The sequence below is a fragment of the Oncorhynchus keta genome, chromosome 34, assembly GCF_023373465.1.
Source record: "Oncorhynchus keta strain PuntledgeMale-10-30-2019 chromosome 34, Oket_V2, whole genome shotgun sequence".
NCBI classification, from domain to species: domain Eukaryota; kingdom Metazoa; phylum Chordata; class Actinopteri; order Salmoniformes; family Salmonidae; genus Oncorhynchus; species Oncorhynchus keta.
Window position 1 is genome coordinate 20,395,303 of NC_068454.1, and position 121,896 is coordinate 20,517,198.

The following is a 121,896-nucleotide window of genomic DNA, read 5'->3' on the forward strand; positions in this document are numbered from 1 at the left end:
AACGATCGACAGCTGTCTCTGATTGAGAACCATACCAGGCCAAACACACAAATACAACATAGAAAAAAGAACATAGACTACCCACCCCAACTCAAGCCCTGACCAAACTAACACAAAGACATAAAAAAGGAACTACAGTCAAAACGTGACAGTACCCCCCCCAAAGGTGCAGACTCCGGCCGCAAAACCTGAACCTATAGGGGAGGGTCTGGGTGGGCGTCTGTCCGCGGTGGTGGCTCTGGCGCAGAACGTGGACCCCACTCCACCATAGTCTTGGCCAACTTAAGTGGCGCCTTTGGAGCGGCGACCCTCGCCCCGGACCTCATACTGGGGACCCTAACAGCGGGCCCTGAATAGACGGGAGACTCCAGCAGCACCGTAGTGAAGGGCGACTCCGGCAGCGCCGTAGTGAAGGGTGACTCCGGCAGCGGCGTAGTGAAGGATGTCTCCGGCAGCGTCGGAGTGAAGGGCGGCTCCGGCAGCTCCTGACGGGCGACTCTGGCAGCCTCTGACTGACGGGCGGCTCTGGCAGCTTCTGACTGACGGGCGGCTCTGGCAGCTCAGGACAGACGGGCGGCTCTGGCAACTCAGGACAGACAGGCGGCTCTGGCAGCTCAGTGCAAACGGGTGGCTCTGGCAGCTCAGGACAGATGGGAGGCTCTGGCCTGGAGAGAGAACCTGGAGGGAGGAGACGGAGAGACAGCCTGGTGCGTGGGGCTGCCACAGGACCCACCAGGCTGGGGAGACCTACAGGAGGCCTGGTGCGTGGAGGAGGCACCGGATGGACCGGGCTGTGGGGGAGCACTGGAACTTTGGTGCGCAGCCTTGGCACCACTCCTCCAGGCTGGATGACCACTTTAGCCCGGACCATCCAGAATGCAGGCACAGGTTGAACTGAGCTGTGGGTGAGCACTGGAGATCTGGTGCATACTACTCGCACCTCCTTTCAACCGCTCCTTTCAACCACTCCAGCCAACGCTTGACAATGCGCATGGTGATCTTAGGCTTGTGTGCGGCTGCTCGGCCATGAAAACCCTTTCATGGAGCTCCCGATTAACAGTTATTGTGCTGACGTTTTTTCCAGAGGCAGTTTGGAACTCGGTAATGAGTGTTGCAACCAAGGACAAAGGATTTTTACGAGTTACACACGTTAGCTCTCGGCGATCCCGTTCTGTGAGCTTGTGTGGCCTACCACTTCGCTGTTGCTCCTAGACATTTCCACTTCACAATAATGGCACTTACAGTTGACCGGGGCAGCTCTAGCAGAGCAGAAATTTGACAAACTGATTTGTTGGAAAGGTGGCATCCTATGACGGTGCCACCTTGAATGTCACTGAGCAATTCAGTCAGGCCATTCTACTGTCAATGTTTGTCTACAGAGATTGCATGGATGTGTGCTCAATTGTATACGCCTGTCAATAACGGTGTGGTTGAATAAGACAAATCCACTAATTTGAAGAGGTGTCCACATACTTTTGTGTGTAAATAGTGTATATATAGACCTGTTGTGACACAATATATTGCATTATTTTATGACTGGTTATGACCCCTACATAAGAGTGTGAAAACCCACAAAACCTACCACACAAGGCAAACGTTCTATTACACCATAGCCTAATTGTCAACAGTATGTTTATGTTCTAACTTTTTTTTAAATTGACCATGATAAATCATCATTTTAATTGCGCACACATTGATGTCAGACATGCACCGACCCCAATGCTCTGTTTCTGATGACTGGTGTCATGACGTTGGCCTGGGGGGTTGGTTTGTGACAGTCATAAATACCTCTTCCCCCGCTTTTTCCTCTCTCTACACTACTGAGGTTACATTTGCAAAACCCTTGGTTAACATAGAGATTCTGGGAACATCAGTAGGTGGGGGGAAATTAACTATATTCTGGTAATCCGACCAATTGAACATATGCGGTGGTACTTAATGAATATGATGTCAGTTCGGTTGTCATCTGAGACATTCTCATCAATGATAGGATGACAAACTCTACAGTGGAAAATCTACACATCAACGTTATCGGATTCACATGGAATTGTTGTTCAATTTAAATGTTTGAATAGGAAATTATTTGTGATGGGATGAAATGTGATTTTAGCTTCTAAAATGTGAGATTTGGGTTTTCATAAGATAGGGCTCTGCTCAATCAGTGGCCCGCCCCTGTGAAGGGACATGGGCTATAAAACTTTTCAAACACGCCCTCCTCTCTCTTCCTATATAAGCCCTTGACGACAATATAACTTCCTGTTGTGAGGACGACGGTCTGATGTCAAAATGGTTCAGATAATAACTACAGAACGAAGCCAACATCAGCATGAGCTTTGGTTGCAAATGGTATGAACTTTGAACTCTAATTCACTACAGAAGTGATACCTCCTAGCTGTTGAGTTAGCAACAGCAGATGCAAACAAGGGTTACGAAGGAACAGACAGAGTATCCCGTCTATCACCCAACAACGTTACTACAACGTATCCAATTGACAACCAGAGACATTCTTCAAAGGACTCGGTTGGGCAACACGGCCTCCCATCTACCACCAACCTCCCGAAGCGCAGCTCAGAGTAAATACAGTATATCACAAAAGTGAGTACACCCCTCACATTTTTGTAAATATTTGAGTATATCTTTTCATGTGACAACACTGAAGAAATGACACTTTGCTACAATGTAAAGTAGTGAGTGTACAGCTGGTATAACAGTGTACATTTGCTGTCCCCTCAAAATAACTCAACACACAGCCATTAATGTCTAAACCGCTGGCAACAAAAGTGAATACACCCCTAAGTGAAAATGGATCACTCTTCCAGAAACTTTAAAATGAGGGCCAGGTTGTCAGGATCGGTAATGTACTGTATAAGTACACATTCATCACATGCAAGTTCCCCTCAAGATGCACTTCATTTTAACTAGCTATATGCTCTGTAACAACATTGTACTTAGGCAAACATCACATGTGCTTTGAAATGGTGTGTGAAGACACTCGCATTAAATCTGTTTTCGTTAGCTCAACCAAGTTGACCCAGATGGTATGCTTTATTTTATGGGCAAGTGCTAGCAACAACATTGACTGGAGATAAATGTTGAACAATGCACATTAATGTTTAAGTAATTAGTGTCTATTGAGCCTAGGCTATAATATCTCAGACACCCAGTACATCCACAAGGGATCGCAACCTTTGTCAAAGTTGTTCATGAATCAGATGCAGCTCAGATGAAGCAAAACACTAAGTTGGCGAATTAGTGTAAACTTGCACCAGGCACATGTTTTTATTACATTATAACTATAAGTAGTTACAGTTAACTACAAAAGTTGTTACAGTATAAATGCACATGTAATTAAGCATCCTATACCTAGGACCTAGGATCCTAGACCTAGGATGCTAAATTATGATGTACTAGTGTGTTTATTCTCCCACATGATTCTTAGTCACACCACACAGGGAAAGTCTAAATAGGGCCCACTCATTGTGCAGTGCAGTAGGCCTATAGTCTGTAGTAGGCCTATCTGCTCAAAGCCTATCTGCTCAAAGTAAAATTATGCTAATTTTGCACAAATTAAAGAATTGAAATAATAAATCATTGACCTTTTAAGATAAAATAATGACATTTCAGTTCAAATAGAATTTAATTTAATCTCTAGAATCCACTCTTCATTTTTTTATTTTTTTTATTGAACCTTTATTTAACTAGGCAAGCCAGATAAGAACTAATTATTATTTACAATAACGGCCTACATGCAGAGGTTAGACAGAAAACTCTTTATCTGTGTTTTCAGATCGGAAGGTCTCGGATGCTTAAAGTTGTCTACCAGGTGGTTGGTGTAGACCAAGGCATGCAGGAGAAAGTGTCACTTTGTGAGAAACTGTCCTGCAGCAGAAGTGAGGCTTAAGAATTTTCATCCACAGCAGAAACAACTTACCTGGAGAAGGTAAATTCTTTTAGACAGTTCCCTTCCCTCTAAGAGGCTAATTTAACAGTAATAAACTGTTAAAAACGTGAACTTCTTCCACTCCTCTGTTGTGTCCCCAGACTGTTGGAGGCTGATGTATTCAGCCGAGCAGGAGGCTGATGGTCATCCTGACCCCCAGCTCAAGCTCAGGGTCAGGCTCAGGGTCGGGAGGTCAAGGGTCAGGGGGCCAGTGGGCTACTCGTCCTCACTGACCCCTGCAGAAGACTGACTGTCTGTCAGGTGGGGCTCCACCAGGCTCTGGTCCACAGTGAGATGAGTGTCATCCTCATCCAGCTGGGGGATATGGGGGAGGGGGGCTACACAGACCTGCCCCCCAGCCTGCAGCACCTGTTCTGCAAGAACTCCCCCTTAAGGTGGCATGAGGGAAGGAGGGGTTCAATGTTGCTTAACTCAAATTTTGAGAAGAGGCATTGCGCATGGTGATCTTAGGGTTGTGTGCGGCTGCTCGGCCATGGAAACCCAATTCATGAAGCTCCCAACTAACAGTTATTGTGTTGACATTGCTTCCAAAGGCAGTTTGGAACTCGGTAGTGAGTATTGCAACCGAGGACAGTTGATTTTTATGAATTACGCACGTCAGCACTCGGCGATCCCGTTCTGTGAGCTTGTGTGGTCTACCACTTCGCAGCTGAGCTGTTGTTGCTCCTAGATGTTTCCACTTCACAATAACAACACTTACAGTTGACCAGGCTGCTCTAGCAGTGCAGAAATTGGACAAACTGGCTTGTTGGAAAGGTGGCATCCTATGACGGTGCCACACTGAAAGTCACTGACCTCTTCGGAAAGGCCAATCTACTGCCAATGTTTGTCTATGGAGATTGCATGGTTGTGTGCACCTCTCGGCAACGGGTGTGGCTGAAATTGCCAAATCCACAAATTTAAAGGGGTGTCCATATACTTTTGTATATACTAGTCAAAAGTTTGGACACAACTTCCAGGGTTTTTCTTTATTTCTTACTATTTTCTACATTGTAGTATAATAGTGAAGACATCAAAACTATGAAATAACACATATGGAATCATGTAGTAACCAAAAACGTGTTAAACAAGTAAAAATACATTTATATTTGAGATTCTTCAAAGTAGCCACCCTTTGCCTTGATGATAGCTTTGCACACTCTTGGCATTCTCTCAACCAGCTTAACCTGGAATGCTTTTCCATCAGTCTTGAAGGAGTTCTCACATATGCTGGGCACTTGTTGGCTGCTTTCCCTTCACTCTGCGGTCCAAATCATCCCAAACCATCTCAATCGGGTTGAGGTTGGGGGATTGTGGAGGCCAGGTCATCTGATGCAGCACTCCATCACTCTCATTTCTGGCCAAAGCCTGGAGGTGTGTTGGGTCATTGTTCTGTTGAAAAACAAATGATAGTTCCACTAAGAGCAAACTAGATGGGATGGTGAATCGCTGCAGAATGCTGTGGTAGCCATTCTGGTTAAGTGTGCCTTGAATTCTAAATAAATCACTGAGTTTCACCAGCAAATCACCCCCACACCATCACCCCTCCTCTTCCATAATTAACGGCGGGAATCACACATGCAGAGATCATTAGTTCACCATCTCTGCGTCTCACAAAGACACGGCGGTTGGAACCAAAAATCTCAAATTTGGACTCATCAGACCAAAGGACAGATCTCCAGGTCTGTACCCAAACAATTTGAACTTCTACTTTTAAAAATCCACCTCTCTAAAAACAAGTCTCTCACCGTTGCCGCCTGATATAGACCACCCTCTGCCCCCAGCTGTGCTCTGGACACCATATGTGAACTGATTGCACCCCATCTATCTTCAGAGCTCGTGCTGCTAGGCGACCTAAACTGGAACATGTTTAACACCCCAGCCATCCTACAATCTAAACTTGATGCCCTCAATCTCACACAAATTATCAATGAACCTACCAGGTACCTCCCCAAAGCCTTAAACACGGGCACCCTCATAGATATCATCCTAACCAACTTCCCCTCTAAATACACCTCTGCTGTCTTCAACCAAGATCTCAGCGATCACTGCCTCATTGCCTGCATCCGTAATGGGTCAGCGGTCAAACGACCTCCACTCATCACTGTAAAACGCTCCCTGAAACACTTCAGCGAGCAGGCCTTTCTAATCGACCTGGCCGGGGTATCCTGGAAGGATATTGATCTCATCCCGTCAGTAGAGGATGCCTGGATATTTGTTTTAAATGCCTTCCTAACCATCTTAAATAAACATGCCCATTCAAGAAATTTAGAACCAGGAACAGATATAGCCCTTGGTTCTCCCCAGACCTGACTGCCCTTAGCATCGAACAGCCCCCGTGATATGCAGCTGTTCAGGGAAGCAAGAAACCATTATACACAGGCAGTTAGAAAAGCCAAGGCTAGCTTTTTCAAGCAGAAATTTGCTTCCTGCAACACTAACTCAAAAAAGTTCTGGGACACTGTAAAGTCCATGGGGAATAAGAACACCTCCTCCCAGCTGCCCACTGCACTGAAGATAGGAAACACTGTCACCACTGATAAATCCACCATAGTTGAGAATTTCAATAAGCATTTTTCTACGGCCGGCAAATGCTTTCCACCTGGCTACTCCTACCCCGGTCAACTGCACTGCACCCCCAACAGCAACTCGCCCAAGCCTTCCCCATTTCTCCTTCTCCCAAATCCGTTCAGCTGATGTTCTGATAGATCTCCAAAATCTGGACCCCTACAAATCAGCCGGGCTAGACAATCTGGACCCTTTCTTTCTAAAATTATCTGCCGAAATTGTTGCCACCCCTATTACTAGCCTGTTCAACCTCTCTTTCGTGTCGTCTGAGATTCCCAAAGATTGGAAAGCAGCTGCGGTCATCCCCCTCTTCAAAGGGGGGGACACTCTTGACCCAAACTGCTACAGACCTATATCTATCCTACCAAGACTTTCTAAGGTCTTCGAAAGCCAAGTCAACAAACAGATTACCGACCATTTCGTATCTCACCATACCTTCTCTGCTATGCAATCTGGTTTCAGAGCTGGTCATGGGTGCACCTCAGCCACGCTCAAGTTCCTAAACGATATCTTAACTGCCATCGATAAGAAACATTACTGTGCAGCCGTATTCATTGATCTGGCCAAGGCTTTCGACTCTGTCAATCACCACATCCTCATCGGCAGACTCGACAGCCTTGGTTTCTCAAATGATTGCCTCGCCTGGTTCACCAACTACTTCTCTGATAGAGTTCAGTGTGTCAAATCGGAGGGTCTGCTGTCCGGACCTCTGGTAGTCTCTATGGGGGTGCCACAGGGTTCAATTATTGGACCGACTCTCTTCTCTGTATACATCAATGATGTCGCTCTTGCTGCTGGTGAGTCTCTGATCCACCTCTACGCAGATGACACCATTCTGTATACTTCTGGCCCTTCTTTTGACACTGTGTTAACAACCCTCCAAGCAAGCTTCAATGCCATACAACTCTCCTTCCGTGGCCTCCAATTGCTCTTAAATACAAGTAAAACTAAATGCATGCTCTTCAACCGATCGCTACCTGCACCTACCCGCCTGTCCAACATCACTACTCTGGACGGCTCCGACTTAGAATATGTGGACAACTACAAATACTTAGGTGTCTGGTTAGACTGTAAACTCTCCTTCCAGACCCATATCAAACATCTCCAATCCAAAGTTAAATCTAGAATTGGCTTCCTATTTCGCAACAAAGAATCCTTCACTCATGCTGCCAAACATACACTTGAAAAACTGACCATCCTACCAATCCTCGACTTTGGCGATGTCATTCTATCACAGTGCAATCCGTTTTGTCACCAAAGCCCCATATACTACCCACCATTGCGACCTGTACGCTCTCGTTGGCTGGCCCTCGCTTCATACTCATCGCCAAACCCACTGGCTCCATGTCATCTACAAGACCCTGCTAGGTAAAGTCCCCCCTTATCTCAGCTCGCTGGTCACCATAGCATCTCCCACCTGTAGCACACGCTCCAGCAGGTATATCTCTCTAGTCACCCCCAAAACCAATTTGTCTAGAATTCAGCCAATGTCAGATTGATGATCTAAGGAAAGAGAACAGAGCTGAAAGGTGCTGTTGTCGTGTCTTTGGCATCATTAAAAGTGAAGTCTTATTTTATCCAAATCAATTCTCTGTAATTATTATTACATGAATAAACTAATCATGTACATGTAATTAACTAGGAAGTTGGGGCACCAAGGAAAATCTTATTTCAGATATTTTAATATCTCATCAATTAGTCTTCTAATCAATGAATTATTCTTTACCTCGCTTAGTCTCATTATAAACGTCGTAAATTGTTGGTTATCTGCACGAATCCAGCCTTTACTATGAATCATCCATACACCAATTGGCTTAATAATGTATTTATTAACTAACTAAATAATGCATAAACAAACAGCGGTAGATATGGTTACAAGGAAATGAAAGAGGTTCCCTTTTGGGCTAAGCTGATATGACTGCTTGGTGGATAAAGGGAAATGGGTGTGGACTGAGAACATGTGGGAAAGACAAAAGGAATCTGTCACGACTTTCGCCGAAGTCGGCTCCCCTCCTTGTTAGGGCGGCATTCGGCGATCGACGTCACCGGCTTTCTAGCCATCGCTGCTCCATTTTTCATATTTCCATTTGTTTTGTCTTATTCCATACACACCTGGTTTTCATTCCCTAATCATACTGCATGTATTTAGTCCTCTGTACCCCTCCATGTCTTTGTGTGAAATTGTTTCGTGTTACGTGGTTATCGTTACGCACCAGACTGAGTTTTCATGTTTCCATGTCTTTTGCACACAGGTTGTTTATTTTGTACTGCAGTGTCTTGTATTGTACATTTATCGCGCCTTACACTTTTGCCTTGTGGGCTGGAGGTTTTCAAGAAGCTGCGTTCTTCTGTTATTTTCTCTACTGTCATAATAAATTGTGTGCTTGTTCAATACTCCCTGCTCTCCTGCATCTGACCTCAACCAGCAGCGCACAGCCATAACAGAATTTCACACGAAACTATGGAGTCAGCAGGAGCAGGTACCCCGGTTAGAGGAGTCGAGGAGTGCGTCCAGGAACATTTGGCAATGTTACATCATCTTGGTGCCATGATGGATTGTGTTGTTCAGTGCATGGACCACTGGGAGATACAGGAAGTCTCTCCAGTGCTTCGACCAGCGCAACTGGGGTTACCTCTACCTGTCCCGTCCGGAGCCAGTCCCAGTGGGATGCGTCTCTCCCTTCCCAGGGAGTATGATGGGACGGCAGCACAGACTTCCAGGGATTCCTGTTACCACTGGACCTCTAACTGGCGCGGTGTTGGACCACTTCGAGGAGTTCACCTGTCGCTTTCAAGCTGTCTTTGACCATCCGCCCAAAGGTAGAGCGGCAGGGGAACAGCTCTTCCATTTGAGGCAGGGGATGAGGAACGCCCAGGAATTCGCCCTGGAATTCCGGACCTTGGCCGCCGGAGCAGGCTGGAACGACAGGGCCTTCATCGACCACTACCGGTGCAACCTGCGTGAGGACGTCCAACATGTGTTGGCCTGCAGGGATGCCACCATCTCCTTTGAGCAACTGGTGGATTTATCCATCACCCGTGTCCAGAGGGGCTCTGTCGGTGCCAACTTCCAACACCCCCGCTCCCGTGCCCATGGAGTTGGGAGGGGCTGCGCATAGGGAGGCTGGAGGAGAGGCCATCACGTGCACCATCTGTGGCTGCAGAGGTCCCACTGTCGGTCGGTGCCGGGTGGGTCCCTCTGGGAGTAGAGGCAACAGGCAGGGCACTCTGGCATCACCCCAGTTGAGTCTGCACCACACTCATCCAGACTCCCCTGTTGACCACCTGTTTGTTTCCCTGAGTTTTCCCTGCATTCCCAGCATAAGGTGCTCGTCGATTCAGGCGCAGCTGGGAGTTTTATCAAAAGAGCGTTAGTCCTTAGTTTAGGGATCCCCATTATTTCTGTAGTTAGACCTTTCCCGGTTCATGCTCCGGATAGTCGACCATTAGGTTCCGGGCTAATCAGGGAAGCCACCATCTCCCTGTCCATGGAGACGCAGGGGGTCACAAGGAGAAAATCAGTCTCTTCCTCATTGACTGTCCTGTGTTTCCTGTGGTACTAGGCCTTCCCTGGTTGGCTCATCATAACCCCACTATTTTCTGGCAACAGAAGGCTCTCACGGGGTGCTCGCGGGAGTGCTCGGAGAGGTGTTTAGGGGTTTCCGTTGGTGTTACCATAGTGGAAAGTCCAGACCAGGTCTCCACCATGCACACCCCCCCAGAATAAGCCGATTTGGCTCAGAAGGCGACTCAATTACCACCTCATTGACGGGGGTACTGTGCGATAACTCTCCTGGCAGACGCTGCGCTTCCCAGGAGTCACGTGTATCCCCTGTCGCAAGCGGAGACGGTGGCTATGGAGACACATGTCTCTGAATCCCTGCATCAGGAGTACATTCGGTCCTCTACTTCACCTGCCACGTTCTTTACCCGTTTTGTGTTTACCCTGTCCTACACACCAGGTTCCCAGAATATGAAGGCAGACGCACTGTCCCGGCTGTATGACACAGAGGAGCGGCCCATGGATCAGACTCCCTGGGCTGGAGGTTTTCAAGAAGCTGCGTTCTTCTGTTACTTTCTCTACTGCCATAATAAAGTGTGTAGTTGTTCAATACTCCCTGCTCTCCTGCACCTGACTTCTCCATTAGCAGCGCACAGCCATAACAGTCAGGATCAATGGTCTCAGAGTTTAACCATTTCCCGCCGTGTAGCCAATGCTCCACATGGTATGGTTAGGAATTCAACAACTATTGCAACCTCAGTGTCCACCGAGGTACGCGTGGTCTAAAGAGGATTTCCTCAGAAGTGGGTTTTATTCGTAACAATAGGAAAGGGCTGTTCCATGACACTGGATCATGTCTGTGCTCACAGGGGCAGGCCAAGTACTTAGTTAAACTTTGAAGGGAATATAATTCTCTCACATTAAAGGTTTAACATCACATTACAAAATTTCACAAATTGTTTCATCTCTACTCATTCATTTTATACAAAAATTAGATGCAAACCCCATAATTGAGAAATGTAAACATTCAGAGATATAGTTAAGTGTGTTTCCTGTCTTCAGTTAAAACACACTCGTCATACCCGTCCCTTAAGTGTCCACAGACCATTCCCACCTACTGACAAGTGGACATTTTGTTTCAAATTCCCATTTTGGGGATTTAGGAGTTCGCCATGTGAAATCCTTCGTTCTCCCCGTGTCTCTTTCTGCATGGTCAAGGGGTAAGAGTCTCCACCAGGAATTTACGACCTGAGATAACAGAACCTGGGTGTAGGAGGGAGAGAGAGGGAAGCCACTATCTATACCCAGAAAGGGCCACGTCATGACTGTAGATTCTATTCATGGCAAGGTGGAGGTGGTGCCAAGGGAGAACAAACTGTGGATTCTATTCATGGCAAGGTGGAGGTGGTGCAAAGGGAGAACAAACTGTGGATTTTATTCATGGCAAGGTGGAGGTGGTGCAAAGGGAGAACAAACTGTGGATTCTATTCATGGCAAGGTGGAGGTGGTGCAAAGGGAGAACAAACTGTGGATTTTATTCATGGCAAGGTGGAGGTGGTGCAAAGGGAGAACAAACTGTGGATTTTATTCATGGCAAGGTGGAGGTGGTGCAAAGGGAGAACAAACTGTGGATTTTATTCATGGCAAGGTGGAGGTGGTGCAAAGGGAGAACAAACTGTGGATTTTATTCATGGCAAGGTGGAGGTGGTGCCAAGGGAGAACAAACTGTGGATTCTATTCATGGCAAGGTGGAGGTGGTGCCAAGGGAGAACAAACTGTGGATTCTATTCATGGCAAGGTGGAGGTGGTGCCAAGGGAGAACAAACTGTGGATTTTATTCATGGCAAGGTGGAGGTGGTGCAAAGGGAGAACAAACTGTGGATTTTATTCATGGCAAGGTGGAGGTGGTGCCAAGGGAGAACAAACTGTGGATTTTATTCATGGCAAGGTGGAGGTGGTGCCAAGGGAGAACAAACTGTGGATTCTATTCATGGCAAGGTGGAGGTGGTGCCAAGGGAGAACAAACTGTGGATTCTATTCATGGCAAGGTGGAGGTGGTGCCAAGGGAGAACAAACTGTGGATTCTATTCATGGCAAGGTGGAGGTGGTGCCAAGGGAGAACAAACTGTGGATTCTATTCATGGCAAGGTGGAGGTGGTGCCAAGGGAGAACAAACTGTGGATTCTATTCATGGCAAGGTGGAGGTGGTGCCAAGGGAGAACAAACTGTGGATTCTATTCATGGCAAGGTGGAGGTGGTGCCAAGGGAGAACAAATAACTTTAAAAAACATTGCTTGATGTACAGTGTCGATCAATGCGGACAAGCTAATCTTTTCAGGGATACCGGAGAATGACAACAGCAGAAGCTGTGAGGACAGTGTCCGACACTTTATGTCAACTCAACTGAAACTGCCCACTGATGTTGTGCGTAATGTCACTTTCTCCAGACAATGTAATTGGCAAGGCCTCTGGGAATAGGCCATGGGCTAGTATTGAATGTTTTGACAAATTTAAGCAAAAGGAAATGGTGAAGAGCAGGGGCAGAGAACTCAGAAACACTGATTTGGGAATAAATGATCACTTCCCCACAGAGATCAATGAAAGGAGAAAAAACTGAATCCCATCATGAATGAAAAGCATTGCCTGAATCAAAACGTTTCCATGGTTATGAATAAACTTTACATCAACAGGCAATTGTATCTGGACTCTAGAGTAACTCCCTGGCTGTTTTAATTCAATGTTCAAATCTGAGTTTGTGTGTTGTAGTGTATAACTTCAACTATAACCAATACATGCTCTTGTAAGGGTTTTCTTCTGGTGAAAGAGAGGCGGACCAAAATGCAGCATGGTGTTTATTCATGTTTTTAATAAAGACGACTATACATGAACAGACTATATAAAACAAGAAAAGTGAAAACCTAAACAGTCCTATCTGGTGCAAACACAGAGACAGGAACAATCACCCACAAAACCCAACACAAAACAGGCTACCTAAATATGGTTCCCAATCAGAGACAATGACTAACACCTGCCTCTGATTGAGAACCATATCAGGCCAAACATAGAAATAGACAAACCAGACACACAACATAGAATGCCCACCCAGCTCACGTCCTGACCAACACTAAAACAAGGAAAACACATACGAACGATGGACAGAACGTGACAGCTCTATTGATCTCCTCCTGACAAGGAAAGGGCTGCATATAGCTCAGGTTAATGTATGTAGCCTTCCCAACAAAATACATGAGGTTTTTAACTTGGTCATCATAAATAATATTCCTATTTTGGCTTTCACTGAAACGCATTTAGATGCATCTGTAAATGATGGGCAAATGAACATTCATGGATATAGTCTACTTAGAAGGAACATGAATAGAAATGGTGGGGGTGGGGGTGGAGCTCTGTACATTCAGAATCATATACCTTTTAATGGGAGGGATGACCTTAATATATGTCAAATAGAGGCACTGTAGGCTCAAGTACATCTGCCTCATCAGGCACCCATATTGGTAGGATGTGTGTATAGACCTCCTAGCTCTAAGGTGTCCTATCTGGATAACTTATGCACTGGGTTTGACCAGGCCACAGATAGTAACAGAGATGTATTTATCTTGAGTGATTTTAATATAAATTGGAATGATCATAATAATTAAAAAATAACTAAATGTATGAGATATCCCAAGAACTGTGGTTTGAAACAAATGGTTAATGATACTGCTAGATCATCAACTAAGTTGGGTCACCGTCCTGACACATGCATTGATCTGATCTTCTGTAATATATCATTGCAATTCTTAAAATCCAGATCAATGCCAGTGGGCTGGACAGACCATAATACTGTGACCATAACCATGAACACCAAGGTTCCAAAGAAACCCCCTAGGATTGTGGTCAAGAGAAATTTTAAAACATTTAATCATGAGCTATTACAAAATAATTTGGCTGCTGTACCCTGGGAGCTGATGGGAGCTGATTTATCTAGAGGATGATTTAAATCACGCTACAGAATGTTTTATTGATTTGCTCACTGATGTAATGGACCATCATGCCCCAGTAAGAAAGAGTACATTTGGGGCTCGTCCATTGATGATGAGTCTTTTTCTCAAAGAAATATGCCAAAGTTTTAGCAGCCAAATCTAAAGTAGAAATTGATTCACAGAATTATGCAGTTAAATTAAGTCACGAGAAAAAAAACGTTATTTAACAAAAATGCTTTTATTTATTGTTTTTAAAAATGTTTCTAGAAAGGTTGTCACGGCTGACTAGGTGTGTAGATAGGAATCAGGCGCAGAGAGCAGAGAGTTCCAGGGGAAAGATGCACTTTATTCTGGCACCAAAATTAAATGCCCAAACACACAGGGCGCAAAACACTGACCAACCCAAAACACAGGGTAACAGGTCCGGAGCACAAACAACACCAACAACACAAACGTGAACACCAAAATAATCCCGCACAACAAAGGGGCGGGTTCCACACGCTAAATAGGGAAGCAAATCAAGAACTCACAAAATAGGAACAGGTGTAACTGAGACAAAACTATCCAAAAGGAAAAAGGATCGGTGGCGGCTAGTAGGCCGGTGACGACGACCGCTGAGCACCACCCGAACAGGCGGGGGAGCCAACTTCGGCGGGAGTCATAACAAAGGTATGGAATACAGTTAAGTGCTTACTTGGTACATCTATCTCATCATGCCCATCTAGTGTCGAGGTTGGTGGCGGGAGAACAATAACAAAACCAGCTGATACTGCCAATAACAGTAATCCAAATAGCACAGTAACAGTAATCCAAATGCAATCTACATATGCAATCTACATATGTATATGTATATCTACTATCTACCGCTGGGGCGGCAGCGTAGCCTAGTGGTTAGAGTGTTGGACTAGTAACCGGAAGGTTGTGAGTTCAAAACCCCCGAGCTGACAAGGTACAAATCTGTTGTTCTGCCCCTGAACAGGCAGTTAACCCAGTGTTCCTAGGCTGTTATTGAAAGTAAGAATTTGTTCTTAACTGACTTGCCTAGTTAAATAAAGGTTACAAAAATAAATTAAATAAAAAACAGAAGTGGCAGCAAAATACACAGTAGTATCATCTTTTTTTACAGACAAACAAATATTGTTAAAATAGATAGTAAAAAGTACAGGACCCAAAATCGACCATTTTTGGACACCTTTTGTAGCATCAAGGAAACCTGATTTAACATCATTAGAAAATACCCATTTTGTCCTGTCTCTCAGGTCGTTTTTAACCAGTTACATGCAGCCTGATCCAGGTCAATTTTGGACAACTTTTGAATTAATAATGAGTGGTCCACAGTGTCAAAAGCCTTTGACAGGTCAATGAAAATGGCAGCACAATGTTGCCTGCTGTTAACTATATCATTTATAAACAATGATGAAGCAGAGATGGTCCTATGACCTGGCCTGAAGACAGATTGATGAACACTTTGAATACATTTTGCAAACAGGAAAGATCTTAACTGAGAATTGATCAAAGATTCTAATATGTTTGCAAGGCAGGAATGTTTAGAAATAGGGTGATAGTTATTTAGGTCACCAGGTTAAACACCTTCGTGTCTTTCTGTGGCACAGTTGGTAGAGCATGGCGCTTGTAACGCCAGGGTAGTGGGTTCAATTCCCGGGACCACCCATACGTAGAATGTATGCACACATGACTGTAAGTCGCTTTGGATAAAAGCGTCTGCTAAATGGCATATATTATTATTATTATATATTATTTGTGGGGAGGAGGTACATGGGCTGCCCTCCAAACCCTGGGGATAGTACCAGTTACGATTGTCAGAGTAAAAATATGTGTTAATGATTTAGCAATCAAGACGTGAAAAGCTGCAATAAAAACAGGTCAAGCATATCTACACCAGTGGATTTCTTTTGCATCAATCTTAAAAGCAAGGCAGTTAGCACAAAATAGGTAGTAAGTTGTTGAAATGAAAACAAAGATTCACTAGTAAATGATGACTGCCCTCTGGGACTGTGCCTCTCCTCCAGCAGCACTGGCTTAGTCTCATTCTCCATGCCTCTTATTGTGCTTACAACATTACGGTTTACCACTTATGTCAATTGTGTGTGAGACTGCAAAGTGCAACATATGTTTTTATTCAACTCATTGACTTATAACTGTTTTATAGGTGGTTGTGTTCATCAAGGCCAGTTTTGGATTGTTGAATCACAGCCAAAATCTGCTAATGGTTTCTGTCGAAATATGTGATCATCCAAAGGATCTATCTAAGCAGCATATGTCTGGAACAGTTGTTTTAGTTTTGTCATCACTCTCTCATCATCCAACAACTTCTGCTTGAAAGACATCCATTTCTCAGTCATCAAGTTTATTATAGTTGTGACTGCTGTGCATGTGGATGTTTTGTGGATGTATTTACACGTTTCTCTGCATGTTCCCATGTGCTCTTTCCCCTAGTCTCTAGTGGGCCCCAGACATGACCATGGCCCCCTGGGCCGACTGCGTGTGTGTGTTTGTGTGTATGCATGTGCATGTGTGTATCAGCAGAAGCCAGCACACTCCCATTCAGATGGGAAAGCGTGGGTGTTTGGGGGTAGTGATGGAGATGATGTTTGGCTTAACAGCTGGCACGGGGCCATAGGAGACCTGCTCCCCGGCTTTGTTCCTCTCTGGCCCCAGTGACATGGCACTCGCCCTGCTGTCCCCCCCTGCCTCCCTTCTCCTCCACACCCCTCTCTCTGGACCCCCTGAACCAAACAAACCCCTGTCCGAACCCCACCCTTTCAGGGGCAAGGCCAGTGGGGTCCGATCCATCATGAGTTAATCAGAGAGCGCTAAAAACAGACACCAGATGCACAATGAATGACAACCACATAGATATATAGATATATAGATAACCCAGGCATGAATCTGTGATGTAGTCACTACCACTGCTATGGGTGTTCAAGGGCTGTCCACCAATATAGAAAGCATATTAAAAGTGATTGAAGTGAATGACTGGGAATCGTGTGGTGTCACATTTGACCTTGTCTCTGTGTCATATATCATAGTAGTAGAAATGACTGGGGAGGTCTGTATAGGGCGTGTCCGGCCAGAGTCTCTGTTAGGGAGTACACTGGGATTCCTAGTGTGCTAGTCTGACTGGCACATTGTTTCTTGGATGATGAGGAAAGTGTTGTTGTGTTAGGCCATAGTATCTCAGTGGAGTCTTTACTCCTTTTCTCTGGGTTTGTAGAGGAGGAATCCACTCCATCACTATTAACCAACAGCTCTGAATAAACAGCAGGTGGTGGTGGGGGCGGGGGGGGGTCGTAGAGGTACAATGGACTGGCCTTAGGCCTACTGCCCTCAGGATCACTTAAACCAATGTGCACAAACAGACACCATACACACCGAGCATGCACACCCCCCAACACAATACTAACAGCCCTCACACATGCTCCCCCCTATGGAGAAGACAGCAAGACTAAGGAATCTAACAGGGCCCCATGCTGTGTATGTTTGCACAATAGAGAGTGTACATGTGTGGTGGTGAGTAGAGATATAAGGACAGAGCATCAGCTGGGCTTCTGGACTACCTCTTCCCCTTTAGAGGCCCTTGCCTGAAAAAAGTGTGGCACTTGGGTTGAAGAGGAGGCGCAACCAGGGAATGCCATCCCCCTCTGTCCCCTTCCTTCCTCTGTCTTTTTTCAATCCCTGTTCATCTTTTAGTATCTCTTTCTCTGCTACTTTCTTGTGGCATGTCCTTCATTTAAGTCAGTATTGATGGGATGGAGCATCTCTCTCTGTCTCTCTAGTTTCTGTTTCGAGAAGGGGCAGTCGCTCAGCCTAATCAGATCTGGCACTTTACAACTACACTGAAAAAAAATCTAAATGCAACATGTAAAGTGTTTCGTGAGCTGAAATTAAAGATCCCAGAAATGTTCCATATGCACATAAAGCTTATTTCTCAAACAAAAAATTGCACTCATTTGTTTACATCCCTGTTAGTGAGCATTTCTCCTTTGCCAGGATAATCTATCCACCTGAAAGGTGTGGCAAATCGAGAAGCTGATTAAATAGAACGATCATTACACCGGTGCACCTTGTGCTGGGGACAATGAAAGGCCACTCTAAAATGTGCCGTTTTGTCACACAACACAAGGCCACAAGTTTTGAGGGCGTGTGCAATTGGCATGCTGACTGCAGGAATGCCCACCAAAGCTGTTGCCAGATAATTTAATGTACATTTCTCTCCCATAATGTAATGGCTGTTTGAAGAAGAGGACCAAGGTGCAGCGTGGTACGTGTTCATGATTTTTAATAAAATTGAACACTAGAACAAAGAATAACAAAGTGGTACAAACAAAAGAGTTCTGTCTGAATGCAGACACACAAAACAGAAAATAACTACCCACAAAACACAGGTAGGAAAGGGCTACCTAAATATGGTTCTCAATCAGAGACAACGACAGACAGCTGCCTCTGATTGAGAACCACACCCGGCCGAACACACAGAAATAGAAAACATAGAATGCCCACCCCAACTCACGCCCTGACCAAACCAAAATAGAGACATAAAAAGGATCTCTAAGGACAGGGCGTGACACATAATCTGCCTCCAATGTCGATTTAGAGAATTTGGTACATCCAACCGGCCTCACAACCGCAGACCACGTGTAACCACGCCAGCCGAGGACCTCCACATCCAGCTTCTTCACCTGCGGGATCTTCTGAAACCAACCACCAGGATAGCTGATGAAGCTGTGGGTTTACACAATCAAAGAATTTCTGCACAAACTGTCAGAAACCGTCTAAGGAAGCTCATATGCGTGCTCGTTGTCCTCAACAGGGTCTTGACCTGACAACAGTTTGTTGTAGTAACCGACTTCATTCTGAAAATGCTCACCTTCGATGGCTACTGACATGCTGGAGAAGTGTGCATTTCACGGATTAATCCCGTTTCAACTGTACGAGGCAGATGGCAGAAAGCGTGTATGGCGTCATGTGGTCGAGCGGTTTGCTGATGTCAATGTTGTGAACAGAGTGCCCCATAGTGGCAATTGGCTTATGGTATGGGCAGGCATAAGCTAAGGACAACATTCCACAGGCCACAATCAACAGCCTGATCAACTCTATGCGAAGGAAATGTGTAGCGCTGTATGAAGCAAATGGTGGTTTTCTGATTCACGCACCTAGCTTTTTTAAGGTATCTGTGACCAATAGGTGCATATCTGTATTCCGAGTCATGTGGACTCCATAGATTAGGGGCTAATGAATTTATTTCAACTGACTGATTTCCTTGTATAAACTGTAACTCAGTAAAATGTTTGAAATTATTGCATGTTGCATTTATATTTTTGTTCAGTGTAAATAAATTCACCTTCTTTTGGATGTGTAACAACATCTTCAAGAGACCAACACATCTTCTTTAATTAAGGATTTAAATCAAACTAAGTGAGGAGAGCAGGTTGCATTAGTTCCCTACAGGCTGAGATGAGCCAGTTAAGGAGAGGAGAACAGCGCAGTGGTGTGTTCTTCTATAAACAGACTGGCGCAGGGTTTGAAAGGTGCAGGGCCAGACCGGCAGGTAGAGAAGCAGGCAGAGAGGAGGAGGAGGAGAAGGAGGAGGAGGACAGCTGTTTATATCGCAGATGGCCAGTTCATGGCTCCCCAGGGGAAATCTGTCAGCTGAGTCACCCACTGCACCGCTCAGCAACGCAAGTCAAACTGCCAAGGATACCTCGCCCGCCTGCGAATACACATACGTATGGACCTACAGCGTTACGCACATACTGTACGTAGGCACACACACTCAAATAGGCAACTGCAAACCCTTATGTCCCGCCTCAAACTCACCTTCCAAAAACACTTTCACATTCATGAAGACCCTCCACACGTCCACTACTGCAGCCCCAAACCTGTTAATACCTACATTCCCCCCAGCATACATATACAGTACCAGTCAAAAGTTTGGACACACCTACTCATTATTTGTTATATTTTCTACATTGTAGAATAATAGTGAAGACATCGAAACTATTAAATAACACATTTGGAATCATGTAGTCACCAAAAAAGTGTTAAACAAATACATTTTGAGAATTTGAGATTTTTCAAATAGCCACCCTTGATGACAGCTTTGCAAACTCTTGGCATTCTCTCAATCAGCATTGTGAGGTAGTTACCTGGAATACATTTCAACAGGGAGAAGGGGGAGAGACGGACACCAGTTACGAGAGATAAGAAAGACAGAGCAAAACCGAAGTGATATCTTTGATATATTTATTTTCCGTCTTAGTAAAGTTGTTTTGTGGACTAAAGCCTCCCTGTCTCTTTGTCAATCTCTGTACGCTCAACCCACCACCCCATGGTTTACTACATATGGTGGAGAATGAGGGAAGCTCAGTAGCTTTGGGTGCCATGGAGTCGAGTGTGCAGAGATTACCATGGAGGAGCTGGTGGTTCAGTTCATCCTCAGCCAGCAGAAGCAACAGGCTCTCCAGGAGCAAGCACTGGAGGAGCAGCACCAACAAAACCGCAGACTGTTAGAGGAGGTAGCCCAGCTGAAGGTTGGGAGGGCTCAGGAGTCTGGCCCGAATCAGTTCCTGGTTCAGTTAAGGGTGGAAGATGACGTGTTAGTCGTATCTGTGCACCTTCGAGAGGACGGCACAGCGGGAAGGATGGCTTGGGCCCAAGTAGGCTATTCTGTTGGCACCCTACCTCTCTGGGAAGGCCCAGAAGGCCTACTTTGATTTGAACACGGACCAGGCTGCGAATTATGAGGGACTTAAACGGGAGATACTAAGCCGCTATGGGTTCAATCTCGCACGCCGCGCACAACTGGTCCACGACTGGGCCTTTGACCCCACCCTGTCCCCCTGTGCTCAGATGAGCAACCTTTTGTGGCTGACCAAGGGCTGGCTACTGACGGAACTACCGTCCCTCCCGATGCTCGACAAGCTCATCCTGGATAAATATCTTCGGGCCCTGCCCTACGAGATGAAGAAGACGGTGAGCATGCAGAACTCCCAGAGCCTGGAGGAGTTGCTGACAGAGGTGGAAATTCACCAGAACACCCAGGACCTGCTGAGAGGGGCAGAGCGGAGAGAGGAGACGCGGCAAGGAGTGTGGCCAACACAAAGAGAGGCGAGGAGCTGAAGGGGGCCAAGACGGAACCAGCCGAGGCTGTGAAGCGGGAAGGTGACCCAAACTGACGACGTCGGCGGCTGCGGCTACTGGACCCTGATCATAGACGCTGCTATGCGTGCGGTGATCCAGAGCAGCATGCGTGGAGCTGTCCCTACCGGGAGGAGGCCATGCCCTCTGACTGTCCTCTATTCCAGGCACTGTGGAGGAGGGACCTGGGGAAGCGAGCATGGGAGGTAGGAAGAAAAGGAAAAATGACGGTGGCCTGTGCAACCCAACCCCCGCCATGAGAGGTGTCCACTGGGCCCGAGTCGGACCTGGAGGAGGGCGACGACCCCGCTCCGGCAAGTGATCCACCGTGCGAGGAAGACCTCAGGCTCCCCTTTATGGAGGTGGAGGCCCTAGACGGACCTCCCGACACGGGAATCCTCATGAGTCATTTCGGGACGGCCCAATTAGAAGACCCCAATCTCCAGAACTCTAGGGTCCAGGTGATTGCGGTGGATGGCGTACTGTTACCACTTCGCAATCAAGCATAACTTATTGTATCAGGTAGTAAAGCATAATGGGGAGAGCCAATACTCGTTACTCATACCCAGCCAGTATGTTAGGACTGTGCTGCAGCTTGCCCACACCCACCTGCTTGGGGCACACCTGGGGATGGAGAAAACCAGGGAGCGGATCAGGAACCGGTTCCACTGGCCCGGAGTCAAGCGTGCCGTGGAGGACTACTGCCATAGTTGCCCAGAGTGCCAGATCACAGCTCCGAGGGTGCATTATCGAAACCCTTTGGTTCCCTTGCCCATTAGAGGAGTGCCATTCGAGCAGGTGGCAATGGACCTGGTGGGTCCGTTGGTGAAGACCGCGAGGTGACACCAATACATCCTGGTAATCATGGACTATGCCACCCGGTCTCCTGAGGCAATCCTGCTACGCACGGCGGCAGCAAAAGGTATCGCACGGGAGCTCTTCAATTTATTTAGCCGGGTGGGTATTCCGCGGGAAATCCTGATAGACCAAGGCACCGCGTTCATGTCTTGTGTGATGAAGGATGTCTGCAATCTGTTATGAATCGAACAGGTGAGGACCCGTGTGTACCATCCACAAACCAACGAGCTGGTGGAATGCTTCAATAAGACCCTGAAACAGATGCTGAAGAAGGTCATCGAGAGAGACGGGAGGAACTGGGACCAGCTGCTGCCCCACCTGATGTTTTCAATGCGCGAGGTACCCAAAGCATCCACGGGGTTCTCCCCCTTTGAGCTCCTGTATGGCCGTCGGTCCCGTGGGCTGCTGGACCTAGTCAAGGAGGTCTGGGAAGAACAGCCGACCACCCTTCGCAGCATAATAGAACATGTGGAGGAGATGAGGGACAGGATGACGGTGATTTGAACTTCTATCCCTAAGAAGTTTTAAACAGGTCAACATTCACAAGGCCGCAGGGCCAGATGGATTACAAGGATGTCTACTCCGAGCATGCCCTGACCAAATGGCAAGAGTCTTCACATTTTAAACCAGTCTGAGTGTGCAATACCAGCATGGAGGACCAAGCACGCCTCAATTCTCATCGACGGGGCTGTAGTGGAACAGGTTGAGAGCTTCAAGTTCCTTGGTGTCCACATCCCCAACAAACTAACATGGTTCAAACACACCAAGACAGTCGTGAAGAGGGCACAACAAAGCCTATCCCCCCTCAGGAGACTGAAAATATTTGGCATGGGTCCTCAGATCCTCAAAAGGTTCTACAGCTTCACTCTCGAGATCATCCTGACTGGTTGCATCACTGCCTGTTATGGCAACTGCTCGGCCTCCAACCGCAAGGCACTACAGAGGGTAGTGCATTCGGCCCAGTACGGACAAGTGGTACCGGAGCGCCAAGTCTAGGTCCAAAGAGCTTCTTAACAGCTTCTACCACCAAGCCATAAGACTCATGAACATCTAATCAAAGGACTACCGAGACCCCTCTTTTACGCTGCTGCTACTCTCTGTTTGTAATCTTTGCATAGTCACCTTAACTCTACCTACATGTACATATTACCCCAATTACCCCCCGCACAGTTGACTCTGTACCGGTACCCCCTGTTATTTTACTGCTGCTGTTTAATCATTTGTCACCCATTTTCACCCATTTTTTTAAACTTATCTATTTTTTATTTAACAAGTCAAGTCTGAGAGAGGCTGGACTGAGGGCTTGTAGGCCTGTTATAAGGCAGGTCCTCACCAGACATCACAGGCAACAACGTCGCCTATGGGCACAAACTCACCGTCGCTGGACCAGACAGGACTGGCAAAAAGTGCTCTTTACTGACGAGTCGTGGTTTTGTCTCACCAGGTGTGATGGTCGGATTCGCGTTTATCATCAAAGGAATGAGCGTTACACCAAGGCCTGTACTCTGGAGGGGGATCGATTTGGAGGTGGAGGGTCCATCATGGTCTGCAGCGGTGTGTCACAGCATCATCAGACTGAGCTTGTCATTGCAGGCAATCTCAACGCTGTGCGTTACAGGGCAGACATCCTCCTCCCTCATGTGGTACCCTTCCTGCAGGCTCATCCTGACATGACCCTCCAGCATGACAATGCCACCAGCCATACTGCTCGTTCTGTGCATGATGTCCTGCAAGACAGGAATGTCAGTGTTTTGCCATGGTCAGCGAAGAGCCCAGATCTCAATCCCATTGAGCATGTCTGGGACCTGTTGGATCGGAGGGTGAGGGTTAGGGCCATTCCCCCCAGAAATGTCCAGGAACTTGCAGGTACCTTGGTGGAAGAGTGGGGTAACATCTCACAGCAAGAACTTAATGTACTTAATGCAGCTGTTGGCCACACCAGATACTGACTGTTACTTTTGATTTTAACCCCCCCCCCCCTTTGTTCAGGGACACATTATTCCATTTCTGTTAGTCACATGTCTGTGGAACTTGTTCAGTTTATGTCTCAGTTGTTGAATCTTGTTATGTTCATACAAATACTTACACATGTTAAGTTTGCTGAAAATAAACGCAGTTGACAGTGAAATGTGGGTTAATTTTTTTGCTGAGTTTTGTTGTCAAAAATGTATTTCCTGTCATCTTTTGGTTGAACAGGTGAAAGGTCAGTGATGAAAAGTCACAATTCGGGAAAACTCAGGTAATTATGAGTCGGGGTGTAGTTCAAGCTAATCTTTTGAAACTCGTTTTTAATAATTCCGAAGGCACCATTAGGTGTGAAGACACCATTAGGTGTGAAGGCACCATTAGGTGTGAAGGCACCATAGGTGTGAAGGCACCATAGGTGTAAGTAAAGGTACCATTAGCAACAGATCTCAACAGGACTGGTTTTAGTGCATTTCACTATGTCAACACTTTTCTTTTTATCAAATTAAAACGTGTTGGAGCACCTCTAAGATGTCTTTTGTGAGACTGTATTTTTTTTAGATGTAAGGCATGAGTTTGCTTGTTCTGTGCTTTGTTTATTTAGAGGAAGAATCCAAAATATACGTCTCTCTATTGTTTGTTAAAGCGGTGTGGAGAGTTGAGTTTGGCTTTGTGCCTGGGAGATATTGCATTTGGGGTTTCTGTGTTATATGCAAATATGTGTCTGTAGGTGATAATGGGATACATGTTGTCACAGTAACTGGAGAGGAAATGTAATGCGACCTCTCCCTGGCTCTCAGGGACAGAGAGTTACCAACCCCAGTTGTTTAACTGTTGCCTCACACTGACTCTTTGATAACCTCAAAGTCCAAAAGTAATCCCTGTCTGTCGCTATCCGATTCCTTTGAAAAGAGTGCACCATTTTGTTGAAGTGTGTCCAAACAATTAGGACCCCCCTGCCCTCATCTCCCTCTCTCTCTCTTTCTCTCTTGCTCTCCCTCTTTCTTTCTCTCTGGACCTCCAATGAAACTGAACATTTTTGCAGTGTCTCCCTTCACTTGTAATTCCAAGTTGGGGTGTAGTAATTCTGAAGGCATCATTAGGTGTGAAGGCACCATTAGGTGTGAAGGCACCATTAGGTGTGTAGGCACCATTAGGTGTGAAGGCACCATTAGGTGTGTAGGCACCATTAGTTATGTTTCCTGACAGAGAGATATCAACACTCTCTCTCTCTCTGGACCTCCAATGACACGGAAAGCTTTTGCAGGGTCTCTCTCCAGAACCCCATCTTAACTTTCCCCCTCTTTTTTCCTTCTTTCCCATCCTCCCATTCCCCATTCCATCTCTTCTAACACCATTTAGGAATATGCACTACTTTTAACATAATTCAGCTCATTGTCTGCCCACCCCCACCCTCTGGGGGACAAGGGGCCAAGGGAGACAGTGGTCCCCAGTGAGCCAGGTGTTCCCACTCTGTAATGGCTGTAGCCTGGTGCCTCTGCAGCTGCCTGCCGGCCGGGACCCTTTTGTTTGACTGCCATTGTCAGTGCACGCCCCTTGTTCATTCATGGCTCGAGCTGGAGGGGTGGAGGGAAGGGAGAGGTGCTTATTTTATTGCCATATTGGTGTGTGGGGGTTTGTGTGTGTTGATGGGGGGGGGTCGATGTAGTGGGTTTAGGGTGGTGTGTGTGTGTGTGTGTGTGTGTGTGTGTGTGTGTGTGTGTGTGTGAGTGAGTGAGTGAGTGAGTGGTGAGTGAGTGAGTGAGTGAGTGAGTGAGTGAGTGAGTGAGTGAGTGAGTGAGTGAGTGAGTGAGTGAGTGAGTTTGTGTGTTTATGTTTGCGTGTGTGAATAAATGTGTGCCGGAGTAGACGGCTTGGTGGTGGTCACTGCTGTGCTCTTATTGGTTACTAGGCAGACTGTGTGTAATGGGGAAATTAATGGTAGACACTGCAGCTCCATCTGTTCACACTCACATTGTTCAACCCTCCTGCCTTGGGACCAGACTGCAGCACTACCAAACCTAAAAGGGCATTGAGTTGAGTTGAGTTTGGACCACTGTGCTACAAAGAAGCTTGATTCACTACACCTTCGTTTGGATTTTTTGTCACTTTATTCATTCTCTGCTGGATACATAGAACCTGGATTTGTACGTACAAAAAGTAGAAAAAGCTGAGAAAGTCCTTCTGGCATGCTGGAATGACCAAAGCTATTCTGTCCAGAGCATATCTTTAGGAGTTCCTTCTGTATTTGTGTTGCTGTTCTTTTCTTCTTCCTTGAAGCCTGTGGTAAGTCTTTTAATAAACATTTGTATAGGCAGTTATATACATTCATTTTAGAGTTACAAGTGTAAAAACTACATCTGAAATCAACATTTTCTCCGTCTGATCCTGACCGTTGCACAGTTTAGTGCACAATTGTTCATTGTCATTGATTATGTGATTTACTTTAAGTGTTTGATTAAGTGTTTTTGTTTTCCGAACTCTTGGTTGAAAACCATCTTAAATATATCTAATGATAGATAAGCTTTATCCCAGTTTGATTATTTATTCATTTGATATCTATGATAAATGAATTGATAAATAGACTACAATTAATAATACCGGTATACTATCAGTAAAACAGCAAAGATGTAAGATGCTAATTGTCCTAAACATAGATATGTGGTCCTCAGTTGGTAGCGCAGGGTGCTTGCACCACCAGGGTTTTTGGTTTGATTCCAGGGGCCACCCATATGTCAAATGTATGTATGCATGACTTTAAGTTGCTTTGGATAAAAGCGTCTGCTAAATGGCATACATTATTATGTTTATACTCTGAACATAGCAACCAGGGAATCCCTACCCCATTGAAGTTTACATTTACAATGGTTAAGGTTAGTGTTAGGTAAGGGTTATGGGTATGGATGGCCCAAGGATCCCAGATAGCTCTAACCCATAAAACAGTGTTGGAGTAGACAATACAAGATGGAATGTGTTAGTGTTGAAGCTTTTCATTTCACCTTTGGGCTGAAGATACAGTTTATGTTTGAAAGATCAAATTGTTCAATCCATGTAGTCAGGCGCTTTCAGGGTCACCAGTCTTCATGTTTAATGACAGGGGAAAGACAGGTCAGAGGATTGCTGCCAATGAAAATAAAACATACTTTCGCATAGAGTATATTATGACACAGTGAATAGTTTGTCTGAGAGAGCGAGAGAGAGAACCTGTCCACTGTCGCTATGTACAGACACAGTGAGCGTTTTTATTGATAGAGGCCACTTATAGGCAGACCTGGCTCTCAAGAGAAGACAGACTGTCACACCCTGACCGTAGACATGCTTTTTATGTCTCTATTTTGGTTTGGTCAGGGTGTGATTTGGGTGGGCATTCTATGTTCTTTATTTCTTTGTTTCTAGCTGAGTGTGGTTCCCAATCAGAGGCAGCTGTCTATTGTTGTCTCTGATTGTGGATCATACTTAGGCAGCCCTTTTCCCTCCTTCTGTGTGGAATCTTGTCTTTGTTTGTGTGCAGGTAGTTTGCACAACGAAGCTGGTCGGTTGTTGTATTCTTTATTGTTTTGTCTTTTCTAAAGTTTCAGTTCGTTAATAAAGTATGTGGAACTCAAAGTACACTGCGCCTTGGTCTCATCCTTCATCCAACGACACCCGTGACACAGACTATGTGCACACTGCCCACAATATGAGGTGGAAACTGAGCTGCACTTCCTAACCTCCTGCCACAGATTACACAGACCCACAATGAATTTTAAAACAAACCAAACACTGATAAACTCACATATCTATCTGTCAGGCGAAATACCACAGTGTGCAATCACAGCAGTAAGATTTGTGGCACATTACCACGAAAAAAGGGCAACCAGTGGAGCACAAACAACATTGTAAATAACACCAATATTTATCTGTTTATTTATCTTCCTCTACTATTCGTACTAGAAGTATTTGCACATTGCTAAAACACTGTACATAGCTGATAATATAACACATGAAATGTATTTTTGAGTGCAATATTTACTGTTACATTTTAATATTTAAAAATGTTCACTTTTGTTTATTGTTTATTTCACTTGCTTTGGCAATGTTCCCATGCCAATAAAGCCCCATTTAATTTAATTTAATTGAGAGAGCGAGAGAGAGAAGCAAGAGCAAGAGAGAGAGAGATGGGGGGGGGCAGAATATAAAATGAGTGAAGGACTGAGCAAATGGAAATTTGTGTTCATGTCTGTGCTGAGGGGTGAAAGTGAGGTCCATTACCGGGTCACATGACAGTGGTGATATGTATCAGCCTTTACTGAGCGCCAGTTTCCGTGGTCCCCTGTGATTTCAGTAGGCATCTGTTGCCCCTGCTGCCTATACACTCCCCCTGTCCCTCCTCCCCCCTCTCTTTCACTCCTCTTACCTCCCTTTCTTTGTCCCTGGCTCAGTGCAGACTTCAGAGTGTCATGGCTCAGCATTCAGAGGGGAATAGGTCAGGTCACCCCCAGCCCCAGGGGAGATAGCAGGGCCTAAGGGGGCTAACCCTGGCTCTCTCCCCCAGCCCCAGGTACAACCATCTCGAACACTGAGGAGGAGGCCGCAGCATCTGCTCACTGTAGTAGGACCTTAACGCCCACTTCCATCTCTGTCTCTATCTCCATGTCTAGATCTAGCTTGCCTTTTATTTCCATTTTTCCATATCATTCTTTGTCTTTATTTGTATCTCTCTCCAGCTGGAAGTATAGCTTTACATTTACTTCCACTCATCTTTGCTGGAGACTGAGGCAGCGCAGAGAGAAGAGCAGTTGTGGCGTTTCTAGGACTGCTAGTGTCTGTGGTTATTGTATGCTAAATAAAATGTGCAACCAGGCTCACTTATTTTCTAAATAGCCATTCAAGTTTCTCTTCATCTCTAATACAGAATTGTTCTGGTTTCTGTTGTTGTGTTTAATAAAACAAGATTACACTAAAATCATCATATAAATAAGTAAAGTCCTCTATAAATGAGTCAAAGGACCTTGGGCATTCATTGATCTTATCTCAAAGTCTTGGAACTCTCTACATTGTAATTTCAATTCACTGTCTATACAGCCATGGTCCTTTACATCTGACTACAGTAAAATCAATGGACTGAGAACTGCACTGTACTACTTATCTTCATGGGGAGAATGAGTATATCTATGATGTGTAGAAACATGGAAATAATCTGACCTCCTTATCCACTGCTTATGGAATATTTTAATGGTGCCTGTATTTGTTTGGAAGATTGTTTGGGTAAAATTTGGAGGTTGTGTGTTTGTGTTTAAAAACAGAGAGAATAAGAGTGTGTGTGTAGTGTTGGTGTGTGTGTAGTGTTGGTGTGTGTGTGTAGTGTTGGTGTGTGTGTGTTCATGTTGGTGTGTGTGTTCGTGTTGGTGTGTTTGTGTGTGTGTGTGTGTGTGTGTGTGTGTGTGTGTGTGTGTGTGTGTGTGTGTGTGTGTGTGTGTGTGTGTGTGTGTGTGTGTGTGTGTGTGTGTGTGTGTGTAGTGCTGGTATGTGTGTGTTCATGTTGGTGTGTGTGTTGGTGTTGGTGTGTTTGTTTGTGTTTATGTGTGTGTGTGTGTGTGTGTTGGTGAGTGTGTTCGTGTAGGTGTGTGTGTAGTGTGTCTTATCATGTTTAAACACTTGCGGATTCCATCTGATGAGCAGTGACTCAGGCCCGCACAAGCACATCTGTTCTGATTTTAATGGGGTAATTGTATGTGTGTGTATGTGGTGTGTGTATGTGGTGTGTGTGTGGTGTGTGTGTGTGTGTGTTAGATTAGCCCCATCCTCTATCTGTGCACACCGCACGCCGCTGTGGAACAATGCTCTGTCAGAGGAGTCCAGATTGGGATGGCAGCAGCATTGTTTGGGGACGGCAAGCCAGACACACTTTAGCCCCCCCATATCACCCTCCCACACACACACTCTCTCTTTCTTTGTTTGTGCCCCTTTTGTTGTTCGAGGACTAAATTATTTCAGCCATCTTGTGGCATTCATAGCGACCCACAATGGGGCAGCAGCTTGGATACTGAGGGGCAGGTCATTAGGAGGCCTTTTTTCCAGTACTGAGATCCCACCTTTACCCTACTTATACATGCAGACACACACAGACATATACACACTCATACATCACTCCACACACACACACTTATACACAATCATATATCACTCCACACACACACACACTTATACACACTCATATATCACTCCGCACACACACTCATACACACTCATATTTCACTCCACACACTGAAACACACTCATATACCACTCCAGACATTCCCTTAAGTTAGATGTGCAGTGGTCTGGTGTAAATATAGGGCTATAGGACAACTGCTTGTGCACATTGATGAAATAATAGTATAATGCAAAAGTCTAGCAACCCAATAATTCCGTGTTCAAATCTCATCACTGACAACTTTAGCATTTTAGCTAATTAGCAACTGTGCAACTACTTACTACTTTTTAGCTACTTTGCTACAATTTAACATGTTAGCTCACCCTTCCCCTAACCTTAACTCTTTAACCTAACTACTAACCTTAACCCTAAACTTAAATTGTCGCCAAGATGGCATAGCAGTCAGACGTCTTTTGTCCTCGTCTTGTCGTGTCCCGTATATATATATTTACAACTTTCTTCGCATACCTATTTATATATTTTTTTGCTTTTCCATAAACTCATCTTCAAAACACTCTCCTGCAACCCGCCTCACCAATTTATATTTTAAAAAAGGAAAGTATTATTTACCTCAAATCTGTAATCCTCCATAGAAGCTAACCAGAAGCTAGCCAGAAGCTAGCCAGAAGCTAGCCTGAAGCTAACCAGAAGCTAATCAGAAGCTAGCCAGAAGCTAGTTAGCTTCTTTACTGGCTAATCGTTCGTATTCAGCTAACCACGGTTTGTGGTCATCAGGTATCCTTTAGCTCGAAAATCTATCGCCAGTTTTGTACGGCGCGGCTCGGACCCGGAACATACCGGACTTATTTTTCTCTCCATGTCCCTGGATTTCAACCGCAAGCTCTGGACATTTATACCTGGATCTCGCAGCTAGCTAGCTGCTATCCGTGTGACTATCGGCTTACGTCGATTCCAGAGCAAACATAAATTATTCCGGAGCTAGCCAGCTGAAGAGTTCCATCAGTCACTCCTGGGCTACAATCACCTATCTGGACCCGTTTTACTGCCAACGCGGAGCCCCACCAGGCCTTCACAACTGGACTACCGACGTTATCTGCCCGAGGGAGTTATCCAGCTGGCTCCTCCGTCTTGACGTTACCTGAACGCCCATCTGCGGTCCGCTAATCGTAAGCTGTCTTATCGGCTGCTATCTGAATAGACCTATCGGACATTTTTTTTTCTTTCTTGGGCCTCTATAACTATATCTATTTTTTTTTTTGCGAATTGGATTGATCCCCTCTACCACACGGAACCCTACTAATCCTACCGACAGAAACGCACGAGGTGGCTAAAAACAGACCTCCATCCTATGCTAGCTTGCTACTGATGGCCCGGCTAGCTGTCTGAATCGCCGTGACCCCAACCAACCTCACTACTCACTGGAACCTTTTGATCACTCGACTAAGCATGCCTTAATGTCAATATGCCTTGTCCATTGCTGTTCTGGTTAGTGTTTATTGGCTTATTTCACTGTAGAGCCTCTAGTCCTGCTCACTATACCTTATCCAACCTATTAGTTCCACCACCCACACATGCGATGACATCTCCTGGTTTCAATTATGTTTCTAGAGACAATATCTCTCTCATCATCACTCAATACCTAGGTTTACCTCCACTGTATTCACATCCTACCATACCTTTGTCTGTACATTATACCTTGAAGCTATTTTATCGCCCCCAGAAACCTCCTTTTACTCTCTGTTCCATACATTCTAGAGGACCATATCTCATTGCTTTTAGCCGTACCCTTATCCTACTCCTCCTCTTTTCCTCTGGTGATGTATAGGTGAATCCAGGCCCTAGCTCCACTCCTATTCCCCAGGTGCTCTCTTTTGATGACTTCTGTAACCGGAATAGCCTTGGTTTCATGCATGTTAACATTAGAAGCCTCCTCCCTAAGTTTGTTTTACTCACTGCTTTAGCACACTCTGCCAACCCGGATGTTCTAGCTGTGTCTGAATCCTGGCTTAGGAAGACCACCAAAAATTCTGAAATGTTCATCCCAAACTACAACATTTTCAGACAAGATAGAACTGCCAAAAGGGGCGGTGTTGCAATCTACTGAAAAGATAGCCTGCAGAGTTCTGTCCTACTATCCAGGTCTGTACCCAAACAATTTGAATTTCTACTTTTAAAAATCCACCTCTAAAAACAAGTCTCTCACCGTTGCCGCCTGCTATAGACCACCCTCTGCCCCCAGCTGTGCTCTGGACATCATATGTGAACTGATTGCCCCCCATCTATCTTCAGAGCTCGTGCTGCTAGGCGACCTAAACTGGAACATGCTTAACACCCCAGCCATCCTACAATCTAAGCTTGGTGCCCTTAATCTCACACAAATTATCAATGAACCTATCACGTACCTCCCCAAAGCCGTAAACACGGGCACCCTCATAGATATCATCCTAACCAACTTGCCCTCTAAATACACCTCTGCTGTCCGACCAAGATCTCAGCGATCACTGGCTCATTGCCTGCATCTGTAATGGGTCAGCGGTCAAACTACCTCCACGCATCACTGTCAAACACTCTCTGAAACATTTCAGCGAGCAGGCCTTTCTAATCGACCTGGCCGGGGTGTCCTGGAAGGATATTGATCTCATCCCGTCAGTAGAGGATGCCTGTTTTTTTTAAATGCCTTCCTAACAATCTTAAATAAGCATGCCCCATTCAAGAAATTTAGAACCAGGAACAGATATAGCCCTTGGTTCTCCCCAGACCTGACTGCCCATAACCAACACAAAAACATCCTATGGCGTTCTGCATTAGCATTGAACAGCCCCCGTGATATGCAGATTTTCAGGGAAGCTTGAAACCATTATACACAGGCAGTTAGAAAAGCCAAGGCTAGCTTTTTCAGGCAGAAACTTGCTTCCTGCAACACTAACACAAAACAGTTCAGGGACAGAACACCCCCTCCCAGCTGCCCACTGCACTGAAGATAGGAAACACTGTCACCACTGATAAATCCTCTATAATTGATAATTTCAATAAGCATTTTTCTACGGCTGGCCATGCTTTCCACCTGGCTACCCCTACCCCGGTCAACAGCACTGCACCCCCCACAGCAACTCACCCAAACCTTCCCCATTTCTCCTTCTCCCAAATCCAGTCAGCTGATGTTAATATAATAATATAAAGAGCTGCAAAATCTGGACCCCTACAAATCAGCCGGGCTAGACAATCTGGACCCTTTCTTTCTAGAATTATCTGCCGAAATTGTTGCCACCCCTAGCCTGTTCAACCTCTCTTTCATGTCATCTGAGATTCCCAAAGATTGGAAAGCAGCTGCAGTCATCCCCCTCTTCAAAGGGGGGTACACTCTTGACCCAAACTGTTACAGACCTATATCTATCCTACCCTGCCTTTCTAAGGTCTTCGAAAGCCAAGTCAACAAACAGATGACCGACCATTTCGAATCTCACCATACCTTCTATGCTATGCAATCTGTTTTCAGAGCTGGTCATGGGTGCACCTCAGCCACGCTCAAGGTCCTAAACGATATCTTAACCGCCATCGAGAAGAAACATTACTGTGCAGCCGTATTCATTGATCTGGCCAAGGCTTTCGACTCCGTCAATCACCACATCCTTATCGGCAGACTCGACAACCTTGGTTTCTCAAATGATTGCCTCGCCTGGTTCACCAACTACTTCTCTGATAGAGTTCAGTGTGTCAAATCGGAGGGTCTGCTGTCCGGACCTCTGGCAGTCTCTATGGGGGTGCCACAAGGTTCAATTCTTGGACCGACTCTCTTCTCTGTATACATCAATGATGTCGCTCTTGCTGCTGGTGAGTCTCTGATCCACCTCTACGCAGATGACACCATTCTGGATACTTCTGGCCCTTCTTTTGACACTGTGTTAACAACCCTCCAGGCAAGCTTCAATGCCATACAACTCTCCTTCCGTGGCCTCCAATTGCTCTTAAATACAAGTATAACTAAATGCATGCTCTTCAACCGATCGCTGCCTGCACCTGCCCGCCTGTCCAACATCACTACTCTGGACAGCTCTGACTTAGAATACGTGGACAACTACAAATACATAGGTGTCTGGTTAGACTGTAAACTCTCCTTCCAGATCCACATCAAACATCTCCAATCCAAAGTTAAATCTAGAATTGGCTTCCTATTTCGCACCAAAGCATCCTTCACTCATGCTGCCAAACATACCCTTGTAAAACTGACCATCCTACCAATCCTCGACTTTGGCGATGTCATTTACAAAATAGCCTCCAATACCCTACTCAACAAATTGGATGCAGTCTATCACAGTGCCATTTGTTTTGTCACCAAAGCCCAATATACTACCCACCATTGCGACCTGTATGCTCTCATTGGCTTGCCCTTGCTTCATACTCGTCGCCAAACCCACTGGCTCCATGTCATCTACAAGACCCTGCTAGGTAAAGTCCCCCCTTATCTCAGCTCGCTGGTCACCATAGCATCACCCACCTGTAGCACGTGCTCCAGCAGGTATATCTCTCTGGTCACCCCCAAAACCAATTCTTAATTTGGCCGCCTCTCCTTCCAGTTCTCTGCTGCCAATGACTGGAACGAACTACAAAAATCTCTGAAACTGGAAACACTTATCTCCCTCACCAGCTTTAAGTACCAACTGTCAGAGCAGCTTACAGATTACCGCACCTGTACATAGCCCACCTATAATTTAGCCCAAACAACTACCTTTTTCCCTACTGTATTTATTTTATTTATTTATTTTGCTCCTTTGCACCCCATTATTTTTATTTCTACTTTGCACATTCTTCCACTGCAAAACTACCATTCCAGTGTTTTACTTGCTATATTGTATTTACATTGACACCATGGCCTTCTTTTTGCCTTTACCTCCCTTATCTCACCTCATTTGCTCACATCGTATATAGACTTGTTTCTACTGTATTATTGACTGTATGTTTGTTTTACTCCATGTGTAACTCTGTGTCGTTGTATGTGTCGAACTGCTTTGCTTTATCTTGTCCTGGTCGCAATTGTAAATGAGAACTTGTTCTCAACTTGCCTACCTGGTTAAATAAAGGTGAAATAAATAAATAACTCCTAAACCTAATTGTTTATTATATTGCGTATACCCCTGAGTCCAGGTTTCCCTGGGTGCCTAGTATAGTGTGTCACCGTGTTCAGATGATGCTGTAATACATGTCCCTTTTAAAGGGGTCACTGAGAAATTAGGAGGCTGGCCCATTAGAACAGGTCTTTCTTTTTTTCAACCAATCACAAACCCCAGCACACAACCACTGATCCTAGTTTGAACATCAGGTGGTGGATGTAAAGAGTCCCCTTTAAATCATGTCAAGACAAAAAAATACCATCCTGCATTCTCCTATATGGGTGTAGGTGCAATGCAGAGTATGTTATTGAGTGTCAATTCTGCCAGGTTTGTGTGTCTTAGCACGGTGTGTTGTTAAAACCGACGTTGATGAGAGCTTCTCTGACTGCTGATCTCATCGCTGCTAAAATGCAAATCAATTGAAGTGAATGATGGAAACGATGGTTTTAAACCTGCCCTTTTGGAAATGCATCTGGTGTGTCATTCAGCCTAACGCTTAATAAGCTCTACCACAGCTCAGGTTACTCAATTAGAGCTCTACCTACCACCTGCAGCATGGGGAGGGCTGGGCTCAGTGATTTAAGGGAGGGCTGGGCCCAGTGATTTACTCTGGCTGTTATAAAGTATATCAACAAGTTAGGAAATAGGAGTCAAATCACTTGGGGGTTATTTGTAACATTACGAAAGGTTCAGATAGAAAAGTATTGAACATTTCCCAGATTTATAGGAGGAAACCAGTCTGACCAATGCACCTCCTTCTCCCCCAGGCTTCTGTCTCAGGATTGGTCAGAGAGCAGCCTATCAGCAGCAGTGACATTGGGGTCGTCCGGGGTCAGAGGTCCGGTGTTAGATACTGGATGTATGAGACGGCTTAATGGGCCTGAAGGACCATCTGGAGGATGAAACAGGCCGCATCCTCAACCTGGGGCTGGATTTGGACTACCTCCACGTGGAAGGCACCGACCGCCAGGCCAGCTTGAGTGCCACAGTTGGCACCCACTCAGGAGCCTTGGAGGGGGACGAGACGGAGGTAGGAGGCACCCATAGCAGTGTCAGTAGTAGCAGCATCAGCAGTAGTAGTAGTTGTAGTAACTCCTCTGAAGAGAGTGCTGCGTCGGACAGCGAGGATGAGCGAGGGGTCCAACATGGTTCTGGTTCTGACGCTCAGACCACCCACCCACACCCCTGTCACCCAGCTGGGCAGGGCCCGGCACAGAGCCCCCATTCTAGAGACCCAAAACACTCCACCAACCCCTTCACAGAGTTTCGCTCCAAGATGGAGTTTGCCCTGAAGCTGGGCTACTCTGAGGAGCTGGTTCTGCTGGTTGTGCGGAAGCTAGGGCCCGACGCCCTCATCAATGACATACTGGGAGAACTGGTCAAACTGGGCACCAAGTCAGAAATGGATCAGGCTGGGGTGTCAGCCACCTCCCACTCACCCTCCTCCTCCTCCTTATCCTCCTCCTCTCTGGACTCCTGCAGGCTGGACTGCTCCTCCCAGCTGCTGTTGGATGACAAGGAGAACATCAGGCCTGTGGTGGTGGATGGGAGTAATGTAGCCATGAGGTGAGTCAACACAAACTGCTGCTGCATTCAGAAACACTTTACTCAGGTTCCTTTTCACTCTGAAAAACCTTATCCACTAGTTCATCTAATCTTTATTCTGTAGTATTATAGAAATAAACGAAGACGCCAAGAATTTCATGACCATGGATTTGTGTATGTTTTTCCACAGCCATGGGAATAAGGAAGTGTTCTCCTGTCACGGCATCCAGCTGGCTGTTGATTGGTTCCTTGAGCGCGGTCACCGTGACATCACTGTGTTTGTGCCCGCCTGGAGAAAGGAACAGTCCAGACCGGACACCCTTATCACAGGTTAACCAGCATTTCCACGTGCACCCTCAACATTCCATAACTCTCCAAACCCCCACCTTATTTAGATTAAACTCCACCCTTACTCCTGTTTTAAATGACCTCTTTCTCCCAACATTTGTGTCTTCCCTTTACTGTCAAAGGACAGTAACACCAATAACACATTTGAGGTAATTGAGGATGCTCAAATCTCAGGACATTAACCCTTAAAAAACCGTGATCTATCCTCCTGAGACCCCCCAAAAAATGTTTGGAATTGTTTTTTTGTTTTTCTTACATAACATAAGTGTTTGCGGTGGAAAAGAACATGTTACCAAAAATGTGTTTAGAAAAAATTATTTAGTTATTTTAAAAAAAACCTTATTTATATTTCATGGTAAGAGCAAAATTGTCCTCTGTAGTGGTCATTAGGATTTAATTATGAAAACATGTACAGTAAGGGCGAAAAATGTTTTGAGAATAACATAAATATCAATTTTCACAAAGTCTGCTGCCTCAGTTTGTATGATGGCAATTTGCATATACTCCAGAATGTTATTAAGAGTGATCAGATGAATTGCAATTAATTGCAAAGTCCCTCTTTGCCATGCAAATAAACTGAATCCCACAAAAACATTTCCACTGCATTTCAGCCCTGTCACAAAAGTACCAGCTGACATCATGTCAGCGATTCTCTCGTTAACCTCTTACGTCGACCCGACACGCATGCGTCCCATCTATCCATCTGGAAATGCAAATGCGCTACGCTAAATGCTAATAGCACTCGTTAAAACTCAAACGTTCATTAAAACACACATGCAGGGTACTGAATTAAAGCTACACTCATTGTGAATCCAGCCAACAAGTCCGATTTTTAAAATGCGGCTTTCGGTGAAAGCATGAGAAGCTATTATCTGATAGCATGCAACACCCCGAAATACCCGAAGGGGACGTAAACAAAATAATTAGCATAGCCGGCGCTACACAAAACGCAGAAATAAAATATAAAACATTCATTACCTTTGACGATCTTCTTTGTTGGCACTCCTAGATGTCCCATAAACATCACTATTGGGTATTTTTTTCGATTAAATCGGTCCATATATACCCTAAATATCGATCTATGAAAAGTGTGTGATCAAGGAAAAAACAGCGTTTTAAAACGCAACGTCATTTTTTGAAATTAAAAAAGTTGACGATAAACTTTCACAAAACACTTCGAAATACTTTTGTAATCCAACTTTAGGTATTAGTAAACGTTAATAATCTATCAAATTGATCACGGGGCGATGTGTATTCAATAGCTCCACGTCTTAAAATCATGGTCGGAAATTTCTCATCCAAAACATCCTGTCGGAGACCGGAAGGAATGGGCTCTCTCTCACTCGTTTGACCAAGAAACAAATCCCAGGCAATTGACAAGACTGGCGACATCCTGTGGAAGCTGTAGGACTTGCAATCTCAGCCCCATGTAATTTGGTTTCCCATAAACAATACATGCAAGTGGCGCATTGTTATATTTTCCAGATTTTGGTGATCAGTTTTTCTTCCGCTTTTCGATGAAACACACGTTATGTTATAGTCACAGCCGTGATTTAACCAGTTTTAGAAACGTCAGAGTGTTTTCTATCCACACATACTAATCATATGCATAGACTATATTCCTGGTATGATCAGCAGGACGCTGAAATGTTGCGCGATTTTTAACAGAATGTTCGAAAAAGTAGGGGGTAGGATTAACAGGTTAACCTCTAGTGACTCCCCATCCCGCATCAGGGAGCGGAATCATCGACTGACACTAATTAGCATAACGCAGCAGACATAAATATTCCTTCTGTAGCTCAGTTGGTAGAGCATGGTGCTTGTAACGCCAGGGTAGTGGGTTCGATTCCCGGGACCACCCATACGTAGAATGTATGCACACATGACTGTAAGTCGCTTTGTATAAAAGCGTCTGCTAAATGGCATATATTATTCCTAGAAAATATTCCTATTCATGAAAATCACAAGTGAAATATATTGAGACACAGCTTAGCCTTTTGTTAACTTTTTGCGCTGAGCCATGCCGGATCCGGTAGCGTAATCATAGCCTCAAGCTCAATACCATAACGCAACGTTAACTATTCATGAAAATCGCAAATGAAATGAAATTAATATGCTAACTCTCAAGCTTAGCCTTTTGTTAACAACACTGTCATCTCAGATTTTCAAAAATATGCTTCTCAAGCATAGCAAACTAGCATTTGTGTAACAGTACTGATAACTAGCGTAGCATTTAGCATTAGCATCAGCAGGAAACATTTTCACAAAAAAAAACAGCAAAAACATTCAAATAAATCTTTTACCTTTGAAGAACTTCGGATGTTTTCAATGAGGAGACTCTCAGTTAGATAGCAATGTTCAGTTTTTCCTGAAAGATTTTTTGTGCAGGAGAAATCGGTCCGTTTGGTGCGTCACGTTTGGCTACCAAAAAAAAACGAAAATTCAGTTATCCAAACGCCAAACTTTTTTCCAAATTAACTCCATAATATCGACTGAAACATGGCAAACGTTGTTTAGAACCAATCCTCAAGGTGTTTTTCACATCTCTTCAATGATGCACACTTCCAGGAACGATACTTCGCTGTCTGTATCGCATGGTAAAATTTTTGCCGCTGAGAGTTACGCACCAACGTAGACAAAGGACACCGGACGGGCCCCTGGCAAATTTAGTCTCTTATGGCCAATCTTCCAATGATATGCCTACAAATACGTCACAATGCTGCAGAATCTTGGAGGAACGGCAGAGCGCATAAGCTCGTTCACAGCATATTCACAGCCATATAAGGAGACAATGGGAAACAGAGCCTCAAAAATCCTGCTCATTTCCTGGTTGAAGTTGCATCTTGGTTTCGCCTGTAAGATCAGTTCTGGGGCACCCAAAGATAATATCTTTGCAGCTTTGAAAACATCAGAGTGTTTTCTTTCCAAAGCTGGCAATTATATGCATAGTCGAGCATCTTTTTGTGACAAAATATTGCGCTTAAAACGGGCACGTTTTTTTTATCCAATAATGAAATAGCGCCCCCCCTAGCTTCAACTGGTTAATTACCCTGTCATCTCAGATTTAAAAAAAATATGCTTTACAGCCAAAGCTAGACAAGCATTTGTGTAAGTTTATCAATAGCCTGGCATAGCATTTTGTCCAGCTAGCAGCAGGTAACTTGGTCACGGAAATCAGAAAAGCAATCAAATTAAATTGTTTACCTTTGATGAGCTTCGGATGTTTTCACTCACGAGACTCCCAGTTAGATAGCCAATGTTCCTTTTTTCCCAAAATATTATTTTTGAAGGCGAAATAGCTCCGTTTGTTCTTCACGTTTGGCTGAGAAATCGCCCGGAAATTGCAGTAACGAAAACGCCGAAAAATATTCCAAATTAGCTCCATAATTTCGACAGAAACATGGCAAATTTTGTTATTAATCAATCCTCAAGGTGTTTTTCAAATATCTATTCGATAATATATTCACCGGGACAATTGGTTTTTCAGTAGGACTGATTGGAATAATGGCTACCTCACAATGCTGTAGATACCTTGGGGAATACGGAGAAAAAGTAATCTGGTTGATAGCCCATTCACTGCTCAATAGGGACGCATTGGAACGCAGCGCTTTCAAAACATGAGGCTCTTCCGGATTAGATTTTTCTCAGGCTTTTGCCTGCAATATCAGTTCTGTTATACTCACAGACAATATTTTTACAGTTTTGGAAACTTTAGAGTTTTTTTCCATCCTAAGCTGTCAATTATATGCATATTCTAGCATCTTGTCCTGACAAAATATCCCATTTACTACGGGAACGTTATTTTTCCAAAAATGAAAATACTGCCCCCTAGTCACAAAAGGTTTAAACCATTCCTGGGATATTCACTCGCTAGAAGTAATTTGAATATCAAACTGACAAAAATGATAATTATTAATTACACACTTCTTTTCAAATTTCCAAAAAATGTGCTGATTCTGACGACAGCCATTTTCTTCTACCAGGAAGATAAAGTTGTCAAGGTCATACCACCACACGTGATATAATTGAACATCCCAGAATGTCCTCGCAAAGGGACAACATGACTTAATACAGTGGATTGCATGGCCTTAGAGATACGGACCTGATGTTCACTAGAGAGGACAAAAATGGAGGATAAGATTAATGATTTCCCTTAATTGAAATTGAGTAACACCAATGATACTTTGTTTCAAGGCATAAACATACATTTCTGCAGTATAAAGGACTTGCATTATGTTCTATCATTGATAAAAGTTCAATATAAACACAAACATATATGATGTGTAACTATATGTCAATTTTAAAGTGTTTTTCATGGTTGCAAAGGCGAGGGATGCACACCAATTCAAGGACAAACATGAAGCCACTTTAGACTGTTGTAGACTTGTCTAACATTTTACCGATATCATTGCTTATTGTCATATAGGTGGGAATTGCGTACTTTTACATTCTCTATAGGCACAAGCCGAGCCCTGGTGTTGGGCTACTTGACATTTAAATGTTTCATCAGAAAATAATCACAAACAAACGCTGGGTGGCTTTGTTCATGAATTCAAATCAAATCAAAATAAATGTTATTGGTCACATACACATGGTTAGCAGATGTTATTGCGAGTGTACTGCAAAGTTTCCAAAGGACTAGAAGTGAGGCAGCCCTCTCTGTCGTTGCCATCTTAATTAATTCGTTTTTACATGTCTCACCAGAGTAAAAGTCTGAAGCCATAGTCGATTTCTGCACCTAAGTTCCTAGTTTATATTATACTGTATAAGTTCGATCAATCAATCAAATGTATTCATAAAGCCCTTTTTACATCAGCCGATGTAAGTGCTATACAGAAACCCAGCCTAAAACCCCAAACAGCAAGCAATGCAGATGTATAAGCACTGTGGCTAGGAAAAACTCCCTAGAAAGGCAGGAACCCAGGAAGAAACCTAGAGAGGAACCAGGCTCTGAGGGGTGGCCAGTCCTCTTCGGGCTGTGCCGGGTGGAGATTATAAGAGTACATGGCCAAGATGTTCAAACGTTCATATATGACCAGCAGGGTCAAACATGCCTCTGCAGAAGTCAGGGCATTCACACTTCTTGCGCTTTGTAGAGCAGCGCAGAGCTGTTGTGAAGGAATCAAATCAAATGTTTTTTTGTCACATGCGCCGAAATGCTTACTTACACGCCCTTAACCAGCAATGCAGATTTTAAAAAAGCAGTTGCCATACAAGGCAGTGATGCAACCCGTCAGGATGATCTCAATGGTGCAGCTGTAAAACCTTTTGAGGATCTGAGGACCCATGCCAAATCATTTTCAGTCTCCTGAGGGGGAATAGGTTTTGTCGTGCCCTCTTCACGACTGTCTTGGTGTGCTTGGACCATGTTAGTTTGTTTGTGATGTGGACACCAAGGAACTTGAAGTTCTTAACCTGTTCCACTCCACTACAGCCCCGTCGATGAGAATGGGGACGTACTCGGTCCTCCTTTTCCTGTAGTCCACAATCATCTCCTTTGTCTTGATCACGTTGAGGGAGAGGTTGTTGTCCTTGCACCACACGGTCAGGTCTCTGACCTCCTCCCTATAGGCTGTCTCATCATTGTATGTGATCAGGCCTACCACTGTTGTGCCATCGGCAAACTTAATGATGGTGTTGGAGTTGTGCCTGGCCATGCAGTCATGAGTGAAAAGGGAGTACAGGAGGGGACTGAGCACGCACCCCTGAGGTGGCCCTGTGTTGAGGATCAGCGTGGAGGATGTATTGTTACTTACCAATACCACCTAGGGGCGGCCCATCAGGAAGTCCAGGATCCAGTTGCAGAGGGAAGTGACCAGCCTTTCAAAGCATTTCATGGCTACAGACGTGAGTGCTACGGGTCGGTAGTCATTTAGGCAGGTTACCTTAGTGTCAAGGAAGTGAGTTTGTATCTATACAGGACCTCCACCTACCGTCAACCAATCATGTGAATAGGGAGCTATATGGAGCTATACAGAGCCCTCCGCATTATTACAAAATTTGAAAGGCGCATGGCGATGTGTTACGGTCCTCAATTTGGCCTCTGCAATTGCGTTACATAATGCATACCTCTCTCTCTCTCTCTCTCTTCTCTCTCTAGACCAGGAGATATTGCGGCATCTGGAGAAAGACAAGATCCTTGTGTTCACTCCCTCTCGTCGGGTCCAGGGCCGCCGGGTGGTCTGCTACGACGACCGCTTCATCGTCAAGCTGGCCTATGAGTCCGACGGCATAATCGTCTCTAACGACAACTACCGGGACCTGGCCAATGAGAAGCCAGAGTGGAAGAAGTTCATTGATGAGCGGTTGCTCATGTATACGTTCGTCAATGACAAGTATGGAAGTCCCACCAACACAGTGGACAAAGAGCCTATCACTATTAGTATCTGGAGTTGTTTTTCCAAGGGGATTGATCTGTGGATATCTGATGATGTGTCTGGTATGTGGTTGTGTCCAGGTTCATGCCTCCTGATGATCCTCTGGGTCGCCATGGTCCCAGTCTGGAGAACTTCCTGAGGAAGAGACCAGTTATCCCAGAACACAGGAAGCAGCAATGTCCCTATGGTAACACCTAGCCATTCTCTCTCATGCGTCATTCATTCAGCCTCTTTTGGTTTGTCTCAAAATTGAGAGTTAACCATCCTGTATTCTCTCCTTAGGGAAGAAGTGCACTTACGGCCACAAGTGTAAGTTCTTCCACCCTGAGAGAGGCAGTCAGCCCCAACGCGCTGTGGCCGACGAGCTGCGTGCCAAGAACTCCTCTTCATCCTCTACGTCTTCCTCCAAAATGGTGGGTGAGGCTCTGATGGTGAAGAGTCACAGCATGTCCAGCAGCTCCAGGGTAGACGGGATGCCAGACCCCCACCAAGCTCCCCCAAAGAGACAGTCGGACCCCAGCCTTTGCGTCCCCTCCTACAACGACCTCCTGGAAGAGCGTCTGGGCAGGAGGACTAAAGCAGAGGCCCGCAGAGGGAGTAGCAGCAGCAGTAGCAGCAGCAGCAGCCTCCTGGCTTCTGCTCCTGGGGAACCTCCTTCCAGCCACGACTTTTCTCTTCGGGACTGGGGGAACACCTCCTCCAGAGCTCCAGGGCTGTCGGGGCTTGGTCACTCAAAGTCATACTCCACCTGTGAATCCCCGGAGCTAAACTACCACTCCCTGATGGGGGCTTACTCCAGCCTAAGCCTGGTAGTGCCGCGGAGCCCCGATCGGCTGTTCCCAGCTGATCTACGGACGGGCTCAATGGTGTCTGACTGCAGCAGCGAGGGCAGCGTGAGCTCAGACTCCTTCTCCCCTGATCCCCTGCTGGATGACAGCCTCAAGTGCCACTATCCCCACCCCCATCACCACCACCATCACTGCCCTACCTGCTACCCACATCACCCCAACCACCCACCCCCTGGTTTGACCCAGCACCCCCATGGAGGCTCCCACCATGGCTTCCCTCTAGCTCAGGGCAGCCTGGAGGATCTTCCCTCCTCCCTCCACCACTTCAAGGCCCAGCTCTCCTACCTTCCTCCCCATATTCAGCAACCGTCTGTGGGGAGCCACTCTGGCTGTTCTGGGAACTACCCTCCCCAACCTCTATCCCAGACCTCAAGCCCCCACTCCCACTCTCACAACTCTCCTCTGGGGCATAACCTGGGGGGCTCCACCTGGCAGGACAACAACAGCCTCTACAAGCAATCCCCTGTCCACCCAAGGAGGATCTACCCTGGGCCAGGACAGGAGCAGCGACTGGCCAAATGGGACCCCCACTACAAGCATCCCCCCCAGGCCTGCTACGAGCCTTTCACTTTCCAGTCCCTGCCTGAGGGCCGCAAACTACCCTGGCACTCGCCCTGGCTCAGGGGGACACACTCTCCCCATCCTCAATCCCTTTCCTCCTCCCATCTTCCACCTCTTACCCACCACTCTACGGCCCCCCAGCACCAGGAGCCCCCTGCACTGGGCAGATACCAGAACGTCAGGGAGAATGTGTTTGTCAACCTGTGTAACATCTTCCCCCCAGAGCTGGTAAGGGTGGTGATGGTGAGGAACCCCCATGTGATGGATGCCCAGCAGCTGGCTGCAGCCATCCTGGCTGAGAAGTCCCAGGCTGGCTACTGAGTACTGACACTACTGTAGCAGAGGAAATAAGTGGCGTGCTCAACTCTATAGTCTCCCCAAAACATCTACGATGCAGGGGAAGATGCTTTATCTTTTTCCATCAAATATTATTTTTTCAACCTTATTGGGTTTTTTTTCACTGCCCTGCTCATTCATTACTGTTGTGTGGTATGAGAACATCTTCAGCACTAAGATTCTGATGAGATGTGTTGCTTTAATTAATTTATTTTGTAATATATTTTAAATTATTTCTATAGCTTTTCATTATTTTTAAGGGCACTTTTCATAGATGTATTTATGATTTTTATTTTATTTTTGGAAATCATATCATAGTGTAAGGAGGGCTCAAGTGTTTCAGGGTGCTTCAGAGTTAGGGAAAGTCCTGAGGTGTCAAAACAGGGTGAATTCTGGGATTCCAAATCTAGGGTATGGTTTGTCATCATAAAATTACACTTCCAAACATTTAAACTTAAAGACAAAGCAAATACATAAGTCCAAGCTACACTGATTTCATTTTATCCCTGTCATTTCTCATCAGAGAATTGTTAAAACAGGTGGTGAATTTGATATCATTGTTGAAATATTTAATGAATTTCCCCTTTAGAGAAGTGAAACGCAGGAACTCCAAGTGTTAAAGGCCTGATAAAGTTCATGTGAAAACCCCAGATTATTGTTTACTCTTACATACAGGAGCTAGTTCCTCTCTGGGGAGAGACCAAAAACTTACTTCACAGCATGGAAGATTGCGATTTTTTAAATCATTTTTCTTTGTCCTCCAAAAAACATTCTGGCCATTGAAATCATATCAAGATGGTTCTTGAGGATATTCAAACTAGTGCAGGTGCACTGTTCGTTTTAACAGTTTTTAAAAATATATATTTTCTTTTACGTATGAATGTGTTAATTTATTTGTCCCTTTGTCATTTTCATTATGAGTAAGAGTATTTTAGTTAAAGAGGGTATAATTACAAGAGAAGATGTCTGGTGTAACCATCCAGACAACTGTAACTTCAGTCTGTGAACAGGGTATTTCTAAAATCTACCGCCTGGCTTAGAATCCATTGCAAGTTGGCACTATCACTGAGTGAATATAATAAATAGTTAGGCAATGACACCTCTCACACAGCAGTCCAAAACACTGGACTTGTGTTGCCAAGGTAACCTGACCACCACATACTTTAGTGAACAAGAGAATGCCTCTCCTCGTTGATACAAATTGTATCCTATTAACTTAAACCAGATCATTGTTTTATATGAGAATATTTATACAAAAGGTATTTTGAGTATATGTGGCGTAATTGGTCACATTTGTTACTGTTCTAAAATATACTGAACAAAAGTATAAACGCAAAATGTAAAGTATTGATCCCATGTTTCATACAAGATCCCAGATATTTTCCATACGCACAAGAAGCATATTTCTCTCAAATGTTTACATCCCTGTTAATGAGCATTTATTTTTTGCCAGGATAATCCAGATGTGGCATATCAAGAAGCTGATTAAACAGCATTATCATTACACAAGAGCAACTTTTGTTCATTATATATTTTGGGATTTGTGAAAGAAAAGGGCATCAAATGCAATTTCTTCAAACTACTGTACTGTGATTGATGATCAGCATACAGAGAGGACAGAAAAAGGTATGTGATATCCGGGTTCCTTGGGACATCCCTACTCCATTGAAGTTGACATTTGAAATGGTTAAGGTTTGGGTTAGGTAATGGTTAGGATGGAGGTGAGGGTTTAAGGTAGGGATGTCCGAAGGATTCCGGATAGCACTGATCGACAGGAAAAGGTGGGTTGTTTTATTATTGTTGAACTGAAATTGTGTTGGGTGGTCTCAGTCATGTGATTGTGGGGGTCAGCTTTATGGTGAAGCCATTATTTGTTCACCATCAGCCTCTATTGACAGTCATGATCTTTCTCTTAATATATTTCTGTACAGTGGTTCTCAGCTCTCTCTTCAAATTAAGGCTATCCCTTCAGAGGATCAGTGGAACACCGCTGACTTGACAAAGACAGCACTTAAGTCTCTGGAACCAGTTTCTCAACATGACAACAGCCAAAAGTGAATTTTTTTAGCTGAGCAATGTGTAGCACCTTCTCGGGCACTATGTGCCAGTGTGCTTATGTGTGTGGCAGAGTATTAAATGCCTCTACATGGCATTGTGCTTCTTTTAACCACATCTGATGATAGTCTGAACCATGTTCAGTTAAAAAATGTAATATTTTTCCATGTTCAGAATTTTTAAAGAGATGTTTTTGGAATTCTGGGTGATGTTTTTCATTTTTTATCAGCATTAAGATATTTGAGGGGAATTGTTTGGGTGGTTTTCCTCAGTGTCACTGGATATGGCCTGTGCTGTACTCTACTGTTAATCTCTGCTATAATGAAACACCCTTTGATGAGGTGACTTGTTCGGTTCGGTTTGTTCGGTTTGCAGACAGTGTATGTATACTGTATGTCAGTGGAGGCTGCTGAGGGAAGGACAGCTCCTAATGATGGCTGGATTGAGTAAATGGAATAGCATCAAACATGGAAATCATGTATTTGATACCATTCCACTTAATCTGCTCCAGCCATTACCACGAGGCCGTCCTCCCCAATTTAGGTGCCACCAACCTCCTATGGTACAGTGCCTTGCGAAAGTATTCGGCCCCCTTGAACTTTGCGACCTTTTGCCACATTTCAGGCTTCAAACATAAAGATATAAAACTGTATTTTTTTTGTGAAGAATCAACAACAAGTCGGACACAATCATGAAGTGGAACGACATTTATTGGATATTTCAAACTTTTTTAACAAATCAAAAACTGAAAAATTGGGCGTGCAAAATTATTCAGCCCCTTTACTTTCAGTGCAGCAAACTCTCTCCAGAAGTTCAGTGAGGATCTCTGAATGATCCAATGTTGACCTAAATGACTAATGATGATAAATACAATCCACCTGTGTGTAATCAAGTCTCCATATAAATGCACCTGCACTGTGATAGTCTCAGAGGTCCGTTAAAAGCACAGAGAGCATCATGAAGAACAAGGAACACACCAGGCAGGTCCGAGATACTGTTGTGAAGAAGTTTAAAGCCGGATTTGGATACAAAAAGATTTCCCAAGCTTTAAACATCCCAAGGAGCACTGTGCAAGCGATAATATTGAAATGGAAGGAGTATCAGACCACTGCAAATCTACCAATACCTGGCCGTCCCTCTAAACTTTCAGCTCATACAAGGAGAAGACTGATCAGAGATGCAGCCAAGAGGCCCATGATCACTCTGGATGAACTGCAGAGATCTACAGCTGAGGTGGGAGACTCTGTCCATAGGACAACAATCAGTCGTATATTGCACAAATCTGGCCTTCATGGAAGAGTGGCAAGAAGAAAGCCATTTCTTAAAGATATCCATAAAAAGTGTCGTTTAAAATTTGCCACAAGCCACCTGGGAGACACACCAAACATGTGGAAGAAGGTGCTCTGGTCAGATGAAACCAAAATTGAACTTTTTGGCACCAATGCAAAATGTTATGTTTGGTGTAAAAGCAACACAGCTCATCTCCCTGAACACACCATCCCCACTGTCAAACATGGTGGTGGCAGCATCATGGTTTGGGCCTGCTTTTCTTCAGCAGGGACAGGGAAGATGGTTAAAATTGATGGGAAGATGGATGGAGCCAAATACAGGACCATTCTAGAAGAAAACCTGATGGAGTCTGCAAAAGACCTGAGACTGGGACGGAGATTTGTCTTCCAACAAGACAATGATCCAAAACATAAAGCAAAATCTACAATTGAATGGTTCAAAAATAAACATATCCAGGTGTTAGAGAATGGCCAAGTCAAAGTCCAGACCTGAATCCAATCGAGAATCTGTGGAAAGAACTGAAAACTGCTGTTCACAAATGCTCTCCATCCAACCTCACTGAGCTCGAGCTGTTTTGCAAGGAGGAATGGGAAAAAATTTCAGTCTCTCGATGTGCAAAACTGATAGAGACATACCCCAAGCGACTTGCAGCTGTAATCGCAGCAAAAGGTGGCGCTACAAAGTATTAACTTAAGGGGGCTGAATAATTTTGCACGCCCAATTTTTCAGTTTTTTTCAGATTTGTTAAAAAAGTTTGAAATATCCAATAAATGTCGTTTCACTTCATGATTGTGTCCCACTTGTTGTTGATTCTTCACAAAAAAAGACAGTTTTATATCTTTATGTTTGAAGCCTGAAATGTGGCAAAGGGTCGCAAAGGCACTGTATATGTGTTGTTTTTTGTATACAGTACTTGGTTGAATTTCTTCCAATTTTTTTATCATTTTGGAATTTGGTTAATTTTATTTTATCTGACTGGTTAGTATATTATTCTATTTGACTGTTTGTTTCATTGTGTCCGTCTGTACCCAAGGCCTACAATTCAGGTTTAAAAAACAGTTTGTCAGACACTTCTCCAAATACCATGTATAATTTATTTAAATATCCATCCCTGTTGTGCTTTAAATCCAACATAATTTGTGCTACAATAAAACTGTTAAATCTAATAAATGCCTTATAAAAGTGTGAAAAATAAGGTTGGGATGCAGTATTCCGTCAGGGACCAAAGCAATTGGCAAAATGATTGAGGGTTAGCCTATGTTATGTATGTATTATGATGATCCTCTCTTCACAGGTCAACATGGGTCATTTCAAGCCAAAATGTAATGGAGGAAAATGTGACCTGATATGATGTTGATGTTCTTGCCTTAGTGACTGTACAGTATGTGAATGGGGGGGGGCAACGCATTAAAACAATGAGCTTTAAGTACCGTAACCCCAGAGCACGTGACTCTTTATAATACTCTGGCATGTGTAGCATTCTTACTTGCTGATTCAGGGAACTGAGGCCAAATGGAAAATGTTGACTCCTCATGAGTTATGAATAATAAAGCAATAAAGCCTTACTCAAGGTGGTGACGATGAGTCTTTTTCGGGGGGAAAGGAATGGGTTTGCTGCCTAAATTGTTCTCAGGTTAATTTAGATACAGTAGGATGCTAGTGAGGCATGTGTGTATCATGTGATAATGAAATTTCAACACTCGGGGGGCATATGTCAGACATGTACTGTAGCCTACACTGAATGGGATGACAGGTTAATGACACTTAATAAGAAGCTCGTCATTTCAACATCATGATAATAATGCCAGACTTTCCTCCACTTTTGCATGTCAATTCAAATAGGCCTACCTGAAATATTCTTCACAACTTTTATATCTATTTTTTTTATTGTTGTCATACTGAACGGAATGTCTGAAGATGATGCGTACATAAATAAACTCCAACATCTGAAATTAAATTTAAAATCAAAACAGTTGTTACATTTACTGTGGTGATGAAGTTGAATGAATAACCTGGTGTGTTGTCATCCACAACACTACACATGTACTTTGGAAGGGTTACCACCACTTTAGTTATGGGTTTAACTTAAATGATTTCACATCTAGAAGAGGTCAGTACATATAGTACATACTGTACTTTGGTTGACATTTAAGGATAACACAGTTGACATGACTATTTGACCTTGTCTTAGATTTCCCAGACTGGAACATTGGTTACATTGTGGGAGGCAACCCGTCAGTCTAGACTAGAGACTGTTTTACCAGTTGTAGGAGGAGCTAGACAGATCATTGGTTACATTGTGGGAGGCAACCCGTCAGTCTAGACTAGAGACTGTTTTCCCAGTTGTAGGAGGAGCTAGACAGATCATTGGTTACATTGTGGGAGGCAACCCGTCAGTCTAGACTAGAGACTGTTTTACCAGTTGTAGGAGGAGCTAGACAGATCATTGGTTACATTGTGGGAGGCAACCCGTCAGTCTAGACTAGAGACTGTTTTCCCAGTTGTAGGAGGAGCTAGACAGATCATTGGTTACATTGTGGGAGGCAACCCGTCAGTCTAGACTAGAGACTGTTTTACCAGTTGTAGGAGGAGCTAGACAGATCATTGGTTACATTGTGGGAGGCAACCCGTCAGTCTAGACTAGAGACTGTTTTCCCAGTTGTAGGAGGAGCTAGACAGATCATTGGTTACATTGTGGGAGGCAACCCGTCAGTCTAGACTAGAGACTGTTTTACCAGTTGTAGGAGGAGCTAGACAGATCATTGGTTACATTGTGGGAGGCAACCCGTCAGTCTAGACTAGAGACTGTTTTACCAGTTGTAGGAGCTAGACAGATCCTTTGTTACATAACCTTAGTGTCAAAACCATGATTTAGACCACTAAAATGTCTCAGGTGGTTTTATCGTTATTTTCCCTTCACTCATTCTTAAAATGCCTGGAAGGTGATTCATCTGGAATGTTCAAAATAAACAGTTCCTCATACCACTCCGTCCATATAATATTGAACTGCTGCCTCCCTCCCATTCTACCCTCATCCAACCTGGGATAAATACTTTAACTGACTGCAAAATATATGTTAACAAAACCGTCAATGGATGGTGAATAACACATCAAACGTATAGGTTTGAAGGGACAAATAAAAAGCTGTGTTCAAATTCTGAAGGAATTAAACCACTGGTTCAACATCAGCTGACCCATGACTAGAGCACAGCTAACTCACCACAGTTAAATATGAAACCAAAACTGAAGTAATGTAAATGAAATGAGACGAATAAGGCAGTTTAAGAAAACCATTTAAATACTTGATCACAAACAAAAAAAAGTAAGGTACAATATTTAAAGCTTTACATACATGCTTGTCAACAACATTAAAAGCTACAAATGGCAATTCTCTCAATAAAAGCAAGATATTCACTAATTTCTCTCTACATTACTTTTTAAAAAATCCATTCTTACATCAGACATGCAAGGGTTAAATTATCCTTTGCTCAAGGAGAAGTTCATTTCAGCAGGATATGTTGCTCGTCATTCCAGATTGGATGATTCCAGATGTGGTTGGGTGGAGCTCTAAGCATGGAGCGGTTTGATTGGCCAACCGCAAGTGGGCAGAGCTTTGGCAAGGAGTCGTGGGTGGGACATTGAATCCACACACCTCTGGCCTTTTTGCAAGTACGGATTTGGGGGAACGGGGTGGGAACGAGCAGGGTCGGCTATCCAAGAAAGTGAGCTGTTGTCATGGCAACGCGGGGGTGGGAGGGCGCTGACTCTTACATGGACTCGAACTCGTCAATGCGCTGCTTGGTGTTGCCCTGCCGGATCTGGCGCAGGGTTTTGTACTTGTCCCTCCCAGCCTTCACATTCTCCGCATGTAGCATGTCATTCTGGGTCTTCTTGGTGTCGTCCCTCGCCTGAGCCAACTCTGAACTCAGAGCCTGACAAGGAGGGAGAGGGGAAAGCAGAGAACACTTCATTTTGACAGTTGCAGACAGATGGTGTATTGTTCAACATATTATCAGCAAACTGTTGATCTACTGACCCCAACACTAGCCCTAGGCCTAAACATAACCCTACATTGTTTTGCAGTTGATAGCTACAAGCATTTCGCTACACCGACAATAACATCTGCTAAATATGCGTGTGACCAATGAAACAGTATTTGATTTTTATCTTGTTGAGCCTGTATGGGGTCTATCCATCCTAATGATGTGAGGCCAAGTCTTCCTGAGCCTACCTGCAGCTGTTTCTTGACGCGTTCGTTCTTCTGGGCCTCTGTGACACGTTCCTCCTCGCTGCGGTGGCTGGTGACCCCGTCACTGTGCAGCTCGGTACTGCCCTCTGCGTTCGTCTCATCTTGCTCATCGTGCTCCGGCGCCGGGGGTGATGACATCACAGACTTCAGCTCCTCTTTAGTCTTTTCCAGGTCTTCCTGGGCTGAGATGGCCTGGCGGGAGGGTTAATGTGGGAATAACTGTTTGTCATTTGGTGTTCAATAAACTACTCATCTATTGTATCATATATAAAAATCATACAGTACTGACACATTTCAATATTCTATTTGGAACAGGAAACACAAAAACATTATTGCTTACACACACACACATCAAGACAACTTTGTCAAAAGACAGGGACACCTGTATTTAAAGTGCTTGCCGGTGTGGGACCTGAGTAGACCAGAGACTTTCCAAAAACAATAAAACACTCACGCAGACAGATGCAAATAAGGGACACAATAACATCTTAAAAACATATTGTTCTGGCTCAAGTACACAATTTTAAAAACTCAGCTCTTACTCATACATATACTGAACAAAAATACAAACGCAACATGCTACAATTTCAAAGATTTTACTGAGTTACAGTTCATATAAGGAAATCAGTCAATTGAAATGAATTCAATATGGATTTCACATGACTGGGAATACAGATATGCATCTGTTGGTCACAGATACCTTTAAAAAAAGGTAGGGGCGTGGATCAGAAAACCAGTCAGTATCTGATGTGACCCCTATTTGCCTCATGCAGCGCGACATATCTCCTTTACATAGAGTTGATCAGGCTGTTGATTGTGGCCTGTGGAATGTTGTCCCAGTCCTCTTCAATGTCTGTGCTAAATTGTTGGGTATTGGGGGGGGGGACTAGAGCATACTGACGTACATGTAGATCCAGAGCATGTTCAATGGGTGACATTCCTGGTGAGTATGCAGTTCATGGAAGAACTGGGACATGTTTAGCTTCTAGGAATAGTTTACAGATCCTTGCGACATGGGGCCATGCTGAAACATGAGGTGATGGCAGCGTACGACAATGGGCCTCAGGATCTCATCACGGTATCTCTATGCATTCAAATTGCTATCAATAAAATGCAATTGTGTTCCTTATCCATAGCTTATGCCTGCCCATACCATAAGGCCACCTCTACCATGGGGCACTCTGTTCACCCACACAATGCCATACACGTGGTCTGCGGTTGTGAGGCCGGTTGGACGCATGGCCAAATTCTCTAAAATTATGTTGAAGCCGGCTTATGGTAGAGAAATTAACATTAAATTCTCTGGCAACGGTTTTGGTGGACATTCCTGCGGTCAGCATGCCAATTGCGTGCTCCCTCAAAATTTGAGACATTTGTGGCATGTGACAAAACTGCACCTATTAAAGTGGCCTTTTATTGTCCCCAGCACAAGGTGCACCTGTGTAAAGATAATGCTGTTTAATCAGCTTCTTGATATGCCACACCTATCAGGTGGATGGATTATCTTGGCAAAGGCGAAATGCTCACTAACAGGGATATAAATACATTTGTGCACACAATTTGAGAGAAATACGCTTTTTGTGCGTATGGAACATTTCTGGGATATTTTATTTCAGCTCAAGTAACATGGGACCAACACTGTACATGTTGCCTTTAAATTTTTGTTCAGTGTACATTAGATCTTATGAATGCTGTTAAATTATTTGGTTTGAGGGCATACAGCCCCACACATTTGAATACAGACACTAATATTTATGTGTCAGTCCCAGAGGGCAGAGCAGTGGAGGCTGCTGGGGACGGCTCATAATAATGGCTGGAACTGAGTGTTCTGGCTGGAATGGAGTGAATGGAATGGTATCAAACACATGAAAACCATATCTTTATGTTTGATACCATTCTATTAACTCTATTCCAGACATTATTATGATCCATCCTTCCCTCAGTAGCTGCCACTGGATCAGAGAGAGGTAGCCGTTACTTTGTGTTGCCATTCAGTCGCCTCCTCTTCCTTCTTCCTCTTGGCCTCTTCAAGCAGAGCGATTTTGGCAGTGAATTCTCCTAGCTCAGCGGCCTGCGAGAGACAAGCACAAAGCACTCTTCTGTCAGACATACACACCAACACACTGGCCACCAGACTGCAAGAGCTGACCATGGCGCCCATGAGGTTTAATGGGCCAACCAGTATGAAAATGTAATTGACACATGGTTTCATGGTGAGTACTGTTAACCATGTAATACCACCCATTAAATATTCTTTGAAATACCAAAGAGAGAGTGGGGGGTGGTGAGAGCAGAGACCTTCCCCCAGGGCACGCCGTCTGCACATTAACACCTCAATCACAGATATCTGTCAGCACCCAGAGATTATATTTAGTTATCATTGCAAAATAGGCAGGTAGCCTGGCGGGTAGGAGCATTGGGCCAGTAACTGAAAGGTTGCTGGATCAAATCCCCAAGCAAGGCAGTTAACCCACTGTTCCCAGGGCACTGATGACGTGGATGTTGATTAAGGCAGTCTCCAGCACCTCTCTGATTTTGATGGGTTGGGTAAAATGCGGAAGACACATTACAGTTGAATGCATTCAGTTGTACAACTGACTAGGTATCTCCTTTTCCCTTAAAAGGTTACTGCCTCAGGGCCTTCCAACACTGTATAAATGTTATTTCCCTACACCCAATGACAAGGTGTCTAGTCTCTTTGGCTTATTGTCTCCATCTCTCCGTATCACTCGTAACTCTACCAACTTGGCAGTACTTTTTTGGGATGTTATTTCACACCTTATTACTGGAGCTCAGAACGCATCCTTTGCATTATTACATACAGCCGGAAATAACGTTTGGATATTAGAGCGGTGGTAACTCACCAGCATTTTGTTACAAGCATTTTGCTACACCCGCAATAACATCTGCTAAATATGTCTATGTGACCAATCAAATTTGATGTGGAAACAGCTACATGAGCAATAAGCCTACTGTCAGTCACTTGGAGCTGTAAGCCATTAGTAGAGCTATGGGATTCCAGGTTAAATACCATGAGGAATAACCAAATCAACTTTGGAGTGCATGTCGTAAAAGCATCCATACATTTTCTGTAAGCAAGGGAGGTGTTTACAAGAGGTCAGTCAGTGTCACTCATTTACATAGAACCATAGGTATTGACGTGATAATAATTTAGCAGGTACAGTGCAGATATGTTGTAGGTTAGAGTGTTTACAAAGGTTTTAGTGTGTTGGACAATCCAGAAGAGACCGATGGCTTAGATAATTGCTGTATACCTGTCTACAGTAGGTATATGTACATCCTTCCTTCAGGTAATCAATCAATAGGAAGTTGAGTAGGGTTGTCTATTATATTGCATTCATCAATCATTTAATATAAAATCTGTGATTTCTTCAAGGAAGGAAGGAAAGAAGGATGCACTGAAAGTATGTTAACGGGACCCTGATCGAAAGTGGTGAAGTGAAGTGTTACCAGTTGTTCCTGGTTCTTCATCTGGTCAGCAGACTGTTTAGCCAGCGCTGCCTTGGCCTCCTCTGCTGCCTGTCTCTCTCCCTCCAACCTTTCCGCCTCCTCCTTCGCCCTCTTCCTCTCCTGGTCCAACTCCAGGGCCCTGCGTGTCTGCTCCTCCAGCTCTGTGCACACACACACACACAACAATGTTACTGTATGACAAATATAATCAGATCTTAGCGAGAGTCGCACCTGTAGCGTTTGCTTCCAACTCACACGCTCAAATACATAGATCCCCTGAACGCAGCTCACTCTCCAGATCCCAATCACTTGAATTCTGATCACACACTTGTATGTCATTATCACACACTATTTGGTTCAGTTCTTTGCACCCCATCATTGTGAGGTATTGTTTGTTTTGTGACACACTTCTATTCGGAGCTCTGTTTTTCCCATAATTGAAACCTCCCGTGTATGATAGTTTTTGCCTGCCTCACAAATGACCCCTTTTGCCTATTCCCTGCCTGTACTTTATCTACCTATTGCCTGATCTCCCGGATGACGTTACTAGTCTTTTCCCTGCCTGTACTGTTGCCTTTTTGGACCCCGTGTATGACCTTCTGCCTGCCCCTGGACCCAGCTACCTGCCGCCTCCTGTAGTCCTTTACAAATAAACACCTGCTGCACCCTGCTCTTGAAACCAGCTCTCCATCTCCCATCGTGTTCATTACAGCACCCATCTTTCCTGACACACATTCATCTCATGAAATACAAGAGGAGGATTTGAATAATCTCCCATTAATCTGGAACACAAATGTTTATATAGGGAGATACCTCTGAGACAGGCCCGACCTATATTTGATGAGAGCATTTCTAGAGGTTCTGTAGAAATCAATCATTCTGATTGGAATGGCCCTTTCAGGATCAAATCATTTTTTATATTAGCCAATCAAACTCCTGTCTTTTACCAACAGAATGGCTCTGCAGTGATTCGTTAGATCTGCTGGGGATTTCAGGGCTGTAGCTAACTCTCTCCCTCCAGCCGTTCACTATGTAAATACCACCCAGGTGTGTTCTGTCCTTTTCGGTTATGACAGCCGTGGTGCTAGGGCCAACACTATAGAGAATGAATGTTCATGTCCCCCTCCCTGGAACATGATAAAACAGCTAACAGTCCTCCTATGGTCTCTAAATGATAGCCCATTCCTCACTCCTCCTAATAAGAGCTAGTATGCAAATCCCAGTGTTGCATACTATAGCTGTGAACTTGTCTGAACACCAGCTGTGAACTACAGCGGGTGTAAGTGTTACTCCAGGGTGTTGGTTGCATGATAACCTATGACATGTAAAATAAGTGAGATGATCAGTCCCATTTACATTGTTCCTCTGAAGTTGTATCCGTTGTTGGTGTATGTGTAATGCATGTGCATGTAATTTGTGTGCATTTATGTAATGTAAGTGTGTGTGCGCGTGTGTAATGCATGCATGTAAGTGTGTGTGCGAGCGTGTGTAATGCATGCATGTGTGTAATGTTCATGCGCTTGTTGGAAGTTTACATAAACTTAGTTTGGAGTCATTAAAACTTCTTAAGGATCAAATCCCATTAACGGGATCAATTTGACAACATCCGGTGAAATGGCAGAGCGCCAAATTCAAATGAATTTATTAGAAATATTTAACTTTCATACAATCAACAAGTGCAATATACCAAATTAAAGCTTTACTTCTTGATAATCCAGCCACCATGTCAGATTTCAAAAAGGCTTTACGGCGAAAGCAAACCATGCCATTATCTGAGGACAGCACCATAACAAACAAACACAGACAATAATATTTCATCCAGCCAGACGCGACACAAAACTCAGAAATAACGATATAATTCATGCCTTACCTTTGAAGAGCTTCTTCTGTTGGCACTCCAATATGTCCCATAAACATTAAAAAAATTGTAATTTTGTTCATGTATATCGATTATATCGTTATATCTCCAAAATGTCTATTTATTTGGCGCGTTTGATACAGAAAAACATTGGTTCCAACTCGCTCAACATGACTTCAAAATATCTAATAAGTTACCTGTAATCTTTGTTCAAACAACTTTCCTAATAGAACTTTAGGTTGTTTTTAACGTATATATTCGATACAATTTAAGACGGGATAAACTGTGTTCAATAGCGGATAAAAACAAAGTGGTGCGAGCTTCAGGTCATGCGCCCCAACCACAACAGTACACTAGACTCAAGCCTCGTTCTGAAAAGCCTTACTTCTTCATTACACAAAGGAAAAACATCAACCAATTTCTAAAGACTGTTGAGATCCAGTGGAAGCAGTAGCACCTACAACCAAGTGCTACAACCAACCTAGATCCACATAGAAATAACATTGAAAACACTGTCACCTCAACAACAACAATAATTCCTGGATGGTTAGTCCTCGGGGTTTCGCCTGCCAAATAAGTTATGTTATACTCACAGACATCATTCAAACAGTTTTAGAAACGTCAGAGTGTTTTCTATCCACATCTACTAATAATATGCATATCCTAGCTTCTGGGCCTGAGTAGCAGGCAGTTTACTTTGGGCACGCTTTTCATCTGGACGTGAAAATACTGCCCCTAGCCTAGAGAGGTTAAAACTAATTTTTCAACGACTCCACAAATTTCTTGTTAACAAACTATAGTTTGCAAGTCAGTTAGAACATCTACATTGTGCATGACACAAGTCATTTGTCCCACAAATGTTAACAGACAGACTATTTCACTTATAAATGAACTGTATGACAATTCCAGTGGGTCAAAAGTTCACATGCACTACGTTGACTGTGCCTTTAAACAGCTTGTGAAATTCCAGAAAGGGATGGCATGGCTTTAGAAGCTTCTGATAGGCGAATTGACATCATTTGAGTCAATTGGAGGTGTACCTGTGGATGTCTTTCAAGGCCTACCTTCAAATTCAGTGCCTCTTTGCTTGACATCATGGGAAAATCAAAAGAAATCAGCCAAGACCTCAGGAAAAACAATTGTAGACCTCCACAAGTCTGGTTCATCCTTGGGAGCAATTTCCAAACACCTGAAGGTATCACGTTCATCTGTACAAACAATAGTACGCAAGTATAAACACCATGGGACCACACAGCTGTCATACCGCTCAGGAAGGAAACGCGTTCTGTCTCGTAGAGATGAAGGTACTTGTGCAAATCAATCCCAGAACAACAGCAAAGGACCTTGTGAAGATGCTGGAGGAAACAGGCACAAAAGTATCTATATCCACAGTAAAACGAGTCCTATATCGACATAACCTGAAAGGCCACTCAGCAAGGAAGAAGCCACTGCTCCAAAACCAAAACCCAGACTACGGTTTGCAACTGCACATGAGGACAAAGATCATACTTTTTGGAGAAATGTCCTCTGGTCTGATGAAACAAAAATAGAACTGTTTGGCCATAATGACCATCGTTATGTTTGGAGGAAAACGGGGGAGGCTTGCAAGCCAAAGAACACCATCCCATCCGTGAAGCACAGGGTTGGCAGCATCATGTTGTGGGAGTGCTTTGCTGCAGGAGGGACTGGTGCACTTCACAAAATAGATGGCCTCATGTGGGAGGAAAATTATGTGGATATCTTGAAGCAACATCTCAAGACATCAGTCAGGAAGTTAAAGCTTGGTCGCAAATTGGTCTTCCAAATGGACAATGACCCCAAGCATACTTCCAAAGTTGTGGCAAAATGGCTTAAGGACAACAAAGTCAAGGTATTGGAGTGGCTATCACAAAGCCCTGACCTCAATCCTATAGAACATTTGTGGGCAGAACTGAAAAAGTGTGTGCAGTTACACCAGCTTTGTCAGGTGAAATGGACCAAAATGCACCCAACTTATTGTGGGAAGCTTGTGGAAGGCTACCCGAAACGTTTCACCCAAGTTAAACAATTAAAGGCATTGCTACCAAATACTAATTGAGTGTATGTAAACTTCTGACCCACTGGGAATATGATGAAAGAAATAAAAGCTGAAATAAATAATTCTCTCTACTATTATTCTGACATTTCACATTCTTAAAATAAAGTGGTGATCCTAACTGACCAAATACAGGGAATTGTGAAAAACTGAGTTTAAATGTATTCGGCTAAGGTGTATGTAAACTTCCAACTTCAACTGTAGATACCTTTCTGGGCCTTTAGCGTCTGTTGCTCAATCTGTCTGAGCCTCTCGACAAGCTCGTCCTTCTCCTTCTCCATCTTCGCCCTCTCCTTCTCCGCATGCTCTCGTTTTCTCTTCTCATTCTCTAGCTGGGCTCTGTAAAACAAAAGAGGCATAGTTCAGTTGATGAAAATGCATGGGCTAATAATATATTAAAATTAAATGTAATTAATTGTTGAATATCTTACTCATATCATTCAATATTTTGTTGTATAAAATATGATCACAACACTGGTGCAACTTCAAGATGCTTTACAAAAAGGTAAAACACAAAAATGCACATAAGAGCAATACAGAGATATCCAGTCCATAGCTGTCTCCAAATAGCCTCATTAGACACACGAGAGCAGTGTTAGGATGGTGGATCGGCCTAATATTTCAATTGTATTTCTGTAATTCCCAATATCCGCTCTTCTCACCTCCTTTGAGGAATCAAGGGAATACAGAGATCCACCCTTTATATAGCTCTGGTACAGAGATATTTTATACAATGCTGCCCCCTTCTGGTCAGAATCACAACCTCATGTTTACATGTGTTCTTTCTGTACCTTTCCATCTGTTTGTGGTGTTTCTCCTCCCTGGCCTGGGCCTTCATTTGCTGAACCTCAATGGTGTCAGGCTTCCTCCTCCTCATGTACAGTTCGTGGTTCCCCATGCACAGTGCCAGGATACGCTTGTTGATCCGCAACCGCGGGGCATAGAACACAAAATCCTATAGAGAGCGGAGTGGAGAGGAAAAGGGGAGAGGAGGGAGAGGCAGGGAGGAGAGAGGAGGGGAGATGAGGGAGAGTCAGGGAGGAGAGAGGAGGGGAGATGAGGGAGAGGCAGGGAGGAGAGAGGAGGGGAGATGAGGGAGAGAGAGAGGAAAGGAGAGGGAGAGGAAAAGAGGAGGGGAGAGGAAAAGAGGGGGAGGCAGAGCAGGGAGGGGAGAGGCGGAGGAAGGGGAGAGGAGAGGCGGAAGAAGGGGAGAGGAGAGGCGGAGGAAGGGGAGAGGAGAGGCGGAGGAAGGGGAGCGGAGAGGCGGAGGAAGGGGAGAGGAGAGGCGGAGGAAGGGGAGCGGAGAGGCGGAGGAAGGGGAGTGGAGAGGCGGAGGAAGGGGAGAGGAGAGGCGGAGGAAGGGGAGTGGAGAGGCGGAGGAAGGGGAGTGGAGAGGCGGAGGAAGGGGAGTGGAGAGGCGGAGGAAGGGGAGAGGAGAGGCGGAGGAAGGGGGGAGGAGAGGCGGAGGAAGGGGAGAGGAGAGGCGGAGGAAGGGGAGAGGAGAGGCGGAGGAAGGGGGAGAGGAGAGGCGGAGGAAGGGGAGAGGAGAGGCGGAGGAAGGGGAGAGGAGAGGCGGAGGAAGGGGAGAGGAGAGGCGGAGGAAGGGGAGTGGAGAGGCGGAGGAAGGGGAGTGGAGAGGCGGAGGAAGGGGAGAGGAGAGGCAGAGGAAGGGGAGAGGAGAGGCGGAGGAAGGGGAGAGGAGAGGCGGAGGAAGGGGAGAGGAGAGGCGGAGGAAGGGGAGAGGAGAGGCGGAGGAAGGGGAGAGGAAGGCAAGGAGGAGAGAGGAAGGGAGGAGAGAGGAAAGGAGTGGAGGGAAGAAAAGGAAAAGAGAAAAGGGGTTGACTCATTTTGCAGGTAATTTTACATTTAAGGAATTTAGCACTCATTTGACAAATTTACAGATTAGTGCAATGTCTTTATTATATTATCAATGTTTATTGTACATTGTGTTGTATTGTTTCCTCCCGCCTTCCCCAACTTTCCCAGTAGACTGACCAACCCTAAACCTTCCCCAACCTTCCCAGTAGACTGACCAACCCTAAACCTTCCCCAACCTTCCCAGTAGACTGACCAACCCTTAACCTTCCCAGTAAACTGACCAACCCTAAACCTTCCCCAACCTTACCAGTAGACTGCCAAACCCTAAACCTAACCCTACCTTCCCAGTAGACTGCCCAACCCTAAACCTTCCCAGTAGACTGACCAACCCTAAAACTTCCCAGTAGACTGACCAACCCTAAACCATCCCAGTAGACTGCCCAACCCTAAACCTAACCCTACCTTCCCGGTAGACTGACTAAGCCTAAACTTACCTTCCTGTTAGACTGACTAAGCCTAAACCTAACTCTACCTTCATGGTAGACTGACTAAGCCTAAACCTAACCCTACCTTCCTGGTAGACTGACTTACTGGAGCTTTCTTGTCGATGGGTTTGATGACAAACTTCTTGTCGCTGAAGGAGATGTTCCTGATCTCGCTCCAGGGGAAGCCAATCTTTGGTGTCAACCTGGGAAGAAAAAATACGGACTGTCTCAACACTATGCTAGTACAGTACTATGCCATGTGAAGGTAACTACCTACCCATATCAGTGTAGTATTAAATTAAGCTAGAGGCACTATCCATGCCAAGCAGAGGGCGATAGTGTCATGGAGTATATCTGACAAGGCCATGCTCAGGTATGCTCTCTTACGTTCCACCTTAGTGGATGAATGGCATATTCCACCTTCCACTCTAAAATAACAACAAAAAACTGTACATCAGTATTGCGTACTTGTCCTCGTGTTCGTAGATATTGAGTCCCAGTGCATCCACACCCAGCCACAACTCTGTTCCCTTCTTGTTCTTGATCTCAAAGTAGTTGACGCCATACATCTCCAGGTCCTGGGCTATCTTCAGATACTCCATCACTGAGTCCTCTCTGTGGACACAAACACACATTACAATTTGTGTAGAGAAGCAAGTTTGACACTAACAGACTCATAAAGAAACACACATATAGAGCCTTGTACAAAGCCCTACCTGAGCATGCCTGTGTGTTCCTCATGCCAGGTCTGTATTCTGTCCTCCCACTGCTCCTTAGTCAACTTGTGCTGCTCCAAGACTCTGCAGGACACACAAAAACATACAAAGGGTTATTCAAACAGGGTTATTCAAAAAGGGCCACACTAGAGGCCTAACATCAAAAGACAGAACAGATTTATAGTGAGGGAGGGGCAAGCCACTCTACTGAAGAACAACTCCTTTACAAAAGCACACAATCCCTCCCTCCAGCACACACTAACGGGGGAGAAGGGAGAGAATTCATTAAGTAGCAGGACATTCCAGCCTCCTCAACCATTGTCGGAGCAATTTCAATAGAGATTCTCTGAGTTGCTATGACAGCAAGACTCTTCCCCTGGTATTCTTTGAGTGGGGCAGAGAGGGGCAGAGGAAGTGAAGGTGGAAATGTGGAGGTCTCTTCTGCACAGAGAGGGTTAGAGAGGGGACAGAGAGAGAGAGGCGCGTGTGGGGTACGGACCTCTGTGGCAGCAGGCGGTCGGAGGTAAGGTAGCCAGGCCTGTGGAGATCTCTGTTGTAGTCTGCGTACTTGGCCTGGACAGAGTAGGAGGCCAGCAGCACGGCTGTCTCTGGAGGACAGTAGTTCTCATCATTCAGGATGGCCTCCTTTACCTGGCATGGGCAGGGAACACACACACACTTGTTTAAGTACATTGTTTGGATTTGCAATGTACATTGTGAGTATGAAGGACACCAATAAATACTGAAAGATAAACGTAACATGTAACAATTTCAAAGACTTTACAGTGACAGTTCATATAAGGAAATCAGTCAATTGAAATAATTTTATTAGGCCCTAATCTATGGATTTTACATGACTGGGAATACAGATATGCATCTGTTGGTCACAGATACATTTAAAAAAAAGGTAGGAGCGTGGATCAGAAAACCAGTCAGTATCTGGTATGACCACCATTTTCCTCATGCAGCTTGGCACATCTCCTTCGCATAAAGTTGATTAGGCTGTTGATTGTGGCCTGTGGAATGTTGTCCCAGTCCTCTTTAATGGCTGTGCAAAGTTGCTGGATATTGCCGGGATCTGGAAGTCACTGTCGTACAAGTCAATCCAGAGGATCCCAAACATGCTCAATGTCTGGTGATGGAAGAACTGGGGCATTTTCAGCTTCCAGGAATTGTGACATGGGATCGTGCATTATCATGCTGAAACATGAGGTGATGGTGGCGGATGAATGGAATGACAATGGGCCTCAGGATCTCATCACGGTATCTCTGTGCATTCAAATTGCAATTAATAAAATGCAATCGTGTTCGTTGTCTGTAGCTAATGCCTGCCCATACTATAAACCCACCGCCACCATGGGGTACTATGTTCACATCAGCAAACCACTCGCACACACACAAAGCCATACACGCTGTCTGCCATCTGCCCGGTACAGTGAAACCGGAATTCATCCGTGAAGAGCACACTTCTCCAGCATGCCAGTGGCCATCGAAGTTCAGCATTTGCCCAATGAAGTTGGTTACGACGCCGGACTGTGGTCAGGTAAAGACCCTGGTGAGGACGATGAGCACGCAAATGAGCTTCCCTAAGACGGTTTCTGACAGTTTGTGCAGAAACTTTTCAGTTGAGCAAACCCACAGCTGCCCGGATGGCTGGTCTCAGAGGATCCTGCAGGTGAAGACTCCAGATGTGGACGTCCTGGGTTGGCGTGCTTACGTGGTCGGTTGGACGTACTGCCAAATTCTCTAAAACAACATTGGAGGTGGCTTATGGTTGATAAATGAACATAAAATTCTGGCAACCGCTCTGATGAACATTCCTGCAGTCAGCATGTCAATTGCACGCTCCCTCAAAACTTGAGACATCTGTGGCATTGTGTTGTGTGACAAAACTGCAAATTTTAGGGTGGCCTTTTATTGTTCTCAGCACAAGCTGCAAATAATCATGCTGTTTAATCAGCTTCTTGATATGCCACACCTGTCAAGTGGATGGGTTCTTGGCAAAGGAGAAAAGCTCACTCACTTACTTACAAAACATGTGACCAACTATTTACATGTTCCGTTTATATTTTTGTTCAGTATAAGTGTGTGTGTGTGTGTGTGTGTGTGTGTGTGTGTGTGTGTGTGTGTGTGTGTGTGTGTGTGTGTGTGTGTGTGTGTTACCTGCAGGAAGAAGAGTCTCTGTGTGATCTCCTGGATGAGTTCCTCAGACACATCCTCCGGGAAGAACTTGGCTCTGAACTTAAACTGCAAAGGGTTCTCCTTCTTCACATCCTGCTGCGTCACCTTCTTGTTGAGTTTGAGCCACGTGCTGTAGCCTTTACTGTCTGTGTACTGCAGGCCAAAGAACCACACCTCCCGGAGGCCCACTGTCTTCACCACCTGAAAACACAATGTGTCAATGGTTAGCAGGTTAGGCCTCACGTAGCACTGAGAACCCAGATTCACCCTAGCCCAAAGCCTGCTCACCATTGAGGCTCAAGTGTGTGAGCCACCTCACTGTTGGAGAACATCACTTTTTTTTACAACACTCCTCTTTTCTCCATTCACACGACATCTCTTTCTCTCTCTCAGAAAGGCTCCTCAGGGTGTGTTCTCAGGTGCCGGCTCAAGCATCAGGCCTGATGTGATTTACAGTCAATAGAGCACCGCTGACCAGGGACATCATTCACTAACAACACATCATTAACTCTCCTCTCAATCTTACTCTGTCCATTTCTCACTCCCTCTGTGGCCCCATTCTCTCAAACACACACTTGTATTGAACGAAGCCTGTTTGTGTTTTATTATTATCATTCCATTATCATCGGACACACACACCCGTTCAAAAGTTTGGGGTCAGTTAGAAATGTCCTTGTTTTTTAAATCAAATTGATCATATTGTTAATGTTGTTATTTACTATTGTAGCTGGAAACGGCTGATTTTGAATGGAATATCTACATAGGCGTACAGAGGCCCATTATCAGCAACCATCACTCCTGTGTTCCAATGGCACATTGTGTTAGCTAATCCAAGTTTATCATTTTAAAAGGCTAATTGATCATTATAAAACCCTTTTGAAATTATGTTAGCACAGCTGAAAATTGTTGTTCTGATTAAAGAAGCAATAAAACTGGCCTTCTTTAGACAAGTTGAGTATCTGGAGTATCAGCATTTGTGGGATTGATTACAGGCTCAAAATAGGCAGAAACAAATAACTTTCTTCTGAAACTCATCAGTCTATTCTTGTTCTGGGGTTGAAGGCTATTCCATGTGAGAAATTGCCAAGAAACTGAAGATCTCGTACAACACTGTGCTACTCCCTTCACAAAACAGCGCAAACTGGCCCTAACCAGAATAGAAAGAGGAGTGAGAGGCCCTGGTGCACAACTGAGCAAGAGGACAAGTACATTAGAGTGTCTAGTTTGAGAAACAGACACCTCACAAGTCCTCAACTGGCAGCTACATTAAATAGTACCCTCAAAACACCAGTCTCAATGTCAACAAAGAAGAGGCGACTGACTCTGGGATGCTGGCCTTCTAGGCAGAGTTGCAAAGAAAAAGCCATCTCTCAGATTGGCCAATAAAAAGAAAAAATTAAGATGGGCAAAAGAACACAGACACTGGACAGAGGCAGATTGGAAAAAGGTGCTATGGACAGACAAATCTAAGTTTGAGGTGAAAAGTGAAGATGCTGGAGGAGTGCTTGACGCCATCTGTCAAGCATGGTGGAGGCATTGTGATGGTCTGGAGGTGCTTTGGTGGTGGTTAAGTGGGAGATTTGTACAGGGTAAAGAGATCTTGAAGAAGGAAGGCTATCACTCCCTTTTGCACAGTCACCGGATCTCAACCCTATTGAGCTGTTGTTGGAGAAGCTTGACCGTATGGTACATAAGAAGTGCCCATCAAGCCAATCCAATTTGTGGGAGGTGCTTCAGGAAGCATGGGGTGAAATCTCTTCAGAATACCACAACAAATTGACAACTAGAATGCCAGGATTCTAGTTGGAGGATTCTTTGACGAAAGCAAAGTTTGAAGAACACAATTATTATTTAAATTAAAAATCCTTATTTATAAACCATGTTAATGTCTTGACTATATTTCCTATTCATTTTGCAACTAATTTAATGTATGTGTTCATGGAATACAAGAACATTTCTAAGTGACCCCAAACTTTTGAACAGTAGTGCATATGTGTACATTATGATTCATCTCAAAACAGGCCTCCTAGATCACAGAAAGGGAGGGGTAACTCCTGAGGTATGTCAGTACTAATATTGACATGCATAACACCATAGAGCCTCTTTTTTCATTTCACCTTTATTTAACCAGGTAGGCTAGTTGAGAACAAGTTCTGCAAAATGGCCAAGATAAAGCACAGCAGTTCGACACATACAACAACACAGAGTTACACATGGAATAAACAAACAGTCAATAATACAGTAGAAAAAGTCTATAGTGTGTGCAAATGAGGTAAGGTAAGGGAGGTAAGGCAATATATAGGCCAATAGTGGTGAAGTAATTACAATATAGCAATTAAACAGTGGAGTGATAGATATGCATAAGATTAATGTGCAAGTAGTGATACTGGGGTGCAACGGTGCAAATTAAATAAATAAATACAGTATGGGGATGAGGTAGTTGGATGGGCTATTTACAGATGGGCTATGTACAGGTGCAGTGATCTGTGAGCTGCTCTGACAGCTGGTGCTTAAAGCTAGGGAGGGAGTAAGAGTCTCCAGCTTCAGTGATTTTTGCAGTTCATTCCAGTCATTGGCAGCAGAGAACTGGAAAGGCGGCCTTAGTAAGAATTGGCTTTGGGGTGACCAGTGAAATATACCTGCTGGAGCGTGTGCTACGGGTGGGTGCTGCTATGGTGACCAGTGAGCTGAGATAAGGCGGGGCTTTACCTAGCAAACACTTGTAAATGACCTAGAGCCAGTGTGTTTGCGAAGAATATGAAGCGAGGGCTAACCAACGAGAGCGTACAGGTTGCAGTGGTGGGTAGTATATGGGGCTTTGGTGACAAAACGGATGGCACCATGATAGACTGCATCCAATTTGTTGAGTAGAGTGTTGGAGGCTAGTTTGTATATTACATCACCGAAGTCGTTGATTGGTAGGATAGTCAGTTTTACGAGGGTATGTTTGGCAGCATGAGTGAAGGAGGCTTTGTTGCGAAATAGGAATCAGATTCTAGGTTTAATTTTGGACTGGAGATGCTTAGTGTGAGTCTGGAAGGAGAGTTTACAGTCTAACCAGACACCTAGGTATTTGTAGTTGTTCACATATTCGAAGTCAGAACCGTCCAGAGTAGAGATGGATGGGCGGGCAGGTGCGAGCAGCAATCTGTTGAAGAGCATGCATTTAGTTTTACTTGCATTTAAGAGCAGTTGAAGGCCACGGAGGAAGAGTTGTATGGCGTTGAAGCTCGTCTGGAGGTTAGTTAACACAGTGTCCAAAGAAGGGCCAGAAGTATACAGAATGGTGTCGTCTGCGTAGAGGTAAATCAGAGAATCACCAGCAGCAAGAGCGACATCATTGATGTATTCAGAGAAGAGAGTTGGCCTGAGAATTGAACCCTGTGGCACCCCATAGAGACTGCTAGAGGTCCAGACAACAGGCCCTCCGATTTGACACACTGAACTCTATCAGAGAAGTAGTTGGTGAACCAGGCGAGGCAGTCATTTGAGAAACCAAAGCTGTTGAGTCTGCCAATAAGAATGTGGTAATTGACAGAATCAAAAGCCTTGGCCAGGTCGATGAATATGGCTGCACGGTATTGTCTCTTATCAATGGTGGTTATGATATCATTTAGCGTGGCTGAGGTGCACCCACGACCAGCTCTGAAACCAGATTGCATAGCGGAGAAGGTACAGTGAGATTTGAAATGGTCGGTAATCTGTTCGTTAACTTGGTTTTTAAAGACCTTAGAAAGGCAGGGTAGGTTAGATATGTCTGTAGCAGTTTGGGTCTAGACTGTCTCCCCCTTTGAAGAGGGGGATGACCGCGGCAGCTTTCCAATCCTTGGGAATCTCAGACAATACGAAAGAGAAGTTGAACAGGCTAGTAATAGGGGTTGCAACAATTTTGGCAGATCATTTTAGAAAGAGAGTGTCCAGATTGTCTAGCCCGGCTGATTTGTAGGGGTCCAGATTTTGCAGCTCTTTCAGAACATCAGCTATCTGGATTTGGGTGAAGGAGAAATGGGGAGGCGTGGGGGTTGCAGGGCTGTTGACCGTGGTAGGGGTAGCCAGGTGGAAAGCATGGCCAGCCATAGAAAAATGTTAATTGAGAATTTCAATTATCATGGATTTATTGGTGGTGACAGTGTTTCCTAGCCTCAGTGCAGTGGACAGCTGGGAGGAGGTGCTCTTATTCTCCATGGACTTTATAGTGTCCCAGAACTTTGAGTTTGTGCTACAAGGCCTACTCACTGAAGTGTTTTAGGGAGAGTTTGACATTGATGAGGGATTGTCGTTTGACCGCAGACCCATTAAGGGTGCAGGCATTGAGCCAGTGATCGCTGAAATCTTGGTTGAAGACAGCAGAGGTTTATTTGGAGGGCAAGTTGGTTAGGATGATGTCTAGGAGGGTGCCCGTGTTTACGGATTCGGGGTTGTACCTGGTAGGTTCATTGATAATTTGTGTGAGATTGAGGGCATCAAGCTTCGATTGTAGGATGGCTGGGGTGTTAAGCATGTCCCAGTTTAGGTGACCTAGCAGCAAAAGCTCTGAAGATAGATGGGGGGCAATCAATTCACATATGGTGTCCAGGGTACAGCTGGGGGCAGAGGGTGGTCTATAGCAAGCGGCAACGGTGAGAGACATGTTTCTGGAAAGGTGGATTTTTAAAAGTAGGAGCTTGAATTGTTTGTGCACAGACCTGGATAGTGAGACAAAACTCTGCAGGCTCTCTCTGTTATCTCTGCAGGCTCTTTGTGCTATTGGGGAAAATAAATATTAGATTGATTAAATATGTTACTGAATTTTATTTGGAATTCAGTTTAATTTCAGACCTGATTTGCACGTTTTTATTTAGTTGTCTAAAAATATATCTATTTTGTTATAATATGATTTAGTTTCAGTTTTCGTGTTCGGTTCAGAAAGCATGCATGGGCCAGGCTAGGAGCCATGTGTGTTGAAAAGTGTTTTTTTGGGATCTCACTAATGGGGGGCAGTAATACAGTCATGACCAAAAGTTTTGAGAATGACACATATATTACTTTTCACAGAGTCTGCTGCCTCAGTTTGTATGATGGCAATTTGCAAATACTCCAGAATGTTATTAAGAGTGATCAGTTGAATTGCAATTAATTGCAAAGTCCCTCTTTGCCATGCAAATGAACTGAATCCCCAAAAAATCATTTCTACTGTATTTCAGCTCTGCCAGAAAAGGATCAGCTGACATCATGTCAGTGATTCTCTCGTTAACACAGGTGTGAGTGTTGACGAGAACAAAGCTGGAGATCACTCTGTCATGCTGAATGAGTTTAAATAACAGACTGGAAGTTTCAAAAGGAGGGTGACGCTTGGAATCATTGTTCTTCCTCTGTCAACCATAGTTACCTGCAAGGAAACACGTACAGTCATCATTGCTTTGCACAAAAAGTGCTTCACAGGCAAGGATATTGCTGCCAGTAAGATTGCACATAAATCAACCATGTATCGGATCATCAAGAACTTCAAGGAGAGCGGTTCAATTGTTGTATAGAAGGCTTCAGGGTGCCCAAGAAAGTCCAGCAAGCGCCAGGACCGTCTGCTAAAGTTGATTCAGCTGCGGGATCGGGGCACCACCAGTACAGAGCTTGCTCAGGAATGGCAGCAGGCAGGTGTGAGTGCATCTGCGTGCACAGTGAGGCAAAGACTTTACGAGGATGGCCTGGTGTCAAGAAGGGCAGCAAAGAAGCCACTTCTCTCCAGGAAAAACATCAGGGACAGACTAATATTCTGCAAAAGGTACAGGGATTGTACTGCTGAGGACTGGGGTAACGTCATTTTCTCTGATGAATCCCCTTTCCGATTGTTTGGGGCATCCGGAAAAAAACTTGTCCGGAGAAGACAAGGTGAGCGCTACCATCAGTCCTGTGTCATGCCAACAGTAAAGCATCCTGAGACAATTCATGTGTGGGGCTGCTTCTCCGCCAAGGGAGTGGGCTCACTCACAATTTTGCCTAAGAACACAGCCACGAATAAAGAATGGTACCAACACATCCTCCGAGAGCAATTTCTCCCAACCATCCAGGAACAGTTTGGTGACTAACAATGCCTTTTCCAGCATGATGGAGCACCTTGCCATAAGGCAAAAGTGATAACTACGTGGCTTTGGGAACAAAACAATTATATTTTGGGTCCATGGCCAGGAAACTCCCCAGACCTTAATCCCATTGAGAACTTGTGGTCAATCCTCAAGAGGCAGGTGGACAAACAAAACCCCACAATTTCTGAGAAACTCCAAGCATTGATTATGCTTGAATGGGCTGCCATCAGTCAGGATGTGGCCCAGAAGTTAATTGACAGCATGCCAGGGTTGCGGATTGCGGAGGTCTTGAAAAGGAAGTGTCAACACTGCAAATAGACTTTTTGCATCAACTTCATGTAATGGTCACTTATGAAATGCTTGTAATTATACTTCAGTATTCCATAGTAACATCTGACAAAAATATGACACTGAAGCAGCAAACTTTGTGAAAATTAATATTTGTGTCATTCTCAAACCTTTTGGCCACGACTGTACATAATGAGGTGATGGGTCAGGTCATAGGTTAGGCTGAGTTTCATCTCTCGTGGACAGACCAGTTCAACAGAAATGGTACCATAGATCAGCCATGGTACAACAGGATGCATTAGACAAAAAGCAGTATTTGTTCCGGTGCTTTGAACAAATCACGAGATAAATTATTTTAGAAATTATTTTGTAGAAAATGCAACAGAGTATCTTGTAGTGTGTGTGTCTTTGTGTGTGATGCAGCGATTATCACATGGTGTGCATGCAAGAGTGTAAGTAAAGGTCATTGGAGTCCAGTGACAGTGTGTCATTGGAGTCCAGTGTGTCCACTGATATGACTCTGCCTACGTGACCAGCAGAGTCAGCAGAAGAGGATGCCTGCTGAGTCAGAGCTGGGCTCCAGTCCAGCACTACAGAGATAACGAGTTTCTAACAATCGGACTAATATGGAGTCGCAAATTGAACGGACTGTCAACGTAAACCACATTACGAGTTAAAAGGTTTCAAATATCAGCATTTCCTCGACTCACATACATAGCCATTTCCTGTCTCAATCAGCTTCCATGGGAAACACATGCAAACAATATCTGTCTCTACATCTCTCTGCCTATCCCTCTCTGCTGCTCCAGCAGTCTCCTGTAGCCCACCCGAGTTCTGCTACTGAAAGCTGCCCTTTCTTCACACAACACACACACTGGCCTCCCACCTCTCTGTCTCAGTCTCCACTGGCCTCTCTCTGTCACTGCTCTGCACAATGACTGCTTTGTTTGTCTCAGTCTCTTCCTCTCTGTTCCTGACAATACCCATACAGGCTCTAACTAGACCAGCTCCCAGCCTTGTTGACCCTCTATAGTGTGTGTGTCTGTTCTAAGTCAACCCCATGCTTACCTGGTCAAAGAGCTGTTTGCCGGTGGTGTTGGGCTGGATGGCAAACTCCAGCTCTGCATCCATGGTGGTGACCCGCACATTGATCTACATAGACAGACAGAATAACCATTAGTAACTCATATGTTCATAAACACAGACAGTACTTTAAGCAAAAGGAGAGGAAACATTTGTGCACAGCAGGGTAATTCTCTTCCAAGGTGCTGGTTTTGACGAGACCAATTTGAGCACAGCAAATTCAGAGGAAACAGATACACATGTTAATGTTCCACAGATATGTGTCACACAGAACCCACTTGGCAGCATGCTCCCCCTCCCTTCCCCCTCCCTCCCTCAGCCAGGCTCCTTATCTGCATCCCTCCATCTCACAGCTGGAATGAAGAGAACACATACTGTTAATGTACAGCAGTAAAAAGTGAGAGTCCATGACACTGATACACCACCACTGCTGGGTAACTGAAAAGAGAGGGCCAAGGACTTTAGCGGCATATACTGTAGCCTAACGTGTGTTCACATGGATGTTGGAGTTATCCGACTGTGTTGAGTGGGCACCTGTGCAGTCTTCTGCTGAAGACGTCACCCCGCTCCTCCGCTCTCTCCACTGGCTTCCAGTTGAAGCTCGCATCCGCTACAAGACCATGGTGCTTGCCTACGGAGCTGTGAGGGGAACGGCACCTCAGTACCTCCAGGCTCTGATCAGGCCCTACACCCAAACAAGGGCACTGCGTTCATCCACCTCTGGCCTGCTCGCCTCCCTACCACTGAGGAAGTACAGTTCCCGCTCAGCCCAGTCAAAACTGTTCGCTGCTCTGGCTCCCCAATGGTGGAACACACTCCCTCATGACGCCAGGACAGCGGAGTCAATCACCACCTTCCAGGGACACCTGAAACCCCACCTCTTTAAGGAATACCTAGGATAGGATAAAGTAATCCTTCTCACCCCCCTTAAAAGATTTAGATGCACTATTGTAAAGTGGCTGTTCCACTGGATGTCATAAGGTGAATGCACCAATTTGTAAGTCGCTCTGGATAAGAGCGTCTGCTAAATGACTTAAATGTAAATGTAAATGTAAGACATGTAAGTGTGTGTGCTCCGCTTCTTATCATTCTTCTAGAAATATCTCTAACCTCTTGTAGGACATCAAAATAAGCCAGAAAGTGCTCTGGGCCAGAATCTAAGTGAGTCACACTTGCTCTGTTGAAATGATCCCCTCTCTCACTCTCTCTGTCCCATTTCACTCCCCCTCTCCTCTCGTCCCGAGGCACTGAGCTTCACAGAAAGAGGGTACAATAGCAGTCATTTGGCACCAGAATAGCAGCAGCAGCCATTTGACTGAGGATTCTCTGATGGCCCTTTAGCACACTGGTTCTCAATCCTGGTCCTGGGGACCCAAAGGGGTGCACATTTGTTTTTGCCCTAGCACTACACAGCTGATTTAAATTATCAACTCATCATTTGCGACCAAGCTTTAACTTCCTGACTGATGTCTTGAGATGTTGCATCAATATATCCACTTAATTTTCCTTTCTCAATTATGCCATCTATTTTGTAAAGTGCACCAGTCCCTCCTGAAGCAAAGCACCCTCACGACATGATGATGCCACCCCTGTGCTTCAAGGTTGGGATGGTGTACTTCGGCATGCAAACCTCCCCCTTTTTCCTCCAAACATAACGATGGTCATTATGGCCAAACAGTTATATTTTTTGTTTCATCAGACATTTCTCCAAAAAGTACGATCTTTGTCCCCATGTGCAGTTGCAAACCGTAGTCTAGCTTTATTATGGCGGTTTTGGAGCAGTGGCTTCTTCCTTGCTGAGCGGGCCTTTCAGGTTATGTCGATAGAGGACTTGTTTTATTGTGGCTATAGATGCTGGAGGAAACAGGTACAAAAGCATCTTCGCAAGGTCCTTTGCTGTTGTTCTGGGATTCATTTGCACTTTTCGCACCAAAGTACGTTAATCTCTAGGAGACAGAATGAGTCTCCTTCCTGAGCAGTATGACGGCTGCGTGGTCCCATAGTGTTTATACTTGCGTACTATTGTTTGTACAGATGAACGTGGTACCTTCATGCGTTTGGAAATTGCTCCCAAGGATGAACCAGACTTGTGGAGGTCTACAATTAGGTATTGGCTGATTTATTTTGACTTTCCCATGATGTCAAGCAAAGTGGCACTGCATTTGAAGGTAGACCTTGAAATATATACACGGGTACACCTCCAATTGACTCAAATGATGTCAATTAGCCTATCAGAAGCTTCTAAAGCCATGACATGTTCTGGAATTTTCAGAGCTGTTTAAAAGGCACAGTCAACCTAGTGTATGTAAACTTCTGACCCACTGGAATTGTGATACAGTGAATTTATAAGTTAAATAATATGTCTGTAAACAATAGTTGGAAAAAGTACTTGTGTCATGCACAAAGTAGATGTCCTAACTGACTTGCCAAAACTATAGTTTGTTACCAATAAATTTGTGGAGTGGTTGAAAATGTAGCTGATGTCTCAAGAGGAAACTTCTAACTGTGCCTAATGCCTGTAATCTAACCCCGATTATCACTCAACCATCTTGAGTACATACCAATAGTGTTGGATCTGTAACATCCACTTTGATCATATCTTCAATAATGCTGAATAACTTTGCTCCAAAGCAATATTAGTTTTCATTGGCTGTAGTGACCATACCATTTTGGCAATAACAAGGAAAGTCAAAGTGCCAAAGGTTGGGCCTAAAGAAATTCATAAGAAATCATGCAAAATGTTTTCTTAGGATTCTTTTGTTAAATAATGTATGTTGGTCTGATGTGCATGAGGAAGTGAATCCAGATGCAACACCGGAAGTATTTGTACAATTATTCATACAAACGATTGACAAGCATGCAACTGTGAGAACCATTAGAGCCCCCTGGATTAATGATGAATTGAAAAATGGTATGGTTCAAAGAAATAATGCAAAAGAGGTGGCATGCTCAGATGATTTTCTTTTTTTTCTCAGATGATTGTTTGACATACTGTGAATTGAGAAATGTGGTGACTAAACTGAAGAAAATTGAACATTATATTACCAAACAGATATAAATGACATAAAACAAAATAGAAAAAGACTTGAGTACCGTGCTTCTACACCTGCATTGCTTGCTGTTTGGGGTTTTAGGCTGGGTTTCTGTACAGCACTTTGAGATATCAGCTGATGTACGAAGGGCTATATAAATACATTTGATTTGATTTGATTTGAATGAGCATCATGGTCAGAAAACCCAATACATCTACATCGTTCATTGAAGTTGATGGGTCATATAAAACAAAACCTTTTGATATTGCCATTAATTTCAATTGCTATTTCACTAGTGAAATTAAATTACTTTGAACAGTGAAGCATCATATTTTGGTATAAAATATCTGATAATGAAAGAGAAGGATTGCCTTTTTGAATTTGGTCAAATTAGTGTGGGAGAGTTGTAAAAAACGATTGTTATCCATTAATAATGATAAGCCACCAGGTATAGACAACTTGATGGAAAACAAAAAAATAGTAAAGCACTTTGCTGGCTCTAACAGCCGCCCAATCAGTTTGCTGCCTGTTTTTAGTAAACTGATGGAAATACAATTATATTTTTCAGAGAACAAGGTAACTACAGACTTTCAGCATGCATCTAGAAAAGAGCACTCAACTTGCACTGCACTGACTCAGATGACTGATGATTGGTTATAAGTTGATAGTTGGAGCTGTATTGTTAGATTTCAATGCAGCCTTTGATGTTATTGACATAAATAAAACATACTTGCTATGGCTTTACATCAACTGCCATCACATGGTTGGAGAGTTATGTATCCTATATAACCCAGAGAGTGTTCTTCAATGGAAGCTTCCCTAACATCAGATATGTACAGTGCAGTGTCCCTCAGGGCAGTTGCCTTGGGCCATTATTCTTCTCTATTTTTTGCTATTTGCTACTGGTCTTACACAAAGCTAGAATGACTATGTATGTGGGTGATTCCACACTCATGACAGCACCCAAAGCCAGTGAGCTCACTGAAAATCTGAGAAGTTATAGTCAGTATCATAATGGTGGCTTATTAATAAAATTGACTTAAATACATCTAAAACTAAACGCATTGTATTTGGTTCAAAACATACTCTAAGCTTTAAACACCAGCTGGAGTTGTTAATAAAGGTTGTGACCATTGAGCAAATTGAGGAAGCTGAACTCCTAGGTATAACATTGGATGGTCAATTATCATTGGCAAGTCATATTTACAAAGTCGTTGTGAAGATGGGGGAGGGTGTCTGTTATAAAAAGAGGTTCTGTGTTTTTGACACAAAAATCAACTATACTAGTTGTTCGGGCGCTGGTCTTGTCCCATCTTGATTACTATCTGGTAATATGGCCAAGGGCAGCAAAGAAACACCTATCAAAGCTGCAGCTGGCTCAAAACAGAGCAGCATGCCTTTAACTACACATGCAGAACTAACATCCACAACATGCATGCCAGTCTTTCCTGGTTGAGGGTTGACAAGATATTAACTGCTTCTCTTCTAGTATTTATGAGAACTATTAATGTGACAAAAATTCCAGATTGTCTGCATAATCAAAAAATGCAACTCAGTCATCCATACATACACCACCTAACATACCACCAGGGGTCTCTGCACAATTTTATACAGAGCAATGATCGCATGGAACTCCGTTCCAACTCCAATTTCTCAAGCAAACAGCATAATTACCTTTTTTTTAATTATTAAAAAACAACCCATGGAACGGCGGGGACTGTGAAGGGACAAACACAAACACACATTGTTTGTAAATTGTTGTATTTTACATTTCTGTGACTGTCCTTGTCTATCAATGTATCAGTGTTTTGTTACTTGTCATGTTCTGTGTTTAATTGTAGACCCCAGGAAGAGTAGCTGCTGCTTCTGCAAAACCTCATGGGGATCCTAATAAACAAATAAATAACAACAAGTCTCATAACCAAACATCAATATTAATTTAGCCCATCATAACTACATGGGTCATTTGTAGCTTCAGCGCCAATATGTGGCCATCTATTTCCCAGTCAGTGTATAATAACTTCCATTGCTTCAGTATGTGTCTGTGACTGCAGCAAGTCAGGCTCAGCCAGAGCCAGTGGTACAGTATCAACCGGATATAACCTAAGGGAGGAAGGAAGAGTAGAGGCTGGTAGAGGAAAGAGACTGGCACATGGAGAGAGAAGAGAGAGGAGAGAGAGAGAAAACAGACTCAGTGAGCATAGCCTTGCTATTGAGAAAGTCCGGGGTTAAATTATTTTCCCTTTTGTACTTTAACTATTTGCACATCATTACAACACTGTATATAGACAGGTGACATTTGAAGTCTTTATTCTTTTTTAACTTGTGAGTGTAATGTTTACTGTACATTTTTATTGTTTATTTCACTTTGTAAACATATGTTTCCCAATAAAGCCATTATATTGAAAAATAAATTGAATTGAGAGAGAGAGCAAGTCAGAGCCGAGATCTGCAATAAGACGTGTGACAGAGAGAGTAAATATCCCAGTGCATAGTTAGCCAACTCAGCAGACAGACTGACAGCACTGGCCTTGCTATATACAGTACATCACCGGCCAGCAGCAGCAGAGATGCAGCTGGGGACAATGCACTAGCAGTAAGAGGTGTGTGCATGCCAGAGACAGAAGCTTGAAGGGCATGCACACACTTAGAGCAGTGTGCACAAGCAGAGGATGTGCCTTTTGATTGTGCACTAGGAACGAGGAGCAAGAGAATATGCTAAGGAAGTCAGGCTAAAATAGTGTGCACAAGGAGAGCGGATCTATCAGGAGCGTGCACAAGGAGAGCGGATCTATCAGGAGCGTGCACAAGGAGAGCGGATCTATCAGGAGTGTGCATGAGGACAGAGGTGCAATGCTAGAAGAGCATGCACATAGAAAGCAGTAGGTCAGGTATTATTAGAGGAGGATGTTGACATGTTGGTAGTCAGTGAATTAGCAGGTCAGGACAGGGCTGTCGGAGGTTTAGTGGGTCACGGCTTTGGTGTCTATATATACAGTAAGTACTGTGTCTTTATGTGTTGTGTAAATTAGGGTTACGGAGGGTTAGGATGGGGCTGTATGAAGGGTTTGGTTCGTATATAAGTGTCTTCAGAAAGTATTCATACCTCTGGACTTATTCCACATTATGTTGTGTTACAGACTGAATTCAACATTTATTAAATAGTTATTATTTTCTCACCCATCTACACAATACCCCATAATTACAAAGTGAAAACATGATTAAAAAAAAAAAAGGGATTCAAAAATAATTCCACTTTGACATTATGGGATGTTGTGGGTAGGCTAGTGACAAAAGAAATCTAAATTAAATCAATTTTAAATGCAGGCCTTAACACAACAAAATGTGGAAAAAGTCAAGGGGTGTGAATACTTTCTGAAGGCACTGATATATATACAGTGTATTGGGAAAGTATTCACACCCCTTAACATTTTCCAAATTTTGTTTCGTAACAACCTTACTCTAAAATTAATTAAATTGTTTATTTTTCCTGGTACTGTATATACACACACTACATGACCAAAAGTATATAGATACTAGAGGTCGACCAATTAATCGGAATGACCGATTAATTAGGGACGATTTTAAGTTTTCATAACAATTGAAATTCGTATTTTTGGGGTGCCAATTTTGCAGATTTTTAAAAAAAAGTCAGCTAAAAACACATTCTTATTTTCAATGACGGCCTAGGAACGGTGGGTTAACTGCCTTGTTCAGGGGCAGAACGACCGATTTTCACTTTGTCCGCTTGGGGGATCCAATCTTGCAACCTTACAGTTAACTAGTCCAACGCTCTAACCACCTGCCTCTCACTGCACTCCACGAGGAGCACAGCGCTGGTTATGACGTCAAGCCTATCAGCCTAATGGCTGGTGTAACCGATGTGAAAGGGCTAGCTAGTTAGCTGGGTGTGCGCTAATAGCGTTTTAAATGTCACTCACTCTGAGACTTGGAGTAGTTATTCCCCTTGCTCTGCAAAGGCCGCGGCTTTTGTGGAGAGATGGGTAACACTGCTTCGAGTGTGGCTGTTGTCGATGTGATCCTGTTTCGAGCCTAGGTAGGGGCGAGGAGAGGGACGGAAGCTATACTGTTACACTGGCAATACTATAGTGCCTATAAGAACATCCAATAGTCAAAAGGTATATGAAATACAAATGGTATAGAGAGAAATAGTCCTATAAATACTATATTAACTACAACCTAAAACCTCTTGCCTTGGAATATTGAAGTCTCATGTTAAAAGGAACCACCAACTGTCTCATGTGCTGAGCAAGGAACTCAAACGTTAGCTTTTTTACATGGCACATATTGCACTTTTACATTTTGTTTTTGCATTATTTAAACCAAATTGAACATGTTTCATTATTTATTTGAGGCTAAATTGATTTTTATTGATGTATTATATTAAGTTAAAATAATTATAGGATTTTTTATGAATTTATTTGCAAATTATGGTGGAAAATAAGTATTTGGTCACCTACAAACAAGCACGATTTCTGGCTCTCACAGACCTCTTCTTTAAGAGGCTCCTCTGTCCTCCACTCGTTACCTGTATTAATGGCACCTGTTTGAACTTGTTATCAGTATAAAAGACACCTGTCCACAACCTCAAACAGTCACACTCCAAACTCCACTATGGCCAAGACCAAAGAGCTGTCAAAGGACACCAGAAACAAAATTGTAGACCTGCACTAGGCTGGGAAGATTGAATCTGCAATAGGTAAGCAGCTTGGTTTGAAGAAATCACCTGTGGGAGCAATTATTAGGAAATGGAAGACATACAAGACCACTGATAATCTCCCTCGATCTGGGGCACTATGCAAGATCTCCCCCCGTGGGGTCAAAATGATCACAAGAACGGTGAGCAAAAATCTCAGAACCACACGGGGGGACCTAGTGAATGACCTGCAGAGAGCTGGGACCAAAGTAAGAAAGTCTACCATCAGTAACACACTACGCCGCCAGGGACTCAAATCCTGCAGTGCCAGACGTGTCCCCCTGCTTAAGCCAGTACATGTCCAGGCCCGTCTGAAGTTTGCTAGAGAGCATTTGAATGATCCAGAAGAAGATTGGGAGAATGTCATATGGTCAGATGAAACCAAAATATAACTTTTTGGTAAAAACTCAACTCGTCATGTTTGGAGGACAAAGAATGCTGAGTTGCATCCAAAGAACACCATACCTACTGTGAAGCATGGGGGTGGAAACATCATGCTTTGGGGCTGTTTTTCTGCAAAGGGACCAGGACGACTGATCCGTGTAAAAGGAAAGAATGAATGGGGCCATGTATCGTGAGATTTTGAGTGAAAACCTCCTTCCATCAGCAAGGGCATTGAAGATGAAAAGTGGCTGTGTCTTTCAGCATGACAATGATCCCAAACGCAGTTGCAAATGACAACTTGTTCTCAACTAGCCTACCTGGTTAAAAAAAAGGTGGGGGGGGGGGGATAATACTTTTTAATTAACCGCCCGGGCAACGAAGGAGTGGTCCTGAAGTGGCCTAGCCAGTCTCCAGATCTCAACCCCATAGAAAATCTTTGGAGGGAGTTGAAAGTCCGTGTTGCCTAGCAACAGCCCCAAAACATCACTGCTCTAGAGGAGATCTGCATGGAGGAATGGGCCAAAATACCAGCAACAGTGTGTGAAAACCTTGTGAAGACTTACAGAAAACGTTTGACCTCTGTCATTGCCAACAAAGGGTATATAACAAAGTATTGAGATAAACTTGTGTTATTGACCAAATACTTATTTTCCACCATCATTTGCAAATAAATTCATAAAAATTCCTACAATGTGATTTTTTTTCTCACTTTGTCTGTCATAGTTGAAGTGTACCTATAATGAAAATTACAGGCCTCTCTCATCTTTTTAAGTGGGAGAACTTGCACAATTGGTGGCTGACTAAATACTTTTTTGCCCCACTGTACCTGCTCATATTACATCTCATTCCAAAATCATGGGCATTAATATGGAGTTGTTCCCCCCTTCGCTGCTATAACAGCCTCTAATCTTCTAAGAAGGTTTTCCACCCCTATACATTGCTGACGGGACTTGCTTCCATTCAGCCAGAAGAGCATTAGTGAGGTCACGCACTAAAGTTAGGCGATTAAGCCTGGCTCGCAGTCGGCTTTCCAATTAATCCCAAAGGTGTTCAATGGGGTTGAGGTCAGGGTTCTGTGTAGGTCAGTCAAGTTCTTCCACACAGATCTTGACAAACCATGTGTATGAAGTCACCACAAGAATAATAAACAAGCAACTTTTGCTAGTCCCCACAAGGTCAAATGCTATTCTAGGGGGTTAAGGGTTACAGTTAGGCTTATGGTTAGTTTTAGGTTTAGGAGCTAGGTCTACTGTAGGTTCAGGGTTAAGGTTAGGTTTTAAGTTAAAGGTTAGGGTAAGGAGCTAGGGTTAGTTTTAGGTTCAGGGCTAGGGAAAATATTATTTTGAATGGGACTTAAGGTTATTTATACAAGACTGTGTGTGTGCGCACACACACACGTTTAAGCGTGTCTGCACATATGCATGTGTGCACGTGCGTAACAGGTGGCTGACAACGTGGCAGACACCTTGCGGGTTTGCTTTAATGTAATTGTAAAAAGCTGCCCAACACCACTAAACAGGGATTTAAACACTGACTGGGGCACAGAAAACAATGACTGTAGGATTAACCTCTTAGGCTGGGAGATGGGACCTTAGTAACACTGCATCATTAACGCATGATGGACCACTTTAAAACGGAAAGGTTGCACGATATATATTCCACAAATCTAACAACATAGATTAATTATGTTCGATCTAAACAGTCTTTATGAAAAAATTTATACAAATATATACAATTATATACTTCAGTAGCTACAGGACTAGCTACAGAAGCCTTGCAGGTAGACCACTTTTAACCCTTCAAGAAATTATTATGTGGCCTAGATCCTGGTATTGGAGGTAATTCTGGTGCGTTGTAAAGATAATTTCCTTTGTGTCGTAGCAGTACCCATCCTATAGCCCATCAATAGCTTATTTCTACAAGGAAATAATTTAATATGTTTGTGTATGCGTGTTCGAGAGCAAGAGAGAGCGAGAGAAACTGAGCAGGAGAGAAACTGAGCAGGAGAGAAACTGAGCAGGAGAGAGAGGGAGCGAAACTGAGCAGGAGAGAAACTGAGCAGGAGAGAAACTCTCTACTGAGTGGGAGAGAAACTCTACTGAGCGGGAGAGAAACTCTCTACTGAGCGGGAGAGAAACTGAGCTGGGGAGAGAGGGAGAGAAACTGAGCAGGAGAGAAACTCTACTGAGCGGGAGAGAAACTGAGCTGGGGAGAGAGGGAGAGAAACTGAGCAGGAGAGAGAGGGAGCGAAACTGAGCAGGAGAGAAACAGAGGGAGAGAAACTGAGCGGGAGGGAGGGAGAGAAACTGACATATACTGTAGAATAGAACAGCAAACAGAGCAAGATGTCTCAGAACTGATAGGAGCTGATCACCAACTGACAAAACACGTAGAGACAGCAGTGCACAGTGAATACTAGAACCCTCCATTCTCTGACTGCAACTTGGCTATACATACAGTAGCAACGTCTGCTAGTTAGCGGTCAATTCAGTTTCTTTGCAGCTAATTCAGGAAGTAAATTGAAAATGGCTTAGAAAACCAGGCAAAAAAAAAAACGATAACACCATCTTTATGCTTGAGTGGCTATTTCTTTTTGTCCAGTGACCCCCAAAGCAAAGGTAGCCTGTTACATATCCCCAACCCAAGCAAGACTTGATAAGTATTGGTAAAAATTGGTTAAAGTTGGACAGCTGTGACTTGTAGATAGCAAAATAGTTGAAGAGATGTGCCATTGAATCGGTACATGGTTTGTGAACTGATACACAAGACAACACTGGATTCAAAACCTTTCAGTTTAACTGATTATACAAAATTCTTGCAATCAATAGAATGTTATATACATGTATATGGGGTATAGAACCATCCCAGCTCTGCAGATTTTGCTGCGAAGAGACATAATCATTAGATCATTATTTTACTACTGTCCATATGTAGCTTGTTTTTGGTCGCAGGTTCAAGAATGGCTGAATAATTGCAACATTTACCTGGGGCTAACTCTGCAAATAGCACTGCTAGGTGATTTAAAACGTCATAGTCAATTGATCAATAACAATTATACTCATAACAAAAATGTTTTAATTTACAATAAGTAGAATCTATGAGAATAGAAAGGTTCAGAACTTTTATGAAAGTTCTGAAAAACAAACAAAAGATAACTATTGTAAACTATACTCTGTCTGTGAACATGTATACAGTACGTACGTAGAAGACGGAACTAGAAGCATAAGTCTTGTTGTCCATTAGTTTACTCCAATTAGGGGAGGGGTGGTAGGGTTAGGAGAAAATATATAACAAAATTGTGGAATAATAGTGAAGATATCAAAACTATGAAATCATGTAGTAACCCAAAAACACCCTTTGCCTTGATGACTGCCTAGTGTGCAAAGCTTTCTCCCAACCAGATTCACCTGGAATGCTTTTCCAAAAGTCTTGAAGGAGTTCCCACATATGCTGAGCACTTGTTGGCTGCTTTTCCTTCACTCTGCAGTCCAACTTGGGTTGAGGTTGGGTGATTGTGAAGGCGAGATCATCACTCTCCTTCTTGGTCAAATAGCCCCTACACAGCATGGAGGTGTGTTTTGGGTCATTGTCCTGTTGAAAAACAAATGATAGTGGGACTAAGTGCAAACCAGATGGGATGGTGTATCACTGCAATATGCTGTGGTAGCCATGCTGGTTAACTGTGCCTTGAATTCTAAATAAAATCACAGACAGTGTCACCAGCAAAGCACCCTCACACCTACTCCTCCATGCTTCACGGTGGGAACCACACATGCAGAGATCTTCCGTTCAGCTACTCTGAGTCTCACAAAGACACTGGGTTGGAACCAAAAATAACTTATCCTCTGCAGCAGAGGTAACTATGGGTCTTCCTTTCCTGTGGCGGTCCTCATGAGAGCCAGTTTCATCATGATGGTTTTGCAACTGCACTTGAAGAAACTTTCTAAGTTTTTGAAATGTTCTGCATTGACTGACCTTTATGTCATAAAGTAACGATGTACTGTCGTTTCTCTGCTTATTTGAGCTGTTCTTGACATAATATGGACTTGGTATTTTACCGAATATGTCTATCCCCGACCTCGTCACAACACAACTGAATTGCTCAAACGCATTAAGGAAAGAAATTCCACAAATGAACAAAGCACACCGGTTAATTGAAATGCATTCCAGGTAACTACCTCATGAAACTGGTTGAGAGAATGACAAGAGTGTGCACAGCTGTCATCAAGGCAAAGGGTGGCTACTTTGAAGAAACTCAAATATAAAATATATTTGTTTCTTTAACACTTTTTTTGGTTACAACATTATTCCATGTGTTATTTCATAGTTTTGATATCTTCACTAATATTATACAATGTAGAAAATAGTAAAAAATAAAGAAAAACCCTTGAATGAGTAGATGTGTCCAAAATTCTGACTGGTACTGTATATTTACAAAAAAATATATAAGGGGGATTGGAAATTATGCATTGTGGCTTCCATCAATCTGCAATATTCAATCAGATATACCCCCACCCCCACCAAAAATATAAAACCTTGATGAGTGTGGATTTTCCATATGGTAAACTGTGTGTGTGTGTTTGTGGTACCAGACAGGCCTAATTAAATGCACAGCTGTTTGTTGCTATGCCGGTTACCAGGGACTTTAAGGCACAGAGGACCCGGCTTTACCCCTCTTCACTCCCTCCTCCTCTACCGCACCGCTCTTCACCCATCCTCCTCCTCTACCTCATCACACTTCACCCTCTGCCTAACCCCTCTTCACCCTCACCCATCCCCTTTACCTCCATTACCTCACCCTCTCCTCTTGCCCGGGATCTACTAGATTTGTTTTACCTAGCAAGACATATAATAGGAAAGATACAGAAACGGATGTAGGGACATACGGCCAAGAGAGCAAGGGTTGAGTGTTTCAAGATAGTTATTTTGGGTCCAAACTGCTGCAGAAGACTCTTGATTTACCACCACCAGCTGTCCTACTAGGCACCACAACACCAAGTCCATGTTTTTCTGGGAGATGCAGCTTTCTCCCTACATGAGAAACTGAGTCGCCCTTATATGTTGATATTAGAATGTTGGAATCAATTTATTTATTTCTAATTTCCCTTGTTACTGTATAGATGTATGCACATCTGTATGAGAAATGCCATTTTATTAAGGCTTTTGGAATATGGTTCTGGAAAATTGTATTATTATTATTTTTTTACCAAATAGGCTATATTTTATATCTAACATATATTCTTATTATCTCTCATTCACAGGTGTCCATCTCAATGAACCTGGGCGTACCTACAACTACCGCCACTCTTGTTGTCATAGAGAATGCATTAAGCATCATGGCTGCAAGGATGAGGACTCTTGTTCGGCTAATCGAGTGTACCCCTGAAAAGGCTAAGGACATTCTGAAGGCTTGTCTGGCCTTCCACAACTACCTGTCCTCCACAATTGAAGCTCATGAACCGAAACGAAAGACTTTTGGGGACACTCCCCTCCCTTCTGGCAACTACCACCCTGGAGAGTGGAAGTGGGTTGTGGCCTGGGGACAACAATCTCCAAGAGCCAGGCAGACTCTCCCGTGCCAGGGCGACACAGCTTGCAAGCGAAACAAGAAACAAGCTCAGGGATGTCTTCTCCCTCCCCTCCCCCCCCCCGCATGTGTGCAAAAAGACATGGTTAGGAGAGGACAACTCAACCCATGACCAGCCAATCATGCAGAATAGGACTTTGTTTGGACTGTTCACACACACACCACTTAATGGAGGCACGCCTTCTTTGTGTGCACTGTGAACCAAAGTATTTCGTACTAAAATGTAGTTTTAATCTTGTTAATGAATTGAAACCAAATTTTATGATGTCTGTGTGCGTTAATTTAGATTGAACTACACCACACAAAAGATAGCCTGTAAGGTCTGCAGCACACAGCTCTTCCAACATTGTCAGTACTTGATTATCAAACAGAATGCATTGAAACACCTTGTATCGAGATGAAGAAACAGAGCTTTTTCAGCACACAAAAAAAATAAACCTTATTCTTGCAACAGGGCTCTGAAAGTAAACTACAATACAACAGTGTCTGCTAAGAACAGACATGTAAACAACACATCAATGAAATATCATTAAAGTGTCAGACAAATTAATTATTTGAAGAATAGTACAAATGTGTCTGTGAAAAACAGACACGCAAACAACAAGACAAGTGTCTATGGAATAAAATTGTCTAGAGTCTGACTCCTGAGATGTCTGAACAACAAGTTGTTAATTTCACTGTGATCCCAGTCGTTCAGTCCATGTCTTCTTGAAGTCATGCACAAATTCATGCAGCTGGTGATCGAATTCCAACCAGAGTTTTGTCAATAGTTCATCCATGAAATCAGCTATAGGTGCCAGGGCCCTGTGGAGAGGATGAGAAGAGGGGGGACATGTTAGGAGTGTCTGTGGCGAGCAGTGTGCATGGTGAGGGGAGGAGGGGAAAAGGACAACAAAAGAAAGGAAAGGATATCAGAATAAAGGAGGAGAGTCTGAAATGATTTACCTCTGGATGGCTCAATGCATGACGTTCTCCAGATCGGTCTTTGCAACGCCTTTACGGGTGATGTGTCTGAGTCTGCAGCTCTTTTCTCTCTTCTTCTCACTGTCCTGCTACTACTGCTCTGTGGCATTGGTGAGGAGCAAGCCAGTGGAGTAGGTATTGGAGGTGGGCCCAGGATAGGGTTTCCCAGGTCCTTCATAGAGATGGTTTTCCATTCTGCACTGCAGCTCAGTGCGGGAGATGGGCTGGGGGTTAATGACCAGTCAGGGCTGGGGGCCGGTGAAGAGGCAATGCTGGGGAGCAGTGAACAAAACCTGGTGCTGTCCCCATTCACTGGTGTTTGTACCTTGGAAAATAAAAAAGTAGAGGGCTTTTTAGTTCACATAATCAAACCATCCAAAACAACCAATGAACAACATATCAAATATCATTAATTAACCAAGACTAAAATAGATTATAATGTTGCAAATGTTTGAGCAGAGTTGAGTTTGCCTAGCTAGACATTTGCAACATTTTAGCTAGCTGGACCTTGATACCGAACTTTGACTTAGGTGTTACCAATGTGGGAAGCTTATGATTTTCATTCTCTGACAAAATTATGTTTAATCAAAAGGTTGTAAAGATCTTTAGTTTAATTGGTTGGCTTGCTTGCTTTCTCTACATGAGTATGCTGCTAAGCTAGAGCTAGCTGGCTGGGTTTAGTTCGCAAACATGGCTACTCTTTTCCTCGACTACAATAGAAAATACAACATACCTCATTGTCTGGTGAAGATGGCATGTTGCTTTCCGTCTTGCTTACTTCTGTCCCTCCTTGGCTAAGAAACGCTTGAAGTTGTCGTTCGCCATGTTGAATCACACTGAGTTTTCGGACTAAATCGAGAAAAAGAAACTCGTGCCACCCCTACAGTTGACCAATCGCCAACGAAGGGGTGTAGACTTCGGCTAGCTTCGTCAAAACATTGTGTGCACGAACAGATTAACAAAACCCTTAACAAAGACCAAAACTAACCAAACTATCACAAAATGTCTTCATAATATATGCACAAGGAGAAACTAGGAGAGGATGAAAATAGAGAGGGAGGACTAGAAGGACATCAAAAGGTATTGAGAAAATAAAGAGCAGGGGAGAGCGACGGTAGACGTGGAGAGTGCAGGATTAGGTAGAGCCTACATTTTTCTATGTGTTTGGGCTAAGGTAAGGTTGAGGGAAAGGGATGGGTGAGTGAACTTCACACTTGATCATTAGATTTAGTGACTTGGATAATTCCCATTATATTAATGAAAACCGGCTTATGAAATATTTAAAGCCTGTCTGTGTCCCCGGCGGGTGGGCGCAGGCATGCTGGTGTGGAGCAGGGAAAGTAGTGAGGCGAACCAGAGGGGCGACATGTGCAAAACGTTTCAGTAAATCAATAATGCATTAAGTCCCACCACGCCCCACACCATAGTCCTACAATGGTGATACATGCTTACAAGCGACACAAATATACAGATGAAGTACACACACAACAAACAAGTACTCACTAACACACATACAACAACCCCCCCCCAAAACAAAAAAAACCTGCAGACACTCGGCCCTCCGTGGAATGAGTTTGACACCTCTAGTTTACAGTGATTGACGGACTATAGAGTGGAGGGTTTACAGTGATTATGGAGACTCTCTGGAGGTCTCCATCAGTCTGTCCCCAAGCTCTGAGCCTGTTACAAACAAAATAAGCCTGTGTGTGTGTGTGTGTGTGTGTGTGTGTTCAAAATAAGAGTAAAAGATGCCTTTGTGTTTTCTCCAAACAGGTCTGAAGTGGGTAATCAGGACTCTGTGTTTTTGTTTGTGTATTGGGGGTACTGTGTGGTTGTCAGTGGAGGCTGCTGAGGGGAGGACGGAGCAAATGGAATGGCATCAAATAGGTGTGTGATGTATTTGATACCATTCCACTAATTCCGCTCCCGCCATTACCATGAACCTGTCCTTCCCAATTAAGGTGCCACCAACCTCCTGCGGTGTATGTGAGTGTTTGCTACAGTCAGGTTACTGTGTCCTAACATGTGGCTGCTGTTCTTGGATGGTGTGAAAGATACTTGACAAAGCCTGAGGTGTTGTGGTGGAAAATACATTGTGAAATTCACAACACAACCTGAACATTCACGCCTCCTGTAAATATTGTTTTCCCCAATGTGTTTATACATCTAAATTTTCATATTTTTTTCCTGAGGTGAGTCTCACCGGTTTGGGCATCTTTGTCCTCTCTCCAGCCTTGCCCTTCTGCTGAGAAAATGCAAAGAAATCGTCCTCCGTCTCGTTGACTCGCCCTGGGCTCCACTGCCTGTAGGAGAGAGCGGATAAGTTATTATTAACACTATAAATAACAATGAAAAGTACAGATCAGTTACCATTAACACAGAGAAAGAAAGAATTGATCTAACATCAATGTCAGTGATAATTGACAGTTCAGGATAACAAAACTCATGTAAAAAAACATCAAATCAAATGTATTGATATAGCCCTTCTTACATCAGCTGATATCTCAAAGTGCTGTACAGAAACCCAGCCTAAAACCCCAAACATCAAGCAATGCAGGTGAAGAAGCACGGTGGCTAGGAAAAACTTCCTAGAAAGGCCAAAACGTAGGAAGAACCCTAGAGAGGAACCAGGCTAGGAGGGGCGGCCAGTCCTCTTCGGGCTGTGCCGGGTGGAGATTATAACAGAACATGGCCAAGATGTTCAAATGTTCATAAATGACCAGCATGGTCAAATAATAATAATAATCACAGTAGTTGTCGAGGGTGCAGCAAGTCAACACCTCAGGAGTAAATGTCAGTTGGCTTTTTCATAGCCAATCATTAAGAGTATCTCTACCGCTCCTACTGTCACTAGAGAGTTGAAAACAACAGGTCTGGGACAGGTAGTACATCCGGTGAACAGGTCAGGGTTCCATAGCCGCAGGCAGAACAGTTGAAATTGGAGCAGCAGCACGGCCAGGTGGACTGGGGACAGCAAGGAGTCATCATGCCAGGAAGTCCTGAGGCATGGTCCTAGGGCTCAGGTCCTCCGAGAAAGAAAGAGAGAATTAGAGAGGGCATACTTAAAATTCACACAGGACACAGGATAAGACAGGAGAAGTACTCCAGATATAACAGACTGACCCTAGCCCCCCGACACAAACTACTGCAGCACTGTGGCCCAATCCGATGATACCCCCGGACATGGCCAAACAGGCAGGATATAACCCCACCCACTTTGCCAAAGCACAGCCCCCACACCATTAGAGGGATATCTTTAACCACCAACTTACCATCCTGAGACAAGGCCGAGTATAGCCCACAACGATCTCCGCCACGTCACAACCCAATGGGGGGCGCCAACCCAGACAGGAAGATCACATCAGTGACTCAACCCACTCAAGTGACGCACCCCTCCAAGGGACGGCATGGAAGACCACCAGTAAGCCAGTGACTCAGCCCTTGTAATAGGGTTAGAGGCAGAGAATCCCAGTGGAGAGAGGGGAACCGGCCAGGTAGAGACAGCAAGGGCCAGACTACACTCAATCATAGGACCTACTGAAGAGATGAGTCTTCAATAAAGACCTAAAGGTTGAGACTGAGTCTGCGTCTCTCACATGGATAGGCAGAACATTCCATAAAAATGTAGCTCTATAGGAGAAGGTCTTGCCTCCAGCTGTTTGCTTAGAAATTCTAAGGACAATTAGGAGGCCTGCGTCCTGTGACCGTAGCGTACATGTAGGTATGTATGGCAGGACCAAATCGGAGAGATCGGTAGAAGCAAGCCCATGTACTGATTTGTAAGTTAGCAGTAAAACCTTGAAATCAGCCCTTGCCAAAACAGGAAGCCAGTGTAGTGAGGCTAACACTGGAGTAATATGATCAAATTTTGGAGTTCTAGTCAGGATTCTAGCAGCCATAGTTATTACTAACTGAAGTTTATTTAGTGCTTTATCCGGGTATCCGGAAAGTAGAGCATTGCATTAGTCTAACCTAGAAGTACCAAAAGCATGGATTCATTTTTCTGCATCATTTTTGGACAGAACGTTTGCAAAATTCAATGTTACGTAGATGGAAAAAAAACTGTCCTTAAAACAGTCTTAATATGTTCGTCAAAAGAAAGATCAGGGTCCAGATTAACACAGAGGTCCTTCACAGTTTAATTTGACACGACTGTACAACCATCAAGATTAACTGTCAAATTCAACAGAAGATCTTTGCTTCTTGGGACCTAGAACAAGCATCTCTGTTTTGTCCGAGATTAAAATCTTGCTCCAAGATTTCGCATAACTTTTTATATATATTTTTTATTTTCCATAAACTCATCTTCAAAACACTCTCCTGCAACCCACCTCACCAATTTATATATTTTTTTAAAGAAAGTATTATTTACCTCAAATCTGTAATCCTCCATAGAAGCTAGCCAGAAGCTAGCCAGAAGCTAGCCAGAAGCTAATCCAGAAGCTAATCCAGAAGCTAGTTAGCTTCTTTACTGGCTAATCGTTAGTATTCAGCGAACCACAGTTTGTGGTCATCAGCTATCCTTTAGCTCGAAAATCTATCGCCAGTTTTGTACGGCGCGGCTCGAACCGGAACATACCGGACCTATTTTTCTCTCCATGTCCCCGGATTTCAACCGCTAACTCTGGACATTTATACCTGGATCTTGCAGCTAGCGAGCTGCTATCCATGTGACTATTGGCTTACATCGATTCCGGAGCAAACATAAATTATTCCGGAGCTAGCCAGCTGAAGAGTTCCATCAGTCACTCCTGGGCTACAATCACCTATCCGGACCCGTTTTACTGCCAGCGATGGGAGCCCCACCGGGCCTTCACAACTGGACTACCGACGTTATCAACCAGAGGGAGTTATCCGACTGGCTCCTCTGTCGCGTCGTTACCTGAACGCCCATCTGCGGTCCGCTAATCGTTAGCTGTCTTATCGGCTGCTATCTGAATAGACCTATCGGACAATTTATTTATTATTATTTTCATTTATTTTTTCTTGGGCCTCTAAATAGATCGATTTTTTTTTTTTGCGAATTGGATTGATCCCCTCTACCACACGGAACCCCACTAATCCTACCGATGGAAACGCACAGGGTGGCTAAAAACAGACCTCCATCCTATGCTAGCTTGCTACCGATGGCCCGGGTAGCTGTCTGAATCGCCGTGACCCCAACCAACCCCACTACTCACTGGACCCTTTTGATCACTCGACTAAGCATGCCTCTCCTTAATGTCAATATGCCTTGTCCATTGTTGTTCTGGTTAGTGTTTATTGGCTTATTTCACTGTAGAGCCTCTAGTCCTGCTCACTATACCTTATCCAACCTATTAGTTCCACCACCCACACATGCGATGACATTACCTGGTTTCAATGATGTTTCTAGAGACAATATCTCTCATCATCACTCAATACCTTGGTTTACCTCCACTGTATTCACATCCTACCATACCTTTGTCTGTACATTATACCTTGAAGCTATTTTATCGCCCCCAGAAACCTCCTTTACTCTCTGTTCCAGATGTTCTAGACGACCAATTCTTATTGCTTTTAGCCGTACCCTTATCCTACTCCTCCTCTGTTCCTCTGGCGATGTAGAGGTGAATCCAGGCCCTGCAGTGCCGAGCTCCACTCCTATTCCCCAGGCGCTCTCTTTTGATGAGTTATGTAACTGTAATAGCCTTGGTTTCATGCATGTTAACATTTAAAGCCTCCTCCCTAAGTTTGTTTTATTCACTGCTTTAGCACACTCTGCCAACCTGGATGTTCTAGCTGTGTCTGAATCCTGGCTTAGGAAGACCACCATAAATTCAGAAATGTTCATCCCAAACTACAACATTTTCAGACAAGATAGAACTGCCAGATGCCTGATAGATGATATTTTTTTAAATGCCTTCCTAACCATCTTAAATAAGCATGCCCCATTCAAGAAATTTAGAACCAGGAACAGATATAGCCCTTGGTTCTTCCCAGACCTATGGCGTTCTGCATTAGCATCGAACAGCCCCCGTGATATGCAGCTGTTCAGGGAAGCTAGAAACCATTATACACAGGCAGTTAGAAAAGCCAAGGCTAGCTTTTTCAAGCAGAAATTTGTTTCCTGCAACATTAACTCAAAGTCCTGGGACACTGTTAAGTCCATGGAGAATAAGAACACCACCTCCCAGCTGCCCACTGCACTGAAGATAGGAAACACTGCCAGCACCGGAAAATCCACTATAATTGAACATTTCAATAAGCATTTTTCTATGGCTGGCCTTGCTTTCCACCTGGCTACCCCTACCCCGGTCAACAGCACTGCACCCCCCACAGCAACTCGCCCAAGCCTTCCCCATTTCTCCTTCTCCCAAATCCAGTCAGCTGATGTTCTGAAAGAGCTGCAAAATTTGGACCCCTACAAATCAGCCGGGCTTGACAATCTGGACCCTTTCTTTCTAAAATTATCTGCCAAAATTGTTGCCACCCCTATTACTAACCTGTTCAACCTCTTTCGTGTCATCTGAGATTCCCAAAGATTGGAAAGCAGCTGCAGTCATCCCCCTCTTCAAAGGGGGAGACACTCTTGACACAAACTGCTACAGACCTATATCTATCCTACCCGGCCTTTCTAAGGTCTTCGAAAAGCCAAGTCAACAAACAGATTACCAACCATTTTGAATTTCACCATACCTTCTCTGCTATGCAATCTGGTTTCAGAGCTGGTCATGGGTGCACCTCAGCCACACTCAAGGTCCTAAACGATATCTTAACCGCCATCGATAAGAAACATTACTGTGCAGCCGTAGTCATTGATCTGGCCAAGGCTTTCGACTCCGTCAATCACCACATCCTTATCGGCAGACTCGACAGCCTTGGTTTCTCAAATGATTGCCTCGCCTGGTTCACCAACTACTTCTCTGATAGAGTTCAGTGTGTCAAATCGGAGGGGCTGCTGTCCGGACCTCTGGCAGTCTCTATGGGGGTGCCACAGGGTTCAATTCTTGGACCGACTCTCTTCTCTGTATACATCAATGTTGTCGCTCTTGCTGCTGGTGAGTCTTTGATCCACCTCTACGCAGACGACACCATTCTGTATACTTCTTGCCCTTCTTTGGACACTGTTAACAACCCTCCAGGCAAGCTTCAATGCCATACAACTCTCCTTCCATGGCATCCAATTGCTCTTAAATGCAAGTAAAACTAAATGCATGCTCTTCAACCGATCGGTGCCTGCAGCTGCCCGCCTGTCCAACATCACTACTCTGGACGGCTCCAACTTAGAATACGTGGACAACTACAAATGCCTAGGTGTCTGGTTAGACTAAACTCTCCTTCCAGACCCACAACAAACATCTCCAATCCAAAGTTAAATCTAGAATTGGCATCCTATTTCGCAACAGAGCATCCTTCACTCATGATGCCAAACATACCCTTGTAAAACTGACTATCCTACCAATACTCGACTTCGGCGATGTCATTTACAAAATAGCCTCCAATACCCTACTCAACAAATTGGATGCAGTCTATCACAGCGAAAACAGTTGTCACCAAAGCCCCATATACTACCCACCATTGCGACCTGTACACTCTCGTTGGCTGGCCATTGCTTCATACTCGTCGCCAAACCTACTGGCTCCATGTCATCTGCAAGACCCTGCTAGGTAAAGTCCCCCCTTATTTCAGCTCGCTGGTCACCATATCATCACCCACCTGTAGCATGCACTCCAGCAGGTATATCTCTCTGGTCACCCCCAAAACCAATTCTTTCTTTGGCCGCCTCTCATTCCAGTTCTCTGCTGCCAATGACTGGAACGAACTACAAAAATCTCTGAAACTGGAAACACATCTCCCTCACCAGCTTTAAGCACCAACTGTCAGAGCAGCTCACAGATTACTGCACCTGTACATAGCCCACCTATAATTTAGCCCAAACAACTACCTCTTTCCCTACAGTATTTATTTTATTTATTTATTTATTTAGCTCCTTCGCACCCCATTATTTTTATTTGTACTTTGCACATTCTTCCACTGCAAATCTACCATTCCAGTGTTTTACTTGCTATATTGTATTTACTTTGCCACCCTGGTCTTTTTTTCCTTTACCTCCCTTATCTCACCTCATTTGCTCACATCGTATATAGACTTGTTTATACTGTATTATTGACTGTATGTTTGTTTTACTCCATGTGTAACTCTGTCGTTGAATGTGTCAAACTGCTTTGCTTTATCTTGGCATGGTCGCAATTGTAAATGAGAACTTGTTCTCAACTTGCCTACCTGGTTACATAAAGGTGAAATAAATAAAATACAAAAATACTAAATTAAAGTAGAAAGTTTGCAGCCATCCACTTCCTTATGTCTGAAACACAGACTTCTAGCGAGGGCAATTTTGGGGCATCACCATGTTTCATTGAAATGTACAGCTGTTTGTCATCTGCATAGCAGTGAAAGTTAACGTTATGTTTTTGAATGACATCCAAGAGGTAAAATATATAGTGAAAACAATAGTGGTCCTAAAACGGCACCTTGAGGAACACCGAAATTTACAGTTGATTTGTCAGCGGACAAACCATTCACAGAGACAAACTGATAGCTTTCCTACAGATAAGATCTAAATCAGGCCAGAACTTCTCCGTGTAGACCAATTTGGGTTTCCAATCTCTCCAAAAGAACGTGGTGATCGATGGTATCAAAAGCAGCACTAAGGTCTAGGAGCACGAGGACAGATGCAGAGCCTCGGTCTGATGCCAATAAAAGGTAATTTACCACCTTCACAAGTGGAGTCTCAGTGCTATAATGGGGTCTCAAACCAGACTGAAGCATTTCGTATACATTGTTTGTCTTCAGGAAGGCAGTGACTTGCTGCACAACAGCTTTTTCTAAAAATGTTGAGAGGAATGGAAGATTTGATCTAGGCCGATATTTTTTAAATATTTTCTGGGTCAAGGTTTGTTTTTTTCAAGAGGCTTTATTACTGCCACTTTTAGTGAGTTTGGTACACATCCAGTGGATAGAGCGCTGTTTATTATGTTCAACATAGGAGGGCCAAGCACAGGAAGCAGCTCTTTCAGTAGTTTAGTTGGAATAGGGTCCAGTATGCAGCTTGAAGGTTTAGAGGCCATGATTATTTTCATCATTGTGTTGAGAGATATACAGTGCCTTGCGAAAGTATTCGGCCCCCTTGAACTTTGCGACCTTTTGCCACATTTCAGGCTTCAAACAAAGATATACAACTGTATTTTTTTGTGAAGAATCAACAACAAGTGGGACACAATCATGAAGTGGAACGACATTTATTGAATATTTCAAACTTATTTAACAAATCAAAAACTGAAAAATTGGGCATGCAAAATTATTCAGCCCCCTTAAGTTAATACTTTGTAGCGCCACCTTTTCCTGTGATTACAGCTGTAAGTCGCTTGGGGTATGTCTATCAGTTTTGCACATCGAGAGACTGAATTTTTTTCCCATTCCTCCTTGCAAAACAGCTCGAGCTCAGTGAGGTTGGATGGAGAGCATTTGTGAACAGCAGTTTTCAGTTCTTTCCACAGATTCTCGATTGGATTCAGGTCTGGACTTTGACTTGGCCATTCTCTAACACCTGGATATGTTTATTTTTGAACCATTCAATTGTAGATTTTGCTTTATGTTTTGGATCATTGTCTTGTTGGAAGACAAATCTCCGTCCCAGTCTCAGGTCTTTTGCAGACTCCATCAGGTTTTCTTCCAGAATGGTCCTGTATTTGGCTCCATCCATCTTCCCATCAATTTTAACCATCTTCCCTGTCCCTGCTGAAGAAAAGCAGGCCCAAACCATGATGCTGCCACCACGTTTGACAGTGAGGATGGTGTGTTGCTTTTACGCCAAACATAACGTTCTGCATTGTTGCCAAAAAGTTCAATTTTGGTTTCATCTGACCAGAGCACCTTCTTCCACATGTTTGGTGTGTCTCCCAGGTGGCTTGTGGCAAACTTTAAACTACACTTTTTATGGATATCTTTAAGAAATGGCTTTCTTCTTGCCACTCTTCCATAAAGGCCAGATTTGTGCAATATACGACTGATTGTTGTCCTATGGACAGAGTCTCCCACCTCAGCTGTAGATCTCTGCAGTTCATCCAGAGTGATCATGGGCCTCTTGGCTGCATCTCTGATCAGTCTTCTCCTTGTATGAGCTGAAAGTTTAGAGGGACGGCCAGGTCTTGGTAGATTTGCAGTGGTCTAATACTCCTTCCATTTCAATAGTATCGCTTGCACAGTACTCCTTGGGATGTTTAAAGGTTGGGAAATCTTTTTGTATCCAAATCCGGCTTTAAACTTCTTCACAACAGTATCTCGGACCTGCCTGGTGTCTTCCTTGTTCTTCATGATGCTCTCTGCGCTTTTAACAGACCTCTGAGACTATCACAGTGCAGGTGCATTTATACGGAGACTTGATTACACACAGGTGGATTGTATTTATCATCATTAGTCATTTAGGTCAACATTGGATCATTCAGAGATCCTCACTGAACTTCTGGAGAGAGTTTGCTGCACTGAAAGTAAAGGGGCTGAATAATTTTGCACGCCCAATTTTTCAGTTTTTGATTTGTTAAAAAAGTTTGAAATATCCAATAAATGTCGTTCCACTTCATGATTGTGTCCGACTTGTTGTTGATTCTTCACAAAAAAATACAGTTTTATATCTTTATGTTTGAAGCCTGAAATGTGGCAAAAGGTTGCAAAGTTCAAGGGGGCCGAATACTTTCGCAAGGCACTGTAGTATTAAAACACTTGAGTGTCTCTCTTGATCCTAGGTCCTGGCAGAGTTGTACAGACTCAGGACAACTGAGCTTTGGATGAATATGCCGATTTAAAGAGTCCGTAATTTGCTTTCAAATGATCATGATCTTTTCCTCAAAGAAGTTCATGAATTTATTACAGCTGAAGTGAAAGCCATCCTCTCTTGGGGAATGCTGCTTTTTAGTTAGCTTTGCGACAGTATCAAAAATACATTTGGGATTGTTCTTATTTTCCTCAATTAAATTGGAAAAATAGGATGATCGAACAGCAGTGAGGGCTCTTCGATACTGCACGGTACTGTCTTTCTAAACTAGTCGGAAGACTTCCAGTTTGGTGTGGCACCATTTCCGTTCCAATTTTCTGGAAGCTTGCTTCAGAGCTCGGGTATTTTCTGTATACCAGGGAGCTAGTTTCTTATGACAAATGTTTTTCGTTTTTAGGGGTGCAACTGCATCTAGGGTATTGCACAAGGTTAAATTGAGTTCCTCAGTTAGGTGGTTAATTTTGTCCTCTGACATCCTTGGGTAGGCAGAGGGAGTCTGGAAGGGCATCAAGGAATCTTTGTGTTGTCTGACTTTTGATGCTCCTTAGTTAGTTGGGGTCTGAGCAGATTATCTGTTGCGATTGCAAACGTAATAAAATGGTGGTCCGATAGTCCAGGATTATGAGGAAAAACATTAAGAGCCACAACATTTATTTCATGGTACAAAACCAGGTCCAGAGAATGACTGGGACAGTGAGTAGGTCCAGAGACATGTTGGACAAAAACCCACTGAGTCGATGATGGCTCCGAAAGCCTTTTGGAGTGGGTCTGTGGACTTTTCCATGTGAATATTAAATTCCCCAAAACTTTGAACTCTGCTATGACGAAGACGTCTTTTTTTTGTAAATTGAAATTTGCTATCGTAAATGTTAGCAACACCTCCGCCTTTGCGGGATATGGTCACTAGTGTAACCAGGAGGTGAGGCCTCATTTAACACAGTAAATTCATCAGGCTTAAGCCATGTTTCAGTCAGGCCAATCACATCAAGATTATGATCAGTGATTCGTTCATTGACTATAACTGCCTTTGAAGTGAGGGATCTAACATTAAGTAGCCCTATTTTGAGATGAGGTATCACGATCTCTTTCAATAATGACAGGAATGGAGGTCTTTATTCCAGTGAGATTGCTAGAGCAAACACTGCCATGTTTAGTTTTTCCCAACCTAAATTGAGGCACAGACATGGTCTCAATGGGGATAGCTGAGCTGACTACACTCACTGTGCTAGTGGCAGACTCCACTAAGCTGGCAGGCTGGCTAACAGCCTGCTGCCTGGCCTGCACCCTATTTCATTGTAGAGCTTGAGGAGTTAGAGCCCTGTTTGTTGGTAGATAATTAAGATGAGAGCACCCCTCCAGCTCGGATGGAGTCAGTCACTCCTCAGCAGGCCAGGCTTGGTCCTGTTTGTGGGTGAGTCCCAATTATCTAAAAATTCTATCTTTTGGGAGGGGCAGAAATCAGTTTTCAACCAGCGATTGAGTTGTGAGATTCTGCTGTAGAGCTCATCACTCCCCCTAACTGGGAGGGGGCCAGAGACAATTACTCGATGCCAACATCTTTCGAGCTGATTTACACGCTGAAGCTGTTGTGCTTGGTGACCTCTGACTGTTTCATCCTAACATCGTTGGTGCCGACGTGGATAACAATATCCCTATACTCTCTACACTCGCCAGTTTTAGCCTTAGCCAGCAGCATCTTCAGATTAGCCTTAACGTCGGTAGCCCTGCCCCCTGGTAATCAGCATATGATCGCTAGATGATTCATTTTAAGTCTAATACTGCGGGTAATGGAGCCGCATATGACTAGGGTTTTCAATTTGTCAGAGCTAATGGTGGGAAGCTTCGGCGTCTCAGACCCTGTAACGGGAGGAGTAGAGACCAGAGAAAAATCAAATCAAATTTTATTTGTCACATATACAGAGAAGGCTCGGCCTCAGACTCCGACTCGCTGCTTAATGGGGAAAACCGGTTGAAAGTTTGTCGGATGGATGAGCGACACCGGTTGAGCATTCCTACAGCATTTTCCTCCAGAAGCCATGAGAACGCTGTCCGGCTGCGGGGACCGTGCAAGGGGATTTATACTAACGTTACTATCTGTACTTACTGGTGGCACAGACGCCGTTTCATCCTTTCCTACACTGAACTGTCCCTTGCCTAATGATTGCGTCTGAAGCTGGGCTTGCAGCACAGCTATCCTCGCCGTAAGGTGATCGTTCTCCTGTATATTATGAGTACAGTGACTGCAGTTAGAAGGCATCATGTTAATGTTACTACTTAGCTTCGGTTGTTGGAGGTCCTGACGAACCACGTCCTGATAAATCGTCCGGAGTGAAAAAGTTGAATGAAAAAAAAAAGTTGAGTGAGGGAAAAACTAAAAATATAAACGGTAATTAAAAAGTAAAAACCGTAAAGTTGTCAGGTAGCAAAGTGAGGTTGGCAACAAAACGCACAGCAACACGTAAACAGCTCTGAAAGTTGTGACATCACATTTCAACTTATTTTGTATTGAGGCAGTTGTAGTGGTTACTACACTTCCCAACTGGAAACATATGCTCGCTCCTGAACAACAACTCCAAAAAGTGAAGAGAAAATGGGGGGGGATGCGTACATGGCGGGAGGGAGGGGGAGGGCTCGGGCGCCAGCGGTAGGTAGGCCTTGAAGTAGTCCCTGTGGTGACAGAGCCCTGAGATGGCAAAGGCCAGAAATAGGCTCTGCTAATGAAGTAATGAAAGTCAGCCCGAGAGATGTGATAGCAGCCAGCCAGGCAGGCAGGGCTGCAGAACTAAGCAGGAAATGAGGAGCAGGCTTACTGAGGAACAGTAATCTGACTCTACCTTTACCTCTCTCTCTCTCCCTAGCAGAGACTGGGGGAACAGATATACTGCAGTGTGATAGGGGAGGTAGAGAACCCAAGCTGAGCCTGCCCCACTTACCTGGTACAGAGGAGATAAAAGAGTGCACATAATCATTAGAGAATGATGGAGGAAGAAGGGGCAGAAGCTCCACATTGCTTCCTAACTTTAAACTTTCTCCCTAATTGAGCACGAAGGAAGAAAGAATAACCATTATTTAACTTCAGAGTTATAATTACCATTTTGAAGGACAAATGAACTATTTTAGATAAGGTATTGAGTCCAAATAGACATTTCATGCTATTCCTCTACTTTTTAATCTCCCTTTTATCTCCCTCATAAATTATAGGGTGTAGTCAAGTCCCTGGACTCCCTGCGTTTAGTAGGGCACAACGTTGTGGTACGCTGAGATAGAAATATATCAGGCCAGACATGCCTCTCTAACATGTAGAGGAAGCAATCATATCTATTACCGTCCTCAACGTGACACAGGTGCTTAGATTTCCTCCCTAGAGCAGGACTGGTTTCTATATATTCTAGCTATATTAGTCTCTATAAAGGACCTCCGGTGGGTCTTTGGGAGAAAGATGACCTATGATTTCCCCACCCACCTCAGAGCAGCCTTAACCTGCGACTTTGTGAGGTCATTAATTAGCATCTTCACTTTTAGGCAGAGAAAAGCTATAATCCGGTCTGTAGTGTGTGTGTGTGTTACCTGACCCCTCCATTCACCAAATCCTGAGCGTCACTCTCAAACGGATACAGCTTCCAGGTCACCATTCATGCAGAAAGTAACAGGCTCTGCTCTCCACACACATTACTCTTTCATCTCTCTCCCTTTATTTTTCTTTCGCTCTCTCTGACGCAGTAGCTTTTAACAGGACATGGCTTATAGCTCTCATAAAACTAGTTACAGGCATCTAAGTGACAAGCCTTTTCCACACCCTGTCAGTGTACTCCTCACAAATCCTGTTTCCCTCCTCTCCATTCCCTTGTTCCCTTCATGTCATACTTGTACCACTGCAGTTGTACAAGCGAGTGGAGAAGGCCTGCTGAACACATGGGCCAATGGGTTTGCGGGGTGTGCGTGTGTGTTTACAGATCTGATGGCCACATCTCTAGTTGTGGTGTGAGTGATACTACAGAGGGTATACAAACAAAGGAGATGTAGAACCCACTACAACAAGAAACTGTACTAGGCTCTCCTTATGGGGGCATTACAATTTCCAGAGAGTTGGGTGAAAGGCTCACAAGAGTGACACTGTGTACGATCTCTGTCATAACCTCACCTGATGGTTCCAAAGAAAAGTTCACCCCCCCCAAAATATATTACACATCAAACCTTGTTACTTTTGCCAAGCCCATCAAGAAAGACCCTGATTGGCTAACCACTGCTCCATTCACAGCTATTTTTGTCTGTTGGCAAGGATACTCACATACACACAGTGCTTTTAACAGTGTTTTCAACTTATATATTTAACACACTTTGACATACATTATTACATTGTGCATGTTCATTTACACAGTATTCAACATGTCCTCTTGGTTCACATCTTGCTGCTATGCCACCATGTCCATGTCAGTTATCATTTAGTTCACTTGAATATTTTCTCGTCATTGATGTAAGGGCTTAGTTATCTAATGTTGATGGGGCATATTAACCTGTTTTAAGGATACTCCTGAATCAAATCAAAAGTTTGTCACATGCGCCGAATACAAAAGGTGTAGACCTTACAGTGAAAATGCTTACTTACAGGCTCTAACCAATAGTGCAAAAAGGGTATTAGATAAACAATAAGTAAAGAAATAAAACAGTAAAAAGACAGGCTATATACAGTAGCGAGGCTATAAAAGTAGCGAGGATACATACAGACTGGTTAGTCAGGCTGATTGAGGTAGTATGTACATGTAGATATGGTTAAAGTAACTAGATATGGTTAAAGTGATCACTATGATCAATAATAGTTTTTCTTAAGTGTACCTTTAACAGAGCTGACATTCAAGTGCCTTCACCCTATTGCTTACCCCTATCAAGTTGTTTCAGATCTACACAATTGCCTAGGGAGGAGGGTTTACGGTTTCTTCTGGACAAGGCATAACTGTACTGGCCCAATTAGCACATGCCCTAGAGATATCCCTTACTGGGACAGTGGTTAAGGTGTTTGTCATTGGTGCTAGTGGCCTGGGTTTGCGACCCACTTGGGGAATCCCCCTACGCTCACATTCTTAGCAATATAGACTGCTCAAAAAAATAAAGCGAACACTTAAACAACACAATGTAACTCCAATTCAATCACACTTCTGTGAAATCAAACTGTCCACTTAGGAAGCAACACTGATTGACAATACATTTCACATGCTGTTGTGCAAATGGAATAGAGAACAGGTGGAAATAGGCTATTAGCAAGACACCCCCAATAAAGGAGTGGTTCTGCAGGTGGTGACCACAGACCACTTCTCAGTTCCTATGCTTCCTGGCTGATGTTCTGGTCACTTTGGAATGCTGGCGGTGCTTTCACTCTAGTGGTAGCATGAGACGGAGTCTACAACCCACACAAGTGGCTCAGGTAGTGCAGCTCATCCAGCATGGCACATCAATGCGAGCTGTGGCAAGAAGTTTTGCTGTGTCTGTCAGCGTAGTGTCCAGAGCATGGAGGCGCTACCAGGAGACAGGCCAGTACATCAGGAGATGTGGAGGAGGCTGTAGGAGGGCAACAACCCAGCAGCAGGATCGCTACCTCCCCCTTTGTGCAAGGAGGAGCACTGCCAGAGCCCTGCAAAATGACCTCCAGCAGGCCACAAATGTGCATGTGTCTGCTCAAATGGTCAGAAACAGACTCCATGGGGGTGGTATGAGGGCCCGATGTCCACAGGTGGGGGTTGTGCTTACAGCCCAACACCGTGCAGGACGTTTGGCATTTGTCAGAGAACACCAAGATTGGCAAATTCGCCACTGGCGCCCTGTGTTCTTCACAGATGAAAGCAGGTTCACACTGAGCACATGTGACAGAGTCTGGAGACACTGTGTAGAACGTTCTGCTGCCTGCAACATCCTCCAGCATGACCGGTTTGGAGGTGGGTCAGTCACGGTGTGGGGTGGAATTTCTTTGGGAGGCCGCACAGCCATCCATGTGCTCGCCAGAGGTAGCCTGACTGCCATTAGGTACCGAGATGACCTCTTCAGACCCCTTGTGAGACCATATGCTGGTGCGGTTGGCCCTGGGTTCCTCCTAATGCAAGACAATGCTCGACCGCATGTGGCTGGAGTGTGTCAGCAGTTCCTGCAAGAGGAAGGCATTGATGCTATGGACTGGCCCGCCCGTTCCCCAGACCTGAATTCAATTGAGCACATCTGGGACATCATGTCTCGCTCCATCCACCAACGCCACGTTGCACCACAGACTGTCCAGAAGTTGGCGGATGCTTTAGTCCAGGTCTGGGAGGAGATCCCTCAGGAGACCATCCACCTCATCAGGAGCATGCCCAGGCGTTGTAGGGAGGTCATACAGGCACGTGGAGGCCACACACACTACTGAGCCTCATTTTGACTTGTTTTAAAGGACATTACATCAAAGTTATATCAGCCTGTAGTGTGGTTTTTCATTTTAATGTTGAGTGTGACTCCAAATCCAGACCTCCATAGGTTGATAAATTTGATTTGCATTGATAATTTTTTTGTGATTTTGTTGTCAGCACATTCAACTATGTAAAGAAAAAAGTATTTAATAATAATAATATTTAATTCATTCAGATCTAGGATGTGTTATTTCTAGGATGTGTTATTATTGTTCCCTTTATTTTTTTGAGCAGTGTATGTTAATGTCATTAGGTTTGAGGTAGTAGTGTTGCTTCTGATAGAATCATGGTCCGAGGTAGTAGTGTTGCTTCTGATAGAATCATGGTCCGAGGTAGTAGTGTTGCTTCTGATAGAATCATGGTCCGAGGTAGCAGTGTTGCTTCTGATAGAATCATGGTGCGAGGTAGCAGTGTTGCTTCTGATAGAATCATGGTCCGAGGTAGTAGTGTTGCTTCTGATAGAAACATACCCAGAACATGGTTGCCATATTCTCAGGAATGTGTATATTTACAGTAGAATGTCTGTACTCTCACATTTGTGAGTGGTGGGTCGGGCCGGAGGTGTGTGTGTGTGTGAGAGAGAGAGCAGCACGCATGCATGTTGTGAAAACTTATTACCAGTTGACAGTGACGGATTTAGACATAGGCGAAATGGGCAGTCGCCCAGGGCGGCATCTTCCGACGAGCGGCATGGGGCGCCCTCACAAAAAAAACTCTAATATATGTATATATATATTCGGAAAGGTTACTTTTGCGTGGTCGGTTTTCTATCACTCCTTTGATATCATGTCACTGTTTGGGAATGCGGGTCAATTAACCTTGTCGGAGTGGGCTCGCTGGGAAGGTCTGCCACTCAGAAGTACGAGATGGGGAGGGGGCAGGTTGACCTCAGGTCTCCCAACTGGAAGCCCGAGGTAGGGGCGAGAATCTATCAAATAGCACACCTCTAACTTTGTACAGTACTAAAGCAATAAGTTGTGCAATATAGTTTGTGTGTTTATTGTTTGAAGTGCAGTAGTGTAATAATCAGGTTCTCTTCTCTATAAGTGTGTTATTCGATTTGTGTGATAAGATTTGTGCAATTTAGTTTTATTTGTGTGGTTTTTGTTAGCAATAGGGTAATAGTGTAATCATTTATTACTACAATTTGTTTCCATTTGTCTTTGCTTATTTTTGTATATATTTTTATATAGTTTTAAATGTTTAGATTATTTGTGTTGTTCCAAATGTCTGAATAAAAATTACAGTTAGTTCAGAATTTGAAGGGGGGGGGCACCCAGGGAGCCATACAAGCTAGAACAGCCACTGCCAGTTGTATGGAAGGCTATTTAGATTGTCATTATGGAGACGCCAATTTCCAACTCTTTAAACATAAAACATTAATATGCTAAAACTGATGCACATCAAGAAATAATGGAGACAAAGCACTGGAAAAATACTTTGGGCACACTAGATGAAAATCGGCCGTAGTTGGTTTAAAGTGCAGTCTAATGTTTAATGCTGAAAGAAAACGGTATCAAGCGAAGTGCTTATGCATGCTTAGCTCTTGGATATTGGGGAATTTTGAAATGGAGGTTATGGAACTTCCTCATGTGGCTCTTTTTATGGAGAAAGTCCTCAATGAAACTGACAGTAGGCAAAATCTGAGGAATGATACATTTGCCTCTGTCGGTCATCAAGTAGCCAATTAATGTATATGCCATTGTCGGCTACCATTTGATACAATAAATATGAAATGACTATATCACTGGAGTCATTGCAAATCAATTTTTGCAATGAAACTTCAGTTTATTGTTGTTGTAGCCTTGTGTTATTATGCAATTATTAATGGACATGTTTGGTAAATTAAATTGGAAATTATCAAAGCTCTATTGCATTTGTTAGAATGCATTAGATTGACGGTAATAGCAGTCAGATTGTGCTACAGGTAAAACAAATTCTAAAATTTAAACATTGGCTGTTGACAAGCATATTCAGTTCATATACATATTATTAATATTTATTTCAGTCATTGAAATGACCCCATCCTCAAGTAGCCTATTCCAGCAGGCTATTGGGAAACAAACACTTCTTACCTCTTAATCGCCTCGTTATTCATGTTGAATAAATTAGTCAGTTAATTTGAACTAAGCAAGCTGTTAAATTGTTCAGTTTTCATCATGCCTATGTAGCCGATGTGAAATGGCTAGCTAGTTAGCGGTGGTGCGCGCTAGTGGCGTTTCAATCGGTGACGTCACTCGCTCTGAGACCTTGAAGTAGTGGTTCCCCTTGCTCTGCAAGGGCCGCAGCTTTTGTGGAGCGATGGGTAACGGTGCTTCGAGGGTGACTGTTGACGTGTGCAGAGCGTAAAGTCTATACTGTTACACCTACATCTTGTCTAGGCTAACTGAAATGAGATGTAGGCCTTGTTTAACCAAGTTTTCCTTGCTCAGAGATTGAGATCCTCTGTCCAACTCTCCTGTCAGATGTATCTACAGTTATGCACATGCGCAAAGGGGATTTATTTACAATTATAAACCTGGTTCGAGCCCTGAATGCTGACTGGTTGAAAGATGTGGTATATCAGACCATATACCATGGGTATGATTAAACATAACTTTTTACTGTTCTAATTACGTTGGTCACCATTTTATAATAGCAATAAGGTACCCCAGGGGTTTGTGATATATGGCCATTATACCACGACTAACAGCTGTATCCAGGCACTCCACGTTGCATCATGCATAAGAACAGCCCTTAGCTGTGCTATATTAGCCATATACCATACCCCCTTGTGCAAATGATCTGGTGAGGTTAATAAGGGCGAATTCTCTTCTCTTGCCACATATTCAAATTCCTTTGTTATGTCATGTCATAGCTTGCAATAATTATAATTTTGAAACCCAAATTTAGCTTTAAACCCAAGTTACTATTATATTCCTTCTTATTGGTCTCGATAACTCTATTGGAAAAAGGGTTTATTGTGTAAATATGGCAACGCCTCTTTGATGTGAAAAAATTCATAAATTGTCTAGTTCAGACCTTTTGGGACGGTTTTGAATGGTCATTGGGCTAGACATTTTAACTTAACCTGGCAACCCTGCTTGAGGAGACAAGTGACATTTGAATTAAGTTACTAACACAAAAATAAATCTAAAGCCCAAGAAAAACACTCCACTGGCAAGCTATTTTGAGGACCCTGGTCGCAAGAGTGCAAAAAGAAACAGCTGTTACAAATGCTGCATATAATCACTTGCAACAAAGTTGCACAACGTTGTTTCGACTATGCCACAATGGGGAACATGTCCATGAATCTCAAACATTTTATACATTTCTAAATAAACACTTAACTCCTTATCTATGCCAGTACAATGAATTAAATGTAACGTTTTAAAGTGTATGAAGTTTCCAATTAGCTTAATGTTGATTCACAGTAGCCTAAGGGTGCAACACTAGTCATTGAAGAGCTTATCTAATTAGATAACTTTTGAAATGTTTAGCGCTTAAAATGTTGTTCTATTGTCGATGGACCACAGTAATGCCCTTGAATAAAACGTGGAACATGATACCAAAGATTTACACAATTACAACAAACAAATGGGATTAATATCAATATGCATATAGAGCGCACGTAGACTATATTTAGGTAGGCAACAAGCCTGCGTAACGACGACAAACAGCCACCGTCGAGCACAGGGCAAATCCTCTTCATTCTGAGCTGTTTAGGAGCCACCAGCGAAGAAATGCACCCAGTAAAAACTCACCTCAGTAGATGGACTGCGTTCAGAAAATGGTAAACTGCCTCTCCTGGGCCCACAGGGTAGTCTACTTTATATATCCAACGCGACCAAAATAGATCGATTTTTTTTACCGTTAGACACTCCGCTGTTTCTCAGCCTTGGTATGGAGTGTGATGTATGAAGCGACTGAGCCAGTTTCACCGCCGGGCAAGAGGGGAGGTGTAGACAGTCAATATGGCCGTCGAACTTTACCGTGCGACGCGAGGCGTGGTTGAGCCGGGGGCATAACGTGTGCCGCGAAATTCAGACACGCTCCCTTCAAAATGAGTTGAGAGAGGAATACACGTACCCGATTAGCCACCAATCACCCCATTAACACACACACAAACGTAAATATAACAAAAGAGTCAACTTCAAAATATCCTACAATAACCTGAAGGTAACCCATAGAAAGATGGACTAGACTACAGCCAATATAAAATATTTCTGAAAAAAGTAATTATTTTATACAGGTTAAGTGTTGAGATCAGTATATCATTTCAAGGTAGTGTTGTTTCTTTGAATATATTTTTTTCAGGGGCTAAAATGTCATTATCTTTTATATTTTTATTTAAGGTCTAATTAAATATAGCCTTCATTTTGTGAGTTACATAATCCACATACTGTAGTTTACAGACTAGACCAGTTCCAGGCATGACATATGACTGACTTCCAAGATTTGCTTGTGAGGATGACACTTCAGAAACATAAGACCTACCAATTTATTCACTGACATATTGCTTTCTTCTATGAGTACTGTACTGCATTACCAGCTTGTGTGAGCAGAAAATTTGACTCACTGATTATGAACATCCTAATCATGACAACATATGACTGCAATTTGTTGTGACACCTGTGGTTCCTAAACCTGTCTTCTCTATGGACCTAGGCCAACTCATACTTTTCTAAGAATATAATAAGCCTACATTTCATGCACTTGATCAAACATGTCCCGGTTTACACACACTTTCTTCTCCTACAGTCGTGGTCAAAATGTTTGAGAATGTGGAAATTAATATTTGTGTTAAAGTTTGCTGCTTCAGTGTCTTTAGAAATGTTTGTCAGATGTTACTATGGAATACTGAAGTATAATTACAAGTATTTCACAAGTGTCAAAGGCTTTTATTGACAATTACATGAAGTTGATGCAAAGAGTCAATATTTGCAGTGTTCACCCTTCTTTTTCAAGACCTCTGCAATCCACCCTGGCATGCTGTCAATTAACTTCTGGGCCACATCCTGACTGATGGCAGCCCATTCTTGCATAATTCTATTTTTATACTGTTATTTTACCAGGTAGGTTGACTGAGAACACATTCTCATTTACAGCAATGACCTGGGCAATAGTTACAGGGGATGAATGAGCCAATTGTAAGCTGGGGATGATTAGGTGACCGTGATGTCATGAGGGACAGCTTGGGAATTTAGCCAGGACACCAGGGTTAACACCCCTCTTACAATAAGTGCCATGGGATCTTTAATGACCTCAGAGAGTCAGGACACCCATTTAACAACCTATCCAAAAGACAGCACCCTACGCAGGGCAATATCCCCAATCACTGCCCTAGGTTTTTTATTTTTAGACGAGGTAAGAGTGCCTCCAACTGTCCCTCCAACACTACTTCCAGCAGTATCTGGTTTCCCATCCAGGGACTGACCAGGACCAACCCTGCTTAGCTTCAGAAGCAAGCCAACAGTGAGATGCATAGTGGTAAGCTAATCAATGCTTCAAGATTGTCAGAATTTGTGGGGTTTTGTTTGTCCATCCTCCTCTTGAGGATTGACCACAAGTTCTCAATGGGATTAAGGTCTGGGGAGTTTCCTGGCCATGGAACCAAAATATCGATGTTTTGTTCCCCGAGACACTTAGTTATCACTTTTGCCTTATGGCAAGGTGCTCCATCATGCTGGAAAAGGCATTGTTCGTCACCAAACTGTTCCTTGATGGTTGGGAGAAGTTTCTCTCGGAGGATGTGTTGGTACCATTCTTTATTCATGGCTGTGTTCTTAGGCAAAATTGTGAGTGAGCCCACTCCCTTGGCGGAGAAGCAGCCCCACACATGAATTGTCTCAGGATGCTTTACTGTTGGCATGACACAGGACTGGAGGTGAGGGCCCTCGGAGTGTGGTGTCAGGAAAATAACCTCACACTCAACGTCAACAAAACTAAGGAGATGATTGTGGACTTCAGGAAACAGCAGAGGGAGCACTCTCCTATCCACATTGATGGGACAGTAGTGGAGAGGGTAGTAAGTTTTAAGTTCCTCGGCATACACATCACAGACAAATTGAATTGGTCCACCCACACAGACAGCGTTGTGAAGAAGGCGCAGCAGCACCTCTTCAACCTCAGGAGGCTGAAGAAATTTGGCTTGTCACCAAAAGCACTCAAACTTCTACAGATGCACAATCGAGAGCATCCTGTCGGGCTGTATCACCGCCTGGTACAGCAACTGCTCCGCCCACAACCGTAAGGCTCTCCAGAGGGTAGTGAGGTCTGCACAACGCATCACCGGGGGCAAACTACCTGCCCTCCAGGACACCTACACCACCCGATGTCACAGGAAGGCCATAAAGATCATCAAGGACAACAACCACCCGAGCCACTGCCTGTTCACCCCACTATCATCCAGAAGGCGAGGTCAGTACAGGTGCATCAAAGCAGGGACCGAGAGACTGAAAAACAGCTTCTATCTCAAGGCCATCAGACTGTTAAACAGCCTCCACTAACATTGAGTCGCTGCTGCCAACACACTGACTCAACTCCAGCCACTTTAATAATGGGAATTGATGGATAATATATCACTAGCCACTTTAAACAATGCTACTTAATGTAATGTTTACATACCCTACATTACTCATCTCATATGTATATGTATATACTGTACTCTGTATCATCTACTGCATCTTTATGTAATACATGTATCACTAGCCACTTTAAACTATGCCACTTTTTTTACATACCCTACATTACTCATCTCATATGTATATACTGTACTCGATACCATCTACTGCATCTTGCCTATGCCGTTCTGTACCATCACTCATTCATATATCTTTATGTACATATTCTTTATCCCTTTACACTTGTGTGTATAAGGTAGTAGTTTTGGAATTGTTAGGTTAAATTTCTCATTGGTTATTACTGCATTGTCGGAACTAGAAGCACAAGCATTTCGCTACACTCGCATTAACATCTGCTAACCATTTGTATGTGACAGATACATTTGATTTGATTTGACACAGGACTGATGGTAGCGCCACAAACAATCAGAAAGGGGATTCATCAGATGAAATGATTTTACCTCAGTCCTCAGCAGTCCAATCCCTGTACCTTTTGCAGAATATCAGTCTGTTCCTCATGTTTTTCCTGGAGAGAAGTGGCTTCTTTGCTGCCCTTCTTGACACCAGGCCATCCTCGAAAAGTCTTCGCCTCACTGTGCACGCAGATGCACTCACACCTGCCTGCTGCCATTCCTGCGCAAGCTCTGTACTGGTGGTGCCCCGATCCCGCAGCTGAATCAATTTTAGGAGACGGTCGTGACGCTTGCTGGACTTTTTTGGGCGCCCTGAAGCCTTCTTCACAACAATTGAACCTCTCTTCTTGATGTTCTTGATTTTCTGATAAATGGTTGATATAGATGCAATCTTACTTCAGCAATATCCTTGCCTGTGAAGCCCTTTTTGCGCAAAGCAATTATTACGGCATGCGTTTCCTTGCAGGTAGCCACGGTTGACAGAGGAAGAACAATGATTCCAAGCACCGCCCTCCTTTTGAAGCTTCCAGTCTGTTATTCGAACTCAATCAGCATGACAGAGTGATCTCCAGCCTTGTCCTCATCAACACTCACACCTGTGTTAATGAGAGAATCACTGACATGAAGTTAGCTGGTCCTTTTGTGACAGGGCTGATTCAGTTCAGGGATTCAGTTCATTTGCATGGCAAAGGGGGACTTTGCAATTAATCTGATCACTCTTCATAACATTGTGGACTATATGCAAATTGGCATCATACAAACTGAGGCAGCAGACTTTGTGAAAATTAATATTTGTGTCATTCTCAAAACCTTTGGCCACGACTGTAGTCACACATTCTCACATGTAGGCTACACATTCTCATTATTACTTAGTCACTGTTCTCTGACTGTCCCTCACGTTACCACCACATCGTAACTGCCCCCATGCTGTGTTGATGAGTCATACCTAGCCTACCTACTGATGTGGTTACTTCACACTCCATTACCAACGCCTTATGAGGTGACATTTCTTGATTTGGCTTTATATATTTTTATTTCTGCACTGTTTGACATCATACTGCATTGCGGTGCTTATTTTAGAAATTGGAAGGTGCTGGAACAAGTGAACCGTGGATGGGGTACCTGGGGGTGTTGCCTGGGGGCCTCTGAGGTAGTGGAACACATGAAAACAAATCACCTTTATAATAAAGCATTGCATGCATTATCATCGCTTTTGCTACTGGCGTAGAGCAGTAGAGCTGAGGTGCTTGCAGAAGTTGCACACATGGGGAAACATTTTTGTAGCCTAAGGTCTGTGAGAAATGTGGCTTTTATAAACGCATTTCATGCAATTCTACGTCATTTTAGATGACTGAAGACTTTAGCAGAAATATTTGAAAACCTCACATGATCGAAATGAGAGGCTACATTGATACTGACAAACTGACAATCTGAGATCAATAAATCCATATTCAATCTATTGTAACAGAATTCCTCTTCTTCAGAGGAGTAGCAAGGATCAGACCAATGTGCAGCGTGGTAAGTGTCCATAATGATATATTTAATAAATCAACAGAATACTGAACAAAATAACAAAAGTACAAACAACCAAAACAGTCCCGTATGGTGAAAACACTAACACAGGATACAACCTGTGACGTAGTGTTCCTATGAGTGACAGAACACTGAGCCAATCACGGCGCAACGCTCCATATTTTCTGCTGGCTTGCCCCACCACCACCACAGAAAGCACTGAGCTAGGCTGAAACACCTGCATTTTGGAGCTGCCTTACTCAAGAAAACATAAAAAAGACCCCGTTTGTACAGTATGCGGCTTTATTAACTCAATTATATATTTTTTACATTGTTTACAAACTGATGACACATATTAATGCCACAATAACATAGAAAACAAGAAATCACCCCCCAAAAAACAAAAACAAATGTGGGGCTCAAAGCAGATGGGGGATCTGCCCCATCTGTCCTAAATAACGGGTCGCCACTCTGTATGAAGACAAAGATTGTACAATATGAGGAAATTAGTCCTAAACAACCTTTCCAGTTTCACTGACTCACCCAATGATGGGCAGCTCACTCACCGGCGATGGCCTATGCACTCCTGCCAAAAGCTTTTCACTCAATAGGCCTATTTGGGAGTTGATAACTTGTAAGGTACAGACAGATTAGTCTTCTCTTTTTAGCAGGACCCACTTGCTTTCCAACCTGTGTTTTCCCACGATTGTATTTGAAATATTACAAAAGGCCTGTATTGGCTGCATGCTATTCACTGACAGATTTGAGTGTTCCCGACTGTAGGCATGGCTTGTGATTGGCCTACAAACAATCCACAGCTACATCTTTTTTTTTTAAAGAATGAACCACTGGCTAAATTATAGGCCTACTCCTGGTGTAGTATTCAGAATTATATATTTTTTTCTGAACAGACAACAGTAATTCTATAACTTTGGCAAATGTATTTATATTTATCAGGGATGCTGCACCACCTCCAGCACCCTTGCCGCGGCTATGATTCCATAAGGAAATAAATGATGAAGTGCAAAGCTGGAGAGATGAGAGTTGCAGGCTCATGTCTATTAGAGCAGAGAGAGATCATAGAAAGTGAATCTTGTTTGAATTATGTGAGAAATACAGGCATGCTTGTCTCCCTCGCCACAGTATTGGGCTAAAATGTTGCGCAAACCATAAACCCGGACCAGCCTTAACACTTGAATCAATTCCTAGAATCTCACATTGCGTTTTTCAGGGGGCAGCCAGGATAAATACAGAGAAGTGAATTTGAATTAACTCTCAATTGCTTTTATTAGTCTTTTTACATTGCAAATAATTTGGCATGCTAGGAGAGGTACGCGATTCTAGCAAATGTTTTCGTAACAAAACAATCCAAAACTGCGAGGTGCCTGATCCTGTTCTGGCAGGATCTAGCTCAAATTAAGTCCTGTAATGCATTTTTAGGAGCTAGTAACATAAGCATTTCGCAGCACCCACTATAACATCTGCTAAACTCTTTACGTGATCAATAAACTTTGATTTCACTCTTTAAGCCTGTGCTATGTCTCTGACTCATTTAGTCTGCATTAACACAGGGAATGTGTTTTTCACCCATAGGTCTTTTGAACAATCAGACCAGCTCTGGAAAAGATCTGATGTGATTGTTCAAAAGACAAATTAGTAGGCAAAATATCAGAATTGGGCTGCCTGTGTAAATGCAGCCAGACTAGCTCAGTTTATCACTTGGCACTAGTCTACCTTGACGTCACCGCTGTAAGGCTGAATACTGACTGTAAAGCCATTATCACCATCTAGTGGGCAAATGTTCTCATATATATATAACCGGCTGCCCATCTCTTGTTTTGTCAGTCACTCAATTAGCCAGATCAGCTTACAAGTCCTAAGGGACACTGACCTCCAGGGGGGACTTTTGATTTTGTTAGTCACTCTCACTCAGATATCATTAACATGGCATAAGTCTTGGAAATGTGTAGAATTGCAGGAGATTTGCTATAAAACTGCAAAAATTCCTCTCTGCCCTATTGCAAAATAAGTAGAATTGCATGCAATGTGTTACAAAATGGCAAAAATGTTCACCCCATGGCAAAATGTCTATAACTGAAGAAAACAGAAACATTTTCTCTACACCCCAGAGCGGAATGTGTAGAATTGCAGGAAATGTACTTTAAATTGTTCTCTCTGCTGTCAAGAGGCGGGCATCTACATTTGTTTGCCTGCTTGGTGGCTGGGCCCCACAACCAAATCTTGCTTAGGCCACCAAAAGGCTAGAGCTGGCTCTTACAGCGAGGTTATTAATTATGTGGCGAGTCTGATTCCATTTCAATCTTGTGGATGCCACAACAATTCATGGAATGTTCTTAGCCATTGGTTTTAGCAGAGCTTGGGGGTATCCTTGCCCCCCAGAAGCAAATTGTACGCTCTGCACCTTGTGACATTTTATTGGTAAAGACCTATACAGTAGCCTACATCTACCCAATATACTTCTATGATGATGAATTCTATGTATTGTTGCATGTATAAGACAACTATAATATTGTATCTTGTATAATAACAAGACATCAATGTATATCTGTCATTTTCAGACATCTGAGCTGCAGTTCCTGTTAAAGTCTCTAGGGTTTATACAGTATTGTGACATTGGGGATGGTGAAGGGGATTATGATCTAACTCTAATCTGTCCCTGAGTTTTGATTAACTCTCCTCCCCCATCCTTACTTTCACCCAGTCTTCTAATTAACCCATCCTCTCCCATCCTTACTTCCACCCAGTCTTCTAATTAACCCATCCTCTCCTCCCCCATCCTTACTTCCACCCAGTCTTCTAATTAACCCATCCTCCCCCATCCTTACTTCCACCCAGTCTTCTAATTAACCCATCCTCTCCCATCCTTACTTCCACCCAGTCTTCTAATTAACCCATCCTCTCCTCCCCCATCCTTACTTCCACCCAGTCTTCTAATTAACCCATCCTCTCCTCCCCCATCCTTACTTCCACCCAGTCTTCTAATTAACCCATCCTCTCCTCCCCCATCCTAACTTCCACCCAGTCTTCTAATTAACCCATCCTCCCCTCCCCCATCCTTACTTCCACCCAGTCTTCTAATTAACCCATCCTCTCCCATCCTTACTTCCACCCAGTCTTCTAATTAACCCATCCTCTCCTCCCCATCCTAACTTCCACCCAGTCTTCTAATTAACCCATCCTCTCCTCCCCATCCTTACTTCCACCCAGTCTTCTAATTAAACCATTGTCTCCTCCCCTATTCCTCCTTCATCCCTACCACCCCCACCTCCATTCACCCAGTAGGTATAAAGCTGCCCCTAGACACTGATCTCTGGTCAATTTATCAGTTTCCACTAATTAAGGTTGGGATTAGAGGGTAGGCTGATCCTAGATCTGTGCCTAAGGGCAACTATCGGAAGTCTAATGCTAATGCCGAGTCTTACTGTAGCCTATACATTGACCTGAGGGTTCATTGTTAATTTAAACTTAAACCAAGGCTGCATGAGTGAGTTTAACAAGTCTATGGTTAAGTCAACTGAGTGCTTTGTGATGGGATTAATTGAAATACTACAGTAAATTGCTGAAATGGTCAGTGGCTGGTTAAGAGTATTATGAGACCTTGGGGCGGAGACCAGTGTGGGGGAATAAATCAAGATCTATAAGCCTATTGAAGACAGGAAACATATTAAAGAGATGAGGGGCAAGAGCCAAACTGCTCCAACCAGAATATTTTGTTCGATAAATAGCATTCTCGGGGGGTGACAGAAGGCAGTAGTCTGGTGATGTTTGTTCGATTTCAATCTGTTTATGTAACAATGCACCACATTACACACATTTCTATAGGCCAGGGATGGGCAACTAGATTTTTAAAAAATCACTTGACTGTTGCCGGCAGCTACTGTAGCCTATGCATTGATACTTGGTCGAGCCTAAACAATGCCTGAATGAACGGTTCCACTTTATTTTACAAAAATAACCAGGTTAAGAAATGCAAAATAATGAATCTACTTAAACATATCAATTCATCTACTTTATTTTTTTAAATTACATTTTAGAGTGCTTGTTGGAGGCAACCAGTATTAGAAATAAACCATGGAGTCTAGGATTTTAAATTAATTAGTAACCTACCACTCGCACAGTGCTGCTCAAGACACACAAGCACAGGCCCACACACACACACACACACAAATCCTGGTTTGGGTTACATTGTTCTGTGTAATTTCTCCCCTCCTGTCCTACGAGCAATTCCGAGGGAGCCAGGAGTAATCCATTTAGGACAGCAAGTAAGGTAAAGGTTTTGCACTCCACTCTAGCCTGGTACATTTCTACACTCCTGAGCTGCTTCTCATTATTGATTGGCTATACTTGAGGGTATTTTACATTGGCGTCGTGGCAACATGTCAGTTGCGTCTGCATTAAGACCGTTTTTTACACGTTTGCACGGTTTGTTACGATGCCGAACGTAATGTGATGTTCCGTTTCACGCAGCATCTAGGATTTTAAAATCACCGTATCTGACCCAGGCCTCTGGCGATAATACAGCGCTACTGAGCATCTGTGTACAGCCACCAAGATAGGAAAAATATATGTCTACAACGTTATTACTTAGTGTTCAACACTAGCCATAAACCTCAACATATTTCCCCCTAAAAGAGAAATGTAACAACTATTATCGCATGCCGACTTAGAATCGGGTGCATTGTTTTGCGCAGTTTAAGTCGACATGCGATAATAGTTCTTACATTTCTCTTCGAGGGAAATATGTTGGGGTTTATGGCTAGTGTTGAACACTAAAAGCAGCTTTTATGTGTTGCAATGGTGTGGACATACCCAACAAACAGAATGGTGTGGGCTTATACTGCTCATTAATATCATTCATGCAAGTAGAGCGATGATTGGCCAGCTCAGCCAATGAGCCAACATGACATCATGTTCTATGAGGAAATAGCAGAAAAGAGGGTAGCTGCAGCCACATATGACAGCCAGAGACTGGGTGCATCGAAAGAAATGGGGGTTTCAAAAAAAGTAGGTGTATCGAAAGCACATGTAATTGGTCAGATTTTCTGTCAGTTCTTGCCAGCTAGTGCAGAGATTCATGGAAACATGACTGTGTAGAAAGGCACATCGAAATGAACTTGAGGACGTTTGGGAAACTCAAAATGGTGTCATGAAATCACTCAGGGTGTGGAAAAACATTTGTTATAAACATTTTAAATGTATCACATTTCATTGCATTTGTGTAGGTTACGGTGCGCAATGTCATTATTCAACTTGTCGAATTAGGCTATCCTGGTGGCAGATCTTCATGTCTTGTCACAATTGCTTTCATACACCCACTTCTTTAGACATGCCCACTACTCCGAGAACAGTGCGGGACGCAGCTACCTTTACTTTGAAATAGTTCGCGTTTGATGAAAGGGCCTGTTTGAGGTGGGTGTTTTTTTCTCCAATGTATGCTTTGGTCACAAATACAAGTCAACAACATTATTTGGGTATGAGTTAACACAATATTAACTTTTACAAGTTATATTTTCACTGGACTGTTAGTTTAAAACAGCCAGAGTTGTTTCTGAACAACAGCTCAAATTTCCTCAGATCAAGTTTATCTGTAATGGGATGGCCTTGAACACAGCCACAAATGACTGTACATCTAGAAGGGTGGTGATTACTGGGTTTAGAAGCCCTTATCTTGCCTATAAGGCCATCCTGAAGAACAAACCAAAGTGCAGTGACATTTCTTTTACATTCAAAGTGCCAGACAATATGGTGCCGACAGAAAGGGTCGCCCTGTTTCTAGCCAACTTTCAGTATTTTGTTTGTTTTATTTCTTACATTATTTACTCATCTCCAACTCAATCATCAAGTTTGCTGGTGAGACAACAGCGGTAGGCCTGATTACCAACAATGACGAGACAGCCTACAGGGAGAAGGTGAGGGCCCTGGTGGAGTGGTGCCAGGAAAATAACCACTCCTAAGTCAGCAAAACGAAGGAGCCGATTGTGGACTTCAGGAGACAGCAGAGAGAACACGCTCCATCCACAGCGACGGGGCCACAGTGGAGAGGGTGATAAGCTTCAAGTTCCTCAGTGTGCACATCACTGACAACCTGACATGATCCATCCACACAGACAGTGTGGTAAATAAGGCGCAACAGTGTCTGTCTTGACCTCTAAGGCCATCAAACTTCTACAGATGCACCATTGATAGAATCCTGTCAGGCTGTGGGCAATTGCACTGTCCGCAACCGCAGGGCTCTCCAGAGGGTGGTGTGATCATCCCAACGCATTACCGGGGGCACACTGCCTGTCAACCAGGACATCTACAGCACCCAGTGTCACAGGAAGGCCAAGAAGATTATCAAGGACCTCTGCCACCCGAGCCATGGCCTGTTCACACCGTTACCATTTAGAAGGCATAGGCAGTACAGGTGCATCAAAGCAGGAACAGAGAGACTGAAAAACAGCTTCTATCTCCAGGCCATCAGACTGTTAAATAGTCACCACAAGCCGGTCACCGCCCAGGAACCTACCCTAAACTTAGTCACTGTCACTAGCCGGTAATCCAATCTCTACTCGCCCCTGCATATTAGAGATTGCTGCCCTACGTACATAGTCATTGAACACCGGTCACTTTAATTATGTTTATATACTGTTTTACCAGCTTCATAATCTTGTCAAGGCTCATCCTACACCTCTTCTATTCATATACTGTCCATACACATTATACACACTGAGTGTACAAACATTATGACCAACTTCCTAATATTGAGTTGCACCCCCATTTTCCCTCAGAACAGCCTCAATTGGACTCTACAAGGTGTTGAAAGCGATCCACAGGGATACTGGCCCATGTTGATTCCAATATTTCCACAGTTGTGTCAAGTTGGCTGGTAGTGGATCTCTACTCCGAATAGCTTGTTACATCTCATCACAGAGATGCTCAATTGGATTGAGATCTGGTGACTGGGCAGGCCACTGCAGTAAACTGAATTGGCATTTGTGGAACCATTCCTGGACAATCCTAGCCTTGTGGCATGGGTATTATCCTGATAAAAAAAACTATTTGCAGGTGGATACACTGCTTCCATGAAGGAATGCATCTGATTGGCAATGACATTCAGATATCCTGTGACATTCAAACATTGATCTACTTTTATCAAGGGGCCCAATGTGTGCCATGAAAACTCACCCCACACCTTCATCACCACCGGCCTGAAATTTTGACTGGATGCATGTACTCATGTGGTTTTCTCCATACCCTAGGTATTTGGGCACCAATGTTGTACTCGACTGTGAGTTGAATAACTGTGCCCGTCTGTTGTGTTGCACAATTCGTGTCAGCTTCCATTGTCCTCTCTCATTAATGACCCGTTTGCGACCACTGGCCTGCACTTGGCTGGATGTCCGTTGGGTAGGGGACCATTCTTCATACACACTGAAAACTATTGAGTGTGGAAAAACCCAGCAGCATTGCAGTTATTGACACAAACCGATGCACCTACTACCATACCCTGTTCAAAAGCACTTAAATCTTCTGTCTTGTCCATTCACCCTCTGAATGGGACATATACACAATCCGTATCTCAAGGCTTAAAAATCTTTCTATAACCTGTCTCCTCCCCTTCATCTACACTGATCGAAGTGGATTTAACAGGTGACATCAATAAGGGATCATAGCTTTCACCTGGATTCACCTGGTCAGTCTATGTCATGGAAAGAGCAGGTGTTCCTAATGTTTTGTGCACTCAGTGTGTGTGTGTATATATATATATATATATATATATATATATATATATATTCCGGACTCTGATGTTGCTCGTTCTAACATTTCTTAATGTGTTTATTTTTATTGGGGAATTTGTGTGTATTGTTTTGTATTGTGAGGTGTTACTACACTGTTGGATCTGCAAAATAAGTGTATGCAACCAATACAATTGTATTTTTATTGAATTTCTTTAATTCATTAGAGAGAGTGAGCAGGTGCACTCTTCAGGGAGAAGGTGTGGCGACTCCATGCCAAAACTGTCTTCTCACATGTAGACACAAGAGGGCAGCAAAAGATTACCATAAACCACTGTGTGCTGAGGACACTCCCTTCCCTTGTATGTGCTGTTTACTCTTTTGGTTTAGTATTTAATTCAGAGGCGGACTTAGACCAGAAATCATCCCTTACATTTATAACTCACCGGACCATTTTTTCCCCATTATGACCCCAAGTTGTAGTCATATAATTCTAATTTTGCAGACTGTACTGTACTGGGCTAAAAATGGATCAGCTCATCTGGCATTTGCCTGAAATACCAGATGACCAGTCCTTCCCTGATTGCATTTTAAATATTTAATTAGTATTTCACATTTCTTGTAGTAGCCTTTGGTATTTAAATTAATAACTAAATTGTTAGTGGCAGCAGCATGAACACTTTGACCTTGACTAAACCATGTTGTCTGGTTACAATGAAGACTGTTTGTTTGCATAGGGGGGAGGAGCACTGACTGACATGATAGTTGTCAAGCTCTCGGTCTGACCTCTGTTAAAACCTCTACGGGATCGGTGTCCCCCCGCGGGACGGTTGTGCTAACGTAGGCTAATGTGATTAGCATTAGGTTGTA

The 121,896-nt window shown here is 43.8% G+C and overlaps 2 protein-coding genes across 10 annotated transcripts; one reads left to right on the forward strand and one right to left on the reverse strand.

Annotated features, from left to right (window-relative positions):
• Nucleotides 1–25,908: 25,908 nt before the first annotated feature.
• LOC118366474 (probable ribonuclease ZC3H12C) lies at nucleotides 25,909–48,352 on the forward strand. The gene is made up of 6 exons (XM_035749105.2): nucleotides 25,909–26,257; nucleotides 35,983–36,781; nucleotides 36,951–37,090; nucleotides 43,209–43,443; nucleotides 43,566–43,672; nucleotides 43,768–48,352. Exons 2-6 carry the CDS (start codon nucleotides 36,090–36,092, stop codon nucleotides 45,213–45,215), a joined length of 2,622 nt encoding a protein of 873 aa, XP_035604998.1. The 5' UTR covers nucleotides 25,909–26,257; nucleotides 35,983–36,089; the 3' UTR covers nucleotides 45,216–48,352.
• Nucleotides 48,353–51,850: 3,498 nt separating this feature from the next.
• LOC118366807 (radixin) lies at nucleotides 51,851–120,895 on the reverse strand. Of its 9 annotated transcripts, none has more exons than XM_052493370.1 (15): nucleotides 120,476–120,895; nucleotides 89,744–89,843; nucleotides 79,831–79,942; nucleotides 72,843–72,926; nucleotides 65,410–65,628; nucleotides 63,746–63,897; nucleotides 63,247–63,330; nucleotides 62,999–63,145; nucleotides 62,637–62,733; nucleotides 61,019–61,182; nucleotides 60,436–60,566; nucleotides 56,296–56,456; nucleotides 54,803–54,895; nucleotides 52,807–53,016; nucleotides 51,851–52,507 (listed from the first exon to the last, which is right to left on the reverse strand). In XM_052493370.1, exons 1-15 carry the CDS (start codon nucleotides 120,486–120,488, stop codon nucleotides 52,343–52,345), a joined length of 1,932 nt encoding a protein of 643 aa, XP_052349330.1. In that variant the 5' UTR covers nucleotides 120,489–120,895; the 3' UTR covers nucleotides 51,851–52,342. The 9 variants fall into 9 exon arrangements, with proteins under 9 accessions (XP_052349330.1, XP_052349331.1, XP_052349333.1 ...); XM_052493371.1 differs by lacking the exons at nucleotides 79,831–79,942; nucleotides 120,476–120,895 and adding exons at nucleotides 90,032–90,566; nucleotides 108,504–108,732; XM_052493373.1 differs by lacking the exon at nucleotides 120,476–120,895 and adding an exon at nucleotides 108,611–108,627.
• Nucleotides 120,896–121,896: the final 1,001 nt, after the last annotated feature.

What these genes read in the sequence shown, in the direction of transcription:
- LOC118366474 (XM_035749105.2), top strand. Translation starts at nt 36,090, where the DNA reads ATGGGCCTGAAGGACCATCTGGAGGATGAAACAGGCCGCATCCTCAAC. An exon ending in GGGAGTAATGTAGCCATGAG is followed by an intron (nt 36,782 to 36,950) that starts GTGAGTCAACAC and finishes GTTTTTCCACAG; the next exon opens with CCATGGGAATAAGGAAGTGT. An exon ending in TATACGTTCGTCAATGACAA is followed by an intron (nt 43,444 to 43,565) that starts GTATGGAAGTCC and finishes GGTTGTGTCCAG; the next exon opens with GTTCATGCCTCCTGATGATC.
- LOC118366807 (XM_052493370.1), bottom strand. An exon ending in GCAAACAGCTCTTTGACCAG is followed by an intron (nt 65,629 to 72,842) that starts GTAAGCATGGGG and finishes TTGTGTTTTCAG; the next exon opens with GTGGTGAAGACAGTGGGCCT. An exon ending in TGAAGAACCAGGAACAACTG is followed by an intron (nt 54,896 to 56,295) that starts GTAACACTTCAC and finishes TGTCTCTCGCAG; the next exon opens with GCCGCTGAGCTAGGAGAATT.